Raw genomic sequence first — 144,179 nt, forward strand, 5'->3', positions numbered from 1 at the left:
CAGGGGACACAGCAGGAGAGTTCAGCTGGGGTTCTAGAATGCCAGCTGATGACGCAGGGTGAGCGCGAGGGGACAACGGGAGCCTACAGGGGACACAGCAGGAGAGTACAGCTGGGATTCTAGAATGCCAGCTGAAGACGCAGGGTGAGCGCGAGGGGACAACGGGAGCCTACAGGGGACACAGCAGGAGAGTACAGCTGGGGTTCTAGAGTGCCAGCTGATGACGCAGGGTGAGCGCGAGGGGACAACGGGAGCCTACAGGGGACACAGCAGGAGAGTACAGCTGGGATTCTAGAGTGCCAGCTGATGACGCTGGGTGAGCGCGAGGGGACAACGGGAGCCTACAGGGGACACAGCAGGAGAGTACAGCTGGGGTTCTAGAACGCCAGCTGATGACGCAGGGTGAGCGCGAGGGGACAACGGGAGCCTACAGGGGACACAGCAGGAGAGTACAGCTAGGATTCTAGAGTGCCAGCTGATGACGCAGGGTGAGCGCGAGGGGACAACGGGAGCCTACAGGGGACACAGCAGGAGAGTACAGCTGGGGTTCTAGAGTGCCAGCTGATGACGCAGGGTGAGCACGAGGGGACAACGGGAGCCTACAGGGGACACAGCAGGAGAGTACAGCTGGGATTCCAGAATGCCAGCTGATGACGCAGGGTGAGCGCGAGGGGACAACGGGAGCCTACAGGGGACACAGCAGGAGAGTACAGCTGGGATTCTAGAATGCCAGCTGATGACGCAGGGTGAGCACGAGGGGACAACGGGAGCCTACAGGGGACACAGCAGGAGAGTTCAGCTGGGGTTCTAGAATGCCAGCTGATGACGCAGGGTGAGCGCGAGGGGACAACGGGAGCCTACAGGGGACACAGCAGGAGAGTACAGCTGGGATTCTAGAATGCCAGCTGATGACGCAGGGTGAGCACAAGAGGACAACGGGAGCCTACAGGGGACACAGCAGGAGAGTACAGCTGGGGTTCTAGAATGCCAGCAGATGACGCAGGGTGAGCGCGAGGGGACAACGGGAGCCTACAGGGGACACAGCAGGATAGTACAGCTGGGGTTCTAGAATGCCAGCTGATGACGCAGGGTGAGCGCGAGGGGACAACGGGAGCCTACAGGGGACACAGCAGGAGAGTACAGCTGGGATTCTAGAATGCCAGCTGATGACGCAGGGTGAGCGCGAGGGGACAACGGGAGCCTACAGGGGACACAGCAGGAGAGTACAGCTGGGATTCTAGAATGCCAGCTGATGACGCAGGGTGAGCACAAGAGGACAACGGGAGCCTACAGGGGACACAGCAGGAGAGTACAGCTGGGATTCTAGAATGCCAGCTGATGACGCAGGGTGAGCACAAGAGGACAACGGGAGCCTACAGGGGACACAGCAGGAGAGTACAGCTGGGGTTCTAGAATGCCAGCAGATGACGCAGGGTGAGCGCGAGGGGACAACGGGAGCCTACAGGGGACACAGCAGGATAGTACAGCTGGGGTTCTAGAATGCCAGCTGATGACGCAGGGTGAGCACGAGAGGACAACGGGAGCCTACAGGGGACACAGCAGGAGAGTACAGCTGGGGTTCTAGAATGCCAGCTGATGACGCAGGGTGAGCGCGAGGGAACAACGGGAGCCTACAGGGGACACAGCAGGAGAGTTCAGCTGGGGTTCTAGAATGCCAGCTGATGACGCAGGGTGAGCGCGAGGGGACAACGGGAGCCTACAGGGGACACAGCAGGAGAGTACAGCTGGGATTCTAGAATGCCAGCTGAAGACGCAGGGTGAGCGCGAGGGGACAACGGGAGCCTACAGGGGACACAGCAGGAGAGTACAGCTGGGGTTCTAGAGTGCCAGCTGATGACGCAGGGTGAGCGCGAGGGGACAACGGGAGCCTACAGGGGACACAGCAGGAGAGTACAGCTGGGATTCTAGAGTGCCAGCTGATGACGCTGGGTGAGCGCGAGGGGACAACGGGAGCCTACAGGGGACACAGCAGGAGAGTACAGCTGGGGTTCTAGAACGCCAGCTGATGACGCAGGGTGAGCGCGAGGGGACAACGGGAGCCTACAGGGGACACAGCAGGAGAGTACAGCTAGGATTCTAGAGTGCCAGCTGATGACGCAGGGTGAGCGCGAGGGGACAACGGGAGCCTACAGGGGACACAGCAGGAGAGTACAGCTGGGGTTCTAGAGTGCCAGCTGATGACGCAGGGTGAGCACGAGGGGACAACGGGAGCCTACAGGGGACACAGCAGGAGAGTACAGCTGGGATTCTAGAATGCCAGATGATGACGCAGGGGGTAAATGTAAATGTAAATTGATACTTGTATAGCGCACTACTCACCCGCAAGGGTCTCAAGGCGCTTTTACGAACACCGCTGTGGAACCCATCCTGGCTTTCCCTGTGAGGCGTCCACTCCTGGGCACCCCCAGGGTGAGGCCAGGCATCCTTAGCATTGTGGGGGCCGTTGTGGAGATTAAGCAAGCTATTGCCCAGAGTTGCAGAGTGGGACTCTATGATTAGAATAGGCACCGAGGCGAGAATTATCAGGTCTGTGGAATTTTTGAGTCCAAGACCCGCAGAGGCGGGGAATTGAACCCTGGTCCCGGGCTAGACCTCTACATCAGGGTCTGCCGCTCTAACCATTGAACCACACTTCTCCACTAGGGGGGGACAACGGGAGCCTACAGGGGACACAGCAGGAGAGTACAGCTGGGATTCTAGAATGCCAGCTGATGACGCAGGGTGAGCGAGAGGGGGCAACGGGAGCCCGCAGGGGACACAGCAGGAGAATACAGCTGGGATTCTAGAATGCCAGCTGATGACGCAGGGTGAGCGCGAGGGGACAACGGGAGCCCGCAGGGGACACAGCAGGAGAGTACAACTGGGGTTCTAGAATGCCAGCTGATGACGCAGAGTGAGCGCGAGGGGACAACGGGAGCCCACAGGGGACACAGCAGGAGAGTACAGCTGGGGTTCTAGAATGCCAGCTGATGACGCAGGGTGAGCGCGAGGGGACAACGGGAGCCCACAGGGGACACAGCAGGAGAGTACAGCTGGGGTTCTATAATGCCAGCTGATGGCGCAGGGTGAGCGCGAGGGGACAACGGGAGCCCACAGGGGACACAGCAGGAGAGTACAGCTGGGGTTCTATAATGCCCGCTGATGACGCAGGGTGAGCGCGAGGGGACAACGGGAGCCTACAGGGGGCACAGCAGGAGAATACAGCTGGGATTCCAGAATGCCAGCTGATGACGCAGGGTGAGCGCGAGAGGACAACGGGAGCCTACAGGGGACACAGCAGGAGAGTACAGCTGGGATTCTAGAATGCCAACTGATGACGCAGGGTGAGCGCAAGCCCAGTCTGCCACCCCAGTTCAGACATGGCTACATGCAAATCAGTCTGACCCTGTGCCTCATGGGAACAGTCCAGCCCGAACTGCCACGCCATGCCTTCCCTGGACCGGAAACAAGCTTCCGAGGACCGGTTTCTGGCATTCCAGCCGTCTTCAGCCCGGCGTGCTTGAATCCAGTGGCAAAGTGAGCGAGGGACTCACGTCTGCGCATACCCAGCCACACTTATGGCGGCCAAAAGCGGTACAAAAGGGGGTGGTAATGGACGGAGCATCTGAACCAATCAAACACTCACACCCAGTCACACCCAGTCAAAAGATCTGGGTTTAATCCATCACCGTTCTTTAGCCCACTCTGCCACCCCAGTTCAGACATGGCTATATGCAAATCAGTCTGACCCTGTGCCTCATGGGAACAGTTCAGCCCGAACTGCCACACCAGTAGATTTTTCATCCCATCTAGCCTCTGCATCGCCACTCTGACTTTTGCTCGAAGAATTAGCACGTTGCACAGTACCAAACCCTGTCAGCTGAAACCCCTGAGGAATCGGGTTTTTGCTTGCAGGAATCGGGAAGCAGGAGACTAGCCCTGAAATCGGTAGTCTCACGCCTGAATCGGGAGGGTTGGAATGTCTGGAGTACGATTACTGCAACTCAACACATCTTCTTCCCAAAGGATGTAAACAATGGAACGAATGTGGAAGGAAACATCCACCCATACTTAGTCACACACAAAGTCTTTGAACTTGCTTGGCATAGCCACAGTGCTCCCGCATCTGCTGGTGATAATTTCCGCATTGTTAATACCGCTTCCAGATTCCAGTTCTTCCTCATAAGACTCACTACTTTCTTCTCCTGATGCATCAGTGGTTTCGCTGCCTATGACATCTCTCTTTACCCCAATGGACTCTATTTGTTCTTGATGTGAAGGAGCAACAACATACTGTCAGTCAAAGTCCTTCTGATCTCCCTCATCAGCAGGTTTGTTGGTGTCCAATTCCACACCTTTTTCCTTTTCAATATTGTTCTCCATCTCGCATTTGGATAATGCAGATGCATGCCACACTTTTCCATCGCTCAGGAGAGCCGAATTGCAAAACACCTTTTCCACCACCAAGGGTTGGGTGAATCTGTTCTGTCCTTTCTCAATGTGTCCACTTCTCTTTACTCTCACCCAATCACCTACCTGGATGGCTAGTGGTTTGCATTTGAGTTTATTGTCAAATTGCCTTTTGTATGCCATCCGTGCCTTCTGTACATTCTTCCTGACCTCCTCTGTAGACCAATTGGCTTTCCTACTTGTCTTGAGCCATCCTACATTGTCCTTGGATAGTGCTGTTCTTCCAATGTAGGATGGCTCAAGACAAGTAGTAAAGCCAATTGGTCTACAGAGGAGGCCAGGAAGAATGTACAGAAGGCACAGATGACATACAAAAGGCAAGTTGACAATAAACACAAATGCAAATCACTCATCATTTCAAACGGGCTGATTCCTGTGCTCTCCCTAGGAGTTATTCTGTGTGCCCAAATCATTTTTTTTGTTTCCATTTTCTAACACAACCCGTTGTTATTTGCTAGTTGTATGGTACCTTTTACCACTCTGTTAAACCTCTCTACAGCTCCATTACCAGATGGGTGGTATACTGAAGTAGTTTTATGTGTTACTCCGTTTCTTTCGATAAACTTCTTGAAGGCGACAGAAGTGAATTGCTTGCCATTGTCACTCACGATAATTTTTGGGATACCTTCTCTTGTAAATACTCCATCAAGGAACTTGACAATGTCATTTGCTTCTACTTTATGGAGTATTTTGATCTCCGAGCATTTTGAAAAATGGTCGACCAAAACTACGATATACAACAGATCTTCCTGATATCGTATTGGGCCCATGACATCTATTCCCACACTCCCCCAAGGCATCTCAGGGCAAGGCAATGGATGCAAAGGTGGTTTGAGTGTGATTTTGGGCTTGTCTGAGTTTTCACATTTAGCACAGGTCCTGACTCCAAATCACACCCTGGCCACCAGTACCAAAATGTTATTCTCTGTTTAGTTTTATGATACCCTTATGTCCTTCGTGGCATATTTCCAGAATTTTCTTTCTTAGATTCTCGGGAGGTATTACCCTCCCCTGTCTTAATATTAATCCCCCTTCCACAGATAATTTGTTTCTGAGTTCCCAGTACGGTTTCATCTTGTTTTTGATGTGGTTTTTGTCTGGCCATCCATTGATGATATATTTGTTTACTTCCTGTATCACTTCATCCTGTTCATATTCCTTTTCCCATTCTTTTTTTTGAATGCTCGGAAATTCTTTGCTAATGTTAGCCACTCATCTTCTTTATCTTCTTTATCCTCTTCCTCTTCCCTTCCTGGTAGGGGTAAGCGGCTGAGAAAGCCTGCCTCTATGTTTCTTGCACCTGGAAGATACTTTACTTAGTAGTTGTAGTCCAATAATCTTACAGAAAATCTTGCCAATCTGGGAGATGCGTTATATAGTCCCTTAACAGTCAACACCTTTGTCAAAGGTTTGTGATCACACCTTAGGGTCACCCTTTTTCCCCACACATATTGGCGGAAATGCTCCAAACCCCACACACATGCAAGTGCCTCCCGTTCAATCACCGAGTACTTCTCCTCGGTGGGGGTGAGTGACCGTGATGCGAAGGCAACTGTCACTTCCTTTCCTTCTGGTCCAACTTGCGAAAGTATAGCGCCTATACCTTTTCCACTCGTGTCTGTTGTGACTACACTCTCTAGCTCTGGGTCAAACCCTTGTAGGGGTGGAGCATCACAAATTTCCTTTTTAAGGTTTATAAATGCCTCGTTGCAATCTCTAGACCATACAAATTTGTTTTTACTTTTTAGTAATTTTCTAAATTCATATGTGTTTGTTGAGAAATTCCTTACAAATTTTGAATAAAATTCCACTAGCCCTAAGAAGGCTCTTAATTCTTCTTTTGTTTGTGGTTCAGGAGCATCCTCAATAGCCCTAACCAACTCTTTCTTTGGTTTTATTCCTTCTTGTGTTATTTCATGACCTAAGTACGTCACTGTTCTCTCTGCAAATTTGCATTTGGTGTATTCTGCTGTCAATCCACGTTCTTCCAGTGTCTTGAGAACTTTTATTAATTTTTGATCATTATCTATTTAGGTTTTTGAGCATGTCTTTGACATCCTTAAATACCTCATGCATGAGTCTCTGAAATAGTGACGCTGCCGATGCTAGTCCAAAAGGTACTCTTTTGAACCTATAACATCCGAACGGTGAAATGAAGCTGGTTAGGCACCTACTGTCTGGGTGTAGAGAAACCTGGTGGTATGCGGCAGTTAAAACTATTGTTGAAAATACCTTCATACCTTTTGTCCAGGGGTGTGGAATATTTTTAAAAATGTACTTGTCCAGTGGACAAAATTGTGCAGAAAACTACTTGTCCTGCAAAGAAATCTACTTGTCTTACCTATTTCCTAAATCAGTTAAACCGACCGCCAAAATTGTATGTTTGATCTTAGAGAGTACATTTTAGGCATCCTAGTGCTGAAGCATTGGGAGAACAATGTCCACAAAGAGGGAGCATACAGGAATCAGAAATTACACTTTACCCGGTGTATGCTATACTGGTAAATCAATATTGCATACTTACATGACATATATTTTTGTACAAGATATTTACAATGATTATAAAAGATTGTCACAAATCAGCTAGAACCAAGGCTGCCACGTTTTAATAAAGTACACAGTGGTATAAGCAGACATCCAGGGAGAACCATGAATAATATGACTGGCAGGACAAATCTAGCAAAAAAAGATCTGCGGGGCCTGATGACGAAAGCCACAAGAATTAACTTGTTTGTTTTCAAAACTTTCTCCATTTTTTCAGATGGAGGCTTGAGAGTACTCTAGCAAATTGTAGGGGCATTTTGAAAGGACATAGGCGCAGACACAGAGAATTTTGACCAGAAACAACAACTTATGAATAGTTATTACTTTGTGCTATCCGGATGTGCTCAACCATCATTTTGTCCCGGAAAGCCAACTCACAAGTCTGCAGATAGACAGAAAGGATTGATAGGTTGTGGAATAGGGTCAAAAATCAATGGCAACTTAAAGAAAGGGTTACATAGTTGGGTGTTAGAAAGACAACATAAAAAGTCAGATATTTACAAAAGAAGAAGGAGGAATGGAAAAATAGGATAACAAGAATGAACTCACAGTAAATATGACAGTCACCTTGGTCATGCGGTTAATATGGAGGTGGCTGCCCCAGTATTCAGCCTCCAAAAATTGATAACATCCCCAGTATGTGATTAATACTTCGCAAAGCCGTGGGTGTCTCCCTCTGGACAGCAGCCAGAGAACAAGTCAATAGAGACTGAGGCAAGTGTTGCACCTGTGCGCTGTACACAAGATTTTTAAAATGAAGCACATGTCAGAGTCCTCCAGGTATAACATGTTCTAAGCACTCCCTGACACCAGAACATGGAAAACCCTCCATCACATGTATGACAGAGGTAACAACACTTACAAACATTCACATCAGCATTACAGCGGGAGTCAGTGACGATCAAGAGGTTACATGGAGAGCCAGTGACGTATCCGGGGGGGAGGGGTGCAGGGTGGGTTATGGAGGGATGCAGTGATGTCCTGAGGGAGGAGGTACACAGGGTGGCAGCGATGTAACAGGGTGGGCAGGAGGAAGGAGGAGTTGCAGAGGAAGGCAGCGATGCCCTTAGGTGGGGGTTAAAGTGGGAACCACGGATGGCCCATTAGTTAACATGTAAATATGGGAGAGGTCCTAAAGAAGGAACCACTTCTGGCTTCAGGGTAGGGAATACAACAAAGCTAGGGTTATGCTGATTTTTAAAAAGAGAGATGGTTTGCATTTAACAGAAAAGGGAGATGAGAAACACAGGGAACTAGAAGGTTAGTAGAGGGCAGAAAGAAGGGAGGGCAGCAGGGAAGTGGAGGAATAGTGGTTTTACCCTGGTAGTTTGAGAGCAAAGGAAGGGAACCAAAGTTGGTTAGAGATGTATAAGGATATATATAAAAAGCAAAAAAAGCGGGCTTTTATTGGGTAAGAAATACAGAATGGGGATTAGACTAGGCCACAATGGTAAACTGTACCAGATCTGATACCGCATGTCCTTGTGATAACATTTCACGCCAGAGTTGTTGTCATTTTTTACTATTTTTGTAAATGTTATCATTCCTACAGGGTATTATATTTAAAACTCATCTTTTTAAAAAACAATGTTCGTTCTACGAAGAACGCTTTACAACTTTTATGCTCTCTAAAGGATCTGGATATCTGTTTTTTTGTAGCATCATATATACTAAAATGTACAGCTGCCAGGAAAGCCATAGTTCTCTGATAGATTTGATTGTGTTTTGTTACTAATCATGGCTTCCTGTCTGTGGATTGGTTCGTATATCTGTATGCACCTTAAATGAACTTTGTCTATATCAGGATACAGACTGGGTATCATCCAAATCCTACATTTTAATGGTCATTTTGAGTTTTTATAATCATTACGTTTATTTTGGTTTTTTTAGATTTAGCATTCTGATGAAATTTTAGGAATTAACGTAATATATGTATTTGTTTGTTCTGCTTGTATGGTTTGTTTTACAAATCGAATAAAAGCTTTTGAACTGAACTGGTAAACTGTACCAATGGCAGAGACTTTAGACACAGCAAGAGAAAGGAGATGGGGTGAGCAGGGAATTAGACAAAAGACAAGTTCTGAGACTGCAAACAGGAGAAGGTAAGGGTGGTAGACATAGCTTGAGGGGGTTAGGGTGTTACGTAGCAAGTAGAGGATGTTCTATAGTTGGTAAGTTTGTAATGTATGCCGGCTGGCACACAGCATAAGTACACATTCGATTGCTTCTGCTGCCTCTCCTGACAGGTTTGCAAAGTTAGCTGTTTCTGCTTTAAGCAGCTTCTAACTGGAACTTTTCCATGTGTTGTATTTATTTGTTTTGCATAGGATTACTTTCCAGCAGAAAAAACGTCCTTCCTGACTGCCTGGGAGTAAAAGTATTGGATCTGTGGTGTAATTTCATGTTCAGCTTCATTGCAAGATGTAGCTGTGAAAGAGAATCCGGGGTTCTATAGGCACATTTTCTTTGGAAACACTTACATTACCTTCTCAACGCAGTTTACGTTCCTATCTATTTTTAAGAAACACGTTTCTGTACACTGCATAAACACACTGTCCTGCCCTACATGCTGCTTTATTTACCCCTCCCAGTACATTTGAAGTACATTTCTGCCTTATGTAGGCACACAATGCGCCAGGCTCTGATGGAAATGTGGCTTTATTATCAGCTGCCACATGAGGGCGCTGAGCCTCCAATCACAACCACTTAACCACTTTGTGTGATCCTGGGCATGTGTTAAATTAAAGAGATCGCCCTTAGTTTAGCGCCCCAGTGCATCCCTAAAGTCACGCTTACTGCTGCACAGAAAAGCATGTGAAGTCCCTGACCATTTTAAATGCAAGGTTTTGGTAACATTACTTGATTGAAATTAAGGGTCAAAGGGCCAGATAAGCCACGAGGGGAGATAAAGGCATAGTGCAGGCACTGTGTGAAATGTGAGAGGCTCATGGAAATGGAAGTACTGGCCAGAGCTTTAATGTACACCCTGGTTGTAACATGAGATGTCCAGGGGCAGGAGCAGGGGCTGCAGGTGAGCCCGGTGGGGAGTACAGGCACCAGATAAGTGCAGAGGTAAAGCAATGTGCAAAGAATTACTTCACTCCTGGACTCAAATGCGAGTGAGTGGGTTGTGACCTAAGAGCTGGAGGCTGCATCTGAGAGGCCCAAGGGTAGCGCATCAAAAGGGTGAACAGAGAGCCCAGGTGAGAGCAGGGTCTGCCAGGATCTTACCCGCCAATGCTGTGGCTGTTCTCGGACTGCAGAAGCTGCATCATTTTTCCCTCTTGCTCTAAGGATTGAAAGAGCCAGAAGAGGAGCCTGGAAGCGGCATGAAAGCTGCGTGGAGACCAACAAAAACCTCTCAGCTGACAGCGCTGTGCAATTTGTGTTTGAACCTGCCAATTTGAACATATTCATACTCCTATTCAAATTCAATGGAGACGATGCTGCCTAAAAGCCGGAGCGTCCGACTTTGGAGCTGGGGAACCAGGTTCGGTTCTCCATGTCTGTTCAACATCCTGTGAGTCTGGGCAAATCTTTTAATCTCCCCGTGCCTAAAAATAAAATATGAATCCCTGTGTAATGTAACTGCATCTCATACAAAGCACTTTGTTTCCGTCAGGTGTCTCGATTACTACAGTGCACAGTCTTCTTGTCCTTCGGACAAAACAGACATTAAAACTTCTTGCCCTTGCAAGAAATCTAGATGTCTTGGGCGTCGGGCGATAGGAATTCCCCTCCCCTGGGTGGAGTACACAACAAAATGGTAGTCCCAAAAACAAAGCACCAGGGGGTTAACTTATCAACCCAGCCTACATGTGTGTTGGTGCACCTTGGAAAAAATCCAATCTTCCTTAAATTTTTACAGGGGACTCCGTTCAAAGCATAAGGTGTCGACGCAGTCGCGGTCACGTTTCAGCCAGATGACATAGGCTTCATCAGGACATGGGTACTCTAGTAACAACAAATACATATATTATCCTCTTTCTACGTAACAAGAAAACACATTACAGCTGCTAGAATTAAAACCTCTCCCCCACATGTGGAAATGCAGTGTAAATGGATGATTCCATCATAGAGAGAAAAGGAAAAACGGATCGTCAAGGCCCAAACAAAGAAAAATCCAAGGACAAATAAAAATGAAATATATATTAATCATAATGGAGACTATCAAAAAGACCCCAACCACACCTCCAAAGGTGGACAACACAAGCATGTGACAAAATTTAAAAACAAAAGACAATCAATCAAATCACCTTATAACCCAAAGTGTATTAGTGCATATACATGCTAAGTACTACAAAACACATCACGTGTCCAATATAAATACCTATTCTTCACGGCCCTGGCTAAACCTCGGGCTGGTATCACCGGCCCCCCCACAACACAACCACCCTAGTGGGTGGGGTAGGAACCACCGTCTCGGCTCTATTCCCGTAGACTCTACATGAAGTAAACATATTTAAAGAGGCCCATCAATCACTGGGGAAGATCTTTCAGGGGGGACGTAACCACACAAAAGCCATCACTGACAACAGGATATCTAACACAGATCCCGGCGCACATACCTTTATATCTCCACAGTGTCCGCCCAGATAGAGAATAATATCTGAAGTGGCTCCAGTCGCGCAGTCTTCCTACAATCATGCCGGACCCCAGGAGAAAGAAGAAGAGTGGAACAACACACCGTCAGTCACTCGAACCTCTCTCCGCATTCCCCTCCACCAGTGTCCAAATGACGCTAACTAAAGGTACACACGTGCGTACATCCACCTGTATTTACTCTCCAAGTCATTAACTTCACAACTGGTGGCAGAAAACCGGTCATGTGCGGATCTAAATCCGAGTGAAGCAGGCAGCTCAAAATACCCATAGTTCACGTGCCCGCCAAATACAGAGGGTTTCTCTCTCAAAGCTACATATCCGCCTAATTAAAACCCTGACAGAAACCCTTGAAGAAGGAGAACAGTCGGGCCATACCTGCTTATCACTCCACTATCGTACCCAACACTCCCCTCAATAATCTGCTCTAATCAAAAGTGAGCTCACTGCCCGCGCTGCGCTCACAGCGAAACAGAACTAATGTCATCCACACCCCACCTTTCTCGTCCAAACCATTCTTTACAAAAGCAGGGGTCCCTCAAGGCTCTATCATCTCGCCCATGCTTTTCAACATCTACATGATCAATCAATTTCACCTCACATGCTATAATTATGCAGATGACATGCAAATACCTTCAACTGGAATGCCCCAAAGGCATTGGAGACTCGCCAATTTTCAGTTGTTTCAGAGCCGTGGATCAATGGATGATTGGAGAAACCTCAAATTGAATACTTCCAAAACGGAAATACTAATCTGTGGCGATTGGAAACATTATGATCGTTTGCCGCTTGGCGTGATGAACTGGGATCACTGCTTAAAGTATCGAAGGAAGTAAGAAACCTCGGTTTGACTATGGACTCCAAGCTATCGATGAATGCCTAAGTGGACAAACAAGCAAGATCAAGCTTTGTTACTATAACAACTCTGCTTCAAATCTTCCCCCATTTGGGATTTCCACACAAGGTCCAAGCTACCATCTCTCTTGTTTTGTCGAAACTCGATTACACCAATAGCCTCTACCACGGATCACCTTTAATGACCATGGAAGACTACAACGGATTCAGAACTCGGCTGCCGGACTACTCTTGTATATCAAACAGCTAGACCACATCTCCCCTGCCTTGAAAGCCCTGCATTGGCTCCGTCAACGCTATTCCGAGGACACAGCAACACTTTCACTAAACGGTCTAGGCAGACTGTAATGTTTACCTTTGTTCCTCTGTCCCGGCTGTCTTTCCTGCTGCACGCCAACACTCAGCGAGGTCCGGGGGACCACACGCACCAACATTCCCCCTGTGGCGCGGGTCTGTGATGCCATCAGCAAGCGTCAGGAGGCGCTTGAAATTCAGAGTAGGGCTCTCGCACCGCGGGACGGCCGAGGGCGCGCACCGGGCAAAGCTTGGGCCAAGGGCGGGGCCGTCCAAGGCTGGAGGAGGCTGGGCTGCTCTCTAACCCCTAATCCCTGGGACCTGTATTTAAGGTACTGTGGCTATGTCCTCCAGTTTGCTAAACTTTTTTGAAATTGTCCTTTCTTTTATTGGCACCCAGTTGGCACAGTGTGTATCACAATGGACTCTGGACTGAGAACACTGAAGAACGTTGTATGTGTAGATTCCTCTGCTTACCCTGCTGGTCTTAGATAGTACTTTCTAGCACTGGTTCATTTACTAAGTATTCTTGTAGTTGCGTATAGAGCACCGTAGTGGTGCTTTCAAGAGGAACCTCTTGCGTACACCTAAAATTTAAACCTAATAACTAACACGAGAGTCTAATCTTAAAAATATTTCAGAATGGGGAGAAGAGCATCCGTAGAGAAGAAACAGGCCCGGTCTTGTCCAAACCAAATAGTAAACCTACCTCTATTGACAGGATGCTACAAAAGGCTCTAGGAGCCGTGAGAACTGAAATAGAGTGGACTGAGAGACGACTGTCCCTGACCCCAAATCTAGAAATTGCACCGACTGACCCAAGTATCGTACAAATCTCAGGGGTTTCTATAACTGACCTCTCCAGTGACCAAACACCAATAATAGAAGAAGTTATCTCCGAGCCACCCAGGGTTATTACTCCAAACCAACCGTACAGAAAAGGCAAACCTAAACCTAAGGCGAAAGCACCAGCAAGAAAGAAGAAGCCCCAGGGTGTTACTTCTGATAATGGAAAACTTGGGATGAGGAACCCAGAAGAGAGCATGTAATGTAAAAATTACTTATAAAGCGCGGCATACACCGGACGGTTTCTTGGCGCTGTTCACTTTATTCGGTAAGAGGCAGAGGGGGAGGTGAGAAAAGCTTATGTATAAACACTACGGAAAAGATGGGTTTTAAGGAGAGATCTAAATTGAGAATAAGAGGAAGAGAGTCTGAGTTCCAGTGGGAGAGAGTTCCAAAATGAGGGGGCCAGAAAAGAAAATCTAAGACCTCCATGTTTTTTGCGCCTGAATCTGGGTGCCTGGAGGAGTGCATGGTCAGAGGATCGGAGGTGCCTGGGAGGGACATAGTGATGTAGAAGGGAAGAGATGAAGGAAGGGCCGATACCGGCCAAAGATTTATGAGTAAGACAACCTAGTTTAAACTTGCAACGCTCTGATACAGGAAGCCAATGAAGGGCTTTAAGCAGAGGGTGGACATGATGATGTTTAGGTTGATGATAGATCAGGCGAGCTGCCTGATTCTGTATCAATTGCAGTCGTTTGATTTGATATTGAGGGATGCCTGCATACAAAGCGTTAGCATAGTCGATCCGAGAGATGACTTGGGCCAGCAGTGCCAAAGTGAGGGCTTCGGTGGTCAAGAAGTGGGCTATTTTTCGGATCTTCCTAAGCTGAAAAAAGCAAGAGGACACAGTGGCACTGATCTGATGCTTCATAGAGAGATCGTGGGAGATATAAACCCCAGGCTTTCACTTTATCAGCAGGGCGAGGAGGGGGGCCAAGTGAAAGGGGCCGGAAAGTGGAGTTCCAAGGGTTGGATGGGCCTCCGACAAGAACAAGCTCTGTCTTGTCGGGATTAAGTTTGAGATGGTGAGCGCCCATCCAATTACTGATATGGCAGAGGGTGGATTGGAAATTTTGTACCGCTTCATCAGAGGAGTCAAGATTGAAGACAAGCTGAATGTCGTCTGCATAGTTAAATGCAGAGACATTCCTTCCCCGGAGGGAGCATATCAGAGGGGTGAGGTACAGGTTAAAAAGAAGTGGTGACAAGGACGAACCCTGTGGAACGCCGCAGGTAAGCATCCTCCTGTCAGCCGAAAACTGGGAGAGTCGGACGGATTGGTGGCGGTTCGTTAGAAAGGAACGGATCCAGTTAAGGGCCGTCCCACTGATGCCCGCTTCTTTGACACGGTCGACCAAGATGGTATGGTCGACCGTGTCAAAGGCTGCCGACAGATCCAGAAGGACCAAGGCTTGGCTAATGTTGGAATCAGCGCCTCTACGGAGTTCCTCCATGACAGAGAGGATAACCGCCTCTGTCGAATGGGCAGGTCTAAACCCGGCTTGCTGGGAATCAAGGAAGTTGGAGTCTTCGATAAAGGAGCTGAGGACGCTGGTCACTTGTGTCTCAAGTACCTTACTCAGGTAAGGGAGAAGGGAGATGGGACGGAAATTACCCATAACCCCGGAATCAGGGTTTTTTTAATATAGGAACCACCTCAGCGTTCTTGAACTGGCTGGGGACCTCACCGAGCAGTAGAGAGTTGTTCAGGAGGGCCAGCGGAGGGGCGGGGCAAGCCGAGATGGCGGCCCGGAGAATCACAGGAGGGCAACAGTCTGTGGGGGAACCAGATGAAACTTTATTGAGTAGGGAGAGAAAATCTTCCTCTAGTATGGGGGGGAGCTGAGTGAGGGAGTGGGAGTTAAAAGAGGAGGTGACCTCAGAGAGGGGTGTCGCCGGAGGTCCGGAGGAAATACTGTTTTTGATTTTGCTGATTTTTTCTATAAAAAAACAGTTGAGGGAGTCGCAGAGAGCCTGGGACGGAAGGGGTTTAATAGTCACCCTATCCGGATGTGAGAGCTCCTCCACAATGGCATGGAAACCATAAGTGATCAGCCAGAGTGGGTTACAAAGTTGGTGGTGGATCTGCAGATCCAAATGAGGGATATAGTTAAGGATGAACTTAGGGAGGAGCTACGTCCGCAAGCAAGATGGCTGCTTAAGCTCCCGGCTCCGCCGACCTCTGTAACCCGCCATGATATCCTGTACGCTATTTTACGCCCAGTCTCTGTGTGTATGAACTGATCCACACTCCGAAGGTGAAATCCGGACACTTTTATCGAGTTGAAGTTTGCGGCCTACACCAGCGGTGAAGCCGGGGCCTGGAGTACTTGCACAGCCGGGCTGTAGTGCAACAACATCGGCCAGGAGGATTGGGCTGGGTCCGGTCAACCGGAGTGGAGGCCTTAATTCGGCCTGCAATTGACAGCGATCGTTTCCATCGCTTAGCATCAACCGAGGGGTGAGTCAGCTTGCTGCCGGCTGCGGGTGGGGGCCCCGTCCTGCGGCCCCGTCTCTTGGTCTTCAGGGCTCGGCGGTTCGGGGTCTCTGATCTGCGGCCTTCACCGGGTTAACCGCGGTGGCGGACGAAGACTGGTCACCCCTCGCAAACTGCACTTTTGTGGTCTTGCCTGTTCCCCCCGAAGATGCCAGATCCACCCGGGGAGGTAATTGCGTCAGATGTCGGGCATGAAACTATGAATCGAGCGGTGCATGAACTATCAATGAGGTCGATACTAGCTGAACTTTGGGCACTTCGCTAACATGTGGACACTTTGGTGAGCAAATTGGATACGCGCCTATCCGCGATGCTCCGGACGGAACCGGGCCAGGCCCTATCGTTGGAACCGGACTCTACAGCCATTCAGACCGCTGCCATTTTGATTCCGTGTGAGAGCCTTGTGAGGAAACAGGCACTGGAACCATCGGATGGTCCCCTGGGAGATTGTGTTCCCGAGGATCTCAAGATCTTGCTCAACCCTCCACCACCATCGGCTTTGGAGAAGACATCGGGCCCGCCCCCCCCCCGGAGACTTTTGTTTGTGACTCTCTATCTTCTTTGTGGTCATCTTCTCCTTTCCTGGTGACGCTGCGACTCCTGCGCAAGATACAACGGACCTGTTAAACTAGGAGGGAGAGTCTGTCTATGTCTACAGTTCCTTTAGACTCACTGCCTGCCGGTAGCCATGGACTGCTTTCTGATGGCTCTCTGCCTCTCTATTGCTTCTTTTTGGGCCTTTGGGTCTTGCTGGGAGGGGCTTGCGTTCTGGTTCGGAGGGGCCAAGGTTGATACCGACTGGATCGGGAATGGTTGGCATGGCGTTTATACATGTTGGACTCGTAATTGTTTGCTCTGAGAGGCTGGGCGGTGTTACCCTTTACTTTCATTTATATTGCCGTTTTAAAAATGTCTTTATAATGATAGGGGGTGGCTGTCTTGGGTGGGGGGTCTAAAGGGGCCGGGAACCTACACAGAAATGCCCTCCTCTGTTTCTTCTCCTATCTTTGGGGTTTTAGTTATTAGGGGCGACAGGCACGCTGCTAGAGGGGTCAGGCTATAGCCATTGCAGGGGTGCAGGGTGTGGGGTTGGATGGGGGGGGGGGGTTTATTTTGCCTTTTTTATTTTCTATGGCCTTTCTTTCTTCTTTCCTTTTTCCTTTCCCCCTTTTTAAGGATCAGTATAGCTATGAATCATCTAGACCCTTACTATGTGCTCGTATTTTGTGCTGACGTTTTACGATATCCTGACTTTTGGGCGGGCGGGCTCGGAGTGCCAGAGCAATATGGAATGTGACTTTTGTTGTCTTTCGTACAGGTCTTAATGCTCTGGTGCCACCTTTTTATTATAGTGGTTATTTCATGCAAATCCTGTTTTTACCCTGTCCCCCGCATTCTGTTTGATTGTATAGCACCTGATCCTCCCATATAAAATATAAAATGAAACCTTTGTCTCATCCTGTAACCCGTCTGTGCATTCCTAAATACAACTCTTATCCTGTATCACTGTCGGACCCCGGGATTGTCGGCCGATGAGCCGTTTTGTACATTGATATTGGAGACATTAAGTTTCTTAGCGGCCGGCCCCAGTGGTTGTAGGCCCGTACTTGTATTTTTATTGAATGCTACAATAAAGGTTTTCAAAAAAAAAAAAAAGGATGAACTTAGAACGTTACAAGAGAGGGTTGACGGGCTGTCTGTACTTTTTTATGATTGGATAAGTACAAGGGGGGGGGGGGTGGTGCCCATGGTATTGCTGGACCTGAATGCGGGTCACGAGTGCAGACCACTATAAGCAATGCATTGGTTAATCCTAGCCTCAAACCTAATGAACAAGCCCTGCCTCTAAAACCAAAGGGGCAGATTCACACATCGGAGGCCATTAGAGATAGCCCTGCAAGGCCCACACCGGTTACCTCTAACCAAGCTAATTGCCCACCCCCATTGTATAGATCCACAGGGTTACAACAATCAAAAATTGGCAGGTGCGAGAAGCGCCTCTACAAACATTGAAGCCACCAACCACTTTTTGCCCCCTCCAGTCATAAATCTAACACCTGCATCAAATCCGTGTGTCCTCATTCTTGCAGGTATCCCCGAACTTAGAAGGGATCAATCTGACTCTCACCAAGAATGAAAGAACAAATGTGTTCACTGGCTTGTAAACCACAGATATTTCAGTTATGAGGATGTGGAAGAGATCCTATCGACACGCAGGGTGGGATGGAAAGGCAGACGATATAAGGATGTACATGGAGATTGCATAATGATTCATTTTAGAAATCCGTCGATGGAGTAGACTGACTACTGTGGGGGGCTACTAATATATGTAGATCTTCGTATAGATGGGGTATGGTCCAACTATAATTGGAACTCGCATATTATGCAGGCGATAGGCCTTCGCTCCAAAGGGATAAACATCACGCTGGTAAACTGGTATAACGCTGTTGTTGCAAATGGCAGGGGAAGTGTAATAAAAGAACTAGACTCCCGCCTAAGTGCCCAGCTTTCGGTGGCAGAGGCAGCAGTTGCCCCGCGCGTCGTCCTTGTGGGGGACTTTAATTGCCACCTTTGTGGGAACTTGAGACCACTAAATAAGGACTGGTCACGGTGCACAGTGGAGAAAGGGCCACACTTTGTACACTCCCCAGATGGGTGGGAAATAGATAAGGTGGTGAAAAGGCATAATCTGGCCCATACAATGGACATGGTCAAGATTGGTAGCGGAGGGAACCAAGCCCAACCTTTAAGGGTAGAGGATGTCACTCTTATATAGACTTTATAATGGTTTCCACTACACTTAAACGTGGGTTAGTAGGGCGGCAATCGAAAACAGTATATTTAGTGACCATAACCCTTTAGTGGTGGAGATAAAATGCTTAAAAGTTAAGAACTCACCACCGGGAGTAGATCGGATAGAAAGGATAGTAGGTCAAGGGAGGAGGCTTAGATGGTCCAAAATAGATGGGGAAAAGTTTTATAAAAGTCTAATAACCACAGGGTTAGATGCAATAAACGTATGCCTTGACCTAAATAATGAGGGAGTGGCGGTAGTGACGGCATTCGAAGAGATGGCTCATCTCATCGACGGACTCCTGAAGACCACCACAACTAGGGCATCAACTACAACACCCGCATGGTTTGACAAAGAATGCTCAAAGGCACTTAAAGATCTGAAACTTAGCCTAAAACAGCGCCCCAGAGATAACACTCAAATAGTCCAATGTAGATTTACGTACAAAAAGACGCTAAAAACTCGAAAAGTTAGTCTCCAAAGACAAGCCTGGGAGGATTTAAGGGAGGCGGCAAAGAAGAGACGTGTCCGAGTTTTGAAAAATTATAAATAAACTGTGTTTCCAGGACTCAAACGCACCACAAATCCTGAACACAATCCTACCAGAGCAGTGGCAGGCCCATTTTCAGAACCTGTATAATCACACAGGCAAAACAAACTATGATGAAGGACAGAGGCCAAAATCAATTGCACGGCTAGAGATTACCCTGGCTGAAGTAGGAGGGGCAATCCTGAGGCTCACTAAAAACAAAGCGCCTGGCCCAGATGGCATACCCCCCGACCTCTACCTTAGCAAAGTGGATCTGTGGGCTCCTATTCTTACGAGGGTACTGAACGTGGCAGTAGAGGCGGGACTGCTGCGCTCTTGGTCCTCGGCAACCATCGTTCCAATCTTTAAAAAAGGAAATCGGGATGACCCCCATTGCTACCGTCCGATATCCCTGATCGATGTCACGGCAAAGGTGTTGGGTTGTGTCATTCTAAAACGCCTGTCAGACTGGGCTGATAGTAACCAGCAAATAACAGACATACAATATGGGTTCAGGGAGGGAAGGTCAACCACGGACCAGTGCCTGAACCTCTACCTCCTGATCGCAAAGTACACCATAGCGAACAAGGGGGCGGTCTATCTAGGGTTCATGGACCTCTCCGCGGCGTTTGACCATGTGAATGGGGAGAAACTATGGTCCCTGATGATAGGCTTAGGGGTGGAACAAGATCTAGTTGATACTTTAAAGGCCCTACATTGGAATACACCTGCGTCTGTCCGCTATAATCAAGATGGAAGTAAGACCTCACCATTCCCATGTACGAGCGGAGTAAGACAGGGCTGTATCTTAGCTCCATTTTTGTTCTCACTGTACATTAACAGCTTGGACAGGGAACTATGTAAACTTGGAGTGGATTCCCCCCCAAATCGGTTCTCACCCAATCCCCGTCCTGCTCTACGCGGACGACTCGGTGTTATTAGCCCGAACACCGCTGGTGCTGCAGAAGTTGATTGACAGATTCGTAAGTTTCATGGCCACACTGGATCTGTTTGCAAACCTAGACAAGTCATATGGCATGTTAGATGGGGAAAGACCAAACAAGAAATTCGCTTACAAGACAGGCTCCCATAAAATGAGCCTGGTCCAGTCCTTTTCCTACCTAGGCGTACTATTTGACAGGCTCTTAAAGTTCAAATCCCTGGTGGACAAACACGCCGCAAAATTGGTGGCTTCGTCAGGGGCTATAATGGGCTATGGGAGGAGACTGGGTAGATGGTCCCCCGAGCAAGTGATGAACCTGTACAGATCAATATGTTGTGCCAAAGCCGCCTACGGCTCGGAAGTCTGGGGTTTTGTAAACACATACTAAGTCCAGGCAGAAGAAAATACGTTTTTTAGAAGGATCCTGAAAGTACCGAAAAGCACATCATCTTACATCATACATGAGGAACTAGGAGAACCCTATATTACAGATCGAATCAAGGTCAGGCCACTCCTGGCCTGGGTTAAAATCTGGTCTAATCCTGAGGCCGATTTGAGTAAGCAAATTATTAAAGACTGCCTGAACCACGATAAAGGGAGTTCCATCCCCTGGTTAAAGTATGTTAAAGACACCCTAGAAGCAATTGGCTGCAATCATTTTTATACCGTGCCTGAAGCCTTTATCGCCCAGATTAAGACAATGGTCAAGAGACTTTTTGGTGAATGGACACTCATGTGCAGGGCGGCCATAGAAGAGCGTAAACCCACGGTCGCGTCTTATGGATTACTGAAAACTGAAGGTGGAATGGAACCCTATTTATCAGTGATCCACACTGCACAAGGCAGATTTTACATGACCCATTTTAGTTTGAACATGTTGCACCATCTATTGTCTGTTCCCTCTGGTTTTAATTTATCGGTAGAGCAGAAGGGTACCTGCGGCTGCGACAATAGGTCTCCGCAGGATACCCTTCACTTCGTACTGTTATGCTCATTTTACTCATCTCCCAGGCGTAAGTTCCTCATGGGAATCCTGAAACGAGCCAAACTCAAACATGCCAAGACAGCCCTTTTGTTTTTGCAGAAGGCCACAGACCCTTACACACTGTCTTCTACGACGAGTTTTATTAAGGTGGCAATCAAACTAAGGAATACGAGAGAGACAAGTGATCGTAATACTTTGTAAATAGAGACTGGATAACAGGAAATCTCCGATACAAATGTAATGGATTTTTATCTTTTTAACATGGCTTTTTAAATGTTTTTAATGTACTTTTATGGTATCTTTTGAAGTGCCGAATAAAGATATTTGATACTGCTACTGGTTGGATAGAGTAGACTTACTAAAGGAAAACTCCTCTATCATTAAGGTACAAATGTGTCCACCCCAAACACAAACCCGGATCCAGGTTAGTGATATAGGACCATGTATCCCGCGCAGGGAGGGCCCAACCTGTGGGAGCATGAGCGGCTCCCCTGGTTGCACCCACAAAGGCGGTGACTCGGTCCGGAGGGTTAATCCTAAATTTTGTTTACCCGTGGGGTCAAATTTCAAGGATGAAAGTGGAAAGATAGCGGCCGTATGCCAAGCACCCCCCTAGCGCCTGATACACCGAATCCCTCTAATTGTTCAAAAACAAGGGTCCTATCATGGAACATCGCAGGTCTGAATAATAAGATAGATGATCCTATCTGGGGCTCTTTTGTTAGTCAATTCGAGATCTGCATGTTTCAGGAAACATGGGCTAGAGGGGAGGTCCCCAAGTTGGGTTTTGCCACCTTTAATATCACCGCAACATCTGGGGGTAAAAGGAGACCATCAGGAGGCCTTAGCGCATGGGTTGGAGTTCATCTAGGATGCACGGCCAAGCAGATCGACACAGGATCGAATGATGTACTATGTGTTATTCTCCAGTGTTTCCCTTAAAGATTTCCGTTGTTCTTTTAAATGTATATTCTAGACCTACGGTCCTGGCAAAGGAGTCAATTACATTGGAAGAGCTAACTACGTGCTTAGGTACCATTGCAGAAAATCATTTCAGTCAATCGTAAGATAAATTGAGCACTTTATATGAAGCCCTGGTCCCAGTGCTCCTGACGGCATCCAACTTAACAACTCATAATGGAGCAGGTATAGATCCTGAGTTGGTCACAATAAACCATGCTAGATTAGGAGAAGTCCCATTGGACTCCTTCTATCCCAAAAAAACAAACCAGCCTAGCAGGATGCCCACCCCACCCTTGGTATAACGATCAATGCCGCAAAGACAAAAGATCGTTGGTATCGTCCGTCCAGGCTAATGATCGCCTGCAAATTAAATCTGCCAGGACGGTATTTAAAGCAGCCATCTTTGAAGCCAAAAAAGGGTGGGAAAAGGATAAGTGGGATGCTCTGCGAAGTGCCTTTGGTGCCAGGGACATGAGGACCTTTTGGAAAGTTGTCAATACTAGTAGTTCTGGGGTTAAATAACTGGTAGACTCAAATCTGGATGAAGAAGTCTGGCGGGAACATTTTGAATCTCTCTATTCCAAGGAAGAAACATTGACTAATGAGATATTTGAAGAATGTCCAATGGGGATTGACCATTCCCCCAAATTGAGGGAAACTAAAGAACCCTATGACGATAGCTTTAGTATAAGTATAAGTCTAAATAAAATCAAGGGCGCTTTAGTAAAAATTGCCCCAGTCAAATCGAGAACGCTAAAAACTCTAGTAGGCAACTGTTTCAAATTACCAAGGTACTGTCAGGTAACTCCCCTGATCTTACTCCCCCTCCTTCGCAATCATTGTGTGATGCTCTTGCCACGTTTTTCTACACCAAAGTAGATGATATTTACCAGGCCTTTGCTTCTAATCCATCCTCGCGCACAGGCAGTCTCCCTATCCCGCCCCCTGCAAACACATTCTCTAATTTTCAACCAGTTACCCCAGATCACATAAAAGCCATATTGTCCTCCATTAAATCAGGATCACCCCTGGATCCTTGCCCAATCTCAGTACTCCGGCCGGTAATGGAGGATATCATTCCAGTGGTCACCCAGGTCTGCAACACCATTCTTCTATCAGGCAATTATCCAGACCCCCTCAAAAACACCTTACTAAAACCCTTGCTGAAAAAACCTTCCCTCGATAAAAGTGAGTTAAAAAATTACCGTCCCATTGCAAGCCTCCCTTTCATGGCGAAAGTGCTTGAAAAAGCAATAAATTCCCAGATTTCCGAGTTTATAGAAAAACACCAGCTCCTAGATGACACCCAGTTTGGATTTAGGAAATTCCATGGGACGGAGACAGCCCTGATTAAAGCGGCCGACGATATCAGGGTAATCAGGGACCAGGGGGGCACAGCCATTCTGGTCTTGTTAGACCTATCCGCAGCCTTCGACACGGTCGACCACAACATCTTGGTCGACCGGGTCGAGGGTTTTGGAATCTGTCATACTGCCAAAAATCTAATCGCGTCCTTTCTTGCCAAAAGAACGCAGTCAGTCATCCTAGGACCCTTTCAATCGGCCCAACTCTCAGCCCCATGTGGTGTCCCTCAAGGCTCATCCCTGAGTCCGACACTATTTAATATCTACGTGTCGGACCTTGCTAAAACCATCAAAGCACATGGGATGAGCCTAACTTCTTATGCCGACGATACCCAACTAGTGTTGGCAATTAAAGGGGACGGAGATCAAGTGGCCGAACAATTCAAGAAAGGACTCCTAGATATAGGAGATTGGATGTCAACCAACTGTTTAAAGTTGAACTCTGATAAAACAGAGGTACTTATTTTTGGAACTCTTCTGCCAGCATGGCCTTCGAGTTGGTGGCCTGACACCTTTGGTATGCCTCCTATCCCCGTTACTAAAGTCAGGAACCTTGGCATCATCTTCGATGATGCCCTAAATTTTATGGACCATGCCAATAAAACGGTGTCTTCGGCACATCTAAAGCTTAAGATGATCAGGAAAATACACCCTTTTTTACCTGAATCAGCCATTAAGACACTGGTCACATCTCTTGTCTTGTCCTCCCTGGACTACTGTAACGGTCTCTTTTTAAATGCTCAAGCCAGAGTCATTACCAAATTGCAGACCATTCAAAACGCCGCCGCACGCCTGCTGGCTGGCAAAACCAAATTTGAATCCATCTCCAATAGCATTAAAGACCTTCACTGGCTCACCGTGCAGAAAAGGATCCAATTCAAAGCTTTATGCATTGTGTTCAAGGCTCTTAACAATCAAGGTCCCCAGTTCTTAAGAGACCAACTTCAATTGCACAAACCTTCCAGAGCCTTAAGGTCAGCCACCCTAAACCAACTAGTTACCCCCCGTACCAAAACTGTTTCCTGGGGCGATCGCCGCTTTTTGGTGGCCGCTCCCAGGCTTTGGAACACTCTGCCTCTCAACATCAAGCGAAGTCCCACCCTTCTGCAATTCCTTAAGCTCTTGAAAACTTGGCTGTTCACTCAATAGTCCATCAGCTCAGAGGCATTTACAAGCAATTGGTTTACAGCGCCAAGACACCCACGGGTATAAGCAGCGCTTTAGAAATGTTAAAAATAAATAAATAAATAAATAAATAAAGCACCCGGCCTAGACAAAATCCCTGGGGACCTTTTCCGCAGTGAACCAACTGTCTGGGCTCCATTTCTTTAGGTGCTATTTAATGCCATACTTCAGGGCATGAAGATTCCCCCCAGTTGGGCCGGAGCGGAAATAATCCCCATCTATAAAAAAGGTTCACAGCTCCAACCAATTAACTATAGACCAATTAGCCTGATAGACATCACGCAAAACATCTTTGTACGTGTATTGCTGTTTAGGTTACAAGCTTGGATGGAGGAACGGGAGACAGTATCCCCTTTACAGGCGGGTTTAGGGAAAAACTGTCCACTTTGGACTAAATACTCAGGCTTCAACTGTTCTACTGGAAGACCATGTGTCTAGAGGGTGGCAGCCTCTATTTAATATTTGTAGACCTGAGGTCAGCCTTTGATTTGGTCCCAAGGGAAAAACTTTGGACAGTCCTCCATGAGATGGGGATTCCAACATATCTGACCCATCTCACCAACCGGCTGCACGAGGATAACTTTGCCCAAATCAGGTTTGGCAAGAATGGAAAGTTAACTGCACCCATCCAGATCAAACGCGGTGTTCGCCAGGGCTGTGTGCTCGCCCCCACTCTCTCCAGTCTTTACATCAATGGCTTGATAGATCATTTATTAGTCGAGAGAGGCCTTGATGCACCTAAGTTAGCCTCCCAAAAAATCCCAGCAATGACGTTTATCGACGATACTTTATTAGTATCCAAATCACCTATGGGGATCCAGAGGGTACTCAATAAATTAGAAGTATTCTGTAGTGAAAGAGGATAAGAAATTAATCTACAGAAAACCGAATTTATGGTGTTTAATAGCCCCAACAGTGCACGAGAAAACTCCTCATTAAATGGTAAACCCCTCGAAAGAGTTTCCTCGTTCGACTATCTAGGCATCACAATCACAGAAACTATGGATTGGGGGGCACAAATTGAAAAATCATCACTAAAATTATCACAATCATCGGGTGGCATTAAGGTCTTCGGTAAGTCTAGCCAGAAACCAGTGAGTCCAGCCATTGAAATATATAAGGCCCATTCCCGGGGAGGGGGGTTATACGGTGCAGAACTCTGGGGCTATTCAAGACTATTTGTGGTTCTCTCCGTCAGTTTTAAAATTAGGCCTTGTTTTAATATGATTGGATTATAGTGAGCATGTTCGTTGGCCCCTTAATTATGCTATAGGGAAACGTAATTTACTAGTCTACCTCCGCAATTACTGTAATAAAAATCATGGGCAGCAGTAGCCTGCGTTATAGGGGGCTCTTAGCGCCAGGACCTATTATCTGTCGTATGATAAGAATATTGGTCATCTTTTTTTAGAAATCCTTTTTATGTAAATTATTCATTTATTGCATTATGCACTTTCCAAGGGTGAATCCTTGTTCCTTGCCTTGAATAACCCTCTGTGATTTTCGCTTCTTTTTGTCCTCCTTTTGTGAATTAATAAGAATTGTAGGCATTTTTAACTGAGCGTGGAGTTCATTTACTTTACATGTGCGCCAATAGTGTTCTTAATTGATTTCTTCACTTCTTTTTAATTATATGTAATTGATTTTTGATGTATATTTACATGTATTTATATGTATTGTGTTTGTACTTTTGGGGTCATATTGACCGAAATAAAGTTTATTGAATTGAATTGAATTGGTTACCGGTTGCCAGAAGATCCACGTTCCAGCTGCTTTGTGTCACCCACAAAGCGATACATGGAACAGGACAGCTTTTCATCAGAAATAAAATCACCAAACACATTTGTTTCCCAGAGGGTAGGCATGGGCAGAGAAAGTGGCAAGGGGTGAAATGTTGGATTTGGGGGGCTTGATTAGGACGTACCGTAGCACGGGGACACACTAGCCTAGTGTAACCAGGCGCTTCATAAACTTTGCTTATTATTATTCAACAAAGGAACCTCTGCTCAAGAGTTGCACCTTGCCTCAAAATCCCAAGATAACTGAAAAAAACATTATTATTATTATTATTATATTTATTTTTATAGAGTGCGCAGCTACCCGGAGGTTTCCCGGCGCTAAAGACATTTTGAGCAAAAATACAGTAGGGGGACAGAAGGGCTTATAGGAGGATTATTGGTTGAACAACCATGTTTTTAGGTTCCTACAGAATTTGTTATGTTATGTTATGTTAATAACCATTTCTTGAGCGCACATACACCCTTGGGTTTCTTTTTTTTTTTTTTTTTTTTTTTTTTGGTGTAAAAACTTTTATTGATGTTCATCATCCATTTTACAACAAGACAATTACACAGTAATCATGACAGGAGAAAGGAACAGGATGTCCCGTAGTAATACACAGCTATTTAGCCGACAACCCTCCGGTCCGGCAGCAAAGGATGAGGATGATACGGCAGACCATTAGGAGAGAAGCATCGGAGTCATGAAGTTTTACTTTTTTTTTTTTTTTTAAATAGCATTTTTGTTAACTGTTTCATGTATAAAACGTTGAAAAACAAACCAAACAAAGTGGCTCAGTAATAGTGCTTAGATGCGAAGCAATATAGAACAAAGACGCTAGTGGAACACACCGACCCCCCACCCAGGCCTAACCCCTCCACCCCCCGCAGAACGTGAGCAGGAGTTCCCATAATATGAGTACAGCAGTAGTCTTGCCCCGTGGCAGCCCACAGGTTAGCCAATCATCTCCTCCTCATCTTCCGAGTCTTCGTCTTCAGCCTCCTGAAGCGGGTCGCACAGGTCCCCTCTATATCTATTCCAGGCCTCCCACACCCTGTTCCATTTCCTTGGGTTCGCTCTTACTTTGTAGACAGTTCGTTCAGTTAACATCAGTTTGTCCATATTTTGACACCATAGCGACAAGGTAGGTAACTCAGCCACCCCCCACCTCTGTGCCATATCACGCTTAGCCATCATTGTTCCAATTGTAACCCACTGCTGTTGTCTAAGGTTAAGATCAGTGCCCTCCCAAACATTCAAAAGACAGAGGCGTGGTTCGGGTGTGAGGGAGGTATCAAGGGCCTGGGAAATCGTGCGCATGACCTGTTGCCAGTATCGGGCAATGAGAGGGCAGCCCCACAGCGTGTGCAGTAGTGTGCCATCCTCCCCACATCCTCTAAGACAACGAGGGGAGTCAGCCCTGTGCATTTTGTGTAGGGTGGTCCTCGTGTAATACGTTCTGTGCAGTATTTTCAATTGTATGAGTCTGAACCTTGCGGAAACCCCAGCCTCTCTCGGGGATGCCACAGCAGCGTTCCAGTCCGTCTCATCCATAGCGCCCAACTCATCCTCCCATTTTTCTCGCAGGGTCTGTAGGGGGTCAGAGAGATTGTTCAGCAATTTACGGTAGGTGAGTGAGGTGGCTTTCGTTTGCATGTATTCCGTGAGGAGCCGGTCTTCTAGGGGCGAGGATTCCGGGATTGTGGTTCCCGGCTCCAACACCGCCAGGAGAGCGTGCCTGATTTGGACGTACCTATATGTTTCCGTGGGGCCCAGCTCATATTGCTGTTGAAGTTGCTCGAATGGTATCACCCCAGTGGACGTCCAGAGGTCCCCCACTGTAGAAATGCCTATGTTGTCCCATTGGGTGATCCCTTTGCTGGTCCTCAGGCAGCCCAGCTTTTTAGTGTCCCAAAGCGGGGTAAGCTTCGTAATGACTCCCTTCCACTGTAGCTTGGTGAGTGCCCTGTACCATAGGGTGATCGTGTGTTTAGTGGGGCCAATCAGGTTCTTGAGTAGACTGTGGTTATAGAGGGGGGCCAGAAGACTCTGTGTCCCGAGTTGGGCCCTGTCCGCCATGTACGCCGGGTCAGTGTGTGGTGCATGGATCCATTGGTTAAGTACCTTAAGTTGGGATGCCCAATAATAAAGCTGTACGTTCGGTAGCGCAATGCCACCATCGTACCAGCCGCGGTTCAGTTTGAGGTGCGCTATCCTCGGGGGACGCCCACCCCAAAGTAGAGCGGTAACCATCGCGGTAATCTTCTGGAAGTAGGAGGGCGGAATCACGACAGGCGCATTCTCAAAGACATATAGGAGGCGCGGGAGCGCCATCATTTTGAACAGCGCAGCGCGGCCTAAAAGTGTGAGCGGCAGGGACGACCAGTGCCGCACGTCTGCCTTCAAACGGAGGAGGGGGGGCGCTAGATTTCGATTGGTGAAGACGGTCATATCGTTAGTGACATGGATACCCAAATATTTGAAAGAAACATCTGTCACCACCAACGGACAATGTTCCGGGAGGACTGGTCGAGGGCCCTTCAATACATAAAGGACCGACTTCGTCCAGTTAATTGTGTAACCAGAGGCCGCACCGTGTTTGTCACAAAGCGCCAATAAAATCGGGACACTCAGTTCGGGTGCTGATACGTACACCAGCATATCATCCGCATATAATGATATCCTATCTTCCCAGGTCTCCGTCCACCTGATGCCCTTCAACAGTGGTGTCGTTCTGAGGACGATCGCGAGGGGTTCAAGGACCAACGCGAACAGCAATGGGGAGAGGGGGCAGCCCTGGCGGGTTCCACGCGCCAAAGAGATCGCACGAGAGATATGGCCATTGGCCGCTACGTGAGCTACTGGGCCTGTGTAGAGTAGTCGGATCCAGGATAGGAACTTCGGACCGAAGCCCATCCGGCGCAGGACTGCGAACAGGTACTGCCACTCCACCATGTCGAAGGCCATCCTGGCGTCCAGCGACAAGATGGCTGCTGGCTCTGTCAAGGAGTGTGCACGCGCCAACGCGCCGTGTACTCTACGGAGATTTAATGCTGTACTCCTGTGGGGCATAAAGCCAGATTGGTCCGGGTGGATCAGTTGGCCAAGGTGTGGGGTCAGTCGATTAGCGATCACCTTCGCCAGGATCTTCGCCTCTGCATTGAGTATCGAGATCGGGCGGTAGGATGCACAACATTCTGGAGGTTTTTCAGGTTTTGGGATAGCTACTATCGTTGCCAGGCGCTGATCCAATGGCAGCGTTCCTGACTCACGACAGTTCTCGAACATGGCCAGTAGCGGTGGGCCCAGTGTGTCGGACATCGTTTGGAACCATTCGATTGGGATCCCGTTTGGGCCCAGCGCTCTGCCCGTATGCAGTGCGCCTATCGCCATACGGAGTTCCTCCACTGTGAGATCCGCTTCCAGCTCGGTTTGCGCCTCCGGCGTTAGCCCCTCCACCTCAATCTCTTGGAGCGCCAGTTCTGCCTGTTCCGGCGTGACCACCACTTCTGGGGTGTAGACTGATTGAAAGTGGTCTGCCAGGAGGTCAACTATCTTGGGAGGGTGCGTGTGAAGCGTCCCCGCGTGGTCTTGCAACTGTAGGATTTGCCTGCCTCCATCCCGTTTTTTGTCCAACCAAGCCAGCAACTTGTTGGCTTTGTCGCCTACATCATAAACTCTGCATGCCGTTGATTCGATCCGCTCTAACACCCTTCGGCGGAGAAAGTCGTCGTGTTTTAGCTGGCAGAGAGTCAGCGCGTGCCTGGTGGCCTCTGACGGTGTGGCCATGTGAGTCGCATTTGCTTGTTCCAATTGCAGTTCCAGTTCGACCATTTCCAGTTTTTGTTTGCGTTTATGGTCGGCTATGGTCGAAATGGCCTGGCCCCTGAGTACCGTCTTGTATGCTTCCCAGAGAACCGTCGGCGAGGACACCGACCCGGAGTTCTCCTGGAAGTAAAGTTTAGTGGCAGTTTTAAGGGATTTTCGGATCGGGGGAGTTTTAAGATAGCTAGGGTAGATGGGAAAGAGACGCATGCGGGCCGTGGTAGAGCAGGACAGTGTAGCGAGCAGGGGAGAGTGATCTGAAATACCCCGTGGTGCGATGTGTACATTGTCAAAAGTGAGTTTACCGCCCCCCAGTGTGAGGAAATAGTCTATGCGCGACAGGCAAGCATGAGTGGAGGAATAGTATGAATAGTGGCGATCAGTAGGGTGAAGCTGCCTCCAAATGTCTACCAGACCCTGTGCCTCTAAGAAGTCCCTGAATTTCGTTGGGCCAGTAGGAAGGGGGCGAGCCGGGAACCTGTCCATATCAGAATCAGCCAATGCATTGAAATCTCCGCCCACTAACAAATCCCCTTCCGGGAGTTCCAAAAGAAATTTACCCAGGGCCGGAAGTGCCGATGAATGTAGCGCCGGCGGGATGTACGCAGACACCATGTTGACGGGCACGCCCTCCCATTGTCCACACACCGCCGCGAAGCGGCCATGTTGATCTGTTTTTGTGGAGTGGTGAATGAAACGTGACGTTCTTTTTACCCATATCCCCGTTCCCCGGGATCCCGAAGTAAAGTCTGAGTGTATCAGCATGCGGTATCCTCGCCTATCCAGGGCTTTGGAGGCAACCCCCACTAAATGTGTCTCTTGGAGGAGGGCGATATCACAGTTCAGTCTCTTAATACATTGTAGGACCAGCCCTCTCTTCACTTTATCACCCAACCCCCGCACATTCCAGGACACAACCCGAAGCGGTGGTACCGCCCCCACCCCAGTGTCATGCGTTACTACAGCAGGTCGCGGGGGATCCGCCATATTGTGGTCAATCGTACAGTTGAGTGCCCTAGAGGGCGGGGCGGAGGCCTAACAGATAGGGAAAACCCCAAGCCATTGTAACTAAGCGTGTGAGTGTACCGATACAGTGACCGAGGAGCAGAGGCGATATACCCGGTGTAAGGAGTACGGTCAAGCGTGAACACTAGCAGTTCCAAGACAAGAAGTTGAGCCAAACATTTCAAACTAAATAACCAACACAACCCCCCCATTCCCAACAACCCCACCCTCCCTGCTTCCCTGCTACACGGACTCCAAACTGCCCGCCACCCCAATCTAGCAGAGTGCTTCAACCCGCCCCAAAGAAAACACACAGTTACTTGCTCGTTGGGGGTGAGGAGCGCTCCGGAATCAGCGGCCCCTCATTCCCTCCACGGAGGCCCTCGGCCCAGTGTCCATGACGGTTCCAGCCACAGTACCAAACTTTTAACAGTGCACACACATGGTCAAGGGTCCACCTCCAGACTCAAAGCAGTTTCATCGCGTATCGGAGAGCTTCTGCCACTGTTCGTACCCTCGGCCCCTGCAGCGGCGGAATCAGAGTGAGGCGAGCCGGTCTTAGTCCGTCCAGGGCGACGAGAGTGAGAAGCCGGACGCCAGCCGTCCAGCCAGTCTCGCGCAGTGCTTGGGTCATCAAAAAACCATGTCCTGTTTTCCGCCACCACCCGAAGCCTGGCTGGGAAGATCATAGAATATGGGAGTTCCCGTTTCCTAAGTTCTCTTTTAATGTCCAAGAATGTCTTTCGCCGCCTGGCCACTTCCGCCGTGTAATCCGGGAAGAAAGCCACCGTTGAGTTAAGAATTTTCACCGGCGGCGAGACACGTGCCGCCTGCAGGATGATGTCCCGGTCACGGAAGTTAAAAAGTCTCGCTAGGATAGGCCGCGGCGTGACCCCTGGTTTCGGTTGACCACCCGGGACTCTATGGGCTCGCTCCACAGAAAAGAAGGCCGACAGGCCCTTGGGTTGAAGATGGGTCTTAATGAGTTCCTCCACATAGAGATCCGTAGCCCTCACACCTTCTGACTCCGGAACGCCAAGAATGCGTACGTTGTTTCGCCTGGAGCGGCCCTCCTGGTCGTCGAGCTTGTCCTTAAGGTGTTTGTTTTCGGCCATGACCGCTTCCATGGCCGTCTGCAGTTCCGAGACATCCTCCACCAGCGACTTTGTGACGAGCTCCAGAGAGCCTACCTTTTCCGCCATTTTATGAAAGTCAGCGCGGATTAGGGTGATTTCTGTTGAGATGCAGCCCACCGTTGCCTGGACCTGTGTGAGAGCCTTCATGATATCGTCCAGTGTCGCCTTCTTCGGCCCCCCGGACTCGCCTGGTTTCACAGGGGGAGTTTTTCCTTCCGCCGGAGGGGAAGCGGTCCTGTCGTTGGTGAAGCGGTCAATACGAGTCTGGGTTGTGCCGCCTTTCGCACCTTTCCCGGCCATCGTTCGGTCACGGAGGGAATACAGTTCGTCGGTCCGGTGGGGTGCCAGGTAGACGGGCAGTTGCCGCGCTGCTCCCGGTGCCGGATGGAAGGACCTCCGTCGTTAAGAGTTAAACTCCTGCACGGTGTGTCGGGCAAAGTATGGTCGGTGGCTTCGGTAGTTTGCGGCCACCCTTCCAATGAGACGTCGCTGGAGAGGACGAGTCGAATGACGCAGGACAGGACCGTTACTGGGCGTGGGGCTCCTGCACCGACCACTTCCTGTCTGCGGCTGCCAGGCAGGCTGCACTTCCGGTCGGACTCAGCTAGCACTTGAGGGCCCGGAGGTGGGCCTAGGCTCCGGTCGATTCAACTTTCGACGATAACTCCGGCATTCAATGCTCGATTATCGTCTGGAGACCTGCCGCCAGTCCCGCCCGGTCCCGGGCGTTCGGTGCCGCCGTTGGAGGTAACAAATAGTCACGGATTATCGTGCGGATAGATGGAGAGGTCGCTTCCCCGCCGGAGCTAGTCCTCTATGCTGCCGCCATGTTCGGCTGCCAGCCACGCCCCCACCCTTGGGTTTCTTGGCGCTATAGAGTCAAGACAATCAACACCACTCTTAAGCATAAGCCTGTTGGAATAGCCACGTTTTTAAAGATTTTCGAAACGTCAGTAAGTCCTTGCTCTGTCTGATCGAGAGGGGAAGAGCATTCCAAAAGGAGGCAGCCAGATGGTGAAAGCAGCTGCTGCCCTGGCGTTTTTTCTTGAATGAGGAGACATTTGCAAGAAATAGATGTTTAGAGCGTAGGTTGCGCGAAGGTGTATAGTTAGTGATAGATTGCCTCATAAATCTAGTGCCATTGTCATGGAGCGCCCTAAAGGTGATACATCCTGTTTTAAAGGCAATTCGCTGGGCCACTGGCAGCCAGTGAAGTTTTTCCAATTGGAGGTAGCATTTGTCCGTGCGGAGCTGGATGGGGAGAGAATTCCAAAGAGAAGGGGCAAGGTATGAGAAGGAACGTCCACCCATTCTTGCTCGGTTAATCCTGGGTACCTGAAACTTATGTTGGCTCGAAGAGCGGAGGGTTCTTGGGGGGCAATATTGGTGAAAGAGGGTGCTCAGGTAGGATGGTGCTTTACCTGCCTTAATTCTGTGCATGAAACACAAGGCTTTAAATTTTGTGCGGCTTTCGATTCGAAGCCAGTGAAGATTACGTAGACCAGAGGAGGTGGAAGATTTTTTGGGCAGTTTGCAGAGCAGCCTAACCGCTTCGTTTTGTACTGTTTGAAGTTTCCTCGTGTCTTCTTTACAGGCTCCCAGGTACAAGATGTTGCCGTAGTCCAGTCTAGATGTGATTAGAGCATGGACTACGGTTTTTTGTGTGTCCTGGGGGAGCATCCACATGATTTTCCTGAGCCACTTGAGGATGGTAAAACAGGTGGCGGCAACTCTGACCGCTTGTTGTTTCATAGACATCTGGTCATCAAAAATGATGCCAAGATTGCGAGCGGTTTTGGAGGGAGAGGGTGTGGGTCCCATCTGAGGTGGCCAATGTTGGGGGCCCCACCCTTTTTACCAAACGGAAGCAGTTCGGTCTTTCCTCCATTGAGTTTCAGTTTGTTATCATGCATCCATTTGGCAATGTCGTTAAGGCCGGAGCAGAGGGAAGACGGGTTAGAGTGTGCATTAGCGGAGAGTGAATAAATGAGCTGGGTGTCGTCAGCATATGAGTAGATCGTCAACCCAGATTGTTCCGCTAAAGTAGCAAGGGGACTGATGTACAAATTAAATAAAATGGGGCTGAGAATCAAGCCTTGGGGAACCCCAAATTGAGAGTCATGTGGTTTTGAGGAGGATGTGGAAGAGAAGACTTGGAAGGTTCTATCAGTAAGGAAGCTTTTGAGCCATGCAAGGGCAGACCCAGATATGCCACAAGTTTGCAAGGTGTTAAGGAGGATGGTGTGGGAAACCGTGTCAAACGCGGCACTGAGGTCGAGTAAGAAGAGTGCCACGGTTTCCCCATTGTCAACTTGCCGGCGTATGGTCTCGGAGACCCCTAGAAGGGTCGATTCGGTTGAGAAACCTGCCCTAAATCCCGACTGGGATGTGTGAAGAAGGTTATTTGTTTCTGTAAAGTAAGTAAGTTGGGTAACAATATGTTTTTCCAAGATTTTAGAAAATAGGGGTAGGAGCGTGATTGGACAAACAGAAATATACAGCATATCACTCTGTATATAAGCATGTATTTGTACTATAGATATGTACCTGAATATGTGTATTGCTTTGTATAAACATGTTGAATAATTATGTTTAACAATTTTTTTTGTTTTTTAAGTACAACACATTAAAACCAGAGTTATTCTATTGCATCTTTAATCTACATATATTTACTTCCTTTATGCATCTATATACTTTCCATGTACTTGGATCTATATTACTTTTCTCCAAAAAAAGCATATTCAAAGCACTACCCTATTTCTAACCCTAAACCTCTATCAATATCTTTAATCTACATATACTTACTTCCTTTATACGTCTATATACTTTCCATGTACTTATGGATCTATATATTTATTACTTTCTTCTAATTCTGCAATATCCAATGCATTGCCTATTTCTCAGCCTATACCTCCATCAATATATCCACTACATCCATTCTCTCATTCATCCCAAACCCCATCCCACTAATATACCTCTCAAAATAGCCCTTTCTAGACTCTCCCCTACCGCTCCTTGCACCATCTGACACCTCTTTGCTATACCAATCCCCCAGCTCAGCCCCAGGGACCCTGGATAGAAGAGCCCAGCTCAGCCCCAGGGGCCCCTGGATAGAAGAGCCCAGCTCAGCCCGGCTCCTGCAGAGATTCCCTCCAGGTTTATTCAGTCTATTTCTACAAACACAGCAGAAGGTGCTGACAATCTCCTACCTGAGCCGAGACCTGTGCAGACGTGTCAAGGCTCTCTCCTCCCCCTGGGGCCGCGGGGGAGGGGGGGGCAGACCTGGGGTCCGAGGGGGCAGATCTGGGGTCTGTGAGGGGGGCTGGGTCAGATCAGGGGTATGGCAGGGCAGATCTGGGGTCTGGGGTCTGTGAGGGTCTGAAGATGGAGGTACCTGCACAACCAGACAGGGCTCCTTCCTCCTCTGCAGCAGGATGGACACACCAGGAGAGGCTGGAAGTGATGTCACCACCGCTGCTGGTGCTGTCTCTGTCACCCCCGACCCGGAAGAGGAAACCCTTCTCCCTTTCATACAATGAACAGCTCAGTTTGTTTCATCAGCAGGCGAGGAGCGCTCTCTAGTGGCCTCTGACGGAACCGCCGCCTCCAGGCTCCAGCAGGGAAACAAGCATTGGCGCCTGCAAAGGTGTGAGTGTGTTTAGATGTGAGAGTGCGACCTGGGCAGCAGTGATGTTCATTGGTGTGTGCTGGAGGCAGCGCTGCTCTGGGTGTGGAGCTCCTTGGATGAGTCCAGTTTTCTTTAATTGCTTCTTGTCATTTCTCGGTTGTGGCAGTGATCGGAGCCCCCCCTCTTGTGCCCCCCCCCCCCCGCAGAGGGGACCTGGAGGAGGGGGGGGGACAGACCGCACGCGGGATCCTCTCTGAGCACGAGCGCAGGAAACCCAGACACAGGGGCTGAGTGACGTGTTACAGACAGGGCTGGACTGGCCACAGCGGGCACCGGGCGTTTCCCCGGTAGGCCGCTAGGGTGGGCGCCGTTTTTGTTACCGGGGGTCGACAATGCCGGCCCCCAGTAACAAAATTTGCCGAAACCGTCCGTCGCAAACTGCTCAGCTGCACTCCTCCTGTCCCCAGGGGGGGCCAGCTGAGCAGTTTGCCAAGGCCGGTTTCTGTTCTCAGTCCGGCCCTGGTTACAGACCCCGCCCAGCTCTGCTCAGCTTGTCAATGTGAACATAAACGGAGCTTGATGCAAAGAAGGAACTCTTTCAAGAAAGCATTTTGAGAAAAGTGCACTTTCATTTGTTTAAAGATTTTATAGCCAGCTCGTTTTTTTTAATGCAATTTTCTATAGCGCGAACTTTACCCGAAGGTGTCAAAGCGCTTTACATAAGAATCAGTTGAGAAACATAAGGACTTGGGATTACATGCGTTACAAAAAGTATACACACGGAAAAAATTGCAAATGTACAAAGAGGAAAGTCACTCAAGGAAGAGATATGAATGGATATACTCTAAGAGTCACATAGGAATGGTAGAGAGTACAAAGGTCTACAGCATATACCAGTGATTAGAGTTATCTCTATATACATAGGGAAGGGATACGAATGGATATACTCTAAGAGTCACATAGGAATGGTAGAGAGTACAAAGGTCTACTGCATATACTAGTGATTAGAGTTATCTCTATATACATAGGGAAGGGATACGAATGGATATACTCTAAGAGTCACATAGGAATGGTAGAGAGTACAAAGGTCTACAGCATATACCAGTGATTAGAGTTATCTCTATATACATAGGGAAGGGATACGAATGGATATACTCTAAGAGTCACGTAGGAATGGTAGAGAGTACAAAGGTCTACAGCATATACCAGTGATTAGAGTTATCTCTATATACATAGGGAAGGGATACGAATGGATATACTCTAAGAGTCACATAGGAATGGTAGAGAGTACAAAGGTCTACAGCATATACCAGTGATTAGAGTTATCTCTATATACATAGGGAAGGGATACGAATGGATATACTCTAAGAGTCACATAGGAATGGAAGAGAGTACAAAGGTCTACTGCATATACTAGTGATTAGAGTTATCTCTATATACATAGGGAAGGGATATGACTGGATATACTCTAAGAGTCACATAGGAATGGAAGAGAGTACAAAGGTCTACTGCATATACTAGTGATTAGAGTTATCTCTATATACATAGGAAAGGGATACGAATGGATATACTCTAAGAGTCACATAGGAATGGTAGAGAGTACAGGTCTACTACATATACCAGTGATTAGAGTTATCTCTATATACATAGGGAAGGGATACAAATGGATATACTATAAGAGTCACATAGGAATGGTAGAGAGTACAAAGGTCTACTGCACATACTAGTGATTAGAGTTATCTCTATATACATAGGGAAGGGATACAAATGGATATACTCTAAGAGTCACATAGGAATGGTAGAGAGTACAAAGGTCTACAGCATATACCAGTGATTAGAGTTATCTCTATATACATAGTGAAGGGATACGAATGGATATACTCTAAGAGTCACATAGGAATGGTAGAGAGTACAAAGGTCTACTGCATATACTAGTGATTAGAGTTATCTCTATATACATAGGGAAGGGATACGAATGGATATACTCTAAGAGTCACATAGGAATGGTAGAGAGTACAAAGGTCTACAGCATATACCAGTGATTAGAGTTATCTCTATATACATAGGGAAGGGATACAAATGGATATACTCTAAGAGTCACATAGGAATGGTAGAGAGTACAAAGGTCTACTGCATATACTAGTGATTAGAGTTATTTCTATATACATTGGGAAGGGATAAGAATGGATATACTCTAAGAGTCACATAGGAATGGTAGAGAGTACAAAGGTCTACAGCATATACCAGTGATTAGAGTTATCTCTATATACATAGGGAAGGGATACGAATGGATATACTCTAAGAGTCACATAGGAATGGTAGAGAGTACAAAGGTCTACAGCATATACCAGTGATTAGAGTTATCTCTATATACATAGGGAAGGGATACGAATGGATATACTCTAAGAGTCACATAGGAATGGAAGAGAGTACAAAGGTCTACTGCATATACTAGTGATTAGAGTTATCTCTATATACATAGGGAAGGGATATGACTGGATATACTCTAAGAGTCACATAGGAATGGAAGAGAGTACAAAGGTCTACTGCATATACTAGTGATTAGAGTTATCTCTATATACATAGGAAAGGGATACGAATGGATATACTCTAAGAGTCACATAGGAATGGTAGAGAGTACAGGTCTACTACATATACCAGTGATTAGAGTTATCTCTATATACATAGGGAAGGGATACGAATGGATATACTCTAAGAGTCACATAAGGAATGGTAGAGATTACAGGTCTACTACATATACCAGTGATTAGAGTTATCTCTATATACATAGGGAAGGAATACGAATGGATATACTCAAGGGTCACATAGGAATGGTAGAGAGTACAAAGGTCTACAGCATATACCAGTGATTAGAGTTATCTCTATATACATAGGGAAGGGATACGAATGGATATACTCTAAGAGTCACATAGGAATGGTAGAGAGTACAAAGGTCTACAGCATATACCAGTGATTAGAGTTATCTCTATATACATAGGGAAGGGATACGAATGGATATACTCTAAGAGTCACATAGGAATGGTAGAGAGTACAAAGGTCTACAGCATATACCAGCGATTAGAGTTATCTCTATATACATAGGGAAGGGATACGAATGGATATACTCTAAGAGTCACATAGGAATGGAAGAGAGTACAAAGGTCTACTGCATATACTAGTGATTAGAGTTATCTCTATATACATAGGGAAGGGATATGACTGGATATACTCTAAGAGTCACATAGGAATGGAAGAGAGTACAAAGGTCTACTGCATATACTAGTGATTAGAGTTATCTCTATATACATAGGGAAGGGATATGACTGGATATACTCTAAGAGTCACATAGGAATGGTAGAGAGTACAACGGTCTACTGCATATACTAGTGATTAGAGTTATCTCTATATACATAGGGAAGGGATATGACTGGATATACTCTAAGAGTCACATAGGAATGGAAGAGAGTACAAAGGTCTACTGCATATACTAGTGATTAGAGTTATCTCTATATACATAGGAAAGGGATACGAATGGATATACTCTAAGAGTCACATAGGAATGGTAGAGAGTACAGGTCTACTACATATACCAGTGATTAGAGTTATCTCTATATACATAGGGAAGGGATACGAATGGATATACTCTAAGAGTCACATAGGAATGGTAGAGAGTACAGGTCTACTGCATATACTACTGATTAGAGTTATCTCTATATACATATATACACATAGTGGATTTTCTCAGGTCAATTCCCAAAGGAAAAACAGAAAAGCAGAGTTCCATTAAGTGGGGTCGGAGGGGGGACGCAGTCACAGCACCAAGGGAGGGTGGGAGGGATACAAGGGTATGGAGAAAAGGCAAATCAGAAAAGGGAAGAAACATTTGAGGATCGTCAAGGGGGAAACTAGGGAAAAGGGTTAAAGGACGAGGAAATGAACGAGGTGGCGGGTCAGAGTCCAGAGCAAAGCGGCCGCAAGCAGCAGCACAATGGCGGCCAGGACAAAAGAAATGTAAAGAAGTCCAGGAGAGTCAGTGGCATAGTTTCTTTCATTCGAGTGTGGCTGCAGGGTTGCTGCCTGCATCTGGTGTTTTCATGGCCCCACTGCTTTGTTTTGGGGGAGGGGTGTGTGTGCCCCGAGGGCTGCTCCGCAGGGGCCCTCTCTACTGGCCCAGAAATGCGGGGGCTGCTGCAGATGTGGGGCGGCCGGGGCCACACACGATAAGCCACTGTGGGGTGGGCTGGTATTAACTCAGGGCCCCCTCAGGGGTGAAAACAGGTCGCTGAAGAAGGGAGAGCCATCAGGGGTATGTAGCCTCCAACCAGGGCCTCCTCTCGAGGTTGTGCAGATGTGCTTGACCACCACCATCTTAAGGTCAGGCACGGTTCGTTCAAGGTGATTCCTGGTGACCCACTGGCGTGTAGGGGGAGTCCCCCTCTTCTCTCCGTACCTGGTTTCATCAACAGGCGAGGTCATCATGAGCCTCTGCACGACGGGAGGCTCCCCTCCGTAAACCGGGGCCGAAGCTGGGGGATCACAGCCTACGTCGTGGGCGCCAATGGGATCAGGCCCTACCCTTTGTCAGTTGAAACGCCCTCTGGGGCTAAGTAAGAGCGATCGCCGGAACCCTCGTCCTCGCCCGCAGCCGCGCGGCCCCCGTAGGTCCCAGTGCCGCAGTGAACGTCTCGGCAACAAAGCTTGGCAAGATCCGCCATCTTGGCTCGAGGCCCCGGCAGCAGGAACGGTCTCAGCTCTCACGCCTCATCAAGGGGTCCAAACTTGCCGCCGGGGAGTCCCCGCAGCTCCGGGCGCAGTGTCCTATCTCTAAAGCCAGTTTATTTATTTAGGGACATAGATAGCAACCTTTTAAGTAAAAACTTGCGACAGTTGCATCCATGTAACCTTCAGTTCAAACTCCAGTCTCTGCTGCAGTGCATCGCCCACAAAGGCGCTGCAACGTCTGCTCAGATGCTTCAGGTGCTACATTGATGCAGATGCAAAGCTGCTCCACACTGACCAGCCGCCATCATGATCTCCCATCCACTCCACTGCTTTTATCTGTGGATTACGATTACCAAGAACTCGAAAAAGGAAAGTCCCTGTCAGAAGGTGACAGGGCAGCTGGGCACAGTGCCAGCTTGTGCCAGAGTGTTGCTGTCAGCGTTGGCGTTAAAAGACACTATGCAGGGGCATCACTACAGCTCCTTCTGTACACAAGGACCCAAAACATTTCCCAAAGCGGGCCACTTTTGCAAGGCGCTCTGGCCACCTACCTCCAGTGGCATTTGACGTCTTCTCGCTAGCACTGATGCTGCGCTGGGGATGGCCTCCAGTCTGCGGTGAGCATCTCGAGACTCCAAGGTTTCTCTTTCAAGGTTCCCATCGAACCCTCTGCTGCAGGGACATGTGGTTCTCACAGCAATTCGTTAAGGCTTACCCAGAGAAACAGAGGTTGAAAGAAAACCAGGGTTGAATTAAATACTTTAAACAATCATGTTGGACAGGCCACATGGAGGGCCGCTCTCCCCCGGCCCAACCAGACCTGAGTACCGTCACGCAAGTACCACACACCACCCTTGCACGTCTTCTGTCCCCTCAGGGCCCCTACCCTCGAGCACGTTAACCTCGTGGGGCCGATCCACTGCCGGCCCACGCGCCCAGCCTGGGCCGCCATCTTGGACACTTCACCACGAGGCCGCCTGGCCCCCGATCGACCTCAACCCTGGGCCGGGCCCGGCCTCAGACATTCCGGCACCACCCTCCACCCAGGAGGTGAGCGGGCTACTTGGCAAGTCAATGGGAGGAAGAGGTGCCGATGGCTCTCCCCCGCCAAGTGCCGCTCGCCCATCGCCTCCCCGGGCGCTGGCTCCACCCCCCTGCTGGGTGTCTGGACTCCCTCATCCCGGACCTCCCGACCTCCAAGTGCGAGGGTCCGGACATCAAAGCACGCCAGCCCTATAACTGGGGCAGCTCCAGAGCAGGAAGGCAGTTGTATCTTGGAGTCGAGAGACGTAAAGAGGAACTCATCCTAGACGGACTACTGGCGCTGCCGTAGCTCTGTCTTGTGCACCGTCGTCCTGCCTGTTGGCGCTGCCACAGCCTTCGTAACCTTCATCCTTCATCGTCGTCGGGATCTGCTGGCGTGGCCGCAGACCGTTGTAACCGTCATCTTCACCGGGACCTGCAGGCTCCGCCGCGGACCGTCATTTTCCTTCGTCCATCTCGGGACCTGCTGGCTCCGCCGCGGCCCGATCATCTAGAACGCCGAGCTCGAGGATTGAGAGCTATATCCACTTTCTGGTAACAAGACTGTCCCGCTACCCCTTTCCTAAACCAGAGACTAGAACTGAGGGGACCCCTGAGTCCAGACCTCCTTGTATCATCTCACCGTAACCTAAGAATTGCATATAAAGTCTCGTTATACGTCAATCTTGTGTGGTGTCCATCTGTGGGGGGGAAGTTGCTTGTCTGTACAGTCGTTGGAGACGGCTCTCCCCGGAGACCTCTCCCCGTAACCTCGGCCGACCCTCCCGGTCCGTCTAACATTGGTGGCCAGCGGCGCGATCCGAATCACCGCATAACGTACAGAGAGTAGCTCACCCCACAACGAAATCACAATGACAACGGATCAACCGAGAAGTTCCAAATGGAGAAACTAGAGGAGTACAGCCACCGTGAACTAAAACAATTCTGCATCGAACTGGGTATCGCTACCACCGGGCTAAGCACCAAAGACGATTTTAAGCATGCCCTAGAATCTTGGGCAGAGACCGGGGCTGCCGGAACACCCGATCAAAGCACCGCGGAAAAAACCACCACGGCCCCTGAAGGGCAAAGAACGGGTCTCTCGCAAGACGAGATCCAGGAAAGAGAAAGAAACCGACTACACGAGCTAGAAATGGCCCGACTCAAAATGGACGTAGAACTCAAGTTGGCCGAACAAAAAATCAACTTAGAGCACCTGCGTCTCCGAGAAGAAAGAGAGGAGAAACAGAGACAAAGGGAGCTCGAGGAAAAGAAACTGGCGTACGAACACGAACGGAACCTAGCCGAGATCAACCTGCGCAAGCAGAATAAAGAGTTAGGGGTGTCCGAGCGACCCCACACTTCAGGGACCACGGAGAAAAAAGTACACATCCCCAAGGATGTTGTCCGAGAATATTTCCGAGAGGACGACATCCAGCAATGGTTTAAAGCCTATGAAATCGCTATGACTGCACACCGGATCGATAGGAGCGATTGGGGAGCCGGTCTATGGGGGAGATTCCTCAATGAGGGCCGCGATACCCTGCTACAGCTCCCGGACCACCAGATGACCTCCTATGACCATATGAAAGCGGCACTCCTCACCCGCTATGGCCTCACACCCGAGATGTACCGTCAGAGGTTCCGAGACTGCACCCGCATCCCGGGTACAACTTGGGTGGACTATGTAACGTACTTTAGCCGAGCTTTCGAAGGCTGGATCAGAGGAAGCAACGTCACGACCTACGAACAACTGTTCAATCTGATGGTGTGGGAGCATCTGTCGAACAATTGCTTCATTGAACTACGCCAGCACCTCCTCGACAGCAAGTTAACGGATCCACGGCAGCTCGCAGCCGAAGCTGACCGGTGGGAGATCACCAGAGTGGGCCGGAATGGGTCCTACGAGCAGAACCGGAACAACCATGGTCAGCACCGACCAAGAGGAGGAGGAGGGGGCCAAGGACGAGGAAGAGACAACGCTCCGGTCGCACCCGCTACCAGCACCACCCCCCCGGCCAACCGGGGCAGCACCCCGGCGCGACCGGGGTACAGAGCCAATGTCACGTGTCACCGATGCCAACGAGTCGGCCACTATGCAAACGACCCAAGCTGCCCGCAGTACCAGAGTCCAAGACCCCGCCAAGTGGCCGCTGCGGCCCTAGGGGAAGAGCAGATCTCCGAGGAACAGGAACCATACGAACAAGAGCATCAAGAATGGGAGCCAGCCGCCATGACTCTCGCATGCTTAGGGGGAAAAGACATGGTCCCGCGGGTCCCCCTACCCGCTAACACCCAGAAGTACAGCCAATGGGTGAGCATCAATGGACACCGGGCCGAAGCCCTTCGTGACACCGGGGCCAGTGTAACAGCCGTCCGCTGTCACCTGGTGACCCCAGAACAGTATCTACCGAACATTCTCTGCCCTGTACGATCAGCCGATAACTCGGAAAGTCTGTGTCGGATGGCCTGCGTCCCCTTCGAATGGGGAGGGGTCTCCGGCATGTTGAAGGTAACAGTCCGAGACGATGCCCCCGTAGACTGCCTCCTCGGAAATGACCTTGAGAGCTCCCCGTGGGCAGCCGTGGAGCGAAGAGAACACCTGGGGATGTTAGGCGTTCCGGACTAGGCGTGCGTCACCACCCGGTCCATGGCCGCCCGTGCCAACCATCGCCCAGAAGAACCAGAATGGCCGGCGCCACCGCCTCCGGTCGCCCCAGCCGAAACCACCGACAATGACATCCCCCTCGAACCAGCTCAACCTTCCGACCTCGCTAACCTCGACCAGTGGGCCCAAGAGGGGGGGCCCACGCAAGAACAATTTCGCCAAGAACAGAAGACCTGTCCCTCCCTCGAGGGACTCCGCCAGCAAGCGCTCGCCCAAAGCGCAGGGGATACCTCCGGAACTCATTGGGTCTACTGGGACAATGATCTGCTGTACAGCGAGCAAAGAATAGCAGAGCTGGGGGCCAACCGAGTACTAGTAGTGCCCCACCGCTTTAGAGACTTTCTGCTAAACCTGGCCCACGATGTCCCCCTGGCAGGGCACCTGGGACAAGATAAAACCTACAGTCGCCTAGTGACCCACTTCTTCTGGCCCAAAATGAGGAACGATGTGCACCAGCATTGCCGATCTTGCCCCACGTGCCAAGCCAGTGGAAAGAGCGGCCGCAAACTAAAGGCCCCCTTGCAACCTTTTCCTGTAGTCACTACTCCATTTGAGAGGGTCGGAATAGACATTGTGGGGCCCCTGGACCCCCGCACAAAACAAGGCCATCGATTCATCTTGGTGCTAGTAGACCACGCCACCCGCTACCCTGAGGCTGTTCCTCTGCGAACTGTGACAGCCCCGGTAGTCGGCCGGGCCCTGATGGGGATCTTCTCCCGTGTGGGTTTCCCCCGAGAAGTCGTCAGCGACAGGGGCACGAACTTTATCTCGAAATACATGAAATCCCTCTGGCAACAGTGCGGGGTCACCTACCGATTCACGACCCCCTATCACCCCCAAGGGAACGGACTTGTTGAGCGGTTCAACCGCACGCTAAAGGGGATGATCGGGGGGTTGGAAGAGCCCCTCCGTCGCCAGTGGGATGTGCTGCTGCCGTGCCTCCTCTTCGCCTACCGAGAGGTCCCTCAGAAATCCCTAGGCTTCAGCCCATTTGAACTGCTATATGGACACCCAGTGCGGGGGCCGCTCAGCCTAGTCAAAGAGGGCTGGGAGATGCCCCCGTTAAAGAACCCTCCAGATGTCTTCCGGTACCTCCCCACCCTCCGCAACCAGACCCGGCGGTTCAGAGAACTAGCGAAAGCCAACCTAGAGGCCAGTCAAGAGGACATGAAAAAATGGTATGACCAGAATGCCTCATCCATTGAATTCGAACCTGGCCAACAGGTATGGGTAATGTCCCCCACGGAGCCATGCGCTCTACAAGACAAATGGACGGGGCCCTTCAAAGTAATCAAGCGCAAGGGTCCTGCCACCTATCTCATCGACATGGAATCCTCCCGGAACCCTCTCCGGGTCCTCCACGCTAACAGACTAAAACCCCACTTTGTACGAACAGAACTCAGCCTCCTGATGGCCACAGACAATGGGGTTGAAGAAGACTCCGAGCCTCTCCCCGACCTCCTGCGGACTCAGGAGCAAGACGGCTCCGTGGATGGGGTCCGACTCTCGGAGACCCTCACCAGAGAACAACGCCAAGAGTGTCAAGCCCTCCTGTCACAGTTCGCCAGTCTGTTCTCCCTCACCCCAGGTGTCACTTCCTGGTGTGTGCACGATGTGGACACCGGGGACAGCCCTCCTATCCGCCACCGGGCCTACCGCGTGCCAGGTCGGGTACGGGCCTGCATCCAGGCAGAAGTAGCCAAGATGCTCACGCTCGGGGTCATCGAGCCCTCAGACAGTCCCTGGGCCAGCCCTGTCGTACTGGTCCCCAAAGCAGCTGCCCCCGGCACCACACCAGAACTCCGGTTCTGCGTCGACTACCGGGGCTTGAATGCGGTCACCAGAACAGATGCACATCCCATCCCCCGGGCAGATGAACTGGTCGACCGAATGGGAGCTGCCCGCTACCTCAGCATCTTCGACCTGACAGCAGGCTATTGGCAGATCGGCCTCACACCCCGAGCGCAAGAACGTTCTGCCTTCTCCACCCCCGATGGCCATTACCATTTCACGGTCATGCCCTTCGGCATGAAGAATGCCCCAGCAACATTCCAACGGCTCGTCAATCAGGTCCTGGCGGGGCTCGAAGGATTCAGCGCCGCCTACCTAGACGACATCGCTGTATACAGCCACCATTGGACCGAGCACCTCCACCACCTCCGAGCAGTGCTGCAAGCCCTTCAGCGAGCTGGCCTCACGATCAAGGCCAGCAAGTGTCAAATTGGACAAGGGTCTGTAACCTACCTCGGACACCAGGTGGGAAGCGGCCTAGTGGCCCCTCTACAGCTGAAAATTGCCGCCATCCAGGACTGGCAGCCCCCCATCACCCAAACCGAGGTACAAGCCTTCCTGGGCCTCACGGGCTATTACCGAAGGTTCGTGAAAGACTATGGTACCATAGTGGGGCCCCTCACAGAGCTCACGTCAAAGAATCAGCCCAAGAAAGTCAACTGGACCCCAGAGTGTCAAACGGCCTTCGAACAATTGAAGGCCGCCATGTGTTCCGCTCCTGTGCTCCAGGCCCCAGACTACAGCCGGGAGTTCGTCGTCCAGACGGACGCCTCCGACCAGGGCATTGGGGCGGTCCTGTCTCAAATGAACACCGAAGGCCTTGATCAACCGGTGGCCTTCATCAGCCGGAGGCTCCTACCACGGGAGCAACGCTGGAGCACCATAGAGAGGGAAGCCTTCGCTGTGGTATGGGCCCTCAAGAAGCTCCGGCCCTACCTTTTTGGCACCCACTTTCGGGTGCAGACCGACCACCGACCCCTGCAGTGGCTGATGCATATGCGGGGGGAAAACCCCAAGTTGCTACGCTGGTCCATCTCCTTGCAAGGTATGGACTTCACCGTCGAACACCGGCCTGGGCCAGATCACGCCAACGCGGATGGCCTGTCCCGGTTTTTCCGCCTCGACGAGGAGAGTCCCCAAGAGGATGGGTAACTCTCCCCGCCTTCAGCTGGGGGGGACGCATGTTGGACAGGCCACATGGAGGGCCGCTCTCCCCCGGCCCAACCAGACCTGAGTACCGTCACGCAAGTACCACACACCACCCTTGCACGTCTTCTGTCCCCTCAGGGCCCCTACCCTCGAGCACGTTAACCTCGTGGGGCCGATCCACTGCCGGCCCACGCGCCCAGCCTGGGCCGCCATCTTGGACACTTCACCACGAGGCCGCCTGGCCCCCGATCGACCTCAACCCTGGGCCGGGCCCGGCCTCAGACATTCCGGCACCACCCTCCACCCAGGAGGTGAGCGGGCTACTTGGCAAGTCAATGGGAGGAAGAGGTGCCGATGGCTCTCCCCCGCCAAGTGCCGCTCGCCCATCGCCTCCCCGGGCGCTGGCTCCACCCCCCTGCTGGGTGTCTGGACTCCCTCATCCCGGACCTCCCGACCTCCAAGTGCGAGGGTCCGGACATCAAAGCACGCCAGCCCTATAACTGGGGCAGCTCCAGAGCAGGAAGGCAGTTGTATCTTGGAGTCGAGAGACGTAAAGAGGAACTCATCCTAGACGGACTACTGGCGCTGCCGTAGCTCTGTCTTGTGCACCGTCGTCCTGCCTGTTGGCGCTGCCACAGCCTTCGTAACCTTCATCCTTCATCGTCGTCGGGATCTGCTGGCGTGGCCGCAGACCGTTGTAACCGTCATCTTCACCGGGACCTGCAGGCTCCGCCGCGGACCGTCATTTTCCTTCGTCCATCTCGGGACCTGCTGGCTCCGCCGCGGCCCGATCATCTAGAACGCCGAGCTCGAGGATTGAGAGCTATATCCACTTTCTGGTAACAAGACTGTCCCGCTACCCCTTTCCTAAACCAGAGACTAGAACTGAGGGGACCCCTGAGTCCAGACCTCCTTGTATCATCTCACCGTAACCTAAGAATTGCATATAAAGTCTCGTTATACGTCAATCTTGTGTGGTGTCCATCTGTGGGGGGGGAAGTTGCTTGTCTGTACAGTCGTTGGAGACGGCTCTCCCCGGAGACCTCTCCCCGTAACCTCGGCCGACCCTCCCGGTCCGTCTAACAAATCACAAACATGGAAAACAAGAAGTGTGTGTCATATGGTTCATACCGAGACTCCTTCGAGACTCCCCCTGTACAGTCTCAATAGAAGTGTTGATTAACTCTCGATAAGGCCCAGGCTGGAAAAGTCCGACCATCTGGCTGGGGAATGTGACTCCTGGCACGTTTGAGGTGTACTTACTCTACTGCGAGGATTCAGGACTGTTCCATTCAGACCTTTGACCCTCTCCTGAAAAAGTGCCTTTCGTGCCTTCAAGTGGAGGTTCAATATGCTTGATGGCATTCGCTCTATAAGTCCTTTCTGCACATTTTGACCTTGAACATGAAGTCACACCTGTGAAACTGTTAGTTTTTAGGTCTTGACTGGCAAAAGCAGCGCGCATGCGCTGCTCACAGCATCCAAGGACTTCTTGGCATCAATATAGATTCCAAAGCTCTCGAGCGGAGTTGAAGCCCCCCCATCTTTTCGATTGATTCGTGCCACTGGTACTATACAATTGTACAACCACTGTGTTTTCCGCAGTTATAGATTTGCTGCATTTGCCATATATTCCATCCCCTGAAAATTTTAATAAAAAAAAGTTTGGGCTCAAATGGTTCAAAAGTTACTATAAACACGGCAATACGTGCTATGACGCAGTGGAAGGATCCTTGCAAAGCTTCACTGGTCACCTTTATGTTGCTTATGTATATGGGTGTTAGACTGGTAATAATGATGTGCAACCAATGGCCGCACAGTGTTAACAGGTGTAAAAATAATGAGGTAATATGTAATGCGTAATACGTAATGCTCTGCATAATTTGTCTTTTCTTGCTGCATAATTTACTTAACCGTGCCACATAAGTTTCCCTTCACTGCAGGGGCGGATTGGCAAGGCGGGCATTCGGGAACGGGCCGAAGGGCCGGTGCCTCAGTACCTTCTGTGGGCCGTTTTTTTTCTCCCCTGTCCCAGTCCACAGAGAGTGGACTAGGAAAGGGGAGAAAAAAAAACGGCCCACAGAGTGCACGGAGACAGAGACAGAAAAGGAAAGCAGCCTCGCTGTGTGGCTGGACAGCAATTGTCAGCTCTCCTTCACCCCTGCCCTGCCAAGCAATCAAGCTGAGGCTGGGCTGGGGAGGGGTGATTGTTTGAAATAATCGGCCTCCCTGGGTGCCAGGTGTTTCTCAGGCCTTTGAGCCATTTGCACCTCGGCCCCCTGGCGCCCATGCAGCCCAGAAACGGTGTTAGTCTTAACACCTCGCCCACAGCCCTTCACATTCAGGGCACAGTGGGCGAGGACAAATGGGTCTTGCTGTGGGGGCCTGGTGATGTTTGGAATTTTTTTGTTTTCTTTATTTATTTATGCAATTTTATATAGCACGGACTTTACCGAAGGTGTCAGAGCGCTTCACACTAGCAACAGCAATACTACATGAGGAGAAAATTATAAGTGGACAAATTACAAAAGCAAACGTTAAGTTACATGAATCAAAAGTGACAATAGTGAGCAACCAAAATACAAGAGGAGCAAACGATACATTACAGGAGGAAAAAGTGACATGTGTGCAGGTTACAAAAGCGTACAAAATACAAGTAGAGGTATAATACTGCAATTAATGGCAGACACTCCAGCACAAGAACAAACGTTACGTAGGCAATGGTGGCACTTGTGCAAGTATCTAAAGCAAACAAAAGTGAGAGGAGCAAACAGTGTGTTACAAGAGAAAAGTGACTTGTGCAAGTTACAAAAGGGTACCATACACAGGTACAAGGGTAATACTACAGTAAATGGTAAACACTCAAACTGCCAGAACACACTGGGAAGGCACTTCCCATGCACCAGCTTCACCTCAGCCTCCCCCCTGGCTACCTGGCTACCCTGGATGACCCAGAAAGCTGTGTTTTGTGCTCCCCTGCCAGGATATTTTCCCAAGGCCTGGAGGGTTGATTAATTTACTAATTGCAGGGGCCTTACCTCTGTTCATGTGCTCCTGAGCTGAAGGTCTGGGGAGGTCTGAGTAGGTTAGTATTAGCAGGGACTTTGCTGCTTTTCAGGTGCTCCTGTGCTGGAGGGCTGGAATAATTTTGTGACAAAAAGGGGCCTTGCTATTTTTTTTAGTTGCTCAGCATGTAGGCCATAGTCACCTTGGCCCTGTGTCGTGTGCAAGAACAGTATCCTCCCACTTTCATTCCTTGTCTGTGCAAATGGTGTTTCATGAAAGGGCACGCCCCTTGAATGTGGGCCACGGCCCTTAAATATGGGCCACGCCTCTTGAATGTGGGCCACTTTTTTCGTCAGTGCCCGGGCCGAATTGTGATCCCAATCCGACCCTGCTTCACTGCCGCATAATTCTAGTGGCCTTGGTGGTTATAGCCTCATATAACCAAGGAGAGACCCAGGTGGGTGTGGTGACCTCATTACATCTGCACTCTGCAGCCACAACCTCTGAATAGTTCATCTGAGCTCTGACATACTTTATCCTTTTGACTGGCAAACTTAGTCTGTCATAAGCGTTTTGATTTTCTGCGGTGTAGGCTTCATTTCTGCATGTTTGTGGTTCCTTTTAGTTTTGTTTACTCTTGTAGGACAGCACTTCTGAGGCACGCGGATAAACTAACTTCCTTCAGAAAAATAATCACACACCGCACTCAGCTATCCTCCCAATACGATTGCGCCTGACACTGGAAACAAGCGGCTTACATCACATGTCACCGCCCACGGAAATGAAAAACAAGTCTTAGTAAAATAACCTCACCTAAAACATAGAAAGAACAAGCATTAAACATGCGATCCGTCTTGCCTTTCATTGAGTTAAAGCCATTTGCTTTGCTATACTGTTCCATTAGCAAAGCAGATGGCTGTAACCTAATCAAAGGCGAGACCTGTTGCATTTTCAATGCTTGTCTGTAAGTGGTGTGTATTTAATTTTCTCTGGTATTCATCTGCCAACTGTACGAACAGCAGAGATTATTTACACTTATACTGGTGGCTCTGCAAATAGCAAACAAGCTTCATTATTCACCAGCACTGTGCAAACAGCAAATACATGTAAGTTTTTACCCAGCTAACCAGAATAGGTGGGATCACTTCGGAACCATTTCCTATAGAAGGGGGTACTAGACATGGTTGCCCCTTATCTCCTCTCCTTTTCGCCCGTATTCTGGAACCCCTGGCATGTAAAAAAAGGCAGAGTCACAGGGCTGCGGCACTAAATTTTAACAACCGGCCTGTGGGGATATCTCTATGTGCGGACGACATGGTTGTTTACATCCGAGAGCCGCACAACTACCTTTCCCATGTAACTCACGAATATATAAAATTTGGCCTTTTCTCAGGGCTCCAAATAAATTGGGAAAAATCAGTCATCCTCCGTCTAATACAAATCACTGCCTCGCCACAGCTGGAATACCAACTGCTATGGTCCGAAGATCCAGTAAAATATTTGGGAGTATGGATTCACCGGGACCCTGAGGTCGTGATTAAGGAAAATTATGTTCGGGCTTACACCACATTGATGCAACAGATTGACCACGGGGTGTGCATGCCTCTGTCCCTTTTGGACCACATAGCACAAATAAAAATGGTTATCCTTCCAAAATTCTGCGTACTCGGTTACACGCGTAATGCTTGGCAATACAGTAACATATTCTCCCCCTTTCGTACCCCTTCCAATTGGGCATCTCCGTCATGCATGTTGCCCTGTGCATTAGCATCCTGTTCTGTTTGCAACAGATGTCTGTTCCAGCAAGTATGACATGTATGGTTGCCATATAGCACGCGATCTAGATACCGGGTGTTGGAGCTGAGCGTATACCTCATTGGTAGTATTACAATATGACATAATGAACAAGCATCCCTTATATTTATTCTGCAACATCCCTATTTACTTAACGAAACAAGTTTTTAAACTACGTCAGACTCAGTTGCTGCGGTTGGTGTGGGGGAATAAGCAACCGAGAATAAGTTGGCATACGTTGACGCAGACATATGAAAGGGGGGGATTAAAGGCCCCGGATTTTTATGTTTATTTTTTGTGCGCCCAGGCACAGTATGCTTATTTTTGGTTTAAACCGCATGACTTCATACCACACGTAGCGATGGAGGAGGGTGATGCACATCCTGTGCAACTGAGTGAGGTTATTACCCACACCAGGAGACATACGCCCAAAAATGAGATTAATACCATAGATGTAGCGGTGGCGGCTTGGCAGGAAATTGGGATGAGGACTAGCGGGCTTCCACTGTACGCGCCTGCAATGCCGATAGTGGGACATGCCGCTTTGTCGGTGGCGCAAGAACACAGTCCGGTCACTGCGCTCAGAGAGGTGGGGATAACACTAGTGGGCGACCTGTATAACAAAGGGAAATATATAGCTATCAATGATCTAGACTACATACAAAATCAAACGCCGCTTTTCCAGTATACGTGCTATAGATTGCGTCAGGCGATGATGATTCACTACACTTCTTTCCCAGACGAACCAAGAGTGTCTCAGGCGTTACAGTTGGTGATACTGGCCCCTAATAGGAGGAAATAAATACCAAAATTGTACAAATCAATACCAGGGGACACGGATCCGGGGCCGGATAGCGGCCTGGACCGCTGCAATGCGGTATTAGATGCCCCGCTTACGAGCAAAGACTGGGAGCAGATCTGTATGTTGACAGGGCTGCTTACTTAGAACAACAACCTGCGGATCATAGACCTTAAGTTCCTGCATCAGGTGTACTACTCCCAAAAAAGAATTACACAAGCTGGGGTTACGTGAGTCGACCTGCTGTAAGAGATGTGGGTGAGATGGGCGGATTTCCTGCATCTTGCATGGCAATGTGGGGCGGTGGTTAGATACTGGGAACAGGTTACTGCTCTTATTTGTGACATGACTGGTCAGACACTACAGTGTACACCCCAGGAATGTCTGTTGAGTTACACCCCCCAGTGCAGGGCGACAATAGGAAGATTTGTGCGAGTTGCTTTGCTGTTGGCCAAAAGGCGTATATTGTTCACTTGGGACAGTCAGCTAAAACCAAATGTAGATTTGTGGCTTAGAGACATGGCATACTGCCAGGAACAATTAAAACTCTATGGAGAGGAATTGCCAATGTCTTTCAGGCCTAAGGATATATAGGCACCTTTCAGGGAAAACTTGTGGGCACACAATAAGCACTCAGAAAAAATAGCTATTGAACTAGGGTTCCTGCTCAGAGTTGGGAAGCTGGGACTTCGCACTTAGAGGACAAGAGCAGTAAATAAGAGGTGTATGTGTGTAATAGAAACTGATCCCTGAGTTGTACCTGTTATATGCGGCTACATGTTGTTTGTTATGACTAAGTTGTTATTATATGGAGAAACGCTATCACATTGTGCTATTGAAATGCGTTCATATTGTATGCTGTCAAAGAATCTTCAATAAACAAATTTTAAAAAAAAGGTTTTACCTAGCTGCCTGCTAAATATAAAAAGGTTATGCATGGTTTAGCCAGAGGCAGTGGAAACTGCAAAGAGCTTCACAATTTACCTGGCTGCTGGCTATCAGGAGAGTCCGCACTGTGGACCTGCTCCTTATCAATAATAAACGCTGGCTAAGGGGCAGATATTGAATCATATCTGGATGGCGGACGCGCAGACAGCAAAGAAGCATTACTATTCACCCAGCTACTGGTTACACATAGGACTTATGCACAATCTGGCCAGTGGTCGAGCAAATTTCAAGAAAACTTCACTGTTTACACAACTGCTGGGGAAAGAGCAGATATTATGGTCTCGATTCACCAGGATAAACTAACACTTGGGCATAAATGTACTCTTTTTTTCACTCTGATTAGCGCCTGAGTACATTACACCATCTGATTGTGCTCGTTCTTGTGATGTTCTGGCCTGGGAGCCAGGTGCATGCTGTCAGTGGTGTGAGAGCAAAGGTACTATACGTTGTGTAAATTGGTAAAGAGGTTCGGTCAGGAGTTCTCAGTTGCATCTGCAGTTGCATCTGGTTCACCTCTTATTTCCAAATAGAACTCAACAAATTAAAGTCAGCGGTTGCCTTTCTAAACCTTTATTTGTCTCCTTGGGCGTTCCCCAGGGCTCTATTCTTTCTCTCACTCTTTTCAACCTCTTCATGGAACCCCTCACCCTTATTCTTAAACAAGCAAAAATCAGTTATCACCTCTATGCTGATGACACACAACTATACTACAAGATCAAATCCCACGACGACATCTTACATCTTAACGATGCCCTGACCAAGATTCAATTGTGGTTCCATCAAAACCACTTCAAAGTAAACCCCCCAAAAACGGAAATCATCCTATTCTCTCCCAAGAACAATTCGCTCCCTATTCAACACTGGATCACTGACATTAAAGATCTCAACTGCTCTCTCGCCATCTCCTACTCGGTCAAATCCCTCGGCATTAGTGTCGATCAGAACCTCAATCTTACTCCCTATATAAAAAATTCGGCAAAAGGTGCTCTCTTCACACTACATCACCTTAAAAAAACTTAAACCCTTCATTCCAGCAGTCCTGTCTAGAATAGACTATGGCAACGCCACTCTTGCTTGCCTCCTTAAAGTCCACCTAGCCCCTATCAAATCCGTTCTTAACCTCGCTGTCAGGCTTATTTCTGACTATAAGCGATACGATCACAACTCCCCTGTTCTCAAAAACCTCAACTGGCTTCCGTTCGAAGGCAGATCCACCTACAAGATTGCCTGCATCACACACAAAGCCCTTCACCAAAATACCCCTTCTTACCTCTCTGACGAACTCCAAAAATCTGGGTGTACTAGAACATTGAGGAGCACCACGCTCTTGTCCTAGTCCCTCCTCTGCTAAAAAAGAAAGCAACTCAATCTCGCTCATTTTCTGGGCCTCAAGAGGGCCAGGATGGGCGGCCGCTCTTTACACTACACGGCGGCTAAATTATGGAACACCCTCCCTCAAAGCCTCTGTCTGGAGGAATCCGAATTTCTCTTCCGGAAGGGTCTGAAGACCCACTTATTTCCAAGGGCATAATCAGTGCTGTGTTGTCTGCGGACTTCGGTTCTCTTGCTCTGTTACCTAGCGTGGGGACACACTGGGTCAGTGTAACCAGGCGCTCTACAAACTCCTGTAACATAACATAATGCCCCTTCTATCTGGAATACTCTTCCCAAAGATCTACGTTGTTACCCATCCTGCCCCTGCTTCAAAAAAACCATCATGCTACTTCGTCTCAACAAATATTGGGGTTCTTAATTAAACTTACTGTCTCTGGCCATAAACTCCTCCACTATTCACTGTTTATACTGGCCCTCCCTCTACTTATACTTCACCTCACCCCTCCCTTCCACAAATGTACCTCAATCTCGAGCCTTTTCCATTTTCTGACATAACACATATAATTCTTCTCTGTCTTCCTGATCTACTATCTTCAATTTGCTACATGATTTTGAACTTCCGAACTTAAATCATTCTTAAAGTTCAACAGCCTTACCTTATTATATCAATTGTACTTATTTGGTCTGTGTTTATGTTTAACCAAATCCTGTAAAGCGCTCTGATACTCTTGGGTTCAGCTAGCGCTATATAAAACCTTTTAAATAAACAAATAAATAAAATAAATAAATAAAAATCAGCTATTTGTCAGTGTGGATGAGGGCGATGAGGCAGACGTCAGTGGCAGCGCTGGTATCCTCTTAGACATTGTCTTATTATAGCGGTGCCACTGATTCACAGCGTTGGAGACTCCTGAGTAAACTATCACAGATAGTATTGGTTATTTTGAGAAAGCACATATGAAGGTATGTGAGCGATGGGTGATGATTGTTCTGAACGATGAATGATGATTGTTATGAGTGCTGACTGATGATTGGTGTGAGCAATGAGTGGTGGTTGGTATGAGTGATGAGTCATGATTGGTCGGAGCGATGATTGATGATCGGTCTGAGCGATGAGTGATGATTGGTCTGAGCGTTGACTGATTATTGGTATGAGCGATGAGTGATTATTGGTATGAGCGATGAGTGATTATTGGTATGAACGATGAGTGATGATTGGTATGAGCGATGAGTGACGATTGGTATGAGCGATGAGTTATGATTGGTATGAGCGATGAGTGACGATTGGTATGAGCGATGAGTGACGATTGGTATGAGCGATGAGTGACGATTGGTATGATTGATGAGTGATGATTGGTCTGAGTGATGAGTGATGATCGATATGAGAGCTGAGTGATGATTGGTATGAGAGCTGAGTGATGATTGGTATGAGCGCTGAGTGATTATTGGTATGAGCGGTGAGTGACGATTGGTATGAAGGAAGAGTGATGATTGGTCTGAGTGATGAGTGATGATTGGTATGAACAATGAGTGATGATTGGTATGAGCGCTGAGTGATGATTGGTCTGAGTGATGAGTGATGATTGGTATGAATGATGAGTGATGATTGGTCTGAGTGATGAGTGATGATTGGTCTGAGTGATGAGTGATGATTGGTATGAGAGCTGAGTGATGATTGGTATGAGAGCTGAGTGATGATTGGTATGAGCTCTGAGTGATGATTGGTATGAGCTCTGAGTGATGATTGGTATTAGTGATGATTGGTATGAGCGATGAGAGAGGATTGGTATGAGTGATGATTGGTATGAGCGATGAGTGATGATTGGTATGAGTGATGATTGGTATGAGCGATGAGTGATGATTGGTCTGAGCGATGAGTGAGGATTGGTGTGAGTGATGAGTGATGATTGGTATGAGTGATGATGGGTATGAGCGATGAGTGAGGATTGGTATGATCGATAAGTGATGATTGGTATGAGTGATGATTGGTAAGAGCGATGAGTGATGATTGGTATGAGTTCTGAGTGATAATTGGTATGAGCGATGAGCGATGATTGGTATGAGCGATGAGTGAGGATTGGTATGAGTGATGTTTGGTATGAGCGATGAGTGAGGATTGGTCTGAGCGATGAGTGATGATTGGTATGAGTGATGATTGGTATGAGCGATGAGTGATGATTGGTCTGAGCGATGAGTGAGGATTGGTATGAGCGATGAGTGATGATTGGTATGAGTGATGATTGGTATGAGCGATGAGTGATGATTGGTCTGAGCGATGAGTGAGGATTGGTATGAGTGATGAGTGATGATTGGTATGAGTGATGATTTGTCTGAGAGATGAGTGAGGATTGGTATGAGTGATGATAGGTATGAGCGATGAGTGATGATTGGTATGAGTGATGATTTGTAAGAGCGATGAGTGAGGATTGGTATGAGCAATGAGTGATGATTGGTATGAGAGATGATTGGTATGAGTGATGAGTGATGATTTGTAAGAGCGATGAGTGAGGATTGGTATGAGCAATGAGTGATGATTGGTATGAGAGATGATTGGTATGAGTGATGAGTGGGGATTGGTATGAGCGATGAGTGATGATTAGTCAGAGCAATAAGTGAGGATTGGTATGAGTGATGATTGGTATGAGTGATGAATGAGGATTGGTATGAGCGATGAGTGATGATTGGTATGAGGGATGATTGGTATGAGTGATTAATGGTCTGAGCAATGAGTGAGGATTGGTATGAGCGATGAGAGATGATTGGTATTAGTGATGATTGGTATGAGCGATGAGTGAGGATTGATATGAGTGATGATTGGTATGAGCGATGAGTGATGATTGGTATGAGCGATGAGTGATGATTGTTCTGAGCAATGAGTGAGGATTGGTCTGAGCGATGAGTGAGGATTGGTATGAGCGATGAGTGATGATTGGTATCAGCGATAAGTGATGATTGGCATGAGGAATGATTGATGAATGGTATGAGCACTGAGTGATGATTGGTCTGAGTTCTGAGTGATAATTGGTATGAGCGATGAGTGATGATTGGTATGAGCGATGAGTGAGGATTGGTATGAGCGATGAGTGATGATTGGTATGAACGATGAGTGATGATTGGTATGAGCGATGAGTGATGATTGCTATGAGCGATGAGTGATGATTGGTATGAGCGATGAGTGATGATTGGTATGAGCAATGATTGATGAATGGTATGAGTTCTGGGTGATGATTAGTATGAGCGCTGAGTGATGATTGGTCTGAGCGATGAGTGAGGATTGGAATGAGCGATAAGTGATGATTGGTATGTGTGATGATTGGTATGAGCGATGAGTGAGGATTGGTGTGAGCGATGAGTGATGATTGGTATGAGCGATGAGTGAGTATTGTTATGAGCGATGAGTGATGATTGCTATGAGCGATGAGTGATGATTGCTATGAGCGATGAGTGATGATTGGTCTGAGCGATGAGTGAGGATTGGAATGAGTGACGAGTGAGGATTAGTATGAGCGCTGAGTGAGGATTGGTATAAACGATGAGTGAGGATTGGTATGAGCGCTGAGTGATGATTGGTATGAGAGCTGAGTGATGATTGGTATGAGCGATAAGTTAGGAGTGGTCTGAGCGAGGAGTGATGATTTATATGAGCGATGAGTGATGATTAGTCGGAGCAATGAGTGATGATTGGTCTGAGCGATGAATGAGGATTGGTATGAGCGATTAGTGATGATTGGTATGAGTGATAATTAGTGTGAGCACTGAGTGATGATTGGTCTCAGCGATGAGTGATGATTGGTATGAGCAATGAGTGATGATTGGTATGAGCGATGAGTGATGATTAGTATGAGCGATGATTGATGAATGGTATGAGTTCTGAATGATGATTAGTATGAGCGATGAGTGATGATTGGTCTGAACGAAGAGTGATGATTGCTGTGAGCGACGAGTGAGGATTAGAATGAGTAATGATTGGTATGACCGGTGAGTGCTGAGTGGTATGAGCGATGAGTGATGATTGGTCTGACCGATGAGTGAGGATTGGTATGAGCGATGAGTGATGATTGGTATGAGCGATGAGTGATGATTGGTATGAGTGATGATTGGTATGAGCGATGAGTGAGGATTGGTATGCTCGATAAGTGATGATTGGTATGAGTGATGATTGGTATGAGCGATGAGTGATGATTGGTATGAGTGATGAGTGATGATTAGTATGAGCGATGATTGATGAATGGTATGAGCTCTGAGTGATGATTAGTATGTGCGCTGAGTGATGATTGGTCTGGGCGATGAGTGATATTTGGCATGAGCGATGAGTGATGATTGGTATGAGTGATGATTGGTATGAGTGATAATTGGTATGAGTGATAATTGGTATGAGTGATGATTATTCTACGCAAAGAGTGATGCTTGGTTTGAGCGATGAGTGAGGATTGGTACGAGCGATGAGTGATGATTGGTATGAGCGCTGAGTGATGATTGGTATGAGTGATGATTGGTATGAGCAATGAGTGATTATTAGTCTGAGCAATGAGTGATGATTGGTCTGAGCGATGAGTGATGATTGGTATGAGCGATGATTGATGAATGGTATGAGCTCTGAGTGATGATTAGTATGAGCGCTGAGTGATGATTGGTCTGGGCGATGAGTGATGTTTGGCATGAGCGATGAGTGATGATTGGTATGAGTGATGATTGGTATGAGCGATGAGTGATGATTGGCATGAGCAATGAGTGATGATTGGTATGAGTGATGAGTGATGATTGGTATGAGCGATGAGTGACGATTGGAATGAGCGATCAGTGAGGATTGGTAGAAACGATGAGTGAGGATTGGTATGAGCTCTGAGTGAGGATTGGTATAAACGATGAATGTCGATTGGTATGAGTGCTGAGCGATGATTGGTATGAGAGATGAGTGATGATTGGTGTGAGTGATGATTTGTAAGAGCGATGAGTGAGGATTGGTATGAGCAATGAGCGAGGATTGGTATGAGCGATGACTGAGGATTGGTATGAGTGATGATTGGTATGAGCGAAGAGTGAGGATTGGTATGAGCGATGAGTGATGATTGGTATGAGGGATGAATGGTCGGAGCAATGAGTGAGGATTGGTATGAGCGATGAGTGAGGATTGGTATGAGTGATGATTGGTATGAGTGATGAGTGATGATTGGTATGAGTGATGATTGGTATGAGTGATGATTACTCTGAGCACTGAGTGATGATTGGTCTGAGCGATGAGTGATGATTGGCATGAGCGATGAGTGATGATTGGTATGAGCAATGAGTGATGATTGGTATGAGTTCTGAGAGATAATTGGTATAAGCGATGAGTGATGATTGGTATGAGTGATGAGTGATGATTGGTATGAGCGATGAGTGATGATTGGTATGAGCGATGAGTGATGATTGGTAGGAGCGATGAGTGAGGATTGGTAGAAGCGATGAGTGAGGATTGATATAAGTGATGAGTGAGAATTTGTCTGATCAATGAGTGATGGTTGGTATGAGCGATGAGTGATGATTGGTATGAGTGATGTGGTACAAGGATGTGTTTAGCGAGGTTGATGCTGAAAAGCTCCCCCCACATCGACTGTACAACTGTAAAAATGAGTTGGAACTAGATGCAAACCATCCATGCAGTAGAATCTATGCCTTGACGGAAAAAGAGGATACATGTTGGAGAGAATATATTCAGACCTATTTGAAGAACGGTTTCATCAGGCCATCACGAGGGGGCGTGGCCGAGAACTGGCTATGGCGGACGTGTAGCTGAGGAGCTCTGTCCTGAGCCCTGCACACTAGCGAACTATCCTGTTATCCTGCACCGTTACCCACCCTGTATCCACGCCCGGAGCTTCAGGGAGTGAGCGGCATACCTTTGCAGCACATCACCCCCTCTGGGACGCCGCCGAAGCTTGCTGACCTGTGGCCATCCCGGAGGCCTGTTCCCTCGTGGCATGCCGCGGACTGGATTAGCCTGGGAGCCGGGCTGCGGCGCGACCCCGGCGGACCACTGGCGGACCGCGGGGGGGGGGTGGATTCGCGGAGCTTGAGCGCGCTGCCTGAGCCGGCGGCGGACGCGGCCCCGCTCCCGCCACACTGTCCGCCTCCACACCAATGAGCCTGGGTGACCGTCTCTGGCCGGACTGTCCGGATCGCGGCACTGCGCCGCCGGAGCCGCCCCGGAGCCCACCCGAACCTTGAGGAGACACCCGCGCCTGCCTGGACGCTGAGGACACCGGTGAGGAGTGGGGACCTGGGGTTGGCACATAGAGGACATTTTTGCCCAGTACACCTTTGCCTTGGAATGCGGGTCCGCTCGCGACGGCCTCCCGCCGCAGCGGGACCATAGCCGCCATTGCCTCCACCCTGCACCCCGGGCCCTCCTAGCATCTAGCGCGGAGCCCCGCGCTGTTCAAGGCGCATCACAGCGGCACGTCTGTAGCGGCCCTGATACCTCCTCACACCACCGGCGCGGCCCCCTACAGAGCGTGGAGTGGGTACCTGTACACTGCCACAGGACCCGGCTACCCGAGGCTACTGCGGGGGCTCCTGGCTGCGCACCGCCTTCGGCTGGACTGCGCTACCGAGCTCTCCTTCCTGCTGACCTCCACCGGTCCCCAATAGTGGCCCAGCACCCCTACACATCGCCCTGTGGTGGCCAAACACACGGCTGGGAGGAAGACCACCCACTGAGTGCTGCCACACTGACGAGGATTCTGTGTTGTGAGCTTGGCATCGCACTAGGGTGTGACCCTTTACTTATATCTTCGTGGTCCCGCCGAAGGCTGACACCTCTGCTCATTGCTCGGAGTGACATCAGGTAGTGCAGGCCGGAACGGAGAGTGCGCATACCACTCCGCCACCCTGCATACCAGGTCGATGGGGAAACACAGAGGCAGGACCCAGGCCCACGGCGCACCAGCAGACATGCAGTCCACCGGCTCGGAGGACCCTCTAGCTTCGTCTACCGCGGACATTATCCCACCGACCGGAAAGGGTTCGCAGGACGCCAAGCTGGATCTCATACTGAATGAAATACGAGCCACACGGGAAGCGCTAGAATCACGCATTGACAGCATGGCGACAGGCCTCTCGCTACTCCGAGCAGACCATAACAAACTTGCGGAGAAAGTGTCGGAGCAGAAACTTGCGCTGAATGATCTCATACCCCAGCAAACGGAACACTCGGCGAAGTTGGAAGGTATGGAGAAGCGGCTCAAGCAGCTATGGGATAAGGTGGACGATGCGGAAGGGAGGGCCCGACGCAACAACGTCCGCATCCTAGGCATTCCGGAGCGCAGCGAGGGGAGGAATCCCACCCAATTCGTGGAGGACTGGATCAGGAAGATGTTGGGCCCGGAAGATCTCACGACGCTAAAGAGCGTAGAGCGAGCGCATAGAATGCCGTCACGACCTCCGCAGCCGGGGACACCCCCACGCCCCTTGATCGCGCGACTCCTTCACTACAAGGACCGTGACACTGTGCTGAGAGTGGCCCGGGAGAAAGCGCCGATCCGCTATGAAGACAAGAACATCTCCATATATCCTGACTTCACGCCCACAGTTCAGCGAGCCAGGTCCACCTTCATGGGGGTGAAGTGCAAACTGCGGGACAGAGACTTGAAATATGCCCTCCTGTTCCCCGCTCGCCTCAAGATTCTTTATGAAAACAAATCCTACTTCTTTGACTCGCCTGAGGAGGCGGAGGAGTGGATGGAGGTTACGCTGACGCCGCCGACTTCACAGGACCCACTTTCGGCCACTGGGAATACAAGGCACCGGAGTCCGCCGGGCCAGAGTCACCAGGCTTCCAATAGAGGACGAGCCCCTTCACAAAAATCCTCCTCAAAGGGGCGGCCCTCAGCGGACCGCTTGACAGGCAGATCATCGGTGGTGCAACTGACGGAGGAAGCCCTCGCCGCTCACGATGCGGACACTAACAGAGGTCAGGCCAGCATCTCCGGCACACACACTGAGGTGTCGGGGTCGGCGGACAGCCAGCCTACAATTATTTCCCAAGATCACGGAGCAGACAGCGGAGGACTTCTAACGCCAGCAGCTTGCGCCCTGAACGAAGTCCGGGTGGTAACGTATGAGTAGTGTATTTTTATACATGCTGGGGGTAACTAGCAGGATTGGTTCACGGAGGGCTTGAGGTCCACTCTCCCCCACCGTATGCACTTGAAACTGTTCACTTCTTGCCCATGTTGGGCACACTGGTTTGGATCGCGGGCCCGTTGGCCCGGGGACCTTAATGTTGAGGGGAAAACTGTTTACACGACACTCTTATCATACGTCATGAAGTACTTGGAATGGTCACCCACAGTCCCAACTTGGCCGCATTGCAGGTTTTGTCATGGGACCGCTTAATGTTTATGACTTGTGCACCTGGAATGTGCGGGGCATGGGCTCGATCCACAAGAGACACAGGATACTGGCCCAGCTCAATCGCCGGGGAATCATGATAGCCTGCCTGCAAGAGACACACTTGAACTGCGCTGAAGGCTTGAAACTCAGGAAGAAGTGGAGGGGTCAACTCTTTGCCACATCCTACTCAGCATTTTCTAGGGGGGCTGCTATCTGGCTCCGCAACTCTGTTCCCTTTAAACCGATTGAACAGCGAATTGACAACGAGGGCAGATATGTGTTTGTGAAGGGCCTGTTGGATGGGGACACGATTGTATTGGGCTGTGTGTATTCGCCAAACTCTGGCCAATCGGATTTTCTGGTAAATGTCAATAGGATCCTTGCGGAGTGGGCAGATCACCAGTGGGTGATTGGAGGAGACTTTAATGCTGTCTTAGATGTTACACTAGATAGGTCTCACCCCCCACTACACGCCACAGAAAGCAGGAGGCAGGCGGATGCGCTGGCACAATGGGCGGCAAGATGGGAACTGGCAGATGCGTGGCGCAGTGCGAACCCCCTGGACAGGGAATACACCTTCTTCTCCCCCCCCCACCAGCTACATACCAGGATAGACCGTATATTCTGCTCCCGCTCCCTACTGGGATCGGTCGTCCGAGCCCGACATATGGGGAAGACCCTCTCGGATCATAACCCTGTGGAGCTCACCTGGCAATGGGGCCAGATGCTTGCTCCGATCCCGACCTGGAGGTTACCCACAGACCTACTTGAAGACTCTGTCTTCAGGTCAACCATGGCGGACGCTTTTGAGACCTACTTTGCTACCAACACAAACACTGCCAGCTCCAGACAAATAGAGTGGGACACTTTCAAGGTCTTCATCAGGGGGGAGGCGATGGCCTCCCGAGTGGGCAGGAGGAGGGAGGTGATAGGTGCCCTAAAAGAAGTGGAAGGTACACTGGCAATGCTGGAGAGCGAAGCTGCGGGCACTAACACACACTTTACTCCACTGCAAGAGGCACACATTAAACACGCCGAGCTACTGGAAGACTTGAGGCTCCTAGATTATAAGGAATACACTATCAGACAACATACACAGGCGGATCGGTCGGGCCCACTACTGGCCCGTATTAAAAGAGACTCTCCGGTGAATTACCCGATCTTGGAAATATTGGACCAGGAAGGTTTACTGGTCTCGTCCCAAGTGGGCATTAACGCCGCTTTCCGGGACTATTATGCCACACTTTATGGTCATCACCAGTGCCTCTCCGAGACTGCATTAGGGGACTTCATGAGGGACCTTGCATTGCCCCAACTCACAGCCAGCCAAGCCAAAGACCTGAAGCGCACTATTACAATTGCAGAAATTAGACAGGCAATACGTGCTCTCCCGAAGAGCAAAACCCCCGTAACGGATGGCCTACCGGCTGAGTTCTACACTACGTACATAGACCTCCTAGCCCCGCGTCTCCACACTGTTTATCTGGAAGCGTTGCGCACTGCCTCATTGCCCCAGTCCTCCCTCCAAGCTTTAATAACCTCCCTCTTAAAGCCGGGCAAAGATGGCATGCACCTGGCTAACTACAGACCCTTATCCCTCCTCAACACCGACTGCAAGATATTGAGCAAGATACTAGCGATGCGCCTGGCGCAATACATTCCACATCTAATACACCCCGACCAATGCGGGTTTGTGCCGGGGAGGAGCACGGCCATGAACCTTAGAAGGCTCGCTCAGCTGATGCTGCGGGACCCGGCGGAATTGGGTTCGGAAGGCTGCATCTCGTTGGACCTGAAACAGGCCTTTGATTCCCTTAGATGGGATTTTATGCTTGCTGCGCTCGAAAAATTTGGGATTCCACCCGAGTATATTGCTTGGGTCAAACTGCTCTATACCCGCCCCACGGCCCGAGTGCGTACGTCCAGATACATCTCTGGTCCCGTGGACATAGCGAGGGGCACCAGACAGGGTTGCCCGCTCTCCCCACTCCTGTTCATCCTGGCCCTTGAACCACTGCTCTGTAAACTCAGAACGGCAGCTCCCCACTATGGGATCCGGAGGGGCACGACCACCCATGTGGTCTCCGCATACGCAGATGACATTATCCTATACCTCCGCGATCTGAGGGGAGACCTAGCTTCTATGTCTCAAATATTCGAGGACTTCAGATTATTATCTGGCCTCTCCATAAGCGAGTCCAAGTCCTACGGGTTCATGTTTGCAGCCCCAGGCCAGCCCACACCCTTACCCTTCGCGCCACACACATTTCAAATGGCGGACTCTACTTTCCGCTATCTCGGGGTACAAATCTACAGGGATGCGGCTATGATGATCGATGGCAACCTCGGCCGGGCTATGAGAGCGCTCAAATCCCAAATACAATTCTGGTTGTCATTACCCTTATCGGTAGCCGGAAGGGTGGCTATCTCTAAGATGGTGATGCTTCCCCGCCTCATCTACTATTTTACCAACTTACCATTTCTGATTCCCGCCTCAACATTTAAATCACTGGATACTCTCCTCACGGAACTCATATGGGAATCAGGGCGAAGACGCATAGGCCTGGCCAAACTGCAGCTCCCTACTGGAGCCGGGGGAATGGGTGTACCAGACTTCCGGGCCTACAACTTTGCATGCCAGCTGCAATGGCTAGCCTACTGGCTGGCGGGTCGGAACCTGCACGAGGTTGACATAACAGAGGAGGACCACTCTAGGGGGAAGATCCATGTCTTGTTACTGCCCCGCTCAGACCTACCAAGAACTGCCCCACCACTGCTCCGGCTTGCTATCCAATACTGGCGGAAGGCCCTAAAATACACCGCCTCGGCGACATCTTATGCCCCCACGATCCCACTGCTGGGTATCCCGCTGGAGGCGGGCCCACTTACTGCACACACGCTCACGCCCTGGCATGACACTGGAGTGGCGACTGTTGGGGACCTCTTTGCCGAAGGGCGAATACTGCCCTTCGAAGACTTTAAGGCTGCACACGGTGTACCCGGGGGATCGTTCCTCATGCATGCCGGCCTCCGCCACTACGTGACTATTAGGTGGGCGCACGAGGGAATAGAACCTCCCACAAACCCATTACCAACGATGCTTTATCTTATGGGGACGGGGAGCCACCTGACTAAATGGTTAACCGCTAGCATCAGGACGGGGAGGGCAGCCCCACTGTCGCTCCTCAGGGCGAAATGGGAGGGTGATGTGGGAAGACCGCTACGAGACAAGGAGTGGGAACGTATCCTCCAGTTCCCCAAACAGGTAGCCAGGAACCCCAAATTTAAGTTCATTCAGCTCATGCTTCTACATAGGGCTTACTTAACACCACACCGCATACACGCCATGTTCCCTACTGCGGTTGACACATGCCCCCGATGTTCTGCAGATGACGCATCATTGGTACACATGCTCTGGGACTGCCCCAAGCTGGGCTACTACTGGTCCACGGTCACCGGGTCACTCACCAGTGCAGGCGCCCTACCACGCACACTCACATTGGAATACGCACTACTAGGGTTGGGTCCCTCAGCGCGCACTAGAAGTGTAGCAACACGCTTTGCTGACCTGGCTATACTCTTGGCGAAGCGGGCGATTACGATGAGGTGGAAGTCGCCCAAACCACCTGATCCTGAGCTATGGAGGGCAGAAGTGACTAGGTGGGGCAAGGCGGAAGGTGAAGCGCTGCAACGCGAGGAACGCAGGGACCTCAGAAAAACGCCGATCTCACTGGATTGGTTTACCATATTGGGGATGTTCGAAGCGGAGGGAGATGGGGACTCTGTTGATTCGATGCCTTAGCACTGTACTGTGTCCTACGAACAGAGAAACCCAGGTGACGCATCTGTCTGTGGTGCAGTAGATAAAGACACGGGATACCCCGTACTGTTTGTGCTACTGCTCATGACTATCTGTATAAATCAGTACTGTTGGGTGGAATGGACTCACGGGTGAAACCAAGTACGATCTGACTTACACATGCATGTGCAATGAGTGTCGGGGGGGGGGGGTTCCTGTGGGTGGGGGGTGGGATTTGTTCCGGTTGTTCAAGGGAATGTTACCTTATTAAGTATGCCACAAAATACAAAATATACGATGTAATTGTTGATGTTATGCTTGCGAGAGCACGCCTTTTTCTAGTGCTGATGCTTACTGTTCACTCTGTGATGTTGCTCGAAACACTATGCTAATAAACAGATTTCCCAAAAAAATCAGGCCATCACAGTCCCCTGTCTCATCACCGTTATTTTTTGTTTTTTTTGTACCAGAGAAGGAAGTAGGTGATTTAAGAATCTGTATAGATTATCACGCCCTGAATCAGATAACAATTAAGAAAAGATACCCTTTGCCCCTAATCTCTGTGCTCCTGGATCAGGTAAAAGGCATTCAGATCTATACGAAACGTCATCTACGAGGGTCCGATCATCTTGTCCGGATCAGAGAGGGCGATGGATGGAAGACCCCATTCAGGACCAAGTTTGGTCTACATGAATATCAGGTGATGCCCTACGGTCTCTTTTCAATATTTCATTAACAGCGTTTTAAACCAATATATTGGCAAGTGTGTCATCGTCTATATTGATGCCATTTTAATTTATTCAGCGTCGGAAGAAGAACATCAAGATTATATGTCAAGCTTGAAAAATGTGCGTTCAATGTTCGTTCGGTGGATTTCCTTGGGTTTGTCCTGTCTCCTGAGGGAATCACCATGGATACGCTCAAGATTGAGGCAGTTTTGGATTGGCCATCCCCTACTTCTGTGAAAGAAATACAACGATTCATTGGATTCGCCAATTTTTACAGAAGGTTCACCCAGGACTTTACTCAGAAGGTGATTCCAGTTACCAGACTTTTAGGAAAAGGTGTTCCTTTTTTCTGGTCAGAAGAAGCAGAAGCTGCCTTCCAGTCCCTAAAAAGAAGTTCTACTTTGGTGCCTATACTTCTCCACGCTGATCCCACAGACCCTTTTTATTTGGAAACAGATGCGTCTGATCAAGCAATAGGAGGGATTCTTTCGCAAAGACACAAGCAGAACGGTCAACTCCATCCAGTTGCTTATCACTCCCGGACGTTACTCCCAGCGGAAATCAACTATAACATCATCGAAAAGGAGCTATTAGCTATTAAAGACGCCTTCAAGGAGTGGAGGCATTATCTAATGGGGGCCAGACATACTGTAACAGTATTTACAGACCATAAGAACCTACAAATCTTAAGATCTGCAAGAACTCTGACCTCCACGTCAGCTTAGATGGTCTTGTATTTTGTGGATTACAATTTTGTAATCACCTACTGACCAGGAAACAAGAACGGTAAGGCAGATGCCTTGTCTAGAATTAATACGGAAGGACTGACAACTGTAATAGAAGACCAAAAGATCATTTCAGATTCAAAGATAGTAGGAACTATTACTCATGAGACACTGGAGAAGAGAGTTAGAGAATCACTTTCTTTGGAAGAGCTTCAGCAATGGGGTTTGTACGACCCGGATCGAGAATCCGAAATGGGTTGCCCTATCACGGAAAGGCCTTGTTTGTATCCACTGTGGAAATGCAAGAACAGATTTTACATGACTGACATGATCATTCTATGGCCGGACATAAAGGAATTAGTAAAAACTGAGGAGTTGATTAAAAGGCAATTTTGGTGGCCCAATATGACGAAGGACATCAAGCAATACGTATTGGGTTGCAGGATCTGTGCTCAGGGAAAACCAATACGGCAGTAAACTCAGGAGTTAGTAAAGCCTCTACCTATACCCCATTATTCCTGGCACACTGTGACTTTGGATCTGATTGTTGACCTGCCTTCCAGTCGGGGCTACAATACCATCCTGGTTATGGTCGAAGCCTTTACCAGAATGGCTCACTTTGTTCCTCTGAAAGACATTCCTTGTGCTAAGGAATTAGCTACACAGTTTAGTTTACATGTGGTGAGGTCACACAGAATCTCTAAGGTCCAATTTTCTGATTGTGGTACTCAATTACTGTCTCAGTTTTGGAAGGCATTTACTAAGGGTTTAAACATAGAAACCAGATTCTCCACCAGCTATCACCCAGAGACAGATGGACAGACAGAGAGAGGGAATGAGAAGCTAGAATAGTATCTAAGAATGTTTATGCTAGATCAAGAAGGGAACTGGTCAGATCTCCTCTGGGCAGCAAAATTAGCACACAATAACTCCCAAAATAGTCCTACTGGTCATTCTCCATTCTATTTAAATTATGGTCGACACCCAAATCTGATGATTAGTACTAGTAAATTGTTGTTCCCAGTAGCTAAAGACTTGGTCTGACATCTAAGTGAAACTCATGAAGCAGCTAGAGAAAAGCTAGGAAATCAAAAGAGATATATAAACGTTATGCTGACAGAAAGAGGAGACTAGGAGATGATAATTCTATTAGGAGTAAGGTATGGCTGAACACAAAAAATCAAAAATTCCAACCCTATTTCTTAAGCCCTTTTGAAGTAGAGAAAAAGATAAATCCATTGACCTATAGGCTAAACCTAACATCACAAATGAAAATTCACCCAGTTTTTCATATCTCTTTACTGAAAAGATCTTCGCAACATCTCAGGCCCAGGAAACTTCCCAAACCAATTCAAACTGAACTTGGAGAAGAGTTTGAGATAAAAAATCTTGGATTCTAAGTGGAAGAATAGAAAACTGTACTACCTAGTCGATTGGAAAGGTGACGGTCCTGAGGAAAGGTCTTGGGAACCATGCACTCATGTTTATGCCCCAAGATTAGTAAGAACCTTCCATGAACAATTTCCCCTTAAGGCAAGACCTGTTGAACCCCCCTTGTCAAGAACCAAGGATTAAGGCAGAAGAGATGCCAGCTAGTAGGAGCTACAACATTAATTGGCAGAAGGAGAGTTTTCAAGCTCCCATGTGCCTTTGGAGAACGTGAAGATCGGACTTGGACTGAACTGGTCAGGCTGCTGTCCTTTAAAATGGCTGGAAGCACTAAGATTAGCGCTTGAGCCTTTCTGTAGAGAGTGCAGGGATTCTAAGCACAGCTGAGGCTCGCACTCACCCTCAGCTGTGCGCACTTCACCAAGACCCTTACAAGTGTAACAGTGCTTGCCGGTTTGTCCTGTGAAATTCCCGAGTGCTGTGCAAGAAAACAACTAGCATTAGCAGTAAATTGAAGCCACCAGACATAGAGGACTAGGCTGTTTCTTCTCTGTCCCATTCCCCTTTCCTCCCTGGGGTTTCTTTCGTACTCCCATAAGTGCTATCTGGGCGTGTCTCTTGACAAGTCCTCTCGAAGGGATAGGATTCCAAGAGAGGTTGCACACCCCCAGCTGTGATTCGTCAGTGACTGATTGGCTCTTATCACAGGTGGCGGGGCTCCGAACCCACAAGTAATGCTGACAGGAGTCACGGCTCTCTCTTCAGAATGAGTGTCGAAGCTCAGAGGGCGGCCACACTTTGAACGTGGTATTTATGGCTCATCTAGCAATGGAAAGTGCTGTCTTCCAATCAGAAGACAGGCTCCGCCAGGAAATAGAGCCCCTTAATTAGGCATCAGTCGCTGTACAAACAGAAGCAAAATACCAGAAACTCTGGCACTAAAGTGATAGTATGATTAGAATATCAGCTTCCTCTAAGGCACACAGAAACATACATTATAATTCAGCTGCAGAAAAACAGTAACCCAAAACAAATTGATTTTCCCTTATTTTTGTTATATATGAAAAAACACGTACATGAAGAATAAAACAGCATTTTCATCTGGAAAGAAGGTGTAAGTCAATGTAAGCGGAATGAGTGCTAGTCATGCCAATTTTGCAGGTGCCACGTAGTCTGCCATGCACTTTATTTAGGTATAGAAAACAATGGTTCTGGACCTTACTTAATTGACAGAGACAATCTGTACGTAGTTAATAAGTAAGAGACCATTTAGAGCATGCTACAAAAATAATCAGCTCATAGTACTTAATACTTTAGCAAAGGAGAATGCAACAGATCAAATTCAAGGACTAAAAGCAATTTAATTCATTGCATCTAGAAAGTTGTGTACAAATCACAATTATAATGTATAAACGTGTAGGTTGCCCCGAGGGAGGAACGTGCAGAAAAGGGGTAAGGTGGTTGGAGGTGTTTGAGTGATTGGGTGACTGAAGGGAAAGTCTTTAGGATGGTGACATAGAAATTATTTACAATATTTTACATATGGAGGATCGGTTCGAAATCACCATCCTTATTAACCTGGCCACAATGATGATTTATAAACACATTTGCAAAATTCATTCAAGCAATGTGGATATATATTCCAATTTTATGGCACGTGGGGTATGGATAATCAAGGTCCAGGTTGGGTCAAAGGAGAGCGTTGACGTTTCGACTCGTCTTATGGCCTTGTGGGTAAGTTAGACCTGGGCCGTGCGAGTCTTCATCAGGACATATTGGGGCAATACCAGGAGGGCTGTTGATGACCCCATTGAGTAGAGAAGATCCGTGTGGTGATAGATTCACAGCGGATGGGTTGATGCGATAATCACCTTGAGAGAGCTGAACGTTGAGTGTGGCTCCCAGGGAAACGACTTCCTCTATGTATGGCCTTCAATAAATGATAAGGCTGGCGGCTGCTAAGAGTCAGCGGCTTTTCGTGAGGCTCTTGATGGGCGCTTCTCGACGCGTGATTATCGCATCAACCCATCCGCTGTGAATCTCTCACTACACGGATCTTTTCTGCTCAATGGGGACTACATAGCCACTCTTTAGCCCTCCTAAGGAGTCGGCCATTTTAGACTAGTCCCTAAATCATAGCTTCTTCAGCTTCTTCGGCTATCGACCTCACCTCCTGCACACATTAGATCAGAACCTCAGTGCATTCCCCCCCCCCCCAATTTTGGCTCGACCTATCCCTGCTGGTATTTACAAATGCCCGTATTTTAGACTGACTCAATGACTTCCACATCCCTATTACATTAGCCCTGGCTCAACACTGACCCCCCCAGCCAGCTATGGTACTCTAGCCTACACAACAGACACCACAACACACTCCCCTCACCTACACCCCAGCTCACAGCATGGAACTCACAGGCACTCACACATACAAAATTATTTACCCCCCAAACTCACTAAAAAATCTGCCAAACGCTTCAAACACAACCTTTGAAAATCTCACCTAGAAACGCCCTTTTCTGACGCATATTTCCCAATACACAATGGGATCACGACCACAATATCATTTTCTACACTAAACGTAGAGCTCAATGGAGGAAAGCCTTCTTAGCCTTAATCGCAATTTCCTCCACGAGGAAATCCGCACATGGTCTAATGATCTACACTGCACCATCACAACTCTTCCAAGCGACAGCAACCATCACCATTTACAACGACGGAGCTATTCTCATTCAGTCTACGGACCGTAGTCTAAATCTATTTCATAACATCTTCCCTATTATTAAAGAGGATGTATCTAAGCCAACTACTTCAACCCAACTGACCCTCACACCTAGCACCCCAGACACCACAACTCCTACCCCCTATTCCACCCTCCCACCCCCTACCCCCCTGCCATCAAGGAGCTCTGAGCCTTACACCTCCCTCAACCTTTCTACCCTACCCTCCAACAGACGTCTCCTCTCTTCACCTAATCCTCACATACTTCCAACTTGCACGACTGTAACAACAAACTCACCCCTTACCCAATCTGTTAGGTCCCCCGCAATGACCATAGCCCCCACCTCTAGTCCTTCCTCCTCCATCACCATCCTTCCTCCTACCTCTGCCCTGCCTCACAACAACACCTTCTTCCTCCCCCAACCCAGTACTGAAACCACCGGTTCCAATCGGAGGTCACTTCCCCTCTAATAGCTCTCCCACCTTAACTCTTTCTTCCCCTGCACCTCTTGGTCACCTCGAACTCTGAACCCCCCCATCCCTTTCACCACCCCTGTGTTCACCAGGTGGTGTATAAAAGGTCTCCCCACCATGATCACTCAAGGATCATCCCACCACCCTCTAACCCGCCTTTAGAACATATCCCACCCCCTATTACTCCTCCCACTCCCCTTCTCCTATCAAACGCACCCACTACCCAGTTAGCTGCAATTACAACTCTCCTAATCACACACGCTACACCCTCTCATACGTTTCCACCAATTTATGCACCAGAGCATACCCCACTCCTGGACACACCTACCACACCTCTTCTCCCACCACCTACCACTCCAACTACCTATACATCCATGCCAACGATATGCTCAACCCTCTACTCATCACCCCCTCTTCTCCTCCCTCGCCTTCATCAGATTTCACATCGAACCGAGCCAACCCTCCTCAACTCATACCTCGGTCTACCACCACTACCGTTCCGAACAACACTTTGGACACGATTATGTCCACTCTTCTCCAAATTAAAGACGAACTTCATACTTTCAAAGAGTTGATCTTGAATCAACCCAGCCACCCCACACCCCCCAGAACCCTTTCACCCAACAAGCCCACCACCCATCCTCCACTTTCATACAAACATAATCCTCCTTACTGGACCTCAATTCCCTCCTGTTATTCTGCCACCCGTCCTCTGCGAAGCATCAAGCCACTTTCGGCATATGACATTCGCTCCCTCCTGCTCTCTTATGATCATGCTCTCACGACCCACATAGCCCCCAACCACCTTCCCATCCCTACTATCCGCCCCAAACCTCACAGGTCCTCCACACAAAACGATAGAGGTATCGTTGCCAATAATCTTTAAAAAATCACACTCACTCTAGACCCCTCCTGCTCCCTTGTCAGTCCCCGGCTTAAATGCACACTCCTGAACTATAGATAGGCCCCTAGACACGCATCAGACATTGCCGACCTCATTATCACACATGACCTAGACCTGACCATACTCACCGAAACCTGGTTAACAGAATCTTCCTCGCCACTCATTGACATTCTAGTACCCCCTCATTACCACATCATCAGACTGGATAGGAGTGGCAAGATAGGGGGTGGAATCGCATGTATTCACCGGAGCAACCTTCCTGTAATTAGAGCCATATCCTCAATATTCTCCTTGTGTGAACACTTCTGCCTCGACATCAACAGCGAAGTCAATCCTGTATCCTCCCTACATATTATGTACCAGCCACCAGGGGACAACCGCACCATTACTGAACACCTCATTAACATGATCACAACGAACTCTGGACAACAACACACAGGCACCCTCGAAGTACAAAATAAAAGTAGAGACGGGTTGGGCACCCGTTAAGGCTCATTAACATGGGGTGGGCACCCGTACCATAAATAATGAAATATCGGAAATGTCGAGGTGGCACCCGTATCAATAACAAGGCAAGCAGGGTGGGCACCTGCTAGCAAATATACAAATAAGGTGGGTGGGCACCCGCAAAGAGCACAAGGAGGGGGGTCCCCAGACAGGGGTAATCCCTTGCCTACTCTGCAGCTCAGCGCTGCAGGGTTAGAATAGAGCGCTCCCAGAGGGGGAAACCAAGTGCTCACCAGACCAGCATTCCCAAAGTAAAAGACAGCGCTCCTCTGCTGCAAAATGTTTGCAAAAAGTCCTGAGGGCAAAGAAAATACAGCCAAAGGTCCCAGAGAGAAGTCATCCAGCATCCAGGGCATCCAGGGGCTGGGCAGGGCCCAGGGAGGCAAGCCTTCCCCTGGGCCCCAGCAGCAGCACGCCCCTGGTAGATTCAAGTCAGGAAAAAAGAACATTTTACATGAGGTCACAGCCTCTTTTTATACACACATTTCCTTTGTTGTCAAAGGTGCAGGCAAGGGGTGAACCAGATGCAACTGGTTCTTGAGTACTTTGTTTTGCTCAGCCCCTCTCTCTATTCACAGGGTGGGTCAGGGACATCAGACACACCACAGGGGGTGGAGCCAGCATTGTAGAGGGAAGGCCGAGCCCTATTCAGGTCCCAGGTGCACTCCTCCCTCCCATCAACATGTAGATCTCTCCATTCACCACCGGGGCAGATCCATCCTGACTCCTGGAGCCAGGCACACCAGCCCGCTCCAGCCAATCACAAGTCAGACAGTCAATTCACATTAACTGCACAGACATGCCAACTTCTAGAAGTGGCACTTCCACACTAGACACAATAAATCTGTGCACATCATCAAGCAGCATTTAATCACACGAGTCCGCACATACCAAACTCGACCCTGCACTCCCCACACATCAGGAACTACCATGGACACACATATCCCCCATGCATTCCTATGGGAGGACAGGCCAATCTCACACACGCACTCAAAGATCGTACGCACTTTACACTGGGACACAGTGTCAAAGTGCGCAAAGACCAGAGATCACTATACTTATGTAATATTAAAAGGCAAAGGTTCAGGGTTGAACCTGCCAGACGGGCCAAGTCCAACATCGCCCTGTCCACCATCCCTGTGTGGGTGAAATACCCCCTCCGTCCTCAGACCCCATCCACTGAATGAGAGGCCCCGGTGTGGGTGAAATACCCCCTCCATCCTCAGACCCCACCCACTGAGTGAGAGACACCTGTGTGGGTGAAATAGCCCCTCCATCAGACCTCATCCACTGAGTGAGAGAAACCTGTGTGGGTGAAATACCCCCTCCATCAGACCACATCCACTGAGTGAGAGACCCCTGTGTGGGTGAAACACCCTCTCCGTCCTCAGACCCCATCCACTGAGACACTGAGAGAGATGCCCCTGTGTGGGTGAAACCCCCCCTTCGTCCTCAGACCCCATCCACTGAGTGAGAGACCTCTGTGTTGGTGAAATACCCCCTCCATTCTCAGACCCCATCTACTGTGTGTCAGAACTCTCAAGCAGAAGGTACATGGTATATCCTCCTTAATAAGTAAACCAAACTGGATCGATAACCAAAAACGTCCCCCAAACAATGGTTGGAGATACTGGAGCCACGAGCAGAACTCCAAGATGGCCGCCAACTCTAGTGATGAGGATGCGGTCTAGTTGTTTAGTGGTTCACAGGTGCGATAGTCCAGGTGCAGCGCTCGACCTCAAACTAATGCGCACTTCACTGAGGAAATTACCGGAGTGAGTCGTGTTTCTCAGTGCTCCTTTTTATTTTTTGAATCTGAGTAAAAATAACGAGCTGAATCCTTACCGTGTAACAGCTAATACGTTGGTGAAGCCGAGAAGATGGAAAGATAAGTGAATTCGCTTGTTAAAATTTACAAGATCATATAATCTTGAATGCAATCACTAAGGCATGGTCAAGAAATAAAGGAAAGTTCAAGTTAATACTTACCAGAGAAATCCGATTCCCAGAAGACCTGTAAGAGAAATAAAGACTTATAAATATTAGAGTAGGAGTACACATAGCTAGTCACATAAATAGTTAGGTATACATTAGACTTATCTTAGGTAGGACTAAGTATAGCACACATTAGACTTATCTTAGGTAGGTAGGTAAGGTTTTAGATATAAAGAATAGACAAGTTTAATTCCTAGATCAACATTACTGAAGATAGCAAACGAAAATAAAGGAAACAACTAAAAAGGCTGAGATGGTAAGCAAATATTATTTTATTAAGGTATAAGGCTACAAGAATAAATAACTTAGTAACCACCATTTTGTTCCATTTAAATCACCTCATCAAAGAAATAGTTCAACAAGCAAGTGAACTAATAAAAGAAGAAGAGAAGCAAGTTTACGGGGAAAATTAGGTAAAGATAAGTAAATCGAGGTAGAAGTAGAATAGAGTAGTAAAGTAGTATGTTAATCTCTCTTTTTGATACCATTTTGCTTTCTCCGAAGTTGAGTATGCAGGACGGACTAACAAGAGAAGCAGAACGAACGGCTCCAGTGCAGTCTCTTCTGTGTTTTCTTATTTTATCCACTCCACCTTCTTCCTGGAGGGTCACTGAGCGTCAAGTTTAATAACGGGCTCTTAGGGATCCTTTGGAGGGAGTTGGGAATTATTCGACTTCTGTTCCTGTGCAAGATTGGGCGTAAGAACGCTCTGTATCCTTGACACTGCATCAGAGACCCCTGTGTGGGTGAAATACCCCCTCCATCCTCAGACCCCATTCACTGAGTGACAGACCCCTGTGTGGGTAAAATACCCCCTCCATCAGACCCCATCCACTGAGTGAGAGATCCCTGTGTGGGTGGAATACCACCTCCATCAGACCCCATCTACTGAGTGAAAGACCCCTGTGTGGGTGAAATACCCCCTCTGTCCTCAGACGCCATCCACTGAGAGAGAGACCCCTGTGTGGGTGAAATACCCCCTGCATCAGACCCCATCCACTGAGTCTGAGACCCCTGTGTAGGTGAAATACCCCCTGCATCAGACCCCATCCACTGAGTCTGAGACCCCTGTGTGGGTGAAATACCCCCTCCATCAGACCCCATCCACTGAGTGAGAGACCCCTGTGTGGGTGAAACAACCCCTCCATCAGACCCCATCCACTGAGTGAGAGACCCCTGTGTGGGTAAAATACCCCCTCCATCAGACCCCATCCACTGAGTGAGAGATCCCTGTGTGGGTGGAATACCCCCTCTGTCCTCAGACCCCATCCACTGAGTGAGAGACCCCTGTGTGGGTGAATTACCCCCTCCATCAGACCCCATCCACTGAGTGAGAGACCCCTGTGTGGGTGAAACACCCCCTCCATCAGACCCCATCCACTGAGTGAGAGACCCCTGTGTGGGTGAAATACCCCCTCCATCCTCAGACCCCATTCACTGAGTGAGAGACCCCTGTGTGGGTGAAATACCCCCTCCATCAGAACCCATCCACTGAGTGAGAGACCCCTGTGTGGGTGAAATACCCCCTCCATCCTCAGACCCCATCCACTGAGTGAGAGACCCCTGTGTGGATGGAATACCCCCTCCGTCAGACCCCATCCACTGAGTGAGAGACCCCTGTGTGGTGAAATACCCCCTCCATCCTCAGACCCCATCCACTGAGTGAGAGACCCCTGTGTGGATGGAATACCCCCTCCGTCAGACCCCATCCACTGAGTGAGAGACCCATTTGTGGGTGGAATACCCCCTCTGTCCTCAGACCCCATCCACTGAGTGAGAGACCCCTGTGTGGGTAAAATACCCCCTCCATCCTCAGACCCCATCCACTGAGTAAGAGACCCCTGTGTGGGTGAAATACCCCCTCCATCAGACCCCATCCACTGAGTGAGAGACCCCTGTGTGGGTGAAACACCCCCTCCATCAGACCCCATCCACTGAGTGAGAGACCCCTGTGTGGGTGAAATACCACCTCCTTCCTCAGACCCCATCCACTGAGTGAGAGACCCCTGTGTGGGTGAGATACCCCCTCCATCCTCAGACCCCATCCACTAAGTGAGAGGCCCCTGTGTGGGTGAAATACCCCCACCATCAGACCCCGTCCACTGAGTGAGAGACCCCTGTGTGGGTGAAATACCCCCTCCATCCTCAGACCCCATCCACTGAGTAAGAGACCCCTGTGTGGGTGAAATACCCCCTCCATCAGACCCCATCCACTGAGTGAGAGACCCCTGTGTGGGTGAAACACCCCCTCCATCAGACCCCATCCACTGAGTGAGAGACCCCTGTGTGGGTGAAATACCACCTCCTTCCTCAGACCCCATCCACTGAGTGAGAGACCGCTGTGTGGGTGAAATACCCCCTCCGTCCTCAGACCTCATCCACTGAGTGAGAGGCCCCTGTGTGGGTGAAATACCCCCTCGGTCCTCAGACCCCATCCACTGAGTGAGACCCCTGTGTAGGTGAAATACCCCCTCCATCCTCAGACCCCCTCCACATAGTGAGAGACCCCTGTGTGGGTGAAATACCCCCTCGGTCCTCAGACCCCATCCACTGAGTGAGAGACCTATGTTTAGGTGAAATGGGGAACATCCTTTACAACGATGTTACCCCGCAGTGCCGTTACGACGCATCTTTTACAGCGTAAGTCGTAACCACGACTTGCGCTGGAGGGCTCTCAAGGATAAGGAATAGTAGATTTACTATTCCAACACCTTCCCTACTGTACGTATGCTGGTGTTGGAATAGTAAATTTAACTATTCTGAGTCCAGCACCCCTACAGCGCAAGTCTTTTAACGACTTGCGTTGTAAAAGACGCGTTGTAACGGTACGTGTGGTAATACCACGCGTTGTACTGTCATGCATCCAGTGAGAGACCCCTGTGCGGGTGAAATACCCCTCCATCCTCTGACCCCCTCCACTGAGTTAGAGACCCCTGTGTGGGACCCCTGTGTGGGTCACACCTGATGGTTCTGTCTCATGACTTTATTGTGACTACAACCTGCTTCTTTCCTTCTTTTATGAGTGAGCCCCTGAAGGGGGTGATGGACAAGAAAGCAGCAGAGAAATGCAAACCCGGATGTGGTGCAAAGCAGCGGGTTAGAGTTGATTGTCGGAGGTAGTCATTTCGGCGAGGTCCGGCCCGTACAATTGCTGCTCCTCGAGAGATATCCATTTTGTTCAAAGTGTACTTTACATTTTATTAATAGCACTAGCGCGCTGCCAGTGCTGCCGTTCGTAATACTTTCAGTGCCAGTTTGTGACCTGAGTTGTTTGTACTAAATAGTAAAAGGTTGTGCTGCTTATTCACAGCAAAACCCTCTTCTACGCAGTCCTGGCTATGTTTTTGCTTACTGGAGAGGCATCGTTCAATAAGAATGGAAAATATCTTCAATTTGTAGCGTTCCTTAAAAAGTAAACATTTCTTTAATTGCAAATTGTCCTTGATATATGTGTGGTACCGTCATGTGCTCTCTATCATCATGTAACTAGCGAGTGTGGCAGTGTTTTTTAAAAATTTTTAATTTTTTTTATAAGACATGCGAATACATCGTAGGGGTCTTATTCCATTGTTGTAAAGACAGAGGCCTCATTTGTCTCGATTGTCTAAGCTATTCAGCTAAGTTGTGCCAACGTAGCTTTGTTTTTAGACTGAATTAATCTATTTAGTAAACAGGTTCTCTTGGTTTCTTCTAGCGAACTTAATTCAGCACAGCTCACGTGCTGAGTATCTATGTTGTAGCTCTCAGTGGCAGCAACTTCTGAAAACAAATGTGTGCAGGGGCCCTTCTGTTCATCTGGGCAGTGTGCGGGCTCCGCATTCACATCATAATGTTATGCAATTATTTCATAACCTGTTGCAGAGGCCTGCTTGGGAATTGTTTAGCAGTGATACGAGTGTATTTAATACCGAACCTCTTGTTTTGAATTCTTGTTTTGCACGTACTCCGGTTCTTAGCTACATGACTGCGTTTTTGTCTAAGCTATTGCATTTTATTTTCCGTGGGCTGTTTCTTTAGTACATTGTGGCATCTTGAGGTCACCTAAAAGCGATAATGGGAGTTCTGTACTTTGTTTTCATGTTACACCTGACCTAGCGCTGTCATCCGTACTGGAGTGTGCACGTGCCCTGCTCTCCACATGCGGTGCACATCTGTGTGCAATTTATATCCCATGAAGTTTTAAAACCCATGCCTTCTGCTAGCAGGCCCCCTTCCAGTAACATTCATCTTAGAAAGGGGCTGTAGGTTAGTACGTTTGCAATTCAGCGGCTGTGCAGAAGCCCCTTTAAGAACCTCTTTCCAAAGTTTATTACTGTTTCAAAGGGCGTAATTTTTGATACTTTGCTTTGTCCATGGACTTATGTGTTTGGTTTTATTTCAGGGGGAAATGTCTCTGTCACTGAGAGCTGCAGTCATGCTGCTGTCTCCGGTTAGTGCCCTTCCTTCCATTTCTGCTGCTTTGCTGCAGTTTGAAGACCTTGTTAGAGTTTCTTTTTGCTCAAATGGGGGTCATTTCTGATATTTATCTGTTTCCCTCATCTTCATTACTTGATTTTGCCCGCCGTAAGAGAGTGTCACTCATAGTCATTGAAATGTCACTCATAATGTCACTGAAATGATGAAAATGTCACACATAGCAATCTGAAGCCTTGGCAGCTATGGCCCTTGTCACGTCCTGGAGTAACCAAGAGGAAGTGACGTAAGGTGGTGGTCAGGCCAGAGAAACGGCGGGGGATTCAAGTGTTGGCGAGTCCTGCTAGTGGTTCACTGCTCTCTGCCCAATAAAACCCGCGTTAGATCAGAGGTGCAAACGAAGAAGTGAGGGGCGGCTACAATTCAATGAAACGCGTGGCAGCGCTGCTCGCAGCGTGACAAACGACCAGCGATCAGCTAAGACTCCCGCACAGACCGGGGCAGCCCCCCATCATGCCCAGGCCGGGGTTTGCTGGGGCCCGTATGAAGAATCAATCGTGTCAGCAAAGTTTGTAAGTAGCGCCTCGAGATGCATCTCTATACTGCAAATTGCTTTATTAATGACGTGCCGCGGTGCTGCTTGTGCTAATATGATTGAGCTCGGATGTTAACTACAGGCAGCAATAGAGCAGGTCTAGGAACAACCAGGCCGGTTTAAACTGGATGAATTGACGAGTAGGGGCGGCACCGTAGGAGTGGCCGTTTGCCCTCTGCCTCCAGAATGCAGCAGTAGGGGCTGCAAGGTCTGCATTGAGCAGGGGTTGCTGAGGTCAGACAGCAGCAGAGAAGGTACTGAGCAGCTCGTTTTCTGTGTTTTCGTGCAGTGCAGGTTTCAGCTTTGGGCCGAATTTAACTGTGCATCTTTATTTTTCTCGTTTCTGTTCATGTGCGCAGACCTGCGAGGCAATACCCTCGATAGTTCTTTTTTTTTCTTGTGCCACAGCCCTGGTTTTCTTCTGAGCTGCCACCTGTCTGCCCTGTTAGAGCTGAAAACTGACTCTACATCCCATAGCAGTCTGTCTTCTCACTGACTGTAAGCTGTGTAGTGGCTGGCACCTGGGTCAGGTGATTGTGAGAGCCACTGTGGTGCTTGCCAACTTACCTTCTCAGCGCGCCAAGCATCACTGAGTCAGCAGAGCAAGTAGTGTAGCTCTGTGTGACAAACTGCGAGCAGGGCTTGGCAGGTGGTGGCATGCAGGACCAGGGCGCACTGCTCAGTAATACAGCTCGTGGATTATGATGTGACTCGTCTTAGAGGTCCTTGTTGCTCAAATGGGTGTAATGTATGTAATTTATATATTTTTCATGTTTTCATTGCTAGATTTTGCTCGTGAGAAAGTGTCACTCATATTTGTTGAAATGTCACTCATAATTACAATGAATTTAAGAAAATGTCACACGTAGCAATCTGAAACCTTGGCAGCTATGGTGTCTACATTTCACACATTGAATGAAATACAAGTCGTCATTTGCATTCACTCCTGAATGTCATGTCTGTCCCTTTGCAGAAGTTTAAACAAGTTGCTGGTATTTCACTGAGGGAGGGGACAGAGCTGGCATGAGGGGCGGAATCTGAGGCTCCTCAAGAACACACCATGCAGGGGTGAGGCCTGTCCTTGGACTGTGAGTGTCTTAAAAACACATGTCTGTGACTTTACAGGCGCCAATGCTTGTTCCGCATAATGAGAATCTCTCATGGACTGCAAGTGTCTTACCATGTCTGTGTCTTTGCAGGCACCAGTGCTTGTTTCCCTGCTGGAGGCGGCGGTTCCCTCAGCCACCAGAGAGCGCTCCTCGCCTGCTGATGACACCACTGAGCTACACATAGGATGAAACAAAGAAGGGTTTCCTCTTCCGGGTCAGCGGTGGCAGAGACAGCACCAGCAGCAAGTGCTGACATCAAATCCAGCCTCTGCAGAGGAAGCAGGACCCTGTGTGTCTGTGCAGTTATCTTCATCTTCAGACCCTCACAGACCCCCCTCCCCCTCTGACTCCAGGTTTGCCCCCCTCAGACCCCAGATCGGCCGCCCGACCCCAGCCCCAGGGGGTGGAGAGAGCCTGGACACGTCTGCACAGGTCTCTGCTCAGGTTGGAGATTGTCAGCACCTTCTGCTGTGTTTGGAGAAATAGACTGAATAATCCTAGAGGGAATCTCTGCATGAGCCGGGCTGAGCTGTGCTCTTCTACCCGGGGGCCCCTGGGGCTGAGCTGGGCTCTTCTACCCGGGGGCCCCTGGGGCTGAGCTGGGCTCTTCTATCCTGGGGCCCCTGGGGCTGAGCTGGGCTCTTCTATCCAGGGGCCCTGGGGCTGAGCTGGGCTCTTCTATCCCGGGGCCCTGGGGCTGAGCTGGGCTCTTCTATCCGGGGCCCCTGGGGCTGAGCTGGGCTCTTCTATCCCGGGGCCCCTGTGGGTGAGCTGGGCTCTTCTATCCCGGGGCCCCTGGGGCTGAGCTTGGCTCTTCTATCGTGGGGCCCCTGGGGCTGAGGTGGGCTCTTCTATCCAGGGGCCCTGGGGCTGAGCTGGGCTCTTCTATCCGGGGTCCCTGGGGCTGAGCTGGGCTCTTCTATCCGGGGCCCCTGTGGGTGAGCTGGGCTCTTCTATCGGGGCCCCTGGGGCTGAGCTGGGCTCTTCTATCCCGGGGCCCCTGGGGCTGAGCTTGGCTCTTCTATCGTGGGGCCCCTGGGGCTGAGGTGGGCTCTTCTATCCAGGGGCCCTGGGGCTGAGCTGGGCTCTTCTATCCGGGGTCCCTGGGGCTGAGCTGGGCTCTTCTATCCGGGGCCCCTGTGGGTGAGCTGGGCTCATCTATCCCGGGGCCCTGGGGCTGAGCTGGGCTCTTCTATCCGGGGGCCCCTGGAGCTGACCTGGGCTCTCTTCTATCCGGGGCCCCTGGGGCTGACCTTGGCTCTCTTCTATCCGGGGCCCCTGGGGCTGAGCTGGGCTCTTCTATCGGGGCCCCTGGGGCTGAGCTGGGCTCTTCTATCCAAGGGCCCCTGGGGCTGAGCTGGGCTCTTCTATCCAAGGGCCCCTGGGGCTGAGCTGGGCTCTTCTATCCGGGGGCCCCTGGGGCTGAGCAGAGTTCTTCTATCAGGGGGCCCCTGGGGAGCCGGGCTGAGCTGGGCTCTTCTATCCGGGCCCTGGGGCTGAGCTGGGCTCTTCTATTCAAGGGCCCCTGGGGCTGAGCTGGGCTCTTCTATCCAAGGGCCCCTGAGGCTGAGCTGGGCTCTTCTATCTGGAGGCCCCTGGGGCTGAGCTGGGCTCTTCTATCCGGGGGCCCCTGGGGCTGAGCTGGGCTCTTCTAACCGGGGGCCCCTGGGGCTGAGCTGGGCTCTTCTATCCAAGGGCCCCTGGGGCTGAGCTGGGCTCTTCTATCCGGGGGCCCCTGGAGCTGAGCTGGTCTCTTCTATCCAGGGGCCCATGGGGGGCTGAGCTATGCTCTTCTATCCGGGGGCCCTGGGGTCTAAGCTGTGCTCTTCTATCCGGGGGCCCTGGGGGGCTGAGCTGAGCTCTTCTATCCGGGGGCCCCCGGAACTGAGCTGGGCTCTTCTATCCGGGGGCCCTGGGGGACTGAGCAGGGCTCTTCTATATAGGGGCCTATCCGGGATCTGTGCGCTGCACTGCATCTTAGTGCATTATGAGGGATCTGTGCACTGCATCTTCCTGCAATTTGAGAAATCTGCACTGAGGTGCATCTTACTGTACTATGAGGAATCAGTGCACTGCAGTGCATCTTACTGCACTGCGAGGGATCTGTGCACTGCATCCTACTGCACTGTGAGGGATCTGTGCACTGCATCCTACTGCACTGTGAGGGATCTGTGCACTGCACTGCTTCTTAGGACACTATGAGTCTGTGCGTTGCAACTCATCTTACTTCCCTATGAGGAATCAATGCACTGGAGCTGCCCGTGAAGTAAAGGTGACGGGGCGGGATGGGGAGGGAGTCAACAGCCGACGACGAGGGAAAATTAAAATTAAAAAAAAGAAAACCGCTTACCTTGCGCTTGCTTATTTTAAATGGGTTTCCTTTTTGAATGTCTGGTACCTTTCAAATGCCATTGTGCTAAATTGACATTGTACCCTTGCACGGTAGGATTAATCTGACACTATCAGTCTGGGAATGGATGGATCAGCCTTCTGTCATGTGAGCAGCAAGGCGCGAATATCTGCGAGCTTCGCAGTGCGATCATCAAAGGTTTTAATTAAGTATATAGTGGTTTGAATTTGGCATTTTCACATTTTCCCTGCATGCAGCACATGTCACAGAGTATTTCTGTGTCATAACAACCACAGGACGTGCAGAGCCATCTGTATAGAAGACTCTCTTACAGTCCTCAGTGGGTAAGATATTAGGAGCTTGTGGTATATTTTGTGTATAATGCAGAAATTCTTGAATGCTGAGAGTCAGATCACACTCAAATGTTACATCAACTCCACTTAAAGATGCAGGCCATTGCGTCATCATCTTTTGTGGCCAGTATTATTCCTATACACTCCGCCCTAGTCAGGTGACGTTCTGCGTCATCATCTGTTGTGGCCAGTATTGTCACTATACACTCCGCCCTGGTCGGGTGTTGTGGTGCGTCATCTGTTGTGGCCAGTATTGTCACTATACACTTTTCCCTGGTAGGGTGTCGTTCCGCGTCATCATCTGTTGTGTAAATGTTGTCAATGTAAGATGGCGCCTCTGGATCTTTCTGTAAGAGCTCCTAATTGATGCTGCAAATAAACCAGGACTATTCTTACAGCCACTGGCAGTCATGTATAACAGAACTGAGAAAGAGCTTAGACACTCCCTCTCAGGCGCTATATTTTGTCTGAAAAGTCCATTGTACAGCTTATGAGAGTGTGTGTGACTTTAATCTAAAACTATTCTGTATGTTCAATCAGGTTTTAAAACTAGAAAAAGAGGATTATTCAATGTAAAAACTGCAAGGCATTATAATGGCGTGATCTTCAGCTGACCGCGCATAGCTTTAATGTTGTGTTTGCTTCTGGCTTCGGAGGATATTGAGCCTGTGTTTGGGGCTCAGCAATGACCTGTAGAATAGATTCTTTATCCCCCCCTTCTTGGTTTCCATACAGCGCTGGAGCCTACTTTAAAGCTCACTCACACGCATTCTTCTCCCACAGGTCCCCGGGTTTGTAGGAGGAAAATGCTGACAATTTTACCTCCTCTCCTGAGGGCGCATCCCTTATGAAGGCTTGGACTATGACCCTCTGCAAGAAGGATGTTGTCGGCAGCTGATAAATGCGGGCAGAATATAGCTTTAGATTTGTGTATATATCGCCCTCAATTAGTATTTTTACAATCTGAACACTATCTGGAGGATTTACATGTCCATCAGAGTTTCAGACTGTATATATTCTTCAGTCTGACTCACCAACAGAAGTTCTCGAAGAATCTGGTGCACTATTTTCACTTTAGCTGGGCTGTCCACCAGCGCCGTCACATAAGTCCTGTTCCACAGAAGTATCCGTAGTTTGCAGGGCATTTTCTTTACTTAATCAAGTTACTTTCTTTCTTTTTAAAGTGAGTAATAGAGTTCAACCTTTCTCTTCCTTCTTTACACTAACCTCAGTGGCTTGTCCTGATTCGCCTTTCTGATTAGTACACTCACTTTTTCTGTGGTATTCGGTCCGTCAAGTCCTCTTGGCCTAAAAAGAATGAGAAGTAATGCTATTAGAATACAGATGCCAGTCTGGCGTTCATATTTTTGTACGGTCCGTCAAATTGTATCCACCTTGGCTGGACTTCTGAGTTGATGGAAATCCAGTCCTTTTCTTTTTGTGTTACGGTCTTTTTCCGTCTTTTTATATCCTTTCTAGTCTCTGGTGTAGTTTTTCATCACCAGAACCCTCAGTCTAATTTTTTGTTGTGAGGTGCGGTTTGATGGCTCGTGACCCCAAGGTGTCACACCAACAGAAGTATATGTTTCAAAATCATTTTAGGTGGCTCCTGTTCATACTCTTAAACAGGGATTGCTGCAGCCTCTGGCGCATAACCAAAACCGCTGCTTCTCGGCTCAGCATGATTGAGGAAACTGTTTTAAGATTTCCCATTCATTTAATTCCTATATCTCGGGAGGGTGCAGCCTTGAACTCATTTGTTGTTGCCTTAGTACATCGGGTAGTACCGCCCATGACGGCGTGCCATGGGTAGTACGGTTGATACTTCATCTCATTCCTAGATCTCGGGAGGGTGCAGCCTTGTACTCATTTGTTCTTGCCTTAGTACATCGGGTAGTACCGCCCACGACGGCGTGCCATGGGTAGTACGGTTGATACTTCATCTCATTCCTAGCTCTAGGGAGGGTGCAGCCTTGTACTCATTTGTACTTTCCTTAGTTCATCTGGTAGTACCGCCCATGACGGCGTGCCTTGCGTAGCAGTGTAGATACTTCATCTCATTCCTAGATCTAGGGAGGGTGCGGCCTTGTACTCATTTGTACTTACCTTAGTTCATCAGGTAGTACCGCCAAATAGGGTGGGCCATGGGTAGTAAGGTTGATACTTCATCTCATTCCTGGATCTAGGGAGGGTGGAGCCTAGTACTCGTTTGTTCTTGCCTTAGTACATCTGGTAGTACCGCCCATGACGGCGTGCCATGGGTAGTACGGTTGATACTTCATCTCATTCCTAGATCTGGGGCTGGTGCAGCCTTGTACTCATTTGTACTTTCCTTAGTACATCGGGTAGTACCGCCAAATAGGGTGGGCCATGGGTAGTACGGTTGATACTTCATCTCATTCCTAGATCTAAGGAGGGTGCAGCCTTGTACTCATTTGTACTTTCCTTAGTACATCAGGTAGTACCACCAATGAGGGTGTGCCTTGCGTAGCAGTGTAGATACTTTCCCAGGTGTTGTACGCGTCTGAAGATGGCACCATTCCAAGGGGACGTCTCTTCTCCACAATGCTGCTCCTCTGGTTGGTGTTGCAAGCGATCCAGAAGGCAGTCTTGTTGCTTTTACGGGCACTTTGCCCATAGTGGCGCTTATAGTCCGTGGACAGATTGCTTGTATGGAACCCTGTGTCTGTGGTACAGGTCCCACTCGACCCGCTCTGCCTGCTTTGTTCTGCAATACATACTGTCTGAGCATCCTATACAGGATACTGTGTGTACCGAGCCAGTATGGTATCAGGTGCCCTCCAATTTAGGGAACCCTGTCTGACATTCTGATGTATGTGGGGGGTAAGAGACCAACAAACCAATCTTGTGAACTGGATGGGTGAAAGGGTCCTCCGGGCCATGATTTGCTTGGGTCTGAGTAGGAACGGCTGCATCTTTGTAGGAGTGGAAAGCTGAGTACCGGCATCTATAGGATCAAAGTACACCCATGAATAAAGCATTTCAAAGGTATACACTGCATGTGCATGTACAACAAATGTTACTGCACCCCTGTTCTCAGAGTTGCCTCTGTCTTCACAATGTTGTGTAACTTCTGCCCTAATTGACTCCGATCAAACCAGGAGCTCCATGTTTAAAGAACCATTTAAACTAACGAAAAATCCAATGTGCAAATACCACAGATTTGTTTGGATTAGTAGTTTTGTGCTGAAAAATTCCCCTAATGGTCTGCTCTGGAAAAAAAATCTACCTGAAATGTCTGTTGACTGCTCACATACACCCCTAAAATGGTGGCCTTTCTCTCCCCCCTTCCCCCATGTGCTGAGCACTTTTTGGGCTATTTGGGGTAGCTCGTGCTTAGGGTCCATAAGTTATTTCCACAAAAGGTACCCAAAGCAAATTTGTGCCCTTTTTTTCTAACACCCTGGGGAATTTAAAAGTACCCAGAATTGGGGGGGGTGGGGGAGGGCGTGGCTAGCCGCGCAGCAAGATGGCCGCTCCATGAGCGAGCTCCGGCGACCAGGGGAAAAATCCTGCCTTTATCCTGCACCTAAGCCTCTGCTGCCGTGCTTTTCCCGTGAAATGTCAGAGGGGACGTGGGTGCGTTGATCGCTGGTAGTGCCGGGGACAAACAAGCTGTGCAGCCTTGGTATCCGGCGGCTGAAGTGGAAGCCGGGAGTGACTCTGTGCGCCGAGACAGGAGGGAGTGTGCCACTGAAATACTCGAGCCCGAGGTCGCAGTGTGCTCTGCAGGCCGTGACTGCTGGAGATGATGCCAGAGACCGGAAAACCCAGTACGAGCCAGTGAGGAGGTTGGCAAGACCCGGCGACGTACAGGTATGGGTTGCTAGTGGCAGCATGAAGGGATAGGATGGCAGGGTCAGTGGCCGGAGGTATGCTGAGAGCGACAAGATGGCGCACCCCTGGAGGGGAAGAGAGCTGCAACGAGCCTGATTGCTGGTCGTGTGAGGTAGGAGGCAGATAGAGGAGGCGGCGGACACTCCTAGGGCCCTTTAAGGCACACCATGAATGTTGCCTATAGATTTGTGCATCACGCGTGGACCTTGCCGCGCCACGCCCAGGCGCTCACATACGGCGGAGGTAGCCCGGTGAGCATACTTGAGCCTGAGGTCTGACGTGGCTGAGGGATTGCAGGCACATCCAAATGGAGAGGAGATTTACATGCGGCGCCCTAGACAGCGAGCTGAAGTGCTGACTCTACCAGTTTATATGAGCAGCTGAAGTTTGAAGCAGTTACTGGAGGTGGAGGTGGGAGGCCGACCATGTCCTGCTGCGTAGCTGGAAGCTGAGCCCCCGATGTGAGCCTCACTGAGCGGTGGAGTTGGCGCCAGGTGCAAGTGGAGGGAGATGGTGAACGCGTAGGGGCACATCCGTGGAAGGCGCCACTGCCAGCAACCAAGCGTCTGTGCCATTGAAGTGGCTTGTGGGTTGCGGACTGACTGCTGGGGGGTACCCACTAGGCGATTGACCGCACAACTGCACTGTCTTTGCCCAGGGTGCAGGAGGGCACCTAGTGATTGGGCTGCAAGTTGACGAGACCTGTGTCGCTGGCACGAGGCGATTGACTATTGCTGCCACAGCTCAGACCGTGGTGGTCCGCCCTTTGGGTGTTCCCCTCTCATTGGGGTAACTATGGGCAAACAAGACCCTAAACAGCCTAAGATCACGTTTGACCCCAGAAGGTCCACGAGGAACGCAGAAGGAGGTACGGGGACGCAGGGGGGCGCTACTATGGAGATGGCACCTGGTGAAACTGGTGAGGACATCAAAACACTGCTTCTTGAAATGCGCTCAAGCCTCAACAGCATAGATTCCAACCTTGATACGGTAACTCAGCAATTGGACTCGGTCAAGACCCAGGTAGCTGTGCATGAAACGCGGTTAGATGGGGTGGAGAATCGCCAGGTTGAGTTTCATGAGTTTCAGACAGAAACCAAGGAGCAGCTACTGCACATGGACAACCTATTGCGTGTTATTCGCGAAACAAATGATGATTTAGAAGCCCGCTCTCGAAGGAGTAATCTACGAGTGACAGGTATTCCGGAGACGACGGCAATGTCTAAACTGGAAACCTACATGTCTGAATTGCTGCACACGCTGTTCGACCCGCACTTGTCGGCGGTATTTGTTGTGGAACGGGCTCATAGGACGCTAGGCCCGAAACCGCCAGTGGGAGGCACACCACGGCCCATTCTGATAAAGTTGCTCAACTACCGGGACAGGGACACTATCTTAAGACTGGCGCGAGAGAAGGGCCGAATCACTCATCAGACAACTCCATATCCTTTTACCCAGATTTCACTCCATTGGTGCAGGCGGCCAGGAAGGAATTTCTGCCGGCCAAGAAAGTGCTGTTGCAGGCGCAAATCCCGTATTCCCTGCTGTACCCAGCAAAATTGAAGGTGTCCCATGATGGCTCAGCGCACTACTTTACGGACGCAAAATCTGCTTTGAAATTTGCCAAACATTTCGCAGGCAAGGGTCCTAAAAAGAAAGGAACTGAAGTTGGGTACCAGTCTGGGAGACTAAGTGACAATGATTAAGATGTATACTGGGTCCTGGTCATGTTTCTATGTTTCCATAACTGGTTGTGAATGATGAGTGCCCGAGAATTCCAAGGGTGCTCTCTGGCGTGAAGGTTAATTGTGGGCTAGGTGGGATGAGTGCTCGCTGGTGTCGCTCCCTTTCCGGCACTGTATTTTATAGATTTAAGTTGATGTGCCACTGAGGTTGTGGATGTGCAGAGGCGGTTCGACAGTGGTCACCCGGCGAAAGTGGGGGAGTATGCCGGTATACCCACGGGGAATTTCCCTATGCATCTCTTGCAGTTTCCAATTGTTGTGGGAGGGGGGTTACACTACAACCTGATTGGGGGGTTGGTGTGGGCGGTGGGTGGGGGTTATAGGTTTGGTCTGGTCACTGTGTCATTGCTGTACGCATAGCAATGTAGCGCTGCTGTTTTTCTATTGGTTTCGTGGAGTACATTCCTGGTTGATTGACGAATGGACGTGAGGTCAGGCAAAAGGACTTTGAACATCCTTACATGGAATGTCAGGGGACTAAATGATGGCCGAAAGGCGAGACTGACACATGCTTTCTTGGTTAGACATGAGGTGGATGTTTGTTTCCTGCACATGGCCGCTGGGGAGAAGTCTATTCAGCTGTTTATTCAAGTTATGCTAGGGGGGGTGGCAATTTTAATTAAGAGGGGTTCGGATTGGAAATGTGAAGATAAATGTGTGGATCCAGAAGGCCGTTTTGTTCTGTTGCGGGGGAGGTTGGGTGGTGTGGTACTGACACTTGCTGCTGTTTACGGTCCAAATACAGACCCCCGGATTTCTTTCATTCTTTATGGTCCAAGATCAGGCTCATGGGGTGCCAAACTGTGATATGGGGGGGGACTTTAATGCTGTATTGTCAGATGAGGAAGACAGGCAAGGTTCTGCTAAAGCACTGCACCCACAGGCGCGAGCTGCATTGCATGACATAATGTTGGATGGTGGATTGGAGGATGTGTGGGGAGATCGACACCCGGGATTGAGGGAGGGGACATGCATATCAGCTCAACATCGGGCCTGGTCCAGGCTTGATTTCTGGTTGGTGATTAGGGATGTGGCGAATTGGACGGTGGATGTGACTCACAAGGCACGCTCCTTATCGGATCATGCACCATGTATGCTGCACTTGGCGGTGCCCCGAGCCCCATCTAGGGCTTTCACTTGGCGGCTGCCACAGAATGCGCTACTAGATGAGGCATTCAAAGAAGAGATAAGGAAAGACATAGACATGTATTTTGACATAAATGAGGGTACAGTGGAGTCGGAGGCAGTCCTGTGGGATGCTTTCAAAGCTGTCATCAGAGGGCAGTGCATTGCTAGGCAGTTCAAGTTCAGAAATTTGTATAGCGCATTACTCACCCAGAAGGTCTCAAGGCGCTTGAGAGAGGGGGGGGGGTGCTTTACTTATTGAATATCCAAGTTTTTAGTTGCTTTCTGAAGGAGAGGTGGTTCTGTGTAAGGCAGAGGTGGGTGGGGAGAGAATTCCAGGTTTTGGCTGCTAAGTAGGAGAAGGAGCTACCTTCCATGGTGGATCTTTGGATGCGCGGAATTGCAGCGAGGGCTTGATTGGACGATCGTAGTTGGCGGGAGGGGGTGTAGAAGGACAGTCGCGTGTTGAGGCATTCGGGTCCTAGGTCGTAGAGGGCTTTGTGTGCGTGGGTGAGGAGACGGAACGTTATTCTCTTGTTGAGGGGGAGCCAATAGAGGTCTTTCAGGTGGCCGGAAATGTGAGCTTGCCGAGGGATGTCCAATATGAGTCTGGCTGAGGCGTTTTGGATGCGTTGGAGTTTTTTCTGTAGTTTGGCTGTGGTTCCGGCGCAGTGGTTGTTTCCGTAATCCAGTTGGTGACCAGTGCGTGGGTGACCGTCTTTCTTGTTTCGGTGGGGATCCAACTGAAGATTTTTTTGAGCATGCGTAGGATGTTGAAGCATGATGATGAGACGGCGTTGGCTTGTCTGGTCATCGAGAGGGAGGAGTCCAGGATGAAGCCCAGGTTACGTGCGTGATCCGTAGGTATGGGTGCAGTTCCCAGGGCCGGTGGCCACCAAGAGTCGTCCCAGGTAGAGGGGGGTGACCCTAAGATGAGGACTTCCGTTTTGTCCGAGTTTAGTTTTAAACGGCTGTTCTTCATCCACTCGGCACCTTCTTTCATTCCTTCGTGTAGGTTGGTTTTGGCGGTGTTTAGGTCTTTGGTGAGGGAGAGGATCAGCTGGGTGTCGTCTGCGTAAGAGATGATGTTGAGGTTGTGTTGGCGCGCGATGGATGCAAGGGGACTCATGTATACGTTGAAGAGGGTGGGACTGAGTGATGATCCTTGTGGTACGCCGCAGATGACTTCGGTGGCCTCTGATCTAAAAGGGGGGAGGCAGACTCTTTGGGTTCTTCCGGCGAGGAATGAGATGATCCAATCCAATGCTTTTCCTTGTATTCCGACGTTGCCGAGGCGTTGTATGAGGGTGCTATGACAGACTGTGTCGAAGGCTGTGGAGAGGTCAAGTAGGATGAGGGCAGCTGTTTCTCCGTTGTCCAGTAGAGTTCGAATGTCGTCTGTTGCTACGATGAGGGCGGTTTCCCTGCTGTGTTTGGCTCGGAAGCCGGACTGTGAGGGGTCGAGGGATTTGTTGGATTCAAGGAAGGTGGCGAGCTGATTATTGACAGCTTTCTCAATGACTTTGGCAGGGAATTGGAGGAGCGAGATGGGGCGGTAGTTCTTAAGTTCAGTGGGGTCTGCTGTGGGTTTCTTCAGAAGGGCGCTGAGTTCGGCATGTTTCCAGCTTTCCGGGAAGGTAGCGGAGTTGAAGGAACAGTTGATGACATCGCGGAGATGGGGTGCGATGATGGAGTCTGCTTTGTTGAAAATGTGGTGGGGACATGGGTCGGTTGGCGATCCTGAGTGGATGGAGTTCATCAGGCGGATGGTGTCTTCGGTGGTGATTGGATTCCAGGCGCAAAGGTTGTTAGAGTGCGGTTTTGGTTCGGAGGTGGGTGGAGTGGACTGGTCTTCGGACTGGTTTTCAAAGCTGTTATGTATGTCGGCGATTTTGTTGTGGAAGAATGAGGATAGAGAGTCGCAGAGGTCTTGGGAGGGAGTGATGTCGTTGGTGCCGGCGGTGGGGTTGGTAAATTCTTTGACGATGTTGAATAGTTCCTTGCTGTTTTGGACGTTGTTGTCAAGTCGATCCTTGAATGCTGATTTCTTGGTGGATCGGATCAGTTGGTGGTGTTTGCGGGTGGCGTTCTTGAAGGTGGTCAGGTTGTCAGTGGTTGGGTTTTTTCTCCAGGCTTTCTCTAGAGTGCGACAGTGCTTCTTGGATTTCTTAAGGTCTTCGTTGAACCAGGGGGCTTTTTTGCTACCTTGCTTGATTAGATGGTTTTTCAAGAGTGCTAGTTCGTCGGCGCTGTGGGTGATCCATTGTGTGAGGTTGGTGGCTGCTTGGTTTGGGTCCGATGATTTGGCGGGAGGGTTTTGGTGAAGCGATGTGAAGAGCTGGTCGGTGGTGATTTTGTTCCAGTTTCTTCAAGGAATAGGTTGTGGGGGGTTGTGGGTCGTGGTCTTTTTGTAGTTGAAGTGAACGCAGCTCTGGTCCGTCCAATGGAGAGCTGTGGTGTGATCGAAGGAGATGTGCTTGCTGGAGGTGAAGATAGGGTTGAGCATGTGTCCGGCAAAGTGGGTGGGGGTGTCTACAAGTTGTTTGAGTCCGAGATTGACGAGGTTGTCCAGAAGGGTGGTGGTGTTGCTGTCGTTGTTCTTTTTCAGGTGGAAGTTGAGGTCTCCCAGTAGAATGTAGTTCTCGGAGTGAAGGGCACTATAATTGGAAAATCACCGCATTTCGCGGGTCCCTCGCCAGTGTCTCGACGGCGGCCATATTGGGTGAGGGGTGAGTTTCAGCGCGGTCTAGTCCTCATTTAGGAGGCGCGACCAGCTTAAATTGCAGCCATGCAGCCGCGCAGCGGCATCGCGCAGCGGGGTCGCCGGACTTCCGCCGGAGTTACGCCTGAGTTCAGCCCGTCTGTGCCCGTCCGCGCTGAGGATGGGCTGCAGGGCGGGCTGGCCGCGGCCTTTACCTCTCTCCCACCCTCTGAGGCAAGTAGGCAATACTCCATTTCTGACATCCTCCTACTGAAACCTAGCTTTCAACCCTGTTTTCATCGCTTCACACCTGAAGGGATACTGCTCACACCCTGTTGCAGGACATGTTCTTTCTCTTTTCATCCCCCATCTACTGAGCCCATTAAACCATCTTCTCCTCAAACTAAGCCACCTACACCCCCAAGATCCGGCTTTCTTATAAATGCGCGTTCACTTATCAAGCATAATGTGGCCTTTCACGATTTCGTGGATGAGCGACAACCGGACTGGGTGTTTATTACGGAGACTTGGGCCTCTGATACCTCCGGTCACGACTTGCTCATGGCCATTCCTGATGGCTAATCTTTGCATAGGCAGGACAGACTTCTCCGCAGAGGAGGAGGTATTGCGATTCTTTCAAAATCATCCCTTCCTTGCAAAACCAAACTATTATCTATGCCTCAAGATCGATTTGAGGCTCTGTACTTTTGCATTACATGTACCCCTTCGGCCTCTTTCACAGGAATCTTGAATTATAGGCATCCGGGTCCTAGATCTTGCTTTTCTGCGGACTTACTGAGAATTCTTGAACCCTACTTTGGTCTGCCCTGCTTTACCATTCTAGGTGATCTCAACTTTCATCTTGATGAAGCTAATTCAAAAGATACTGTATCACTAGTTGAGTCTCTTGGAGCCTGCGACTTTTGCCAACTCGTGAATAGCCCCACCCATAAGGCTGGGCACATACTTGACGGGGTATTTACTAATGACCCTAGACTTTCTACTGGCCCCCCTCTGCCGCTCGTTTGGACTGACCCCTTTGCAGTTCCACTGGAATTTGTTCTCCCTGCTTCTTGTTCCGGTATCCAGACTACCTCCTCACGCACTCTTAGGAGGAACCTTAGGAACATTACTGATGAGACGCTTGCCCCTCTTGTCTCCTCTGTTGACTCTCTTTCCCAAAAAAACGCTGCGGAGGCAGCACATGACCTGATGGATTCTATTTCCAATGCTGTGGATAAGCTTGCCCCTGCCTCCCTTCGCTATGTGGCCCGGCGGAAGCCTACGTCACCCTGGTTCTCTGACCAGCTGAGACTTCTTAGGCAGGGATGCAGGAGCACAGAGAGAAGGTGGAGAAAATCTTGGGACTCTAAAGATCGAGAGGCTCACAAGTCTGCATTGCGGGAGTATAAACAGAGAGTGGTAATGGAGAAGCAGGAATATTTTTCCAATCTTACCAGCTCTCTTACATCTTCTATGGAGCTGTTTAAAATCGCGGACTCGCTATGCTCCCTTCAACTCCCTGACCCTGTAGTTAGTTCACAGGAACTATGCAATAACATCTCAGACTTTTTCCATAAGAAGATCCTTGATATCCATGTCTCTCTGGAAGCCGACTGCCACTCTTTGGATCAGAATATCTTTCCTGTCATATCCAATCTTGATTCATTATGTAAAGACCCTCCCAAGTCACTTATGGAGTTTTCCCCCCTGCCTCTGGAGGGACTGAATCTTTTATTGGACAGGACCAAATCCGCTTCCCCCATGGATCCTCTACCTCTTAAAAAGCTCAAAGAGTGTAGAAGTAGTCGTCTTCCTCCCATGCTCATAGCCATGAATAAAGCTATTGTCCAGGGCTCTTTTCCAGCGGTATGGAAGAAGGCTATTGTGAAGCCTCTACTTAAAAAATCGTCCCTCGACCCAGGCCTTCTTAAAAACTTTAGGCCTATCTCCCTTCTCCCTGCCCCTGCAAAAATATTGGAGGCGCATCTCAACCTCCACCTGTCCTCCTTTCTTGATGAGTCGGAATACTTGGACAACACACAACATGGATTCCGAAAACACCACAGCACAGAGTCTGCCCTGACACTTGTGGCCGACAACATCCGGCGCAAAGTGGACTCTGGCCAAACTGCTGTCCTGGTCCTGCTGGACCTCACAGCTGCATTTGACACCCTGTCTCCTGCCATTTTAACATCTCGACTTAGGGAGGCAGGGGTCACTGGTCCAGCCCTGAGTCTTCTGAATTCCTTTCTCTTGGAAAGGGAGCACAGAGTAATGCTCGGGAACCACCTCTCCCCTGCCAAGTCTTTGCAATGTGGGGTGCCACAAGGGTCGGCATTGAGTCCGACCCTGTTTAACATCTATGTGGCCCCCCTTGCTAGACGAGTAAGATCGCAGGGGATGGAGGTGGTGTCCTACGCCGACGACACCCAGATTATGGTGTCTCTGGTGCATTCCTCTGTCATGACAACCGCCTCTAGCTTCAGGGTATGCATGCAGTTTGTGGCAGACTGGATGACTATCAATTCCCTCAAGCTTAACGGCGAAAAAACAGAGGTACTGGTCTTTGGAAAAGACCAGGATGTCTGGTCAAGTGAGTGGTGGCCTTCTTCTCTGGGCATCTGCCCCACTCCTTCCCAATCTGCCAGAAATCTTGGTGTTATCTTCGACACCTCACTCTCTCTGTCCCTGCAGGTCAACAGGACCGTGGCCACATGCTGGGGTGTGATTAGGATTCTTAACAGAATCCGTGGCTATCTATCCCCTCAGGCTCGCAAACAAGTTGCAGTCGCTCTTGTTGGCTCCAGGTTGGATTATTGCAACTCTCTATACATGGAGACCAACAAGAGCCTTATACAACGACTGCAAATTGTGCAGAACGCTGTGGCACGCTTTATTCTGGCCCTTCCTAAGTCATCTTCCGCTACCAAGGCCAGGAAAGACCTCCATTGTTCCGGTGCAGCACAGAATTTCTTTCAAAATTCTTTGTTTGGCTTACAGAGCACTAGCAGAGGGATCAACGAATGCTATTAGCTCTTTGCTCACTCGTTATGTTCCTACCAGAGGTCTCCGGTCCGCTGGACTTTTCCAACTTGTCGTACCTCGTTTTAGGCTGACCAGATGGGGAGCCAGGGCCTTTTCAGTTGTTGCTCCTCAACTTTGGAATTCCATCCCAATTGAGATAAAAACGTTACCCTCAATTGACCTGTTCAAAAAGGAACTTAAAACCTGGTTCTTCAGGAGGGCCTACCAATGATGGAAGGCTGCTGGTGGTGACAAGCTGAAATTTTGAAGTAGGCGCCTTGACGCCCATTGGGCAAAGTTTGCGCATAATAAGAATCTCTTCATTCATTCATTCAAGGGCATGTGGGCTTATGAAGTCAGTGATGTCTTCGCAGAATTGTGTGCGGGGTCCTGGTGGTCTGTAGATGAGGGTGCCTCTGAGTGTGGTTTTGGGGTCGGTGTGGATCTGGAAATGAAGGTGTTCGGCGGTAGTGAGGTTATCGTCGGAACTGGTCGTGATGTGGATGGTGTTTTTATGGACGATGGCGATGCCTCCTCCTGTTTGGTTGGTGCGATCTTTTCGGATGATCTTGTAGGTGTCCGGGATGGCTATGGCGATGTCGGGCGCTGATGAGGCGTTCATCCAGGTTTCTGTAAGGAAGGCGACGTCCGGCGATGTAGTGTCGAGTAGGTTCCAGAGTTCAATGGAGTGTCTGTGGACCAAGTGGGTGTTGAGCAGGATGCACTTTAGGTGGTTAGTGTCGGAGCTCTGTTTGGAGTTTGTGGATTTGGAGTGGGTCCTGATGCAGACGAACTTGCAGGAGTGGCAGGTGAAGGGTCCATGGGTTTATCCTGGGGCAGCTTGGTAGCATTTTGGTGTGCGGCCAGGGTTAAGTGCTGAGAGGGTAGCGGCGTCGTACGTTATGCGGGTGGAGTGGATTTTGAGGGGACAAATGATTTATTCAGGCAAAGGCAGCACAGCACAATGGAAATATTGTGAAAGCGCACTTACACAATATAGCGCTGCAATACAAATATACTTAGCAATCAGGCACTAATAATTGTGGGAGCAATGCGAGCAAGCAGATAGCAATTTGGCAATATAGCGCTACGATACCACAAGCGCCAAGCAGAACAGGAGCAGCGTGAGGAGCGACCGCTTCTGAAGGGATCAGTACGGGGTACTTAAGGCTATAAGGGGACACTGGTCAGATTAGAAGCCGACATCACAGCTCTGGAACAACAATTGTGTGTGAATAGTGACCGTCATACAGCTGGTCTGCTGAAGGGCAAGCTGCTGGAGTTTGAGGAAGAAGCTAATAGGGAGGTGACATTTTTTGTGAAATATGCGGAGGCTAGGAAATATGGAGAAGGTGATAGGCCGGGGCGTACTCTGGCATCTATGGTTCAACCACTGAAGGGGGCGGCGTAAAGACATGAGATCACCGACATCAAGGAGAAGAAGTTTGGGGCCAAGAGGAGGTGGTGTGAGCCTTTCAGGAGTTCTATTCGACCCTGTATACTACAACTGGTGTAGAGAGTACAGCTAACATGTCAGACTTCCTAGATTCCATAGCTCTAGCGTGGTTCAATGACACCCATAGACGATATATGGATTTACCCATAACCAGGGAGGACGTAGCACAAGTGATTAAAAGTCTCCCTTTGAACAAGGCGCCTAGGCTGGATGGCCTCACTGCGGCCTTCTACAAGGCGTACGTGGAAGAGTTAACCCCGAGACTGCTAGCGGTGTTCGAGGAGGCGATGGAGACTGAGGCCTTACCTCAGCCGATGAGGGAAGCAATGATTATTGCATTGTTGAAGCCTGATAAAGATGACACTCTTTTAGATTCATATAGACCGCTGTCTATGATAAATATTGATGCAAAGATATACGCCAAGCTTTTGGCCAATCGGCTGCAGCCGCTACTGCCGTTGATCGCCCTGCCTGATCAGTCGGTCTTCATACCGGGAAGGTCAACGGTGCATAATTTGCAGACATTGGCACTGCTGGCACGCTGTGCTGGGTCTGGCGTGAGCTGCTGAAGTGAGCGGGCTTGAACATGTTATATGCGCACGCTCTTCTCTGTTATACATTATCTGCACCCCAGTGTCCAGGCTGCGGTGATATTCCTAGATGCTATGAAGGCATTTGATTCCTTGGAGTGGCCTTATCTGTTTCTGATCCTGTATTTATCAAGCGTATCAAACTTTTGTATGAGAAGCCGGGTGCACGTGTCTGAGTTAATGGCTTAATATTGAGCCCCTTTGGCATATCCAGGGGTACAAGGCAGGGATGTCCCTTGTCGTCGTTGTTATTTGCGATAGCTATGGAGTCACTGGCGGCACGAATACGACAGCACCACACGGCTAGAGGAATTGGATTCAGAGCCCTCAGCCTGGTTATCTCTCTCTATGCCGACGACGTCACCCTGTACATTATTGACCCTACGGTAAATCTCGATCCAGTGTTAAGAGAATTCATCAGATTTGGGGGATTTGCCGGAATTGCTATCAACTGGTCCAAATCAGTGATCTTCCCATTAACCGATGGCACGGAGGCGGTTTCTTCTGAATTCCCCCTTCGATGGGAGCCCTCTGAGGTCAAATAACTGAGGGTGTGGTCGAGCAGGAACCTACAGAACATATGGCCCCTTCATTTTGGGAGGGCCTACGAGTGGCTGACCGGGTAGGTAGCCTTGTGGTCCAAATTGCTTATTTCAGTAGCGGGCAGGGTGGCACTGTCGAAAATGATCATATTGCCCAAATTTCTTTATTTGTTTGTAAATGTACTGATACCGCTCACCAAACATTTCTTTGGGCTACTGCGTTCACAACTGTTGTCCTTGGTGTGGGCGGAAGGGCAGGCCAGAGTGTCGTGGGATCTGATGACTTTACCATTAAGGCAGGGCAGGCTGGGGGCCCCGGATAGGCACTTATATGCATTATGCGCGCAGGCCCAGTTTCTTCATTTCTGGGTGCATGAAACCCCATTTCAGCCGCATGTGGCGGTTGAGAGAGATGCGGTGGCGCTGTACCGACCTGCAAACAGGCCTAGGGCAGACATTGGCACTGCTGGCACGCTGTGCTGGGTCTGGTGTGAGCTGCTGAAGTGAGCGAGCTTGAACATGTTATATGCGCCGTCAATGCTGCTGGGGACAACCCCATGCTAGCGTGTATGGAGAAAGGAGTAAGCATGGGCGAATTTTGCGAATCTGGCGTTCGCGAATTTTGCGAATTTGCGAACTCACAATCCTCAAAATCCGCAAATTATCGCGAATTTGCGGATTTTTTTTTTTTTTTGTGTTCGCAAGGATTTCTGCCAGTTCGCGAGGGTTTTGTACCAGTTCGCAATTGCGAACTTACATGTCGGCTCGCAACGGTCGCGATTATGTTGTTTCTACGTCTGGTTCATCATCGCAGGTTCCCAGCACTCTCTGTTTCACCCCTGCCACCCTATGGTACATCAATGCCACCCTCTGGTTCATCATCACTGTAGATTATGGGGGGGAAAAGCAAGCACACCTGCCCTGCTTCAACTGACATGAATTAATTTGGGGTTGATTTATTAATGTGTCACTGTTTTAAAATTCCAGTCTGGCACCTGCATCCTTATCTGTAATTTGATTTCTGTTGCAGTGCAATTTTTTTTCCCAGGACCTTTGTGGCCTACTTGTAGCTATTCTATGAGCCTGCTCTGAGGGTCAGAGCAGGGTCATACAATTGTTGCAACTAGCAACTGAACTCTGGAGGGGCCCTAGTCAGGAAGCACTACAGGGAATGGTTACTAATGATGAGTTTGAACTTTTGAACCTGCTGAATGCTTTCACTTTTGAAAAACTCGTTTTTCTGCAGAACAGCATTACAGCAACTGTAATGCCCCAAACAAGCTTACTTGAGAAAGTTGATTTCTAATCCAAAAGTGATCCAAAGAAAGTCAAAAGGCCTCAAATCCAAAAATGTGCAGGCAAATGTCAACCTGAGGAGTTATTCTGATAAAAATCATCATTTTCAGAAGGTCTATGCTGCTTGCTAGTAGATTTCTTGTGCAGAATTGCAATTTTTGTAATTTCGCGAGTGCGAGATTGTTGCTGCCCGCCGCACCTACATGTTTGCAATTGCGAACTTACACCGCACGCCGCAAAATTGTATCACCAAGAAAAAAAAATCCGCTGCGTGCGAATTTGCGGATTTTCGGTAAATTCGCGAGCGTTCGCGGATTGCGAATTTACCGAAAATCCGCAAAATCCGCAAGCGGAACGGATTTTCCACCCATGCTTAGAAAGGAGTTAGCAAAAAGCTGACAGCTACATGGAAGCTCAATGCATTTGCAGACCTGTACCAGAGGGAACGTTGAAGTCCCCCCCTCTGGACACTGAGGATGCTACACGGTTTCTATGTCACCAGATACGTACACCATGAGTTTCCTGAGGCCCCCCCCACCCCCGACTCTGATGCCGCTTGAGAGCGCACTCAAAACGGCTTCAGCCACAAAGCTGATTACGAGCCTGTCCTCTGGGGTGCAAACAGCGAATCCAGTGACGGAACCGAGATCGATGGAATTGTGGAATGGCGAGCTGCACCCCCAGATGACTGAGGGACAATGGGAGTATGGACCGAGCTGCCCCCCAACTCCCGGTCCCGGTTAGTCCACTTCAAGTTCTTGCACAGATATCACCGCACACCGGTCAGTCTCCACCGCATGCGATTGCGGGACGATGATGGATGCTGGCGCTGTGGGCAGGGTGGGGCGACCTTCCTGCATGTGGCGTGGGATTGCCCAAGACTCCAAACATTCAAGTGAACAAGATGGTAGGTAGGAGCGACCCACCCACGCACCCCGCTTTTGGGGCTACTTGGATATGTGCAAGATACTGTACCTCAGAGGAGAAAATGACATGCCCTCCTGTTGTTATATGCCCGGAGGCAGGTGGCTGTGCGATGGGACAGACGCTGTGTGCCCACCTTTGAGGCTTGGTTGATAGATGTGACATATGGCCATAGCCAGCTGAAGCTTTTCTGGGAGCAGATCCCTCTGTGTCACGCCTCCACAGCCCGTGCCCACCCTTCGTGGGCACGGGCTGTGGAGGACCTGGAGGTGCGGGCTGGGGAGGATGGGGGAGGCTGGTCAGGCCTGGCATGTTATTCTTTTTATTGTCAGGGGGGAAGCTCCAGATGTACGGGGAGGCTGACAACACAGGTCCCTCATTTCGAAATATTGTGAATTCAAGTGAGTCATAAACAGGAATGCATTGTAATGGAGGAAGCACTTGGAATAGAAAAGCCTCCGACAATGTGTAAAGTGCAGATGCCTGCCATGATGAAGGTACTCGGCTATCGACTGTGAACTGTACTATGCTGTGACATGCTATGCTATTATTTTTCTTGTGTGACTTATGCAATGTCTTTGATGTGATCGGCTATGTGTTGGCACTCTGTGCCCAATTTGTTTTATGTGTGGAAAACAATAAATAAAAATTTTAAAGAACCCAGAATTCTTGGATTCCCTTGGCAAATAGGCAAAATATAGCCACATTTATAGTTTTTTTTGAAACTGGAAAAAAATGATCCGAATAAAAATTTCTATTTTATTTCCTAAAAATGTCATCAACGAATATTTGCTGTGCTAAGGTCACCATCCTCCCAACTATTATGGACACAAACTAATTTTTACCTCAGTCTATATGTCCTATTTTTTGTTCTCACAGCCCTCTGTTTTTGGTGGAAACCAGTGTGATACCCATGGGTGATCCAGGAAGGCTGCAGATTTCTGAAAGTTAGACAAAATTCGGAATTCCGAAAGGGTCATATGTGTAAATCCCTCAAGGTTTTCCCAAAGATGCTAACAGTTGAAATAAAGAAGTATTGAAAATGAGTGTAAAAAAATGTTACAACATTTGCATCTGTGAATTTCTGTCACAATGGTCAATTTACAAAAGTGTTATTTGTACATCTCTGAATTTGGGGGTGCCTATACTAGTATATGATTAAAGGTATCTTTCAAAATGTCTGCTTTCTTACACACTGGCTGAGTTTTGGAAGGTACAAAATGTAGTGAAATTCAATTGTTAATAACAAATGTTTGACTATTCTATTCTCCCACATGTCTTCCCAAAACACAATGGATACATCACATGTTTTCACTCAAACTGACCCTTCTTTTGCAATGTGCCTGGCTGTGGATTTTGAACCCCAGCTCAGCCAGCACCCAGGCAAACTTAGCAAATTAGCACCTTTTTGAAAACTAGACATTCAGGGGTACCCAGGATGGGATGACTTGCATGGGTCTCACCAGGTTGTTTTACCCAGAATCCCTTACAAACTTCAAATGTTAACTAACTAATTTCATTTGCCAGGGCGTGTGGGATTGTTTTCAGGGTGCTGATTGGGCGGCATTTGAAATTCTTCCAAGGCATCATGGAATGGAAGCATGATGTAGTAACGTGGTCCAGACTGATAGTGATATTTCAGTGGTATTTATTGTACAAGTTACATGTCCAAAGGTTCATCCCCACCAGGAGCAGCCAGCATGCTGCTCAGCCCGTCTCAACTGTGGTTTCCAGACACCATCATTCTTTATTCCATCATTCTAACAGAGGTCCGCTGGTGGAGTGATGGATGACATAAACTACAATACAGCTAGGATACAACACATAAGGTGGTGACTGCGCTGACTTGGGTGGTCATGATGCGTTTTCTGTCTATGATGATTCCAAGGTTCTTGGCATGGGTGGTGGGGGTGTCTGTCTTATTTCTGGTGGCCATCAGGTGTCGTCCCACTGTGAAGTGCTCTTCCCGAAGATCATCATTTTAAGTCTTGTCAGTGTTCAGTTTTAGGCAGTTATAATTCGATCAGTGGGCAATTCCCGTCATGCAGGAATTGAACTTGGGCGCCTCGACCATGAGAGACAGTTGTGTGCAGTGCAGGAGAGGACGTTGATGCTATGAGAGTGGATGATTCTGGCTAGAGGGATCAGTGATGCATTTAAGAGGGTCGGGCTCAGAGAAGATCCTTGTGCAACTCCGCAGGTAGAGTCGGGTTCATCCACGGTGTACAGTGCCAGGCTGACTGACTTGGTTCTTCCAGTCAGGATGGAGCAGATCCATCGGAGTGCGTCTCATTGGATTCTGATCCCCTGGAAGCGGTCGATGAGGATGGGGTGGGAGACTGTCTCCAACTCTGCAGAGAGCACACCTTGTCTCTTGTGTCCAGAGTCATGCGGATGTCATTCATGGCGGCGTTTTGGACAGTTTTCATGCTGTGGTTGGGTCTGAAACCAGACTGAGAGGTGTGGTGAGGCACCGGTGGTCTTTGAGGAATTTAACAAGGTGTCAGTTGATCCTTTTCTCTAAGACCTTACCCTGGAATGGTAGCAGGGAGATCGGCCTGTAGTTGGCGAGCATTGGGGGTCTGCATTGTGTATTTCTATCAATTCTTCCTCGGGTCTATTTGAAAATCAAAAGATCCACACCCAGGCACCGCCAACTTGCTGTATTAGCACAGAGCATTGGAGTGGCCAGGCAAGGGAAATGGGTTCAGGGGATAGGAACAGCGGGGAAGGAGATGTGAAAAAGAGAACACACATAATATTCAGGTGAACCTTGAGTTTTGACTTCCCCGTAAAACTTCCTCTGCTTTTGAAGGATACGGTTTTTACCTGTAATGATGAACCCTCTCTCTCTATTCTGCTTTTTCGAGGGTTTCAGTGTCTATACAGGAGTTTTTAATAGTAGGCTGTCAGATAAAAGGGATTAGGGAAACTCACTTGTTCAAGGCTAACCTTTTAACACCTTAGCTCCATTGCATTCTAACACTGCGGCAGACATACATACCAGAAAGATTTCCATTAAACATTTCTCTCTCCTTCTCTCTCTTTTTAAATTGTTCAACGCCCCAGGTTAAGCCACCTGGGTTGTTAGACCTGGCACCTTGGCGTGAGTCTCCCTTCCACTTTTTGCTGATGTGCCTCAGATGTTTTGCTGGTGTTAGCTGCTCGGGGCACTGTGCCACTTCCAATCAGTGCCACAGTGCAAGTGCTCCATGATTGGCTTATTTGGTTTACTGTCAGACCCCAGTCAAGTGCACCAGGAGTGCCAGGGCTTGTAAATACAAATGCTGCTAGTCTGCCTGCAGCACTGGTTGTGCCACCCCTAGAAGCAGCCTTTTAAAAGTTTGTCCAGGGTCTGCCATTGCAGAACCTGCGTGCAATCTGGTACTGTCATGCGGGCTGGTCAAGTGCACAAGCTTGCCAGCCCCTAAAGCGTCCCTTTACTTCATGTGAGTCACCCCTAAGGTAGGCCCAAGGGCAGGGTGCTTTGTAAGCATAAGGTAGGACAAGCCCTGATGTGTGTGGCATGTCCTAATAGTGAATTACAGCCATTTTCATTTTTCACTATTGTAAGGCTACCTGTTCTCATAGGCCAGAATGGGCTGCTGGAATTGTTACACACAATAATCCCAGCAGGTTCAGGAAACATGGTAGAAAGTCAAGTTTAGTATGCCTGAACTCAGAATAATAAAATACATCTTTTAGTAAAGTTTATTTTAATATCCTGTGTTTGCAAATACTACTTTTAGAAAGTTAGTATTTGCTTGCCTAACCATTTCAGCCCGCCTTTGCTAGGATGTGTATCTGCTGTCTGCTTTCTGTGTGTGACAGGGCTGGGGAATTCCAGGAGACAGGCTGGGGCTGACAGGTGGTGAATAGAGAGGTTACCCCAGGATGGGTGGGGGGAGTGCACCTTGACTCTGAATAGGGCTGTGCTCTGCCACCTCAATGCTGGCTCTGCCCCCTGGGGAGCCTCTGATGTCTCTGCCCTGCAACTTGTGAAGAGAGAAGGGGAGACTGTCAACAGAGTACTCCTGGACTGTACTTGTCACCACAATGCTGGCTCCACCTCCTGCGGAGCTTCTGATGTCCCTGCCCTGCTCACTGAAAGAAAAGCCAGAGCTGCCCAAAACAAAGTGCTCAGGAACTGGACTTAATTAGGCAAAGGCCGCCCTGGCCTGAAAGAACAAAGGGTTTGGTATATAAAAGTAGGAGCCTTGCTCCTAAGAAATCAGATCCTGTTTGCGCCAAGAAGAACCTCTGCCTGAAGAGAAGGACCTGGGAAAGCTGCATGGAGGACTACAGTCTCTGACCTGGGAGAATGGCCTGTGGTGGGTGCCCTGCTGCAAGAAGGAGAGGAGAAAAGACTGAGAGAGACTTTTACAATCTACTTGTGCACTTCAAAAGAAACGATCTCCAAGGGCTTGGAAGCGAGCTTGCCCCCTGAACTGAGCCCCAGGACCATCCTGCCTTCGCTGTCTGCTGCTGGTCTGTTGCCTTTTCCCCCTCGCTGGAGCCGTGACTCCCAGTGCGCCTCGCCCCCTCCTTGGGCCTTGACACTTGTGCCTGGCCGCCCCCGCCTTGTGCGAGCCCCGCTCGATCTTGAGCTGCTCATCCTACTCATTGCTGGGCTGCCCGCACTCTGCTACCTCGTCCTGTTCGCACCGCACTGGGCGTATCTCACCCCTCCCACCGGAATTCAACCCGAGTGCTGCCTCGAGCCCCGGACGGGGCTTATGTTCGAGACGTACCCCAGCAGCCCCGCTCCGCACTCTTGTGGTGGGTCATTTTTGATTGCTGTGTAAAAATCATAAATGCTTAACCTATAAAGTGCAGGGATCAGCCTTGTCTGCTCGCTCCACGCAACCTAGAGGGTGAGCAGGGGTTATTCTCTAGAGTAAGTCCCTTGCCCTGACTAGAGGAGAGGGTCCCTGTTTGTCACAAGTGCATACCGGTGCCAACAAGAGACCTCCAAATCTAACATAGGTAGATGGAAAGAGTTATATGAACTGAACAATAATATTCATGAATCGTTTTCTTTGCTCTTCAATCAAACGGGTTTGTCTCTATGGAACTGCCTTCCCTGGAATTGTTTCAACAAATAATGGTCTTTACTGGTAGTGCAAGAAATTAGGTTACATTTAGTCTCTTACTTTGAGTTAGAACCAAAACTATGATGAGGCTCGCAACGCTAAAAAGTTCGGCCGACTCAACCCTTACCAGAGGTTTCACTCTCTCCCGAGTGGAGGCCCGTCTCAGCCCTTACCAGGGGTTTCACTCTCTCCCAATTGAAGGCCGGACTCAGCCCTTACCAGGGGTTTCACTCTCTCCCAAGTGGATGCCAGACTCAGTCCTTACTACGGGTTTTACTCTCTCCCAAGTGGAGGCCGGACTCAGCCCTTACCAGGGGTTTCACTCTCTCCCAAGTGGAGGCTGGACTCAGCACTTGCCAGGGGTTTCAATCTTTCCTGAGTGGAGGCCGGACACAGCCCGTACCAGGGGTTTCAATCTCTCCCGAGTGGAGGCCGGACTCAGCCCTTACCAGGGGTTTCACTCTGTCCCAAGTGGAGGCCGGACTCAGCCCTTACCAGGGGTTTCACTCTCTCCCAAGTGGAGGTCCGGACTCAGCCCTTACCAGGGGTTTCACTGTCTCCCAAGTGGAGACCGGACTCAGCCCTTGCCAGGGGTTTCACTCTCTACCAAGTAAAGACCGGACTCAGCCCTTACCAGGGGTTTCACTCTCTCCCTAATAGAGGCCGGACTCAGCCCTTTCCAGGGGTTTCACTCTCTCCCGAGTGGAGGCCGGACTCAGCCCTTTCCAGGGGTTTCACTCTCTCCCAAGTGGAGGCCGGACTCAGCCCTTACCAGGGGTTTCACTCTCTCCTGAGTGGAGGTCGGACTCAGCCCTTACCAGGGGTTTCACTCTCTCCCGAGTGGAGGCCGGACTCAGCCCTTACCAGAGGTTTCACTCTCTCCCAAGTGGAGGCTGGATCTCTGGCAGGGCGAGCATACTCACCACCAAAGCGCTCAGCTGAAGAAAGTTGGCCAACAAACTCCGTCAACACAACGGAGAGATCCAGATTAGCGCGGGAGCCCAGGAAGGAAGCTGTTCCTCTGATCAATTCCTGGAACAGTGAGCACCTGGTTCTGGGCAGGGGCAGTTTTATACACTAACCCCACCCAAGAGGACCAGCGCTTAGTGCTACTCAGATTGATAGTGCTGACGCGCCCTTGTTAATGGAACTAAATTACGGAAATATTAGTTCCCATTTTGAATCATAGAATCGCAGCGGGCAATATTGATTGCGTATTGCATTGAATGCAACCCCAGTACAGGTAAGGGTCCAAGGCGGCAACCACAGGCAAGATTAGTTCTGGCTTTGAATCACAGCAGGCAATGTTATTCGCAATTGCATTAAATGAAAAGACCAATACAGGTAGGTGTTCAAGGCAGTAATAACAGACACTATTTGTTCTCTCATCAATTTACAGCAGCACTATTGATCGCTTTTTGTTGTTGTATGACTTTATTCAATATAAAATATCATAAAAGTATGAACAACCCAATTTCATCGCTTTGAAACAAGCCAATTTTTAAATAAAAACAGTAACATATTACCATACAAACAATACAAAAAAAAGACAATCATCATTAAAAGGATTACAGGAGTGGAATAGAAATATAAATAGTTCATAAAAACAGTAAAAACAATCAAACAATATCATACACAGAGGAGCAACAGTGCACGTAGGGGGGGGGGGTCGCTTATATTAATGGATATTAATGTTGCTAACCCTCAACAGCTTGCTTCTAGTTAGCCAAGCACAACCCAAATATTTAGCTACTCCACAGATTACGCTCAGGGAGGATGTATCAGTTTTTAAAATACGCAGCGCCTCCCTGTGGTACTTGCCCCCAAGTTAGTGCAAACGGGTTTCAACCACTTTCTTCTTGCATGCCTATACGCAGGACAAGCAAAGAGAAAGTGGGAAATAGATTCAGTGGGGGCTGCACAGCCAGGGCACGCAGCACCTTTCGCGGTATCTAATTTCCACCCTGCTGTAAATTCAGTAAGTGGGAGCGTTCCAAGCCTCATCTTCAGAAATAATGACCTTTGTCTCAGAGATTGGATAAAATCAAGAAAATGTTCCAATTTAGGAGTAGGCTTGTAATCTAAAAACTGCTCTGTCAAAGTGCCCCTTTTAGGGTGCTTGTGGCCTCTGCATGCACCCACTCCCAGTAAGCTTTCTTTGCTACTTGTTTTGGCGGCGGGGTCTGGCTTTCCCATGCCTCTGCCAATTCGATGTCCCCAACAAGCTGTTTAAGTTTACAAATCCATTTGATTTTATTGCCTGTGTCGAGTTGGATGAGTTCCCTAAGGGCTGTGGCATAGATTAACAATTCTAGGGTCCTTCTCAGGCGCACCCAGAATAATAAGGGACGAAGCCTAGCAATTTCGTTATTTGGATGTTTCCCGTAGTCCTGGCGGAGCGGAACTAATGGGGTAGATGGAGGGAGTGAGACCAGACCTCTGTAAAATGTATTTTCAGATCTCACTAAGTCCGTGATGTTCTCGAATCCCCATAGTTCCGCCCAGTGGAGGGCAGATGGTAATGCTTTGCCCTCAAACGCCTTAAGGGCCGGGGCTACTGGTCTACTATAGGAAAGTCGCTGATGTCTGAAAATTGCCCCCGACACCCGTTTATGATTGAGCAACATTTTGACCAAGTGGGAATTCCACTTCATCAAATTGTTAACCCGCATGCCCAAATTGTCTAATGATTCGACTAATTCTAATGGGGTGCCATTCAGCTTAATAGTGTTCCTAAACCGTTTTGATGGTGAGTGTTAGAATCGGAGGTCTCTGGTTGGCACAGGTATGCACTTGTGACAAGCAGGGACCTTCTCCTCTAGTCAGGGCAAGGGAACTACTCCATAAGAATAACCCCTGCTCACCCTCTAGGTTGCGTGGCGCGAGCAGACAAGGCTAATCCTCAGGGCGATAGTTAGTTAAGCATTTATGATCACATACAGTAAACCCACTGACCCACCACAGACGGACACCAGTCGTAAGGTTATATCAATACTACGTAGACTTTTTGTAAAAGATATACTTCATATGCAGGATTATCCTAAGACCATATAACGTTTAGCGATTGAGGCCACCAGATTTAAATAGGCAATTGTTCTTAAGTGTTCTTGGACAGCAAGGTACGCTGAGGGTCGAAACGCGCTTCGCGCTGGAGAATCGACTCGTGGATGAATGACGGACGACAGGGAAAACAAATGTTGCGGACCCTGGATCCGATGTAAACTCGGGATCGAGTTCAAGTGTACCTTGGGTTGAGTGTCCGAGGCGTTTCAAGCGCGGCCACAGGTGAGGTTGGACCAGGGACGAGGCCGACGGTTCTCCGAAGGATCTATCTGGCTCGAAGCCCCCTCAAGGTACGAGGCGGGTGAGCGGGACGGTGTGGAGGGTTGCGGCGATCCGGGGTCTGGTGCAGCTCACAAGGCGAGGCGCCGGTTAGGCCTGCGGGGCGTACTACTTCTTAGCCCGCTAGGTCGTACCTGTGGATCTGTGTGGGGCGTTGCGTTCTCGGGCAGATATGTGCAGCACCGGGCCTCCGGTACCAACGTACGCAAGGCCTTCTTGAGGTGCGGCATGAGCCTTGGTATGCAGGTAAGCGAGACAGTCGGGTACGTAGCAACGTATGGACCGTCAGGGGCTATCAGATGCGCTCCGTGCAGATTCCGGCGGCAGAAGATGAGAGGCGCGTAGCAGGCGAGGTGACAGGAGAGCGGCAGCTCGGTACTGAAGCGGAGAAAGACTCAAACTTGTGCTGGGCTCTCTGTGGCGGGGCGACCAGGCTCCGAGCTATCACGACTTTAGGAGGGGCGAAGGCACCCGAGTCACAACTCCGGCGAGGGAAAAGAACTTAAGGCCCAACAGCAGACGGGCACCGGCAGAATTGAACCCACTGGTCCTGGGGTTCAGTACAGGGGCAAGCTCGAGATCAAGCCCTTGGAGATCATTTCAGGCACAGGTCTTCAAAGTCCTCTCTGGTCTTTTCCTCTCCGTTCTCAGCTAAGCACCACTGCAGGTCAGTCCCTCAGGTCAGGGACATGTTTCCTTCCTTCAGCTTCTCTTGGTCCTTCTAGTCAGGCAGAGGGTCGTCGTGGTCAAAACAGGATCTGATTTGCTAGGAGCAGGGCTACTACTTTTATACACAGTTTCTTTTGTCTTTGCAGGCCAGGGGGCCTGAGCCTGGTTCAACCCGGTTTTAGAGCACTCTGTTGACAGGAAGCTGCCGTCTTCTTTCAGGGTGCAGGGCAGGGACATCAGACACTCCGCAGGAGGTAGAGCCAGCATTGTGGTGGTGGAGCACAACCCTATTCAGAGTCAAGGGCTACTCCGCCCACCCATCCTGGTGTAATCACTCTATTCACCACCTGGTAGCCCAGACTGTCCCCGGGAATCCCCCAGCCCTGTCACTCACACAAACCCAGACAGCAGATACACATCCTGGCAGAGAAGGGCTGAAATAGTTAGGCGAGCAAAGGCTAACTTTCTAAAAGTAGCATTTGCAAACACAGGCTATTAAAATAAACCTCGCTAAAGGAAGTATTTTATTATTCTGAGTTCAGGCATACTAAACTTGACGTGCCACCGTGTTCCCTGAGCCTGCTGGGACTATAGCGTGAAATAATTCCGGCAGCTCATCTTGGCTCACGAGAACAGGTAGTCCTTCTATAGTAAAGAATGAAAAGGGCGATAATTCACTATTAGGACATGCCACACACCAGGCTTGTCCTACCTTATGCTTACAATGCACCCTGCCCGTGGGCCTACCATAGGGGTGACTGATATGAAGTTAAGGGAAGGTTTAGGGACTGGCAAGTGTGTGCACTTGCGCAGTCAGCGCAACAGTACCTGACTGTATGCAGGGTCTGCAATGGCGTACCCGAGACACATCTTACGAGGCAGCTTCTGTGGGTGGCGCAACCAGCGCTGCAGGCCCACTAGCAGCATTTGTATTTACAAGCCCTGGCACTCCTAGTGCACGTTACTGGGGACCGACAGTAAACCAAATAAGCCAATCGTGGAAATCAATTACGGATACACTTTACATTGGGAGCACTTGCACTGCGGCATGGATTGGCCGTGGCGCAGTGCCCTGAGCAGCGAACACCAGCAAAACATCTGAGGCACATCAGCAAAAAGTGGAAGGGAGACTCACGCCAAGGTGTCAGGTCTAACAGTGAGAGTGCCATTAGCTTGGTTTTGGATGTGTTGATGCTTAACCCCGGCCCTTGAGATGTGTTCAGATCGTCACCAGAATACAAATTAAAAAATGGTCGTACCACTGACGGCCTGTTATGTGGTTGGATACTGGCCCATTACTCTCCTAGAGCTTTTATTGATTAGCTCCCAGAACACAGCTGAATCCTTCAACTGTGCGGCAGATGTAAGCTCCTGCCAGTGGGATTCTTCCCAGGAGCGCTTGGCTTGCTCTATTGTTCTTGCATAGTCCCTCCTACCTGTTCTTATCATTATGAGGTCTTTTGCCCAGAGTGTTGTGGATAAAACCTGTCTTTTTTTGCATATGGCGGAGTACCACAAATTGGACGGTCGTGGTGGACATGCTTTCTGTTCCCTGATATCTTTGATGCTAAAAACTCTCCCAGCATTCCTATTGTATCTTGGTATAGCCTTGGGAACTGGGAGCCTTGTGTGTCCTCACAGGTAGTGTTGAATGATTCAAATTCCCTGATCTTCCATTCTATGTTCTCCTCCTGCTTAGCAACCTTGTGCCACTTAAGGCGTCGATTGCAATTGGACGGTATTACCTCCCTTATTAGCAACATCGGAATATTATCTGTCACAATGGATGTTGTATCCTCTCCTCGGATAATTTGCATGGACAGGGGGTTGTGATCACTGTCGATACTGGGCATAACCTCCATATCAATAAGGTCGCCCCACAGACGTACGTCCAGCAAGATATAATCGATCCGAGAGGGGGAACTGACCCTATTGTATGTATTCGCTCCACAGGGATCAGGGCGAGTCCTGCCATTGACTGCTCTTGAATTATGCTCTAGAGTCAGGGCATTCATTTGTATAGCCCTTTGGGTCCACTTTTTTATTGGCGCTAAATTCAAAGCAGGAATAGCCCATTCGCTATCTTCATTTCCAGTGCCCCGAAGGTCATCTCCACTCAATGATTCGAATGTGCAGTTTCAATCACCTGCTACAATGATACCAGAGTTGGGAAAGATGGAAGACAATTATAGCTCTAGAGCTGATAGAGTAGCAGACGATTGGGCATATACATTAAAAATCTCCCTGTGAGCAGCGTTTTTAACCCCTCTGATTGTCATGTGCAAGATGTCCTGGGATGTAGAGTTATGTTTGATGACAGATCAGTTTGGCGCAATGTTAAACCAAATATGGAGCCCCCCCCGATGGGCGACCTTTATCTGAACTAATCGCCCGGATGTAGTAAGTAGAGAACCCTGACCTTTGCAGGGGGACCGAACTCCATGTCTCCTGGAACAAACAGACATCGTATTTATCAAGGAATTCATTCGACTCTGGAAGAGATAGTTTTTTTTGTAGCCCCGCAATGTTCCAGGAGAGGAATTGAATCCCCCCTGCATTTTTTGTGCTTGAACCAGCGTTTACGACCTTCACAGAAGGTGTCAAATCAGTGATATCTTTTATGATCTCCCTCACTTCACCTCGTGGTGCGGAGCTACCCAAACCCAAATCAATTTCTCTGCACATATACCCCGCTATGTCAGGAGAGGGTCAGATGGCCGCACCTCCTCTAGTCAATTAACTAGACTCGGTCCGGAATCATTGCCCTCCCGGACCGGAGACCAAAGTGGAAAGTGCCGTATCAGGATAGCAGAATGCTTAGGGGGGGACGTTCTAAATTCTAATGCCAGTAAGTTCTCTGCAATCATCTGGTCGTATAGCTGTATCTCGATACAATCGGTCTTAGAGTTACCCAGTGAAACTCACCTCACTTTTGCCATATCCTCCCATATGATGGATCTACAGCCCCTTGTATGCCTCAGCCAGTGTATAGCTTTGTTATGTGAGGCTTCGCTGCTTTCATAACCCCTATCAGTGTTAATTCTTGGCACCTGCGTCATGTATACTGTTGGAAAGATGTTAACTGGGAGGATTGAGTCACCTTGTGTTCTTATACTGAAGGGGTTGGCAGCTTGCTTGCTCAGGGCTGGTTTGGGGATGGCCGGACAATGATAGTTTGCAATAATAGTGGCGTGGCCCATAGCTCTTCCCTTGGGATCTCTGGCTCTCACGGACTCAGCATATGATCTGGTATTGTGGGGTGTGTTATCTGTGGCTGAAGGGCCCTGCGGTCTGCGGCCTGCTTCTAGAGGTGGCCTGAGGGAAGTTCCCTTAGTGTTCTCTGGTCCAGCCCTATTGGGTGGAGTATCAGATGTGGGTAGCAAGGGTGAAGCAGATACAACTGTGGAACAGTCGCCCCTAACTATAAGAGCTTCAACCTTATCTCTTAGGGATGCCAGCTCCCTTTCAAGCTCTTTGATTCTACCAAGTAACTCCTTATTCGTGGAGCCACAAGAAACACAGCTAGCCACATTCTTAATAATGTCAATGTGTTCCCTCGGTGGGGCTGGAATCGAGTCTTCGTTTACATGTTCAAGGGCTGCGAACCTCTTTGAACAGGATACCTTGGTAACAATATCACAATCCTGTTGTGTCCCCCTAGGGGATTCAGCTAGTGTTGTGGATTTAATGTTAGGATTTAAATGGGGTCCCTCTTTAGTTATATCTGGTGGATTGTGTACTTCGCAAATGGGCTGCCTATGGGGGGTTTGCTTATTAAACATAGCAGGGACTACTCTTCTTTGTGTCTGTAATAGAGCTTCATCGAGTGGGCAGGTATCATCAGCCAAAACATTGCTATTCTTGCCGCCCAAAACTTCTTCGCACTCATTGACTATAGCTTCTATTCTAGTCAACACGCAATTAGTAGCTGCGTGGGGCACTTTCTTGTTTTTTTTTCCTTTTTTGTTGGTAGGTACTCCCCAACCTTCATGGCCTTCCTCTTTCCCATTTAGGAACTTTGGTGAAAAAAACTCCCCTCTTTGTAGTCCAGTCACGCTGTTGAATGCAGTGGGCCTGAGAGTTCACCATTAGAGTTTGAGTTCTCCACTAAAGGTAACAACGAGTGTACAGTACCTTAGGTGTTTGTTGAGCTAGATGCCGGATGGAAAGGGGGGGCCCCAGCCCAGCCTCCTCCGGCCCCCGACGGCCACAGACGGCCCGCTCTTTGCCCGGGCCTAGCCCGGCGCCAACCCGCACGTCCCACGCAGCGGGAGGAGCCAGACAATTATATCCTTCCGGTGGCTAGGGGGCGGGGCAAGCTGTCCTCCGGTAGCCCTGCTGCCTTCTGGGCCACGCAGTTCATCCTGCAAACACGAGCGTCTCCCGCAGAGCGGGAAACGCAAGAGGTCTTTAAAGCCTCGGTGACTGGGGGGAGGGGCAAGCTGTCCTCCGGTAGCCCCGCTGCCTTCTGAGCCACGCAGTTCCTCCTGCAAACATGAGCGTCTCCCGCGGAGCCGGAGACGCGAGAGGTCTTTAAAGCTCCTGGTGACTGGGGAGAGGGGCAAGCTGTCCTCCGGTTACCCCGCTGCCTTCTGGGCCACGCAGTTCATCCTGCAAACACGAGCGTCTCCCACTGAGTGGGAGACGCGAGAGGTCTTTAAAGCCCCCGGTGACTGGGGGGAGGGGCAAGCTGTCCTCCGGTAGCCCCGCTGCCTTCTGGGCCACGCAGTTCCTCCTGCAAACACGAGCGTCTCCCGCTTTTTGCAATCCATGTAGACACCATTTTCAGGCAGGGGTCAAGGTGTTACCTGACAGAGTGGAATTTGCATTAGGACCACCATTTGGTGGTCTCTGCAAGCTGCAGAGGGGTTTTACACACTATGGTTGTCATTTGCTTGAGTATCCCTGAGGTAGGAAAGGGATCTTCCCATGTGCAGGTCCTAGTTCACGCGCCACCAGAGTTCGTACAGTTTCAAAGCACCTGGGAAGTTTGTGGAAGAGGTGAAGTTGCTGCGATTTTGTTGCTCCTGCGAGGGGATGATCGAGTTGGAGGCAGCCGCTGGTGAGGTGAAATCATTCACAATAGTGAAGATTTCTTTGCTTCTGTTGGTGTCACCATCATGAAGGTCTGCCAGAATGGAACATTTTGTGATCCGGATCTTTTTGTGGTAGCGTCTCAAAGGGAATTTGAACTTTCTTCTCTCTATATTGTCCTGGAGCAGTCTGCATTAGCACTCTAGTTCTTTGCAGTGACGTTTCATCAGTCTGAGTTCCTCTGTGTACCAGCTGACTTGGAGTCTAGAACTTTCAGTATTGCAGTGTTTGAGGGGTGCCTTGGAGTCGGCAATGGAGGTTATCTAATTGTTGAAATTCTCAATGGCTTTGAGGATGCTGTTGCTATGTTCAGGTTGCTGGGTGTTGAGAGTAGTGGTGCCTGTGTGTTGGGCTGGAATGCTGAACTTAATGATTGCTTGGTCTGTCCAGGAGAGTTATGTAGGCTCCTCTACTTTGATATTGTCTAAGGTGGTGAATATAGGGTTCAGGAGGTTCAGGAGGTGTATGGTGACCTTGGTAGGCACTTTGCTCTTCTGGTGAGACCCATGTTTCCAAGGTCTTTGACGGGTGCTTTTGAGTTGCAGTTGGCTTGGCCTTACAGATGGAACTCACCGTCTCCGAGTACGATGTGAATGCTAACGTCCAGGGTAAGTGGTGTGACGATGTCTGTAATGGAGTCAGTGAAGTTAGTGAACGGTCCGGGGGGTCTGCGGATGAGAATGCCACTTAGGGTGACGTTGAGTTTGAATCACAAGTTTTTTGTTATGGAGGTGACATGCCTGTGGATGTGGTGCTACTGATGTAGTTCTTGTGGGAAGTTCCACCTCTGGGCTGATCTTATACCTGGTGGGGGGATGGGGGGGGGGGTGAGGTGGCTGTGGTGATGTCTGGTGCCGATGAAGAATTCAGCCAGGTTTCCATGAGGAAAAGTAGGTCAGGGTGTTGTTGAGTAGAAGTTCCCAGATCTGTGGCGTGATTGGTGAGTCAGCGGATGCTGATGAGCATGCATGCGAGTAGGTAGTGTTATGTCTAGTTGGAGGACTGTGTGACCGTATGAGAGTGGGGTGTTGGGTGATGTTGGTGCGGTAAGTGTTGGGTATGGGTAAGTGCATGAAACCGTACAGGAAGCCCATGAGAATGGTTCACTGACAAAAAATCGACCCTCAAAATATCATCCTACAAAAATATTGTGGCATAATTATCAATGAACTTTTCAGCATCATTCTGGAGTTCAACAAACCCCCTAGTGAAGCCACAGACATCACACCTTCCCAGGACCTCTGCATTAAACTCGGATCCTACTGTACTGTATCGACTGGCAGTTTCTGCGTGCAGTACTACATAAGATTGGTCTAGGACACAAAATTATCTCAAAACTAATGGCCCGCTACACCTCTCCCAACGCCCGGTTCTGTATCAACGGTCAACTCACACCCCCAATTTGGGTATCCAGGAGCACCAGATAGGGATTCCCACTCTCCCCTCTACTTTTTACCTCAGCAGTGGAACATCTAGCTATCGCTATACGCCAGTCAGCAGAAATGATGGGCCTTCCATTTGGAGGCTACGACTAAAAAGTATCACTTTTTGAAGACAATCTCATACTCTCACTCACTACTCCTGCCACCTCTATTCTTGTGTTAACCTCACTCCTTCACTCTTTCGAACTAGCCTCAGGCGTCAAAATTAATATGACTGTTAGAACTGGGGGTCTCTAGTTGGCAATGGTGTACACCTTTGACCAAATAGGGACACTTGCTTCTAAGACAGGGCAAGGGTATTACACTCCTATATAATTCTTACTCACCCCCTTGGTAGCTTGGCATGAGCAGACAGGCTTATCTCAGAGGCAGTGTGTTAAGCATTTGTGAATATACACAGTAATACAGTGAAAACACTACAGATGGGCACAACACAGGTTTTATGAAATAGGTATTCTTTATATAGACTTAACACAAGACCACAAACGACAAAAATCAACAATACTGTACTTAAAGTTGACTTAAAGATGATAAAAAGTTGCTTAGTTCAAATTGATGATAAATACGACAAAGTTCTCAACAAAGTACCTGGATGTGTCATGCAAACAAGCTAAAGACTCGCAGAGTGGGAGATGAGTCGGTTCCGTGATCCATGGAAAAAGGATCCGTCGTGCCTCAATGCTTGCGCAGAGTAGGGGATGCGTCATGATCCTTACCCACAGAATGTTAAAACCAACTTACTAAAATATGTATTTTATCATTCTGAGTTCAGGCATATTCGAATGTCTACCATGTTCCCCGAGTCAGTTAGGATTATAAAATGTAATAATCTAACTGCCTATTCCGGCCTATGGAAAAAAGGTAGCCTTGCAATAGTGAAAAACGAAAATGGCTGTAATGCACTATTAGGACATGCCACACACACCAGGGCTTGTACTACCTTATACTTACAATGCACCCTGCCCTTGGGCCTACCTTAGGGGTATCTGATATGAAGAAAAGGGAAGGTTTAGGGACTGGCAAGTGGGTGCACTTGCCAAGTCGAAATGGCAGTCACAGACTGCACACAGGCCATGCAATGGCAGGCCTGAGACACACTTTACAAGCTGCTTTTTTGGGTGGCACAGCCAGTGCTGCAAGCCCACCAGCAGCATTTGATTTGCAAGCCCTGGGCACACCTGGTGCACTGTACTAGGGTCTGACAAGTAAATCAAATAACCCAATCATGGAATTACTAACCAGTACATCAATTTAACATTGGGAGCACTTGCACTATGGCACTGAAGAGCAGTGGCACAGTGCCCAAAGCATATAATCAGCAAAAACATATCAAAAACAGAGGAGGCAATCAGTAAAAAATGGAAGGGAGACTCACGCCAATGATGCCAAGTCTAACAATGACCAAGTCCCGTGCTCTAAATCTTACCCTCCCTGCTCCAGAGATACAACAACTTCAATCTCTCACCCCTTTGCATTGGTTGGGAAACTCAATCCGTTACCTAGGCCTTAACTTGACCCGTCCCTCTCCTCCTGGACACAGGTCAACTGGCCGACTTGCAGACAAGAAGGCTGGGAAGAACTAAACCACTGGAAAAAACTCACGATCTCCTGGATGGGTCGCCTCAAAGCGGTCAAAATTATACTTCTGCCTGAAATACTCCACCTCTTTTCAATCCCTGCCCACATCCATCCCTCAGGTAGACATTCAAAGCCTCCAACGTGACTTAACCTCTTTCTTATGGGGCAAAGATCGCCCCCGGTTTTTGAACAAATTGCTTATGCTGCTCCGGGATCGAGGCAACCCCGCTTGCCCTAACCTTCTGGAATACTATTGGGCATCTCATCTTCGATATAGATCTGAATGAGTGGTTAGCAAGAGGGAAAAGCACTGGGTCCACATGGATCGGACAGTTGCATGCAGGCCCCTGTGGGACCTGGCTTGGCTCTCTAGAACGGCGCAACCCCGTAGCGCTTACATACCAACCTCTTCGAAAACTGTCCTTGAAATCTGAGATAAGATTGTGATCCCCAGAAGCCTGACATCCTTCCCCTCCCCCAACACACCTATTACCCCAAACCCCATGTTCTTGCTTTACAACTACATGCATTTCCATCCTGGAGCCAGGGAGGAGAATGCCGCATCATCCAGGACCTCTTCAAGGGTGACACTTTCAAAACCTTTGAACAATGCAAACAACCCTTCCATGTTACTGAAGCCAATGGACTACAGTATTACCAACTTCACCACTGGTTTCCCACTCCCAAATACACTTTAGAAGCCACTAGCCCCTCACCCCTATGAGACCCTTTTCCGAAGCCTTGAGGGCACCCACGGCCTAATATCCCGTACATATAAGGTTCTACAACACTCACAATCCAGTCACCTCAACACCTATCCAAAGCAATGGGTAGCTGACACTGGGGAAGAGGTGTCCCCACAAAACTGGGAGCAACTATGGCGTGATATCCCCAGAATCTACAGGAACATTCCCCAATGGAAAGCAGCATACAAACTAATGACTCACTTGTACTATACCCTTGCACGACTACAGAAAATGCTACTTACCCTCTCCCCCCTCTGCTGGAGATGCCAAACAGCGACAGGGGACTTTATCTGTATCTGGTGGTTATATCCGCTCTAAACGATGTTTTGGAAAGAGGTCCTAAGTCACATCAAGGACACAGTGGTATTCCATATACCAACCCCCCCTGGTGATTTTACTGGGTATAAGACCAACTCAACTCAAAGGCGTGGCACATTCCGATTGGCGCCTTATCGTGCAGATGCTGAGAGAAGCAAGACAATCCACTGCCCTCCTATGGAAGACAACGTCTCCCCCTCCGATCTCTGCATGCTTCTTGCGCCCATTGTCACATGGTCCATAAGGACATTGTTGTTTTTTTCTAACTTAGCATGAGCATGTTGCAGCCCACCTGCTGCTTTGCGCACTTTACTACATGTCGGTATTTTTGCAATATTTTTATAGCTGCTTTCACACGAGCACTCAACGCTGTTTTCATTCTCTGCATGTTCCTGGGATTTGACTGAACATTATGAGAGAGGGCGAACAACAATGCTCCTTGGTATTTTGTTCTAGCCAGACCGTAGCCCTTTGACAAAACATACAGATGCAGCTGGTATTTGGACAGCTTACTTGGATTTTTAGTAGGATACACAAATAGGTGACAGACACTTGGACACTTGGAGAGGGACCTTTCCAGAAAAAGAGTGAGACAGCACCTATGATTTAGATCTACCATCTATAGGCTAAGGTATGGGGTCTGATGACAAAGCCCAGAGATCTTCTTTTATATAATAATACTTCTTCTTAGCAAGGGGAGGGAGGTTAGGCGCTATAGTCAAGTTTCAAGTTTATTTATTAAGATAACGGAACTCTTTATGAGGTCCACATAAAAGACAAAATATACATACAAAAGCAATTAACACATAAAATGTCGATTATGCAATAGCAACAAAATGAAAAATTACCATCTTAATATAGGTCCAAAAAACATTTAAAGAAACTGTACAGTTTAAAACAAAACATTTCATTTGGTGGATTAATCAGGGCCGCCTGAAAAGAAGAGGCTGATAAAATGTTGAGTTGTAAGCAAATTGGTCTTAACCATCTTCGCCTAAAAGGCATCAAGGCAGGACAAACAAAAATGACATGAACCAAGTCCTGGTCATACATCTGACAAAAATCACAGAGTGCTGAGTGGCCATACCATCTGGCATAAAGAGATTTCAACGGAAGCAGGTCCTGTCTTATTAAAAACACTAAGCGTCTAACCCAATGAGAGATGTTCCAGTGAGTGTAGGGTTGAGCTTTCCTCAAAATACAGGACTCAATAACAGGTGTACAGCCTTTTTTCAACAACCGGAAATCTCTATCCTGTCTAAACCCCAGTTCCCATGTGGAGGACTTCAAGATGGTTTTTAATTGATAGGAGGATAAAGAAAATAAAATCTCCTTATCGAGTTTCAATAGGGCCACAGCAGACCTGAAATGTTTTACAATCAAGGAATGGTCATTAAAGTTTCCCAGCAATTCATTTTTTATAAGATGTCTTAAGGTATTAGACTCACTTTTTGCAATACTTACAACCCAACGTATAATACTGGCCAAACCTTGAACCCAGCTGCTACGTAAGCCAAGTTCTTGTCTCAAGGAAGCAGTAGAATTTGCTGTGCTAACAGATAGTAAACTACGCAAAATTTTTCCTTCCGAGGAGTTTAAAAAACTCCACTTTTTTTGGTCAGTTAGCTCTATTCCGTATAACAGGGAGGCAGGAACTTTCGCTCTGAAAACATCCAGTAAAATAGAAAAATGCCTTCTACCTGTGGCTTTATACAAGGATACTAGACTCTTTCCCTGTGAAAAAGCCTTCCGGGAGTTATTGTCCATATGCGCTTTGTCACTTAGGTTACTTGTGACAATTTTACCAAGGAAGGTATAGGACTTCACAATTTCCAATTTTTGACCCCCCACTACCCATGGAAAGTTAGGAAATTTAGGTTTCTTCCTACCAGCCAAACACATCACTTTACTTTTTGCAGTGTTTATCAACAGATAATGGTTTTCAGCGTATTCACAAAGCGCTTGCAGGCGATTATTCAAGCCCTTCGGGGTAAGATCGAGAATCAAAATGTCATCTGCATACATAAGGCATGCAATCGGAACGCCCCCCAAGGTCGGGCAATACCAGAGCAAGCTGAGAGTGCAAGAGGTAGATCAACTGTATAAAGAGAAAAAAGCAAAGGGGCCAAAAGGCAACCTTGCTTTAACCCGTTGGATGTGGGAATTATTTTAGATAAACCTCGTTCACCTCCCAGCAGGACTCTGCACCAGGTATCTGAGTAAAGAGCACGGATTAACTTAATGAGAAAAGGGGGCATCCCTAAATCAAATAACTTTCTCCACAGCAACATTCTATCCACTTTATCAAATGCGGTGGAGAAGTCAATAAAAGCGCCATATACCTGCCCACCACGAACTTTCACATATTTTTCCGAGATAACCTGCAGTGCCGTCAAGTTATCTAAAGTTCCGTGCTTTTGCCTGAAACCCGTTTGTTCAAGAGGCAGGATTTTGAACTCGGTTACCCATTTGTTAATTAGAGTGAGAATACATTTTGCGAAAACCTTACCAATAGCATCAAGCAAAGCGATTTGACGATAATTTTGAGGAAGGTCTCTTGCCCCTTTTTTATATAAAGGAACAAGGATACTCCCTTTCCAGGAAGGGGGGACTATTCCGCTGGAAAAGCAAAATTTAAACACTGGAAAAAGGATTTTGCTCCAAAGTTCACTCTGTTGTTTTAATACAGAGATGGGGACTTCGTCTGGTCCCATCGCACCAGAGGAGCGCATGTTCTTAATAGCAAATTCAATTTCCTTATCAGATGGACAACCAAATACACATGAGACAATACAAGATTCCACATTATGTAATTGTGAATTATTATTACTGTACAAATTCTCAATATATTGGACCCAGATCTGTTCCTCAATGGCGATAGGTGTAGGACTGGCTCTAGTACCACAACCTTTGCCAATTAAGGACCACAAAGTCTTGGCTTGGCCGTTATAAGAAGCTTCCCTAAGTTGTATCCATAATGAGTCTTCCTTATTTCGTTTTAAACGAGCCTTAAGCCTGGATCTCCTTCTTTTTAAAATTGCCAACTTATGGTTGGCTTCTTGAGTAAATGATAAATATTGCCCCCTTATTACTTTATTTATTTCTATGTTTATTGCCCGAAGGGGTTGGGGGACTGCTAAAGGTTTTTTCACACAGGATTTCTTTTTAGCTAAAGAAGTTACTGATTCTAAAAAGTCAGCAAATCCCAACAGTTCTCTCCCCTCCCAGAGAGATAAACTCTCGACAGTCGAATTCAAAAGGGACACCAAACTTTCAAAGGAACGAAAATTCCAAAAACATTTCCCAGAGTTGGAGTCAAAATTCACCATATCCGTATCCATGCTCCAAGAATCCGCCTTTGGAGGACTAAGGGAAACTGTGAGCATCAACACATTATGGTCACTAAGGTTGGACTCAATGACTTTCATATCTTTCAACAGGGAAAAGAAAGCATAATCTACGATTATATAATCAATAATAGATTTTCCTTTATTAGATTTATGAGTATAGACTGCCGGGGTGTCAGAGGGGAGCCTCCCATTTACTATTAAAAAATCGGCTTTATGTAGACCTTCTAGGACTAGTTTACCTCTTTTGTTAGTTTTAACTTTAGGTGGGAACTGGGCCTGAGGTATATTCAGAGTCTCTTCCCTAAGTTTGTTTCTAAACAAATCAAGACCGCAATTGGATATATTGCAATTCAAATCCCCAAGCATTAATACATGAGGAGAAGGGGTAGTATCCAAAGTTTTAGTTAGAAAAGAGAAGAGTGTTTTTAAACCTTCATTAAAACAACAGTTTGGAGGAATATAAATGTTAATCATAACTAGAGATCTGTTAGGGCAGTCCTTAAATACATTTTTTAAGGTTATTGCCTGGAACAATTTCCCTGGATCAAGATAATGCGAGTAATTCCATTTTATTCTATTCGATAACAGACATGCTATTCTCCCTTTGCATGGCCTCTCCTGGAGGAGTTGCGCTATCTTCTAGGACAAAGTAATCTTTTTCTAGAGATAATCTACCTTCCACCCACGTTTCTTGTAAACAGATTATATCCACCACTAGGGAATGCAAAAAACATAGTTTCTCCTTGTGATCTTTAAAACCTGCAGTATTCCAAGAAATGAGCTTCAGCTCTCTGTTAAAAATTTGAGTGCGGTTTGGGGCAGAATGCAGATTTACTCGATAAAACTCCTGGTAACCAACTCCATTTAGACTGATCATCCTTCAAGGTTTGTTTAAGAGGAGGAGGGTTTTTGTACAAAACTTGCCTTTCATTTCTAGACACACATATTTTTAAGTCCTCCGATCTAGAAGAAGACCAATCAGACAGCATCAAACCAGTATTAGAGGAAGCTGACAAATTGGAAGGGGCACTTTGATTTCGTTTTTCCCCGAAGTAAGGGGTAACATCTATCCCTCTGATTTGTAATTCCTCAGCCCACTGTAGAATCAGATTTAGCACCACTTTAGATTGAAATTTCACCCTTGTTGATCTCCCTACCAAAGAGTTAAGAAGAAATACCACATCCAAATCAGATGTTTGGATTAATTTTAGGCTTTCAATCTCTTTAAAACAGATAAGTAAGGCAGATCTGTTTAGAATTAAATCAGTATCAAATAAGGGAGAAAAATCAAGAAACAAAGTATCTACATTTATTTTTTCCTTAGGAGGAACCAGAGGAATAGCTGCAATTGAGGGAGCATCTTGGAAAGGCCTTGCTGAGGGATTGAGAGAGGAAAGGAAAGGATTGGCAGGGGGAAAAGAAACGTTAGGAAGGAAAGGATTAGTGGAACTTATAGGACCTGATCCTGTAGACGTTAGATCTGCCTTAGGCGAAGCAATCATATCTTCCTGAGAGGCAGAGGACTGCTCAGACTGGGGGGGATCTTCTAGAATTGGTTCTAAACTTTTTTCAAACAGGAGTTTTCTCTGTCTTTTTTTGGAGAATCTTCGAATGGGTTTTCTCTTCTTTATTTTGATCTTTTTTTGTTTTAGGGGAACCGATTTTTCAACATTTCCAGGATTAACTGTAGATACCTCCTCCTCTTTTTTTGACTGTAATGAAAATATAGGGAAGAGAGAGGGAGTTTCCAAGTTTTGGTTAGCCGGGGAAGTAGGTACTACATCTATCTCGTCATTGTGAGTAACTATACAGTTAGCACTTGCCGAAGCCGCCTTGAAAATCTTAAGGTCAGCTGGTAGAGCTACTGGATTCTTTACTTTTGAGCCTTCACTGTGGAGAAGCATTTGAGCTGAGTCCAATACTACTTGACCACTCGGAGAACCCTTATTAGGGATCTCCAACGGAGTAGCGGGCATAGAGAGGCTATCAGACACTGGTCCATTCTTATTTTGCAAAAGTACTCTTAAAATTTGAGTTACCGTGTCAAAAATACACTCAGAGCCTCCAACAAATTTTTCAAGTAGACTCAGAATAGAAGATAGTATAGATTCCAAAGAAGATAATGAATTGGAAATTAGCCTCCCGTTAATACTTGGGGAACCCTCCGGTAGATTGTTCAAATTGGGGCCAGAACAAGAAGTAAAATTTAATTGAGCAAGGGAAAAATCTAATTTATTAGAAGGGGTACTACTTAGGGGACCCGCACTTGAAATGGTTATAACTTCATTTGTATTGGGAATACCCCTAGATTTCCCCTGTAAGGGTCTCATCAGATCTTTATGAGCTGTTAAATCAATATCTGGTAATGTGAAATCACCCTCTGGGATGGCAGGATTATCCGGCAAAATGGGAAAAATACTAGTATTCACTATAACTTTGGGAGCTACCATGAGAGAGGCTAGAGGGGGGACAATAATGTCAGGTTTCTGAACATTACATCCAGAGGACTCAGGAGATAGATTCAATTTCAGTTGTGAATCGGTGGATATCAAAGGCGAACCCCTTACTATTCCGGGGCTAGCAGGTATGAACAAAGATTGACCGGGAACCAAGCCCAAATTAGAGGTAACGTTATTAACAGTATTAGCTGGTTCAGAAACATTATACTCTAGGGCTTCACTTGGGGGCTGCATCTCAACCGACTTATCTTTCTTTCCCTTTATCCCATAAATTGAAAAGCTGACATTGGCCTTTCAATTGCATTGAGGATGTAATTTTATTACGTAAAGGGTTAGATTTCGTTTTGGACCCAGATCTCCCTACTAGAACACGACCAGAACGTAATTTTTTAGCCGTCATGAGAAAATTTACAGAAGATGGAATATTTAGAAATTTACAAAGCACTGAAACACAATACAGCCCTGATGGTGCAATTCCGCTGTATGTAGGATTTTGACAAGCTAAGTACTACCAAAGATCAAAGGGAGGGGGCCCAGCCCAGCCTACTTCGGCCTCTGACGGCCTCAGACGGTCCCGCCCTTGTCCCGGGCTTCTCCCGGCACGCTCCCGCGCGCACCCGCGTCGCGGTGCCTAGAAGAAGATTTATAGCAGCGCTGAGGCGGGGGAGGAGCCAGCAGGGAGAGCGTGTCAGCTGATGGAAATGCCGAGGGTCAGGCGCTCCTGGGTCTTGAAGTCCTGCGCCTGCCCTAGCTCGCAGCCCTGCACACACCGCCGCCCCAAAGATTAAACCTTAGCAGTTCTTGCCTCACTTCAGAACTTGTCCAGAGCGCAATTCTGATAGCGCAGTCCGGTGAATCCGCAGGCAATGCGGGACCCGCGAAGCGGGTTCCGCGAAGAGTTGAGAATAAAGGCTGAAGGAAGAGCGCTTCCGCTGTGCAGTGCTCGCAGTCCAACAATCCTTAGTAATAACAGGCAGGTGAGCAATCCAGCGAGAGTCTCTAACTCACAGGTTTTAGCAGCGCTGAGGCGGGGGAGGAGCCAGCAGGGAGAGCGTGTCAGCTGATGGAAATGCCGAGGGTCAGGCGCTCCTGGGACTTGAAGTCCTGCGCCTGCCCTCGCTCGCAGCCCTGCACACACCGCCGCCCCAAAGATTAAACCTTAGCAGTTCTTGCCTCACTTCAGAACTTGTCCAGAGCGCAATTCTGACAGCGCAGTCCGGTGAATCCGCAGGCGATGCGGGACCCGCGAAGCGGGTTCCGCGAGGAGTTGAGAATAAAGGCTGAAGGAAGAGCGCTTCCGCTGTGCAGTGCTCGCAGTCCAACAATCCTTAGTAATAACAGGCAGGTGAGCAATCCAGCGAGAGTCTCTAACTCACAGGTTTTAGCAGCGCTGAGGCGGGGGAGGAGCCAGCAGGGAGAGCGTGTCAGCTGATGGAAATGCCGAGGGTCAGGCGCTCCTGGGACTTGAAGTCCTGCGCCTGCCCTCGCTCGCAGCCCTGCACACACCGCCGCCCCAAAGATTAAACCTTAGCAGTTCTTGCCTCACTTCAGAACTTGTCCAGAGTGCAATTCTGACAGCGCAGTCCGGTGAATCTGCAGGCGATGCGGGACCCGCGAAGCGGGTTCCTCGAGGAGTTGAGAATAAAGGCTGAAGGAAGAGCACTTCCGCTGTGCAGTGCTCGCAGTCCAACAATCCTTAGTAATAACAGGCAGGTGAGCAATCCAGCGAGAGTCTCTAACTCACAGGTTTTAGCAGCGCTGAGGCGGGGGAGGAGCCAGCAGGGAGAGCGTGTCAGCTGATGGAAATGCCGAGGGTCAGGCGCTCCTGGGACTTGAAGTCCTGCGCCTGCCCTCGCTCGCAGCCCTGCACACACCGCTGCCCCAAAGATTAAACCTTAGCAGTTCTTGCCTCACTTCAGAACTTGTCCAGAGCGCAATTCTGACAGCGCAGTCCGGTGAATCCGCAGGCGATGCGGGACCCGCGAAGCGGGTTCCGCGAGGAGTTGAGAATAAAGGCTGAAGGAAGAGCGCTTCCGCTGTGCAGTGCTCGCAGTCCAACAATCCTTAGTCATAACAGGCAGGTGAGCAATCCAGCGAGAGTCTCTAACTCACAGGTTTTAGCAGCGCTGAGGCGGGGGAGGAGCCAGCAGGGAGAGCGTGCCAGCTGATGGAAATGCCGAGGGGCAGGCGCTCCTGGGACTTGAAGTCCTGCGCCTGCCCTCGCTCGCAGCCCTGCACACACCGCCGCCCCAAAGATTAAACCTTAGCAGTTCTTGCCTCACTTCAGAACTTGTCCAGAGCGCAATTCTGACAGCGCAGTCCGGTGAATCCGCAGGCGATGTGGGACCCGCGAAGCCGGTTCCGCGAGGAGTTGAGAATAAAGGCTGAAGGAAGAGCACTTCCGCTGTGCAGTGCTCGCAGTCCAACAATCCTTAGTAATAACAGGCAGGTGAGCAATCCAGCGAGAGTCTCTAACTCACAGGTTTTAGCAGCGCTGAGGCGGGGGAGGAGCCAGCAGGGAGAGTGTGTCAGCTGATGGAAATGCCGAGGGTCAGGCGCTCCTGGGACTTGAAGTCCTGCGCCTGCCCTCGCTCGCAGCCCTGCACACACCGTCGCCCCAAAGATTAAACCTTAGCAGTTCTTGCCTCACTTCAGAACTTGTCCAGAGCGCAATTCTGACAGCGCAGTCCGGTGAATCCGCAGGCGATGCGGGACCCGCGAAGCGGGTTCCGCGAGGAGTTGAGAATAAAGGCTGAAGGAAGAGCGCTTCCGCTGTTCAGTGCTCGCAGTCCAACAATCCTTAGTAATAACAGGCAGGTGAGCAATCCAGCGAGAGTCTCTAACTCACAGGTTTTAGCAGCGCTGAGGCGGGGGAGGAGCCAGCAGGGAGAGCGTGTCAGCTGATGGAAATGCCGAGGGTCAGGCGCTCCTGGGACTTGAAGTCCTGCGCCTGCCCTCGCTCGCAGCCCTGCACACACCGCCGCCCCAAAGATTAAACCTTAGCAGTTCTTGCCTCACTTCAGAACTTGTCCAGAGCGCAATTCTGACAGCGCAGTCCGGTGAATCCGCAGGCGATGCGGGACCCGCGAAGCGGGTTCCGCGAGGAGTTGAGAATAAAGGCTGAAGGAAGAGCGCTTCCGCTGTGCAGTGCTCGCAGTCCAACAATCCTTAGTAATAACAGGCAGGCGCTATAGTCTTTTCTCTATTGTCTTTTCATGATGACATCTCCCTTCATGATAGATGGACTAGTTGCTATGCTGACTGTACTATGCATTTTTCTGCTTGTTGTGGCATGTATGCTGCATGTTAGGGCACGTTAGTTAAAATAAATATTTTAAACTGTTCCATGTCTCTGTTAGATCTTATTGTGGACAAGTACAAGAGTGCCTGCGAAAGGTTGTGCCTCGTTACCGTGATTCTTGAGAGATATGGGAGTGTTGTGTTCTGGGGTGTCTAATCATTTGTTTCTCCATGAGTGAGTCGGAGGGCAAATGAGACACTATGGCTAGTCAGTCCTGGGCTCGTGGGTACTAAGGTGGTAGGAAGACCCAGTCCCTACACACCAAGGTCCCATATTCCTGTGCATAGTTCTGTATTTCTGCAGAATCCCTGCCACATGGCGCCACCAACATTTGGTCTGGTATTTATTCACGAGACCCCTGAGTATTTCTTGTGCTCGCCAACAATCCCCTCTCACCGGTTTCTGGAGACGCTTAGCCTCCTATATTTGTATTTTATAGGTCTGTCAAGCTTGAAGTTTAAAATGCTTTTTACTCTCTCAACCCGGTTTTGCGCTTCCGTTCTTTCAGTTTATCCTTTTCCATTTTTATTATGGCAGTCGCTATTGCGGCACCTAACCACGCAGTGGTCACGGCATTCTTGAATCAACTTGGAGTTCCCAATGCAGGGCTAACATTATTTCTGTTGTTGAGGCGGGCGCAGCTCACTACTTTTAGGTCTTTTACTCTTGGGTTACATTTCCGGCAGTGGATGGGAATGATAATTTGTTTCATGAATATACAGCAGCCGCAGTACCGCAGGCTTTTTGCCCTTATGCATTGCTTGAAGTTCCGTTGACGGACTTGGAGCATACCATCTTGTTTAATAGTGCCCTTCCTCACCCTGTTTCTGTGGTCTGTTGAGGCCCCTTATCAGTCGATGGAGCCACTTGGCCAATTTTGGCAGGTTTTGCACTGCATCCAAATTATCTTAATATTACACTCACTGAGCTACATCAGTTACATACAACGCTGATTCATATACACAGAAGTCTGATTCAGTTTATGTCGCGTGCGATTCAAGTGGCTCCGGCAGGACATGGTGGTGGTCTTGTTATTAGTCCGTCATGATTAATTCAGTGATGGGCAAACATCCTCAAAACCGTGATGACTTTCCATTTTGGCTTGCACAACAATTTGAACAACTTGAAGCTGTCTTTCCACATACTACTCCTGTAGAAAAACACAGGATCCTCATAATGAGTTGACCAAGTGGTTTTATTCCTGCTTTAGGTGACGGCATTACCTGAGGGATGGTGTTTGTGTCCAGCCCTGGATTTGGGGATGAAGTTAGTGGGAATGTTCCCTATTGTCTCCGATATGACTCTGACCAACATTAATGGTGAGGCAGTTTGCTTGCAGGTACACCCACGCCTAGCGGCGGTGGCCGATGTGGGTCAGCAACGGCAGTTACCGATTATCATAGCAGATGTAGTTACATCTTTAGGTTGGAATAGCTTAGGATTGACGTAATTGGAATACCAGGGTGTGATTGAACCCTGTGTTTCATCGATGTATAATCCTCTTTATTCCGATATTGACACCGAACTGTTCATATCGCATACTTTTAGATTACGGACATTTAAACAGTCACGTTCGTACCTTTGCAGTCCAGAACACACATAGCTCTGCGTTAGTGAATAACATTGTTTGCAAAAAGAACAAAAACATTTTGGATATTGCCAACAGTTTTTACTGCCACTCTTTGGCTCCTGAGAGCCGTGATTTGACCACATTCAGTGCGTTGGGCAATCAGCAATGATATGCGAGATTACCTATGAGACGTAAGAATAGCCCTAGTGTGTTTGCGGCACGCATAGTGTCCCTTTTGCATGAGATCGACCCTGATACCTTCTCATACGTCGATGACATATACTTGACGGATGATGAATTAGAGCTGCATCTCTTGCATGTGGACCACATTATCGCACATTTTGCAAACTCTGGCTGCTAATTAAATTTTACTAAGTCTCACACCGCCTTCTTGGCGGTTCTTTTTCTTGGCAAAAAATCAACAATGAAGGTAGGAGGTTAGCCCCCCACTTTCTGGAGAAATGTGCTCAATTGCAACCTCCATCTACACTTAAAAAATTGCAATCTTTGCTGTTTTTTTTATTTCGGGAGGACATACATTCCTGATTATGCTCAGTGTATCAAACCGGTGTACTCATTGATACAACCTTCTTTGGAACATCCCACAATTCTTCGGTCTCTGCAGTCTGATCTGCTTGCGACCAACTTCTTGTTAACACAAGACAATTCTATAAATTTGGTGAAAAGAATTGTACCTGGGGCGTAAGGCTTTACTTACTTGACGTTCGATGAAGGGGACACCGTCCCTATTGCTTATAAATCGCATTTGTATACTACATCTGTGATGCGTTTCTCTTCTACAGAAATTCTTTTGACAGCAGTACAGATGACGATTCTGAAAGAACACTCTCTGGCTCAGGGTAAACGCATTTTCATGGTTTAATCGGTTCCTGCTTTAGAAGCAGTTACAAAGGCTAGTGTCCTGAATTCAAAAGCGTTGCATCCTCGTTGGCTACAATGGGCTACTTCTTTGACTTCGGCTGATGTCAACTTTATCTTTGATCCTTCTTTACAGATGCCGGAGTTTTTGCAGTATGAACATGTTCATTCAGCTTCTTTATCAATACTCCCTCTTGATCAGTACAAATGCATTATTTAAACTGATGGAGCAGCACAGCCCGCCGTTGGTTCTAAACATGCTTATACAGCAGCCTGCGCAATTGTGGTAGGAAACATTGTTGATGGTGATTTTAAATCCTCCTTGGTGCACACACAGTCTCTTGGTGATTACACGGCTCAATTGGTGGAGCTACCTGCTTGGGTTTTAGCTCTTGAGTTTGCTGACCCTGAGGTTCCAACACTTTTAGTGTGCGATTCGTTTTACTGTGTACAATCCTTCAATGACAACTTATTCTTCTAGACACAAAATGATTTTCGTGATTCTGAAGGTAGCTCCATTAAGCATAAAACACTTTGGGTTAAAGTGGCTGCTCTTAAGGAGCGCTTTCCACCCAGACATATTATCCATACTTTGGGGCCATCAACGTGTGGGAGCACATGCTGGTGGTAATTGAATAGACACAGAATTGATGGACGGAATGCAGAACAAATTAAAACATTCACCCCCAGTCAAGAGATCTGTGCCTCATGGGAACAGTCCAGCCTGAACTGCCAAGCCAGGTCCTCCCTGGACCGGAAACAAGCATCCTAGAACCGGTTTCGGGGTTTCACCCCTCTTCAGCCAGGATAGCTTGATTCCAGTGGCACAGTGAGCCCAGGACACACATTTAGGCATACCTGGCACACTTAGGGCAAGAAAGCAAAAGATACAGATTTGATGGACGGAATGCAGAACAATTCAAAACATTCAACCCCAGTCAAGAGATCTGGGTTAAATCCATCATTCTTTTTCTCATCATGCAACCCCGGTTTAGACCTGGCCATATGCAAATCAGTCTTGACCCTGTGCCTCATGGGAACAGTCCAGCATGAACTGCCAAGCCAGGTCCTCCCTGGGCCGGAAACAAACATCCTAGGACCGGATCTGGGTTTCACCCCTCTTCAACCAGGATAGCTTGATTCCAGTGACACAGGGCCCGATTCACAGAACTAACTTAAGACTAAATCCTAAACTTACTACTGTTGGTATTCACAGAATGCACTTACTACTTTTGGTATTCAAATAATGGATTTACGACTACTAACTTCCGGCTCGGGGGCGGAGCTTCAGGCTTGTAGGCGGAGCTTGTGGCCCAGAGGCGGAGCTTCCAGCCCAGAGGCGGAGCTTGCGTCCCAGAGGTGGAGATTTCAGCCATAGCTAAATCCCCACCTCCGAGCCGGAAGCTCTGCCGCTGGGCTGCAAGCTCTGCCTCCGGGCTGCAAGCTCCACCTCCAAGCCGGATGCTCCTCCCCCGGGCCAGAATTTACGGCCAGAGTGCTGACGTAAAGTTAGTAGTCGTAAATCCATTCTGTGAGTACCAAAAGTAGTAAGTGCATTCTGTGAATACCAAAAGTAGTATGTTTAGGATTTTGTCTTAAGTTAATTCTGTGAATCGGGCCCACAGTGAGCCCAGGACCCACATCTGTACATACCTGGCGCACTTAGAGCGGGAAAGTAAAAGACACACAATTTATTGGACGGAATGCAGAAAAAATCAAAACATTCACCTCCAGTCGAGAGATCTGGGATAAATCCATAATTCTTTTGCTCACCATGCCACCCCAGTTTAGACCTGGCCATAGGCAAATCAGTCTTGACCCTGTGCCTCATGGGAACAGTCCAGCCTGAACTGCCAAGCCAGCTCCCCCCTGGACCGGAAACAAGCATCCTAGGACCGGTTTCACCCCTCTTCAGCCAGGATAGCTTGATTCCAGTGACACAGTGAGCCCAGGACACACGTCTGGGCATATCTGGCGCACTTAGGGCGAGAAAGTAAAAGACACACAATTGATGGACGGAATGCAGAACAAATCAAAACATTCACCCCCAGTCAAGAGATCTGGGTTAAATCCATCATTCTTTTTCTCATCATGCAACCCCGGTTTAGACCTGGCCATATGCAAATCCGTCTTGACCCTGTGCCTCATGGGAACAGTCCAGCATGAACTGCCAAGCCAGGTCCTCCCTGGGCCGGAAACAAACATCCTAGGACCGGATCTGGGTTTCACCCCTCTTCAACCAGGATAGCTTGATTCCAGTGACACAGGGCCCGATTCACAGAACTAACTTAAGACTAAATCCTAAACTTACTACTGTTGGTATTCACAGAATGCACTTACTACTTTTGGTATTCAAATAATGGATTTACGACTACTAACTTCCGGCTCGGGGGCGGAGCTTCAGGCTTGTAGGCGGAGCTTGTGGCCCAGAGGCGGAGCTTCCAGCCCAGAGGCGGAGCTTGCGTCCCAGAGGTGGAGATTTCAGCCATAGCTAAATCCCCACCTCCGAGCCGGAAGCTCTGCCTCTGGGCTGCAAGCTCCGCCTCCGGGCTGCAAGCTCCACCTCCAAGCCGGATGCTCCTCCCCCGGGCCAGAATTTACGGCCAGAGTGCTGACGTAAAGTTAGTAGTCGTAAATCCATTCTGTGAGTACCAAAAGTAGTAAGTGCATTCTGTGAATACCAAAAGTAGTATGTTTAGGATTTTGTCTTAAGTTAATTCTGTGAATCGGGCCCACAGTGAGCCCAGGACCCACATCTGTACATACCTGGCGCACTTAGAGCGGGAAAGTAAAAGACACACAATTTATTGGACGGAATGCAGAAAAAATCAAAACATTCACCTCCAGTCGAGAGATCTGGGATAAATCCATAATTCTTTTGCTCACCATGCCACCCCAGTTTAGACCTGGCCATAGGCAAATCAGTCTTGACCCTGTGCCTCATGGGAACAGTCCAGCCTGAACTGCCAAGCCAGCTCCCCCCTGGACCGGAAACAAGCATCCTAGGACCGGTTTCACCCCTCTTCTGCCAGGATAGCTTGATTCCAGTGACACAGTGAGCCCAGGACACACGTCTGGGCATATCTGGCGCACTTAGGGCGAGAAAGTAAAAGACACACAATTGATGGACGGAATGCAGAACAAATCAAAACATTCACCTCCAGTCAAGAGATCTGGGTTAAATCCATCATTCTTTTTCTCACCATGCAACCCCGGTTTAGACCTGGCCATATGCAAATCAGTCTTGACCCTGTGCCTCATGGGAACAGTCCAGCCTGAACTGCCAAGCCAGGTCCTCCCAGGACCGGAAACAAGCATCCTAGGACCTGTTTCAGGGTTTAACCCCTCTTCAGCCAGGATAGCTTGATTCCAGTAGCACAGTGAGCCCAGGACCCACGTCTGGACATATCTGGCACACTTAGGGTGGGAAAGCAAAAGGCACACAATTGATGGACAGAATGCAGAATAAATCAAAACATTCACCTCCAGTCAAGAGATCTGGGATAAACCCATAATTATTTTGCTCACCATGCAACCCTGGTTTAGACTTGGCCATATGCAAATCAGTCTTGACCCTGTGCTTCATGGGAACAGTCCAGCCTGAACTGCCAAGCCAGGTCCTCTTCCCTGGACTGGAAACAAGCATCCTAGGACCAGTTTCGGGGTTTCACCCCTCATCAGCCAGGATAGCTTGATTCCAGTGGCACATTGAGCCCAGGACCCACGTTGGTAATTCAATGGCTGAGGGGGCAGCCAAATCTGCAGTAGCCACTTGTTCAGTAGCAGCAGTCATTACGTCTTTGACTAAAATTGATGATGGTATTTTGGTGGCTATAGCTGAGACGAAGGAGGGAACAGAGTTTACCCAAGGTTTCCCTTCATGCTATACATATCACTTGTCTTCCGATCAAGTCTCATTTGCAACTATTCTGTCAGTTGGGGAGCGACTGATTCCCTACGAGGACCGCAGACTTTCTTTGATCATTGCCGCTCATGAAGGCGTGACTTCTGCCCATGCCGGAGTAACTGCGACAATTTCACTTTTACAGCAACGTTTCTGGTGGCTTGGTTGACATAAACAGGCACGTAAATATGTTCTTTCTTGTGATATTTGTCAACAAATTAGGCCTTCTACTGTTATACGTCCACCCTACAGTCAACTTTACATCTCTAAGAAGCAGCCATTTGGTTGCATTTATCTTGATCACTGCTGTCCTTTGATGTCTGATACTGCTTTTAAACACATCTTGGTTGCAGTGGATTTGTGCACTCGATTCCTTTGGGTTTGGCCGCAACGCAATGCTGACACTCAAACTGTTATAAAAGATTTGCGTGTCTTTGTTGGGACATTTTCCTGTTGCACCTTCCATTCTGAACAAGGTCCTGTGTTTGCCTCTAAGGCTTACCGGGATGCAATTAAGTCCCTGGGGTGTAGGTGAAATTCTTGTGTCCTTATCAGCCTTTTTTTGTCCTTTTTCGAGTTTTATATAGCGTAAACTAGACCGGAGGATTTCAGGTATCAACGAGCTTTACAAGAGCAGCGGTTTCATTACAGATGGACACATTCATTTATTTTTATTAGGCACAGGGAGATTATGTAATTTGCCTAGAATCACTGGATGTTGAGAGTGGTTGCCGAAACTTAAACCCGGCTCCCCAGCTTCAAGGTCAAACGCTCTAGCCGTAAGGCCGCATCCTCTCCCCAATTTATAGCAAGCCACACATCAACATCCAAAGCCCAAGGAAATCATTTAAACTCTAGGATATCAAATTTAACTGTGGGTTAAAAAGAAGTTAATGTCATCAAACATTCCCCAAGCGCATGTTGCATGCGAAGCGAAATCAAGGAACGTGCACTTAGCTTCTCCGTGTTCTGCACTCTGTTTTGAAGCAATTCCTTCACGGGAGCCGGCTCGAAGGAGTTCTCCGCTATTTCAGAAGATCTCCGCGAAAGGCGATGACGCAGCGGGAGGCTTGTTCGTAGGGGAAGTCCTCACTCTGCCATTGCGACGAAAGGAAATGAAAGCCAAGCAATAAGTGTTGTGGGGCATGGCTATTTATGGCCAATTGTTGTGCGTAGGCGGGCATGTTGTAGCAACATGTCTAGCAACGTTGCTTCACCACGAGATTAGCTGCAGCATGCCGCAGTCTCGTGTGTTGCCCTGGGAACCGGGAACAAAGCTGATGCATGTTTTTCTTTAGCGTGTACCGGTTCTTTTTAAAATAGAACATTCTCTTACGACTGCCATTTGGAGTTTACAAAGTATTTGGCAGCTTGAATTGGCCTAAGAAATGGATGCCCCCAATGTTAAGGAGCAATGGCAAAGTTAGTTGGTCTAACATACAAGCATTGGTAAAAGCAAACATTCTTTTAAACATACATTGCAACATGGTTAATGTAGAAACCATGGGGATGTCGACAGATGACACAAGCCACCATGGACCCTGTGTGATGTGTCTTCCTGACACTCATGGGTGTCATAATATCTTGGGTGCCTATAACCTGGTACTAGGGACTTATAAGGGTACCCCAGTATCCAATGTGGGGTGTACTTAAGTACTGAACATGACAATTTAGGGAGAAAGCAGATGACATGGGGTCCTGATTAGCAGGATCGCAGTCAGACTAAGATATAGCTTAGCACCAGGAAAAAAGTGGGGGTAACCTTAGAAGCAGATCCTACTTTCCTACAGTAAACTATTAAATTTTACTAATAATACATAGGTCAAGCCCACTCCAATTTATACAACAGTAGACATACTGTTGAACACAGGGGAGGTAAAATGTACTAGTCCCACTCCATGCAGTGCAACAGTAGAGAAAGTGTTGGATTGCAGAGGGGTAAAATTTACAATTCCCACTCCACTTAGTGCAACTGTAAAGAAAGTGTTGGATTAGGGAGGGGTAAAAGTTACTATTCCCACTCCACTCAGTACAGCTTTAGGGAAAGTATTGAATTGCAGAGGGGTGAAATTTACTATTCCCACTCCAGTCAGTGTAACAGTATGAAAAGTGTTGGTTTGTGGAGGGATAAAATGTACTATAACCACTGCAGTCACTAATTCACTTCAACAAAATAAAATAATTTCAGAAACAGACTAAATAACAAAATAAATGTACATTTAAAAACTATATATTTTTCAAATAATGAAATATTTATTACAATGTTTAATACATATAAATTACTACAAATATTATTATAATTAAGATACACTATTTATTTCTCTGACCAGGTCCCCAATCTTCGGACCAAGGCAGATTTTGCTGGCATAACCATCACTTCCCCAGTGTTCGTGCGTTTTACTTAGCCGTTCCTTTATAAACGCGAAATTCATTGAGTTCCTGTAAAACAGGCAAACGTTCATTGTTGTCAAATAGTGTTTCAGCCACCACTGTACTGACACTATCGAGGTCCGGTACCTACATTCTCACACCAAACAGGAGTTCATAAGGAATACAACCCCCCTAGGGATTTTACTTGGCATGTTGTTAAGTGCCCTCTGAACAACATTGCTTTTGAGGACTGCTTTAGTCATGGTTTTTCCTCTCAACTACCGAATTTTCCTCAGGATGGTAAGGGAGGAGTACTGCAAGGCCACACCCAAACCTCCTATGGCTTCTTTGTAAGCCAGAGAGCTAAAGGCCAGACTATAGTCGCAATGTAGTGTGCTATTGAGTATGTTCCAATGAAGACTCACAAATCCTTTATTACAGTTTGAGCATCAGCTGAGCGCTGTGGCCAAACCCACAGGAATCTGGATCATGAATTCACTGCCACCAAGATGTACTTGTAAGCCCCATCTGATTGCAAGGCACCGCAGGGATCCCAATACACACATGCCAAGGGCTTGTCTTAAATCAAACGAGATGTCTTTGCTGGACGTGCCAAGGTGGAGCCCTTCATCTGCTGGCAGATGTTGCATTTAAGGACAAAATCCTTGGTCTGTTTTGATAGACCTGGCCACCAATAGCGGTACTTCGGTAATTAAACTGTACCAATAATCCCTGCATGAGCGAACCCAGACCCTACTAGTGTGCTCACTGACTGGTTTTAGCCAGCCTGCCGCCACAGATGAGTTTCTGACCCCTTGGGTGTGGGCCTTTGCTCTCAGGTGTCAGAAACAAATCCTGCCCGGGTAGATGATTTTTTACACCCCCTCCCACAGAATGACCTACAGATTAGCATTCCAAGGCAGGTCCAAGAGACAACCGCCTTTGGTATGCCAATCTGGATTCCCTCACAGGAGAGGATGCTGACCGCCTTTGACCAGGGCCCATTTGGCACTTGAGCAAGGCAGGAAAATTAGTAGTCAGATAGGCGTGTTCACCTCCAGGCTAGTACCATCCTTCAGGGGGACTACCTGAAATGATCACAACCTTTCAGAGTCTGCCATCTTTGTGATGGCCAACTGAAGAACTCGTGAAAGTAGTGATATTGGGGGTGTAGGACCCCAGGGGTCAATAGCTGAATGGCTATTACCCTAGACTCCGCTAACGCCCCTAAATCTAGTATTTATGGGAGACTCTGGCATCAGGAGATCAGATCCTGCCGACCTAAAAGAAGACGGACAGACGTGAAGACTCGCAAGAAACAAGAACAGAAGATCCAGCAACTGACTTAGCGGCCACCCTGCTGACCTGTCTGTTATTAGACAGTTGCACCAAAACACAACTTGTCCTGCAGCTGCGATGTCTCCAAACCCTGGGAGAACTGCCAGCACTTCGGCCAAGAACTAGAAACTCCTGTGGAACAGCAGAGCTGCTCCCCTGCACCTTGTAGGTACCAAGAAAGAACTGTAAGGCTCCAAGACCGTGAAAACCCGACATTGGAAAGCATTGCTATACCTGAGCCACCTAGCACCTGGGTGAAGTAGGCCGACAGTGCCAACCCAGTCACCAGACCCGATGCCCAACTTGAGTTTCACCTCTGTGGACATATCAATGCCACTTGTGGCCTCTGCTTGCAGGCCCCCTCTACCACGACGCTCCCTGTGGCAAAACCTGATGCCTAAAGACACTTCTGCACCCGTTACCCGTGGCCCAAGGAGACGAGGACTGAAGGCTTCTCCGTGTCCCGCAGCATTGTGTGGCCTGAGCCCCCCTGTTGGTTTAGCCCGTCTGGCCTCCCAATCCAAACCTGCAGTCTCCTTTCATGCAGACTGATCCCCATAGACTAACATTGGGCACCGTACGCTGTATTTTGCCACTGCACCCTGCTGCCCGAGGGCCACTGGAGGTGACCTGCTGGCGCTGCCTTGGACCTTGCCCCATACTTACCTTAAGTCCTAGAGATTGGTCTCGTAAGTATCATTACTCTACTGTATCCCATACTTGTTTTTCCTCCCGTAAGATAACATTGCAGCTTCTGAAAATGGACGAAGTGTTGACTTTTTAAAATTGAAAGAATTTCTATCTCGAAACGTACTTACCTGATCATATTGATTCTGCCACTTACATATATATAAATGTATTTGTTATTTTTATAAATTGGGGGATCTCCTTATTGAGTTGTGTGTATCGTTTATTTATTGTATGTGTATTTTACAGATGTCTAACACTGATCTCTGATAAGCCTAAGGCTGCTCGGCCTCACTACCCCCTAGAAGAGTATCTTGGGATTGCTAGAGCAAATCCTGTCCACTTATAGGAATATGTGGACTCTTTGTACAGTATACCTCTTTTTGGTGTACTATATAAAGATCCAGCTTCCGACACTCCTCTGTTTCTACCTCATAAGCACCTACCTCTGCACATTCCCTGTTTATTCCTCATTAGCATCTACCTGTGTTTCTCCTCTGTTTGTACCTCATAGGTACCTGCGTGTGCACCTCCTCTGTTTGTACCTCATAAGCAGCTACCTGTGCACCTCTGTTTACTCCTCATAAGAACCTACCTATACACCTCCGTTATTTACATCTTATAACCACCTACTTGTGCACTGCCTGTCTTTGTGCCTCACAAGCAGCTACCTGTGCGCCTCCTCTCTTTATACCTCATAAGCACTTACCTGTGCTCCGCCTGTGTTTAAACCTCATAATCACCTACATGTTTACCACCTTTACTTATATATCGTAATTACCTAAATATTCGACTCCTTAGTTTATACCTCATAAGCACCTACCTGTGCACCTCCTCCGTCTATAGCTCATAAGCACCTACCTGTGCACGTCATATGTTTGTACCTTGTGAGCTTCTGCAATGAAGCTTGTAATCCTACACAGACAGCAACGGGCGCATGATTATCAGGCAATTATCTGGCTTCTGCTGTGTGAATGCATCAAGTATGTTCCCCTGATTCAGCTAAAAAATAACCTGTTAAATGAGTACACAGACATTGTGAGCGGGTAATAACAGGGAGCAAGTTAAACCGAGATGTAAGAAATGCCTTAGGTTAGAAATGCTATATTCAGCTGCAGATGACGGATACCTCCTCGCGCGCTGCCAAAACCCCGTCCGGCCAAAGAGTAGCCTACTCGGCACAAAAGAGACAACACTAAGTCAGATACCCCTGAAAGGAAGAAAAAAAAGATGAATATGCAGACATCTGCTGGCTGCACTGATATGTCAGATAAATTATTGGTTGTCATAAAGTCTCAATAATAAGGACTAATTACCTGTTATGATTGAATATTAACTTATAGATCAGTGTTTGTTTGCTTTATCTGCGCTTACAATGTAAGGGTCGGGCATTACAATGAACCACTCGTGGTTTTACAGCAAGAGCTGTGGAAGGAGCTGCGGCTTGAAATGCAACAAGGTCTGAACTTTAGATACTTTAGGAGAACTAAAGAATCTCTTGTGTATGTATTGTGTGCGGCCAGAACCAGGCCCTGCAAGTTGAACTAGTTTTAGAGAGATGGACGGATGTTACTGCAATAAAAATATCTACCTCATCACATGATAATGTTCCAATCTTTCAGATTAGAAGAAACCAGAAATTCTTGAACCAACCCCGGCGTGGGCTGAGATGGTGGCAGTGATTACTTAATGAACAGCAAGGTAAAGACAAGAGTTAGTACTTGAGCTGATATATTGTGAACAGGAAAGCACTGAAGTATGTGAATGCAGTTACCTTTCTTATGTACCTCCAGAGGAGTCAACTTTGTTGTACACTTCCTGAAACTAAATAAACAACCGTACACCCTAATCTCTCTTTTTCCACAATCTGTTGTTTAAATGAAATATTGTCCACGTGCATCTAACTAAAGCTTTACCTCTAGCACGTGGTGCTCCGTGAGTGCCCTTTCTATACTAAGTTACTCTGTGAGCACTGGTAATTCACCTCCTTTTCAGAAGTTAATAAGATGTGACATGTTCAACAGATTGTTTGCTTAAATATCTGTGTATGGTGAAATAATCCTTGCTAAATTTCAAAGATGGTGAAGTTGAGATGTCATTAAAAGCCAGTTAAATATTGTGTATTCATATTGTGTTACATTTGCATTTCGTAATTTTAAATCTCTTTACATCCAACAGAACACCAGCTTTGAAAGCATGACTGGCTTTTGAATAACAGCTATTGTTCTGTAAATCTACAAATAATGGTCAGAAATAATGAACTACAGTATTCAGGAAAACATCAGCACAGTCAGAGACGGACAGACCTGAACATAAACTGACAGATTCCGGAAGAGGCTGTGAAGGATAATTCAGTGGAAGTAAGAGTCTGAGCTGTGCACCTCCACGTCACAGGACTGAGGAAATGACCTCTAGAAAAGTAAGGCACAACACCACCTTCAGCTGTGATCATGGGATCGGTATAACGTGGTTACAGCAGTGAGTTGATTTCTAAAATGATAACAGACCATCATTCAATGCTCTAGGTGTATTGTAAACTCTTCCTGGCTATACCACAGCAACCAGTGTAGAGCACAACAGAGTGGAGACAAACAACTAAAGTGTTAAAGAAAGAGGAGTCCTGCTGTCTAACATTTAGAGCACTGTCCCTATTAAACCAACGGGAAGGATTTATTTTTACCCACAAGTGTCAAAACCTGTTATCCAATCCAAAGACAATATCTCTTGCAAGGAAGCCTGTCTAATATTATGCGTGTGGCAAGTGTTTAGTGGCCATTGTACTTTATTTTTAAATTGGAAATCAAATGTTGTAAATGCCAACAAATGCAGGAAATGTGGGAATAATACAAGTGCTTTATCAA

General features: G+C 48.6%; 1 protein-coding gene across 1 annotated transcript in view; it reads left to right on the plus strand.

Annotated features, from left to right (window-relative positions):
• Window positions 1-143,608: 143,608 nt before the first annotated feature.
• LOC147659137 (uncharacterized) overlaps window positions 143,609-144,179 on the plus strand; it is a 2,905-nt gene continuing 2,334 nt past the window's right edge. Inside the window, exon 1 of the mRNA XM_086951949.1 lies at window positions 143,609-144,179. This exon is cut by the window's right edge and continues 2,334 nt beyond it. The gene's annotated coding sequence lies outside the window, so the exon portion shown is untranslated.

Source organism: Lissotriton vulgaris, unplaced genomic scaffold (genome assembly GCF_964263255.1).
Source record: "Lissotriton vulgaris unplaced genomic scaffold, aLisVul1.2 SCAFFOLD_1461, whole genome shotgun sequence".
NCBI lineage: Eukaryota > Metazoa > Chordata > Amphibia > Caudata > Salamandridae > Lissotriton > Lissotriton vulgaris.